The sequence below is a fragment of the Zeus faber genome (genome assembly GCF_960531495.2).
Source record: "Zeus faber genome assembly, chromosome: 21".
Classification (NCBI taxonomy): Eukaryota; Metazoa; Chordata; class Actinopteri; order Zeiformes; family Zeidae; genus Zeus; species Zeus faber.
The window spans coordinates 15,961,323-16,099,459 of NC_137208.1; the positions used below are offsets into that span (position 1 = coordinate 15,961,323).

Consider the following 138,137-nt stretch of genomic DNA (forward strand, 5'->3'; position numbering starts at 1 on the left):
CGGAACTGTGTCCACCAAAAATAGACGGTCTAGTTCGATCCTAGCCTTGAAACCCAGTAAGCGGTTCTAATTGTGAGCGTGTGCCGAAATGATCCCCCCAAAGGAAAACGCCCAAGTTAGAAGGATTACAAGTCAGACCCGGGCGAGAACTGCACGGGTGGTCTGAGGCCACATTAAAAGTAAACCGCCGTGCATTTTCAAAACAAATCAACGTTATCGCGACATTGTTATGCATGGCAACGGCCTTGAATAGTTGAATAGTTCAGGGCATTGTTTAAAAAAACGAAAGAAAAAAAAACCATTAAAGTAAGTAGTGAAATCGAACCTTGAGAGCATTCCAACTCACACGGGTGAGGAATGTGGATTTGGTTTCACTGTGCAACCATGCAACCATATCCCTGAGCCTCGTCAGTCAGGAATCCACGTCTCGTTCCGTGTGTGTGTGCGTGCGTGTGTGTGTGTGTGTGTGCTCTTTCCATGTGGCCCCATAGAGATTTCATAACATGTCCTGCTGTGCGCACGTCTGATTGTTTATTAAAAATAAAATAAAATTCGGCCTTAAAGTACGCTTCCCGCGGAGGGCGCTCACCTCAATGAGCCATGGCTTGAGCTTGTCATCGATGATGATGTCATAACCGTAGCATTCAAAGCAGTGCTTGTCGTTGTTCATCACGGGCTGAAAAGAGAGATGAGATTAAAAATGAGATGCCAGATGAGATGATCGAGGAGAGAGCGCAAAAGATTTTTAGGCTTATATTTAATACAGTCATTTTTCATACATGTTGTATGTTGTTCATCAATAAAATGAGTGTATATTGTCATACTTTATTGCCGTTTTCTTCATTTATTTTTATTACATTGCTTTATTATAAATTGTGTCTATTTTTATGTAAGGTATTGCTGACACTGCAGATTTCTATCTATCTATCTATCTATCTATCTATCATAATGTTGATGCTTTGTGGGCGTTCAGCGTCTTGTTTCAAAACAAAAGGAAGTGGCTTCATTGCTTTCAGAAGGACGGGAATGACGTAACGTTTGTCTTTGCAACATCGTTCCCTTTGCGTCCCATGCGTCCATTCCATGGTGCGTGAATCAAGATCGCCTCAGAGCAAAAAGGGGAAGTATGCGACTAGTGACTGAGCTGTAGTGATTTAAAAAAAAAAAGGACAAAACCAGGAACTTCTTTTTGGTTTCGGAACTGTTGGCCTCGGTTCCCATCCAAAAGAAAAAAAAAAGAAACCACACCCTCGTGACTGTGACTGTGGCGTGTTCTCAATGTCACATATGTCATGTGTATGGAAGCAAACCCCAATGGTTCTATTGATTGAAATAAACGTATCTGTAGTTGGTTATTAAGTATTTTAACTCAAGCCCACATCGTCCAGAAAGGCAACGACTATAAATTTGCAGATTAATTCATGAAAAGGGATTTTCAGAGACTGTTCACCCCGTGATGGAGAAACAAAACTGCTGTTGTGCTGGTCACTCACAGCCACGGCCTTCAGGGACTGCACCATGATCCAGTGGATCTGGTCGAACAGCCTGCCGGTCACGTCCCTGCCCCTGGTGCTCTCCAGGTACAGGCGCAGGTTACTCACGGTCCATTTGCCTCCGTGCACGTGGTTGTAGTCGTCCTGCAACAGCCGCGCCCGTTAGAACCCAAAAACAGATGGGCGTGGCGCGGTGCATTTTTGGCATGCGTTAACAGGGAGAGCTGGCCACTCACCCCGTGTTTTTGGATGGCCACATTGGTAAGGTGGACGAACATGTTGTCCAGCTCGCTGGTGCTCGGTGTGTATTTGACGGTGCAGAACCTGCAGAACCCCAGCTTGTACCTGGGAAAGGGGAAGAACCCAGAGTTTTCCAAAAGCGTCACCTGAATATTTGCGGTAGTAGTTGCAACGCTGTTCGTTTTTTTTTTTTCAGTAGTTGGGTGAAGTACGTGAGCATGAAGATGTCTACGTTATAATTATAAATAAAGCCGTCGATGGTCACTTACATGTAGCATTTCAGGGGACGGTAGGTGGTCACCAGCACATAGAGACGAAGGTCAAACTTCTTGCCTCCTATAAGCAGTGGATTGTCAATGTACAGGGAGATGACGTACGCCTCCTTGCCACTAGAGGACGCTACAAACCTGTCGGCAAAAAGCATGAAGCTGGTGAGGTGGTTCTCCATAACCAAAAACTGTGCTCCTACAGGTCGTCCACAGGACAGAGTTACTGCAGCAGTTCTCCATGATTTAAGAAAGAAAAAAGGGTTGCATTGCAGGTTGAGAACTTGAACTCGACTTGCAGACCAACTCTGTCCCAGATGCAATGACACAAATACTCTGTGTTGTATGCCCAGCACGCTGACAGCACAGGTAAAAAAAAATAAAAAATTAAAAAAAAAAGAACTGATCATCAATAACAGACACTATCACATGGCCCAGGGCAATAAGCAGCAAGCAGTGGTGGAAGAAGTACTCAGAGCCTTCATTGAAGTTAATGTACAAATGCGCAAAACGACTCTCGTGAAAGTGCCGTGTTGACGTTTCCTAAAAGAAAAGTCACTCGTCATGTTCAGTCTATAATAATGCTGCATAAAGTATTACTGTCCCTGTTTCTGCAGATCTGTCCGTATCCTGATTTGTCTTGCTTTCGATAGATATAAATGTGAATCACGATTTGAAGAAAGTACACGGATAGAAATCCATATTTTCAACACAAAATGTTTATAATTATCAACCCAGATTAAAAACAAAAAACAAAAACAATAATAAGTTACACGACTGTGTTAATGTAGTAGAGTAAAAAGTACAGATATTTGCTTTGCGACATAGTGGAGTGAAAGTCGAAAGTAAGTACAGATACTTGAAAAACTACTCCTACCTTGTTACTTTCCACCACTGGCTGCATTATGGTTTTCAATGCTTCCGGTGAACTCAGTTTGAATCACGCACATGACATCACGGTAGAGCGTGACACTGTATATACAGGGTTCAACGTTAACCTTTTAAGCCACTTCAGCCAATTTCAAGTCAATGCACTTTTCACTTGTCCGGGGAACACATGACAATATTTTATTTTTTTTTTTATTTTGTTTGCGAATGCAGAATCCAGGACTCAGACGAACTAACAGTTGAAAGCATCCCAACAGCGTCAACATATACGATCCAATATAGGAATTTGATTTAAAGAGCCTATATGCAAGGGTTTTCACCTCAACAAATGATTTTCATACTCATTTAGATTGTGTATAACAATAGGCAATGCAGAGTGATACCAATAAATGTTCACACAAGCCCCTAGGTGACCTCCTTTAGCTATTTTATTTTTCTCATAACGCACCGGTATTTGAAATGCCATGTGGCTGTTGCAAAATGGAAATAAATCTTCTTGTCGCGGACAACCGGACAAGCCTTAATGTCGAGCCCTGTATATACAAAAGTGCACACAAGTTTGATTCAATCAAGAAAGACGAAATGACTCAAGAATGAGATAATTCAAGAACGAGATGGAAATTTCAAGGTGGAAAATGAAAAGTTGTAGAAAGAGCAAAACAGTAACTTCTAGGGTCATTTGGCCGGTAATAGGTATTGTAGGCAGGCATACAGAGTCATTATTATCACAGTCATTATTTGTTGAATCTGTGTAAAGAGCTTGAAACACCTGCACCAAAAGTGAATAGCTTATCGGATTCGTCAGTCGTCAATGTCGATATGTTAATATGTATTTGGAGAACCACCGACGGGAGGAGTCCAGACCCACGCAAACCTGTGCACAGTGTCCTGTCTGGGGCACAGGGACAAGCTAAGTCGGGAGGCCGACGGGGGCGGCTGCTATTGAAACGAGAGGCGGCGGCGACGTGGTTCGAAGACGGGGGTGACTCACGAGGAGGTGCGGCTGTCCCTGGACCACTTCTTGATCTGGGACAGCTTGTTGATGAGGAAGATGCCCTTTCCCTGGGCCTTCCCGCAGGGCTTCATGATCCAGGTGTTGGACGGGCTCTTCCGGAACTCCTCCACAAAGAGGTTGTAATCCGCCGGAAGCATGAACGTCACGGGGACAAAATCTGCACGTCGGGCCGCACGCGAGAGAGAGAGAGAGAGCGAGAGAGACAAGGAAACGTGTTCAAGGGAAAAATAGGCTCGGAGGGTTATGGGTAAAATGGGACACAGAGACACAGACAAGCCCGCGGCAAAATCTCCAGCACTACCTAAATGGATGTATTTCCCGTTCTCGTCCTTCTCCGCCAGCGGGCTGCCCTCCTTCTCCAGCTCCTTGCGGTAGCGCTTGATGTTCTTGATCATCAGGTCCTTCCTGGTCAGCTCGTAGTGGTTGGGGAAGTGGTTGACCATCTGGTCGTCTGACAGACGGTAGCCGGTGTCCACGCTGAACACGTTCCTGATGGTCTGGATGCTCATCCTGCGTACAATGGACAGCCATTATGGTGACACCCGGAGGGGTGAAATTGATCCCTGAATCCCTGGGATCGATGCGGGCTGATGTGTATGGACGACCACCATTGAAAATAAACATTGTTTTTCCGGATTAGGAATTTATGGAGTTTATAGCGGCAAAAGCTTTACCAGTAGAAATTCCAGTCTTCGCTGTCTGTGACTTGAGTCCATCCCCTCTTCTCAAAGTTGTTGATGAGGACCGACTTCTCGATATCTGTCACCCACTTCACCTTACCAGCCATGGTACCTCCCACTAAGGTGGAGAGTAGATATACAGTAAAGAGCATCTTTCTTTCTCCCTTCCTCACTCACTGTACTTCTCTCTCTCTCTCTCTCTCTCTCTCTCTCTCTGTCTTTCTCTGGCATACACAAGAAAACATATTTTAGATAGATAGATAGATAGATAGATAGATAGATAGATAGATAGATACTTTATTAATCCCTCGGCAGAAATTGCACTGTTACAGGACCTCACATCGAAATAATAGCCAATAATAATAAAGTAATAACAATTTTTAAAAATTGCAATATGCAATACACCTACGATTTTACAACAAATAATACACCTCTGTACGAAATTGTCTACGTTTGCATGTGTGCATATATATAGTACAATCTGCACATGTACTGTGTGCACCGGGTTTGCGGAACAAAAATGTTTACAACAATTTCCAATTATCCATAACATGCATGCATGCATCCGAGCGCCATACCTGTCAAACAACAGGAAACAGCCAGTCATCAGCTAGGCTCCGGCGGGGTGCTCTAGCGGCAGGACGCTCCTTGGATAGCTGCAGAGGCTGGGCTCGGCTTCTCCACGGATGCAATGGCATTGAACCGTCGTTTACCTTACGGCAGAACACAGCGGATCAACCCCGTTCAGCATCACCGATTTGCTCCGACCACGTCCAAGATTGGCGTTGCATCAATAAATGATCGCCGAGGGTTATCGATCAGAGCGCTCGGACTCCTCAATAACGAGACGAAACGCACCCACGGTCAAAACGTACTCTTCACAATAAGAGTCCAAAAGAACTGACTACCATTGTCACCGCGCCACATGTTATGTTTGTTTTGTTTTGTTTTGTTTTTATTGGGCGCAAAATACTATTTGTTATTATGTTATTTGTAGTTTGCTTTCATAAGACACAAAATGCAATTTTGGGGGGAAGAAAAAGTAGTAAAATAAATCCTAACGACGGTATGGACTCGGCTCTTCCGGTGAGGTAACCTAGCAACCGAGGACGCAGAGATGCTGTGGATACTATACGAGGGCCGCGGGGAACCGGAAGAGGGATAATGCTGCATTCCACGGGAGCTCTGAAATCGGTCATTCCGAGCCGCGGCTACGGGCGAGGTCTTCTGGCGCGAAATGCCGCTAGAGAGGACCGCTCTAGTTGTTCCAGGCGGGAAGGTCGGAGTTTTCCGAGTTCCGACCTCGATTGAACGCAGCTTGTCGTTTAATTCAAAAAGGAAAAACCTACTTCGCTCAACCGCCGATTCCGCCTGTGATCGCTGTGTTTTTCGAACGACCGATCGTCTAACACGGCTATGTTGTTGTTACGAACATATTCGTCCGCCATTGTTTTAAAAATAATGGTTTTCTAACGATTTGCGTCGGATTCCTTAAATTGACAACAACACCCCAAATACAATAAATAGGTGTTATGCTTGATTTCAGAATTGTATAAATGTGAATACAGCTCTAATGGAAGACGAAGAATAACGGGCGTATCTTCGGCTTTGACTTAAATGAGATTGCTGTGGTTTTTACCATTTTATCCCAATGTGTACAATAAAACTGTAATATAATAATATCATATTGTATATAATATTGTAATAGTATTGCAATACAAGTGTTGTTTGTCCATTGTAGACATAGTTTACACTTACTCATCCATTGTTGTCCTTTATTGTTTACATATTTATTCATCCTGTACAGAATATCCACCTATATTTATATTTACACCCACACCCGCAAAGAACCATACTGCAACTTTCCATTGCCCTTTTCAAGCCCATTGAATTGATCCTGTGCAACACATTCTGCGTATTTTGTCTTTGGTTATTTCAATTCGTTCGACTTTATTCTTGAAGAACGACCGGATTGTGACAGTGATCGTGGCGCTTGGTGGATGTCAACGCGGTTCTCCTGCGGCCAGTGGAATAACACAGCCCGTGGGCGGGGCTCGCACTGTTCCCCGTCAGTCACCGGGGAGCGACCAGATTAAAGGACGCTGCTGTAAGTACTGAAAACTAAACCAAAACTATCAAGGGGCTTTTTTTTTTTTTTTTTTTTTTTTTTTTATAATTATGATTAGTTTTTGCCAAAATAAACTAAAAGATAACCAAATAATGTCTTCCACACAGGGCGGCGTCTACTTTAATCTACGAAGAAGGCAAGTTTTCACTTTCCTTTCATTGGGAATGCACCTGTTTCTTTGTAGTCGCGGCTGGGACGCTGTATTTGATTAAAATAAAAAAATATATTATTATTATTATTATGATGATGATTATTATTATTATTATTGTATTATAGCAAACATAAATACAATATTACAAAAAAAAACTTTTCAGGTTTATTTCTTTATTTTTGGTTTATTGTATGTTACACTTTTTTATGTTTAGTATAACCTTTCTATCCAAATACTGCTGGGGAAAAAAATTATATAGATGTACTTTTCAAGGTGTTCTATGAGTTTCTATTACTACTGTGGGCCTGATCTTCAAAACAACCTTTGTTTGCTTTGGGTAACAAGAATGACTTCATTCCTCTGTTATGACAGACATCATGAAGGCAGCTTGCTGGAGCGATGGCCATTATAACAAACCTAGTTCGAAAGACAAAAACAATATTTACAGTATTGATTGCTTTCTTAATATAGTGTACATTTTCAAGTTAATAGTTCAAATGAACGGACAAGCCACTGCTTTAAATAAACTATTCTGGATTTATATGGCGATTCGGTGAAAAATAAGTAATTATAACACGTTACGGCTTTTATAGTTGACTTGCTTGATGGGCGGGGAGGCCATGGGGCTGATTTGAGTTATGGAAATGGAGAATTTGCATTTAAACTACCTGAGTGTGGAGGCACAGCATAAACAGGTTTACACACATAATCGATCTGTTTTGTAGAAATTGGGCTGGGAATGCCAGGAAAGACATTAAATATTCACCGTGGGGGAGAGAACATAGCAAGATCAGGAAACTGTCTTGGATAATCCCTAATTTTTCATTGGACATTTACCGGACTTCATTCCTGACGAAGTAATGGTAGAGCTTTTGCTCATGACCTACAGTATCGTGTTCACCAACTCATTGGGCGGAATCTAACTGAACATGTTGTTGTTTTTATCTTCCTGGAACCATCTCCCAGGCAACAAAGCGGCCTCCTATCCTGGTCAGGTGACCCAGTGTTTACACAGCTCGTGTACAAGCGTTGGGAACTGTGTAGGGACAACAGGCAAAAGCACACACACGTGCAAACAAACACATGTGCAAACACACACCTGCGGACACAAACCGACACATGCGCGGCGGCGCCCATCTGCAGGCGTACACAAACACTTTGCAATAACAGAGGAATAACTGAGCCCCTGCCGATGAAATCCGAAACAGGTTGTTTACTCCCAGGGATTGAACCCGGGGTTAACTGCCATTAACTACCTGCCGTGTCCCTCCCCAGGGAACAAAATGGTGGAACAAAAGAGACAGCCGAGTCGTGTCATTTGCCTCCAGGCTGGACCTGTTGAGATGGACAGTGCCACGGTGGTTGATGTGAATCTCAGGTACAAACATTCTGATGAAGTCGGGTAACAAAGCATATGGGATGGCTTGGACCAATAACACATGCACCAAGAAGCACACCTCCCCCTAGTCTCTGCGGGTTAATCATTTCCAACGATTAATCGAAATGTTGACACAAGGGTAAATACACGCTCTTATGAAACGTTTAAAAAGGTAATTTTTGCTCCTCCTTAGGATCAATGACAGGGCCGCTCGGGTCATCGGCCGTCAGCTGGCGCTGATCGGAGACCAGTGGGTTCGCGACCGGGCTGTTCTCCAGCCGAACCCCTTTCCGACGCCGCTCCACATTGTGCGACCCGCACAGGCCCTGACCAGAGCCATCTACCGGTAGCACGCCTGTCACTATTACTCACACTGATGCAGGTGCCGCCTATTTGAACGGTCCCGATTTAACATGCTGTGCTCTATTATTTTCCAGGGATATCCGGAATACTTTGGTGGCGGTTCAAAGTCTGTCGGCGACAGCAAAGGCCTGGTTGGCGGCAAACCAGGGAGTTCTCAGCGCCGAGGCCTGGGTGAGAGAAAATTCAAATGTTTTTTTTAATCTAATCGCGCCGAGAACATCCATTACAAATAGCTCTTTTTACATTGATATTGTGAACTCTCTTTTTTTCTTTTACAGGCGTCTAATATCCATCGGCGAAACTGCACTGGCTGGACCACAGGGGTACTGGTGACTGTGGTACTGGCGGCCTTGACAAGCATTTGCACTTCGTTGTGGGTGGAGTGGAAAGGATAAAGGGCCGTGACGCAGGCGGTGCGTGATAAGAGTGAAACTTTGTTAAGTGACCTTTTCATCTGTTTACTTTTGACTTTTTTTTTTTTTTTAATTATAGTTTTTATAGCAATTTAATGAGCGGGGTTGAATCGATTTGTACCACATGGCATGAAACCAGAAATGAAGTAAATTGAAGACCTGATTTTAACACAGCGACTGTAACAGTAAGAGTGTTGAGACCGTACAGTATCACCCGGAAGACGGCGTATGGTGTGTGGTGGCCCTGGCATGCTGGTTCACTGCCATGTTTAAACGTTTTACAGTAGCATACCTGTGTCTAATGACTGGACTGTTGCTGGCCTGCAGTCTTTTGCATGAAGCCTTACTCTGCTACTCCTTTTTTGTCAACAATTGATAGCATAGCCTTTCTTATTTCAAAAGGGAGCTGGACTTTCTGTTTAGAATTTCAAAAACGCTTTTTTATCATGTGATTCAATAAAACTATACAACAAAATACCCCTGTATAATTAATAACGACAAGCTGTTTATTCAGTTGCATTGATATGTGACTGGGTCATGGTCTCAATTTATACACATTCACAGAGAATGTGAAATGCTTAATTTATTATTTATTTATAGTAGTTTAGTTATTTCATTGTTTTTTCTGTGCTTTTCTTATCAAAGAATTCATTAGTGTAACACGTCTGGACAAGAATACATTGTTATGGTCATAACCCTACACTACTGTAACAAAGTAGTACCTCATACGTTTGAATAAATAATACTTTCAAACATAATAGAGTGGGGAGGGAATGTAGTGATGGAGTACACATTTTTGCACTGTCATTGTGCAGTCCATCATTTTACACCGAGCTAAAGTGCATTCACTACCGTAACACCCTTCTTTAAGTGTCCGGACACATTACGGTGATGGACGTTTTGATAAGGAAAACACAGAAAAAAAAAAAAAATGTGTTTAAAAAAAATATCATAGTGAAAAACAACTTTGTGGGTGTGTTTATCAATGTCACCAATGTCTTGGTGGTGGTTCTAAGAGAAAGCCCCGACTATACATCTGGGGCGGGGGGGGGTTTCCAGTTCCGACTGGTCTCGTTCCTGAAGTCCAGTCCCTCCTCCTGTCTCTCATCAGCTCTTCACTGGCTTCTCCGTGGGTCTCTGGTGCTACTGGTCTTCGTAAGCGGTGACGTCCACGTGCGTGTAAGCCTTGAAGGCCTTCATGTTGCATTTCTGCAGCGTGGCGCCCAGCTGCTTCCCCGGTCCCACCTCGTAGGTGTGAGGGAAGCCCTGGCCCTGGGTCCTTTCGTAGATCTCGTGAAGGGTCTGCTCCCACTTGACCGGTGACACCAGCTGCTTCGCCAGCTGCTTGCGTACGTGGCCCTCGTGCATGTAGCGCTTGCCGTCCACGTTGGAATAGACGTTTATCTCGGGGCGACGTATCTGAATGGGCCCATGTGTAAGAGGAGGGGAGAAGTTAGCCTCCGAGAAATGAATCAGCTGTGCAATCTGGGATATAGATCAAAATAAATTAGGCCTACACCTGCTTTGCTGCCTGCTTGCTTGCTGCGCTCCCTCCACCTCCCCTGTATCTGACATATCAGTCAGAAATCTACAATAACAGGCTTTGGGGCTTGTTGTTAGTGCTTCCACAATCACAAATTTTTTGCTGACATTTAATTGCCACACAAATCATTCCAATTAACATATTGCCTTTTGTTTATTTTATGCCGCTATCATAATATAAGCTTAAAATTGTGTGATAATACACATCTGCCTTATGAAGAAGAGGCCTTCACTGACATTGCACATTGGAACATAAAAATCCAGGTAGACAGTTCATTTGCCTCAACCCAACCAATGGAAATGCGCCTGATTCACACTTTGTTGCAACATTTCTAAAAATTGAATGAAAACTTGATTGTGGAATCCAACAATTTTACATTATGATTGCGGCAGTATTTTCTCCCCCTTAAAGCAATTTTTTATCATACAGCACTCCTTTATTCCAAATATAATTCTGTTTTTAAGTTACCTCTTCCGTTAAAGTTGATCATTCCTAGCTTTCATTTTTCTTACTTCTTGCTTGCTTTGACTCCATGCTTCTTGCTTCCATGCACCCTCACTACTGTAATTATACATTTTCATTGGATGGGATTGGGAGGTGATGGAGAATCACCCACATAAGTCTTATTCCGTGGTAAAGCAACGACTTATTAATGACAGGTTTAACCGATAGTCATTTCCTGTACAAGTCATTCAAACAAAAAGCATAGCCTTCCATTATGACGCTTCCTTTGTTCACCCAGTTTCTGGTATATTCATACATGACACCCAGGATTGTAACCACAGATTTTTGGATCAGTAACAAGATGGTCAATGACAATCTGTCATTTGGGGTCGATAGAAGCATTGGGCTTAAATCTCTGCAGGTGATCACACTCTGGCTGGGTAGACGCACCTCTATTTGCCTGAGGACCTCTCTGAGGGGCTCCTGCGCAGACTGCATCAGCTCTGTGTGAAAGGCCCCGCTGACCGGGAGAGCTTTGGTCCTGGCAAAGTGAAGACGGCGGGAGTGCTGCTGGAGGAACTCCAGGGCCTGGGAGAGAGGAAACAGTGCGGTTTACCGACGTCAACGTAAAAAAAACAAGAAGCATAAGCCCTCAGCTGACTTTCCAAGTGCTTTTTAGATTTGCAGTGCAAATTTGAGAGTTCACTAATCACAGTTTGTCACTTGTATTCACCATTATTCCTATTCTTCCTTATTTGAATTGAAGCAGTATCACTATTTGTTTGAACTTGTTTGTAAAGCAAACAAGAACGATAGATAGACAGACAGACAGACAGACAGATAATCATGGCAGCGGATTCATTCAACCCATCCTGCTAGACTGGCATGCCAGTGGACTCCTGCCTTTGTCATAAAGCAGGGGTCAGGAACCTATGGCTCGCGAGCCAATTATGGCTCTTTCGATGACGGTATATGGCTCGCAGACAATTTCGAGCTAAAATTTTTCATCACAATTAACAAGTAATAAATAATTATTCTGTGTCATTTTAAAGTTAAACAGGTAAGAGAAATTACAATGTTGAAAATAAAATTCTAAACATAAATGTGGTGGACAAAGGGGGGTAGTCAAGCACAGGCTGTGGTCCACAGAAAGACTCCGGGGAGCCTTTAGATTAGTTTTATTGTTCATTTTAATATGCGGCACGCAGGCCACAATTATATATATCACTGAGGATTATTATAATAATTGTGGATAATAATGATCCTCTTGGGCGCAGGAGGAGTGGCGTTCCACTGCTGGGCTGCTTACAAGCCCATGCGCCGATCCCCTCTGTAAGACAGACAAACATTGAGAGAACTCCCTGCCTCGAGTTGGACCAATCAGCTGAACACAAGTTTTAAAACTTGGAAAGAGCTTCCCATCACATACCAGACAATGCAGCGTGTGAGTATTGCCGTATTGACCATGTTTGGCTCTACATACGCATGTGAGCAGACTTTCTCACATGTGAGAAACATTAAGAGCAACCTACGCTCATGTTTAACTGATGGAAGCCTTAACGCAGCATGAAACTTAACCTCACTACATATGAACCAGACTACAAGGCCATCAGCAAAACCATGCAGCACCAGAAGTCGCATTGATGGTAAAAGGTATTTCATTTATTATTGGTTAGATACAGTATAACAAAAATATTAAGAAGAATAAAGAGAAATGTTTTTGACATTTTTAAGGCTTTTTAAATGTATGCCTTACTTAAAAAAATGCACGCATTAAGTTGAATTAAATTTGATTAAATATTACTTGGCTCACAAGGAAATACATTTAGAAATATTTGGTTTTTATGGCTATCCCAGCCAAAAAGGTTCCCGACCCCTGTCATAAAGGATACCTGCTGGTGACCTGCCATGACCCTGCCATCGGGGAACAGGTAGTTGGCCACGCTGCAGACCGGCTCCTGCACGCCCAGGCTCTTGCAGTGTTCCTTGGCCTGCAAACAGGCATATTTGTACTTGGCCTGCGGTCGACCCATCACCGACAGCATCCCGCTGGGAACCAGCTCGGACGCCTTCTGCATGGCCTCAGCTCGCACCTTCACTGCGTAGAGAGCTAAGGGACAAAAGCACAAATGGTTTGTTTTTTTTGTCACAAAGGTGTTTTGTTTTTGTTTTTTTAATATTGCGGATTCGTTGTCTATTCTTAAAGTCAAGCTTTACAACACAGAAGCTTTATTTTCATGCTTGCCTTCTGCGAAGCCTATGGCACCAGAAAAGACGAGGGCAGCAAATTCTCCCACGCTGAACCCTGCAGCCGCAACGCACGCCTCAATGGCCTGCGGAGAGAAAAATGTAGGGCTGCTTCAAGGGTAAACCACGGCACACCACGGTAAAACAGCAAAGGGCAGACTCAAGGGTTTACAGTTTCAAAAAGCTGAATGATTTTTTTGGGGTCCGTGTGAGGGATTGTCAATTTGACATTAAACACTGGCCACAGAGCAAGTCCATAAATATCAGAGCTATAAAAAGCATCTTTGCAGCTTATGCCTCGCAGACCCATGGACTTTCACTTCAAGATCTTTTGATTCAAATGGGCAGGAATCTTGTGATCACACCCAGAAGCTCCTATAGTGTGTGTGAACCCCTAGTGTATACAAAAAAAAAACAAGTGTGGTGACCGGTAATCTGGTGTATCGCTGGCATTAGCCAACTCTAAAAGACATCTGTACTATACATTGCTTTTTTTGTTTGTTTTTTGCTCTTCTACTACCAAACGGATGAATACCTCGGGGTTGACATGGTTCAGTCTCTCCACGGCTGCCAGGGAGGTGACAAAAACAGCGGGCTGGCAGTGAACGGTCTTCATCAGCTCTTCCTCGGGGCCGTTCAGGCAGAGAGACAGCAGGTCGTATCCCAGGATCTTCTCGGCGGCGGAGAACATCTCTTTGGCGTTTCCATATTTCAGAAGACCGCGACCCATGCCCACAAACTGGCTGCCCTGTCCGGGGAAGAGGATCACCGAGCACTCACTGGGGGCTCTTTTGGGGATCTTGTCCTCCGCTGTGGGCTCATTCTCCGGGAGTGGGCCGCTGGTTGGAGCCGGAGCAGGGGGAGATCCATCCTGAGAGCCGGGGTGTTTGGATGAAAGCCGCCTGCACAGGGTGCAAAGCGGCCCGACCTTTCCTCTGGAGGGGAGTCTCATGTTAAAAGCAAACTAACCCAAACACCTGTTACTGCTAGTGAAAAACCGACGAATAAAGTCCAAAAAGACAGGGGGTCATGTCTTCACGACACGTCAGACATATTATCCAAAATAACACACCGCGTGTACGGTCATGACTCATCGGGGGGAAAAAAAAAAACCTTTATTGCTTTATTTTTAAGGAGAAAACGCTCAGCGTGGGACACTCCTAGGACGGCGCCATGTTGTTCTTGGGTCAGGACTGTTATTTACCTCCGGGTCGCAGCGGCTCGCACGGGATTTTGCGCCTATTTCCGGTCGGCGTAGGTATTACATAAGCAACTGAGTCAAATCCATTTCCATCCAGTTCCATTTAATGCATTTTTAAGACCCTTTGTAGAACGAGTTTTAAGGAAATGTGACTAATTTTTGGACAGGTCATCTCTATCATTCAATAAAATAAAACGGGCAAATGTTTTTATTAAGGTAAGTACTAGGTAATGAGAGAGGTTATGAACGAATTAATTCTATTATATAATTATAGAACCCAGAATCGCGATTGGACATTTCACCGCATATATGAATGACCGTATGCATATGTATGTGACGAATAATCTCTTGAACTTGAACTTGAACGGGAATGATTCTATGACCTGCGATCATAACAGTTTCCTTGAAATGAGATAGTACCGTGAGTGTTTCATCGATACCTCCATAACTCTAACCGCGACTTTTCTTTGCACAGAGCTCTGGACGGGTACGTTCGAGGATTCGGGGTGGATTTCTATCTACGGGTAAATATGACGTATGAAGGATAAGAAGGGTGGGGTTCACCCAGAAGGGGAGCATTCAAACCTGAGACCATTCGATGACTTTTGAGATCTTCTATTTGTAAAACTGAACTGACATTGCCATGGTCTTTAAGGACGTGCGGACTCTGTCATTCGGACTGATGAACGTCAATGGGAATGGTTTGACTGGGACTCAAATAAAAGGTGAAGACCCTTTAAATTAATTTACAATACAGTTATTTATAATAGTAACCAATAATCAAAGAGACAGCACAACATATATCAACAACACAGAAACTTTATCGTACAAAATTGTAAATAGTCAGTATTCAAATCGGCTTGAACATGACGGTACGCCGCAATAAAGTTTTCAAGTCCAGTATAAATAAAATAGAATTTCATTGCTCATCTCTGGACCTTTTTGTTATTTAAAAACCCGGGGAGACGTTCCGCGATCAGCTCTGTCCATTCGGCGTGGTGTGGGCGGCGTCCGACTCGTCGGAGAGGCTCACAGCCTCCACTTGTCCCTCGAGTATCTCGGCATCTGGTGGCGACGGGTTGTCCAGACCGGCCCTGGTCTTCACCTTGGTGATGAACTCGTTACTGGCCAGCGCCCCTTTTTTCTTCGGGCATTTTGACGACAGCTGATGTTCCAATCGGTCTGTAAAAGAAGAAGCGACAAAAAAAAAAATCCAAAAAATAAATGGGACGGTTTCGCGGACGCAGATTAGGCCTAATGTTGGACTAAATCACACTTTTAATCTGGACTAACTGAAATGGTCTTGGTTTAAAATAGTCACAGACTTGCCCTAGTCTTAGTTTAAAAAATCTGATTAGAGCTTATGTAGATCTAAGTGAAGGCTTCAATTAAACCTGGCCAAGGGGAGGTTTATCTTTGGATGAATGGATGTTGCCTCCAGGTCGACCAGGTTGATATGGACTAAGACCAGCACCAAGACCTGGAAGAAGGATCTGACTAGTCCTTCTTTACCTTTGTCTAGGACTTCCTAGTCTCAAACGTACTAATTGTAAATTAAGCAACGTCTCGGAAAGGACCTTTTAAATTCTGTATTAATTCAAGTAGGATGATCTTAGTCTTGATTGAGATTAAACACTGTCAAAAAAACGCCCCATTGAGTTTATTTAACTGTTAATCCTCAATCTAAATCATTAAGGAAATATGCATACCCTTGTCATTTGTATTTCTGGTTGTAACTTTTTTTTTTCCACTGGATGGATATAAATAACATATTGTAATACCTAAAGGGATAAGGATTCAGTCACTTGCTTCAGGAATCAGGTAAACAAGTTTTAGAATTTCCGTGTCCCCCAGCCACATTAATATTGCATATTATTTCTACATATTTTTTTGACTTGCACTGTTCCATCAACTGCTGCTGCGCCGTATCTTATCTTATTTCTCCCTCCCCCAGTCGAGTTGACCCAGAAAGAGGCCAAGCTGTACCTGCAGGATTGATGGGCGACATCAGGCGGTTGAGCTGGACATTCCAGTGGCGTACGTGTTGGCTGGCGTTCCTCAGCCGCTCCTGGATCTCCTGCAGGCACCGGGCGAGGGAGAGAGAACAACAGAACGTTTATTGTCAGAGCGATTCAATATTCAAAAAGCTGCATGCATGTCACAGAGTCACACAAAACATCCGCGTTCTCACTGACCTCCAGGTGCTGGTGGCTCCTCTGGCGCGAGGCCCGCAGGTCCTGGAGCTCCTGAGAGGCACAGTGGAGAGCGGACGGGGCGTGGCCCTCCTCCAGGCCTCCGTCGGCATCCTCCTTGACGGGGCTGATGCTCCTCAGGGCCCTCTGCTGCTCCTTGAGGAGCTGGCACTGCTCCGTCTTCTCCTCTTCAGCCCGGAGCAACCTAGAGAAGGGCAGGAGGGGATAATGACGACCGTGCACATTTCTCCGTGTGTCAGCGTGGAGGCGTCTGCCGTTACCTCTCCAGCTCCTGCCCGGCCCTCTCCTGCTCCTGATGAGCCTGGATCTCCATCTTGAGGGCCGCCTCCAGTTTCCGCTGGGTCATCTCCAGCTCCTGGATCCTCTTCTTCTGCATCTCGGCCTCCCTCTCCTTCTCCTCCATCTCCACCTGCATGCTTTCCCTCAACTGCAGGGGCGCGCGGCACAGGGGAAAAAGTTGGTGAGGCAAATGTTTATTTTTCTCCGCCAGAAAAGTAGACGGGGCAATTTCAACGGTGAAAACGCCGCGAAAGTACGTCACCGCCTTTGATTCCAACGTGTTGGTTTTTTTTTACACCGCGGGCTCCTCCTCACCGTCTCTGCCTCCTTCAGCTGTCTCTCCAACTCCTTCTGCACGTCTCGCTGTCTTTTTCTCTCTCGTTCCTCAGCCTCCCTTCGCCGGGTTTCAAGTTCGCGCGCATGCTGCGTACAATTGGAAAAAAAACTTACAGTACGCTCACATTTTAACGTATTGTATATCAGACACACAAGGTCTCAATAAACCATGAACACGTGGACAATAACAACTGTGTGCTCCGCGAACAAAGGTCAGTTAACGATATTTCAATGGGATTATGACAATATAATAGGATATTTACTTGGAAAAAATATTCTTCTTTAGGGATGTGGGTTGGTTTGTTTTTAATTTCTTGAAACATGAAGTACTGCTAACAAGGTAAAATAAATAAAAGCCAAATTCTATAACATAACTTATCTTATCTGTCTCAAGCTCTACCCTGTATTTTATGCTGCAACCTGCATTGAGACCATCACCAACAAAATGCAACTGACTTTTCCATTTAGACGCCGTCCCCGTCGGCCCAAAACAGCATTTATGTCAACACGGGTGTGAATGCTGCAATGCAGGACATATTTTGGTCCACGATTACATCTCCGACTTGCGGCCTTTGCTGCCAATGGATTTCCTCTTCCCCCCACAAACAGGAAGAGGTTCCGTCATTCCATCGCTACCCATTAATTTTTCCACCACTGTCGAGTCAAAAACGTGTGTATTCCCGCAAACAACGAACGGTGATCATACACACTCTATTATAGCTTCACATTACCTACAAATCAACCCCAAATGATCTCTGAGCATGGGTTGCCTGAAAACCATGCACGCCACTGCCCAAATGGCGGTCGCTGATTCCTGGTTTGCATTTCCTGTCGGACCCTTCCCCCTCGCGGGGCCGACCCGGTGGTAATCAGTGGTTATTGAGTCGGTGTGGGCCACAAGACAATTTCTCCTTTTGTGCACATTATCTATCTATCCACCCCCACCCCCACCCCCACCTGTATGATACTCTCTATCTGCTGGTCCTGTCGCTCCTTCTCTTTGTCCATCTCCTGGAAGGTCAAATCATCCGACTGGCTGCTGCGGCTGCTGTGGCTGCTCTGGTTGCTGAGGCTGCGCTCCCGCTGGCTGTGCTCCCGCTGAACGCGCCTTTTGAGCTTCAGCTCTTTGTGCAGACAGGACTCTCCCTCGCTCAGAAGACGGAGGGCTGTCTGAATGGCTGGACACACACAACACACATCGTAAATGCACCATTACCCAAATACACATGATAAAGTGATCCTGACACACACACACACACACACACTACAACACACCTTGAGTCCACTCCACTTTCTGCCGCTGGTCAGAGGCACTCATCTCGTAGGTCTTATTATGTGTTTTCACACAGAGCAGGCAGCGCTTCCCCTCCCTGTCCGGGATGGCCTAGGCCGGGGAAGACAGCCGGGGAAGACAGCAGAGATGGTCAGTCGAGCCGGTTTCGGGGCGTTGGTGCATGCGTCGATACATTCACCCCTGTTACACCTCAACTCACTCACCTCTATGACACAGTTCTTGTTCAGCAAGATCTCCCCCCGCTTGTCCTTGAGGTCCTCGCTGACGTAATAGGCCACGGCGGAGGGTTTCAGTACAAACCACCGCTCGGTCCAGTTCCTACGCATGTGGCCTTTCTTCCACATATAACCCTGCGGGGCGAGCCGGGCACACCAACAACAGAGCCAAACGACGCGGAGAGAAGGGGAGAGGTTGAGGTTGGAGAGAGGAAAGTGAGGAACAAACCAAACATGGAGCCACACAGGGACCTAAAAAAGGGTCCTCACCCTCTTCAGCACACCGTGATACATCTCCAGGAAGACCTCGTCCACGGCCAGGCTGAAGGCCTCGGCGCTGGTGACCCTCAGCAGACGGCCAGCGGCCATGTGCTCCAGGAACGCCCATACGGACACACCCTCCTCCTGCACTGAAGCATCATGGGACAGCAGGTCTTCAAAGGGCCTCCCGTCCCACTCCTGGCTCATGGCCGAGGAGATCTTCTTCAGGAGGTACTCAACCTAGATCCAGATAATCATGTTACCATATTGCAAGAGCATGCCAGAGAATGATCCAATGAAGATAGAAGCTAAGTCCGCTGTGGTCTACGCCCCGCAGGAATTCAAAATTAGACCGAGCGGAGGAAGCACGCAGACAGGAAGTACCTCATCAACTGCGGAGCTCGGTGGAGTCTTTATCTTTCGCCAAGGAATGTAAACGGCTTTGCAAACGTCCAACGCTAAAAGGTCAAGAGCTACACGTCCCCAACGTCTCGCTCCCACGTACCTCCTCCGGGATCATGACCAGCGGGTAGCGGTCCTCGGACAGCAGGTTGAACAGGCAGAACAGCTTGAAACAGTCTCGCTCGCACAGCGGCAGCGCCCCCTCTGGCACGCCCCGGTAGTTCTTCTTCATGGTCATCGTCCAGCAAAGGTCGTCAAACTTTTCTTTGCTGAACGTGCCGTCTTTGACCTAAGACGACAAAAACATGGCCATTCCAGTAAATACGGGCATATTCTCCATTTAATTAGGTTTGAAAGCAATGATATCAATGATAAAGAGACCACAGGAAATTCAATTCCATAACTTGTATTTGGACCTAACGAGGGTCTAATGGACAGATAATCTTGAAGTTAATTCAAAGTTTAAGATGAGTTCTCCTATCTAGTAGTACCTATTATGTGTCAAACAAGCAGAAAATTTAGCAGCTTTAATATCTGCCACGCTTGTATGGGAGACATTCTGACACACATCACCCTATCTTAACCACTTATTGGACCAATATCCAGTACCTTCATCGGTATCCGTCTATCCCTACTTTGGACCAAGGATTTCTACTATTACTGTCCAAATCCTTGGTTTTATTTTTGGCTTACTGATGACGATTTACATATTGAAAAATAGCACACAACGTCCCGATCAAATACTTGATGTACTGGGTCCATCAGTTACAGTACATGCAGACTTGTTTATTATTTGGACTTCTTACTGGTCCCATTACCTTATCCAGTATGTATTTGTTAAGGTAGGGCATGTAGCCATGATTTGACACCGGTCCGTCGTCGTCATCCTGGAAATGCTCTTCGAGAGCCACGGGGTCATGTGGGATGTTCAGCACCGTGTACAGGTTGTGGGAGAGTACCTGGCATCGACAAAAACACCAGAAAGACATGGTGGCGTGGTAAATGATTCACGGCCAATTGGACTTTTTAACTTTTACACACACAGAGACAGACACACACACACACACACACACACGCACACACACACTTTATAGGGTCATCTAGAAAAACCTTTCAGCCTTTTTGGATTATGATGACACTGGGGTCCTGACTATGCATGTGTGTTAAAGCGCACAAACACACGCACACACACACACACACACACACACACACACACACACACACACACACACACACACACACACACACACACACACACACACCTTATAGAGTCATTTAGAAAAACCTTTAAGCCTTTTTGGATTATGAGGACACTGGGGTCCTGACGATGCATGCGTGTTAAAGCGCACAAACACACGCACACACACACACACACACACACACACACACACACACACACACACACACACACACACACACACACACACACCTGATAGCCACCAGGTGAGCGTGTCAAGACAGATGTCTGCTATTTCCTCAGATTCTTCCTAGTAAGACATGTAGGCACTGGCCACAAGGCCACAGCCGTCAGAAAATAACACTGGTTAAAAAGTGGAAACATCACATGACTGTTTGTTTCAGTAAAATTACATAAGGGGTTAAGCTGCCGTGCCAGGTAGGCACAGGTTGGACTTTGAACTATGATGTGAGTGCCTGGTCTTTAACTCTATTCCAATACAAGTAAGACCCTAGAAGTCGACGCCTTTTTGAAAAACCTCCAAAAATACCCATTATGGTCCTGCAGACACAACATCCAGTTTACTACAACGAACAACACGGGCTACACCTTTCTTCCTTTTATTTTATTTTTTCAAATCTCTCTCAAAACAGCCAATAGCGATTCTCTCTCTTTTTTTGGGGGGGGGGGGGGGGGGGGTCAATTTCAAAGACCCCCGGGACAGCCCAAACTCCAACCTTACCTTCAGCTGCGACTTGGACACTTTTCCGCACTTCTCCACGTCCAGCGACGTGAAGGCATACCAGATGGACTTGAGGAGCTCGGATTTCAGGTCCATCCTGGAGTCTCGTTACTGGGTCGGAGGCAGATGAAACTACAATCCCATGGCGGATCCCCCCCCCCCCCCCCCCCGCGCCCGCAGCACGCACCGAGCGAACAGAACGCGGAATGCAGGAGAATCGGGCAGAAAGGACCGACAGCGCGGAGTCAGTGCGGAGGGCAGAGATAAAGAGGCGGAGTGGACTCCAAGCCCGGATTACTGCTGCTACCTACCGTGCCAGAAATGACTTCTCATGTGATTCAGACTCAGATGATTGAACAACAACAAGAATGAGAATAATAACAATGATAATAATAATCGAAACATACAAAAATATGAACAAAATAATATACAATACTAAATAATAACAATAACAATGATAATAATAATAATGACAGTGATAATAATCGAAACACACAAAAATAGAAACAAAAGAACATATAATAAATAATAATAACAATAACAATATCATCATAATCATAATCATAATCATAATAAAAACAATAATAATAACAACAATGATAATAATAATCGAAACATACAAAAATATAAATAAAATAATATCTATAGAATCTATAGAGTATCTATAATAATTTATAATAACAATGATAATAATAATTATCATAATAATAATAATAGTCATAATAATCCAAAAAATATATATAAAATAATAAATTAACAATATCAAAATATATTTCTTTTATACAACCCGACAAGAGGACAATTCACTTTTCAGACACATAATGATTCATTCTCTGGATTAGGTTGTTCACAAATTGAGCCAATTAGAGGCTACATGCAGGAGGTAGTTCCAATTTTATCAGGCAATTATGAGCGCACAGCCAAATCAATTGTGGGCCAAACAATAGTGAAACCAGCTCTAAGGACAATTTATATATTTGATAGATTTCACATTTGCATCCTCTGTTGTGTGACCGAAAAAGGTAGAAAAACACAATTGTAAATCAAAGCAAACCATTACAGTACGGGGAAAGGGCACGCCTTAATCTTGATAACCGTAATCATAATAAAATTGACGTGAAATGCCTCTTTAAACTGATGTTTCCCACTGTTTAAATGTGGTGTCTTCCTGTCACGCGAGGGTATTACGGCCCTTCTGAAGATGGAAATAGTAAAAGCGTATGGAGTACAGACAAATGAAGTTAAATCAGGACGTGTCGTCAGCCGGCGTCCCTTGTTACGGTTTAATGTAGGCTAATCAATACCATAATTAGGTCACACAAATGGTAGGCCTAGTTACTGTGCATTGGCCGATGCTCTACTTCCATTGATCCAGCGATACACACCTCAGTGCACAGCAGCCGGGAATCCCATACACATGTTGGAACAAAAACATCCAGGATGATTTTGTTTATAAGATTCACAAGATAACCGGTTCACCGGTACTGGCCTTATACTGCATGAGGGTTGTTGTGTCGCTTGTTACCCAGGTGTGATCTACTGTATCTCTATGGGTGGGTATGTCTGGGTCAGCCCTGCAGTGGTTCTCCTCCTACCTCTCTGACAGGAGTTTCACAGTCTCTGTTGCCAGCTTTGCCTCCTCATCTGAATCGCTGTATCGCGGTGGTGTGGTGTGCCCCAAGGTTCAGTCCTTGGTTCCATTCTGTTCACCTTGTATATGCTTTCCCTTGGACAGTTAATAAGCCACTATCATATAGGTATCTTCTATAACTGCGACACAGATGATATTCTCTACCATATTCTACTTAATTGTCAGTTTTAAATAACTGCCTAAACACTTTTGAGAAAAAAAAAATTGATGGCAGATAATTTCTGACAGCGAAATGCAGACAAAACAGCGATCCTTACCTCTGCCCCTCCTAGTCTTGTCCCTAAGATTAGGGATGGTCTTGGGTCTCTTACCTCGTCGGTTAAATCCTCCGTAAGAAATCTAGGTGTCACTATGGACCAGGCTCTGACTCAGGACCAACATGTCAAGTATTTGACTCACTCTTGTTTTTTCCAGCTGGGAAACATTGCTAAGCTCAGGCCCATTGTGTCTCAAGCGGAGATGGAAATTTTAATTCATGCTTTTGTATCATCCCATCTTGACGACTGTAACTTCCTTTTCACCAGCCTCAGCAAATGTCCCTGGATCATTTACAAGTGGTCCAAAATGCTGCTGCTAAACTCTTGACCAGGTCCTCCAAAAGGTCTCATGTGAGACCGATTGATTGCTCTCCACTGGCTCCCCATCAAAATTTAGAATCCTGTTTAAAGTTGTTGTGATCACCTATAGAGCTCTGCATGGTCAAGCACCTGCTCACATTAGCGATCTACTGCAGCCCCATGTCACCAGCAGGTCTCTGAGGTTCTCTGATCAGGGTTGGCTGGTTGCTCCTCCATCGAGACTTGAACTCTGAAGGAGACCGCGCTTTAGAGGTTGCGGCTCCTTAACTATGGAACTCTCTCCCTCTGGACTTAATGTCTATTTCAATTTTATTTCTGTTTTTATTGTGTTTTATGTATGTAGGTATGTATGTATGTATGTATGTATGTATGTATGTATATGTCTGTCTGTCTGTCTGTCTGTCTGTCTGTCTGTATATATGTTTATGATTACTTCCTCTGTGAAGCACTTTGTGACATCCCAGCACTCCAAAGGTGCTATATAAATCAAGTTACTTAGTTACTTACTGAATGACGCCTGTCCCAGGTGGTATCTCGAGCTGCAGAGAATTCGGCAAACCTCCATTGTGGCCTCTCATAAAGTGAAATAATTTATTGCAGTTGATTTTTCTAGTAACCGAAACCATGACAGGACCTTTGTACCGATGCAGCCAACTAGAATGGCCAGCTGGTCCTTGACAGGCAAGTGACAGGTCCCTGCTTATATGAATGGAATGAATGGATATATCCGGCCGGCAGCCGGCTGGGGGCGGCCATTCTGAGAGGCTGGTACTTGTACCAGCCACCTGTCTGGTTGTGGAGCAAAGTTTGTTTCCAATGGAATCCCAAAATCCATACGTTAGGCCATCGAACATTTCAATCTGTCTGGATAATACTTTGGCGTCGGGGCGACGCGGGAGGTTACCACCTGGTTCTCATTTACCAGCATGCCTCAGGGCTGCTTATGTTCTTGTTCACAATATCATTAAACAAAACATTATAATCACATTATCAAGCAACAAGGCAACAAGGGCAGCTTTTTATTTCAGAACACGACAAAGGCTTACGTATGTGGCATGTATGTGCTTACTAGGCAAACCCAATATACAAACTTGAAATTCCTATTCCAGTACCCACGCACTGTCATCTTCCTGAATGAGAGATGGAGTTCCGTGTTTACTGTTGATTAGACACTGTCCATCTGTTTCGGTCATGCTCCTCCCCACTGCTGGCGATTGTTGGGATTGATTATACACATTAGGGATCCGGGCAACATTTCACAAGCACAACACAATTACAGGAGCGATAAAAATGTCAGATCATTCACAGGGAAGGTGAGATATACTGCACGATATGTGATGATGAATATGATTATAATCATTATAAGGGGGGGGGGGGCAACATCAATTGAACACCCTGTCCCAACACAACATTGTATCAATCCAGTGCACAGCCTGACTTTTACACTAGACCCTTGAGAACATGAAATTTAAATTGAAAAATGGATAAAAATTTGACAAACATGATGGATAGCTGAATGCCCATAATAGGCGGAGGTACATGTTTTCATTTTAGGGACATAATCACTTGAGGCATATCATACTGTACATCTATAATTTGGGTGGATTAAGAAATGTACAATAAATAATCAATAATAAATAAAAAATAATTCTAGCTTTTCACACATTGCAACGAAAGAAGCAAAGATAGTATAACAATACATATTGGGGAAACTCTTCTCTCGTGCAAAACCGTGCATACCGCGAAAACAAAAAAGGTCATTGTCAGCTCTAGAAAGGAGCTCAAAAAGCTGAACATTTTCATAAAAAAATGAAAAATTTGATGTAAGGGTGGAGTGAAAACAGCCCATTGAAGAATCCATGGGCCATTTTTCTTACATTCTACTTTCCCGGGAAGGCATTAGAAAGCATCATCAAGTTGAAATGCTTACAACCTCCAAGCTGCTTGATCCCTGGTGTGGGCTTTCTCATTTTCTCACTGGATGCTAGAGAGGCGCTGCGGGTCCATGGTGTCTTGGTGCCAGTCTGTTGGCCAGCAGGCAAGCCAAAGCGATGCCTCCGATCTGGGCAAAGGCCAACCCTAGCACAGTGGCGGCGATGTGGAAGACGTTGTCGTTGACAAAGCTGAACACTTTCCGGAAGCAGCCGTGGGGATGGATGCCCACAGCCTCAGCTCCGTCCATGCCTTCTGGGGAAATGCGGCGGTTCCTGCAGCCCTTGCGCCTCACGCAGCAGCTGTCTGGCAGAGACGATGTGGTTTCGTTCCCCGCGAGCGAGAGGGCCGGGTCCTGCGTCGCCCGGTCAGAGGTCAGCCAGTCGCGCCAGCCTTCGGCCCCACAACACTCCAGGGCCCTCTGCAGGCTGTCCAGGGCATCGGCTCGGCCTTCGTCATCCTCGTAACCGGCCACAGCTCGCTGCAGTCCGCTGCGAAACCCTCCGGCAATGTCTTCGTGATAGAAAAGCCCGGAGAGCCCGGCGGCCAAGCCAGCTATCAGTGTGGCCAGTTGAAAGAATCCATATGCCCTGAGCACCCCAGGCAGGTTGGCGGCCACACCCAGGCACCCCAGGAATCCCCAGGCAGTCACGGCGGCCCCAGTGGACAGCAGGATGAGTGGGGCGTTGGGATAACGGTTGGCGGACAACAGCATGTAATCAGCCAACGAGACCTGCGCCCACACACCGAGGCTGAAGATGGCCAAGCCAGCTGCCCAGAAGAGGCAGCTGAAGACCAGGAGGCCCACACGGAGGAGATGCATGACGCCCACTGGCCGACAGCAGGGCGGGGCAGCGCCTGCCCGTTGGAGAGCAGGGGGCGCCAGAGAGGCCTCTGAGCACATGGACGAGGAGAGACGTTGGTGCTGCTGGAGATGCTCCTGCTGCTCCTGGTAGGGCAGGAGCAGGTACCCGGGGATGGCAGAGTGTCGCCGCGGAACGGGAGGAGGAGTGAGGAGGTCCAGCCCCCTGGGAGAGGACAGTCTCCGGACTGCGAGCTGCTCAAGTTCTGAGTCCAGATCTTGTCTCGAGGGACTCAGCCGAGGTGGCAGGGAGTCGCACAGCAGTGCAGAGCCCATGGTGCTGGTGCCAGTTTTTATTCACTTCCCTCCCTCTATCTCTTTCCTTCCTTCTTTCTCTATTAATGCACCCTCCCTCTTTCGTTCTACCGCAACACACAACAGCCGCCCTGCCGTTATGGTTCTTTATGACCCGTTGTTAATCTGCCACCAACACCCCTGCGCAGACGGCCCCGTAAATCTCACCGATGGGTGTCGCGTTGTGGCGTTATCTGCATCCGCAGCCCTGTTTATTTCCACCTTATTTATCTGTTAATTTTCGGACATTCCTTCCAGCTGCACAGTCACTAATATGCCAGATAACCGCACCGAGAGCTGCATCCCTGCACTGGCCAGCTTAACGTTGTCCCTCTCCCTGACCAGGTCTCTGATGGACTGAGAAGCCACGCACAGTCGCACACCCTCTCTCGGTGTGGAGGAGAGACTGATTTGGATTTGAACTGAGGTCCATTTGAGGTGTCAGAAAATTACTAGTGGCGATATTATTGGTCCTTCCTATATTTTCTCCACAGATGTGGATACATTTATGTTTTAAGCAGGTAGAAATGCTTTTGTGGCTGGAAATTGATAAAATATTCAATGTCCAGGTTTCTAATCCGTTTTACAGCATTATATTCCCTATAATATCTCACTGAACACTTTATTAGGAACACCTGTACACCTACTTATTCATGGTCTAATCTAATCTAATCAGCCGTGGCAGCAGTGCAATGCAAATAATCATGCAGATTCCGGTCAGCAGCTTCGGTTAATGTTCACATCAACCTGAACTTGAACTTGAACCATCAGAATGGGGGAAAAAACTGTGATTTCAGTGTTTTCGACCGTGGTATTACTGTTGGTGCCAGATGGGCTGGTTTGGTATTTCTGTAACCGCTGATCTCCTGGGAGTTTCACGCACAACAGTCCCTAGAGTTTACTCAGAATGGTGCAAAAAAAACACAAAACACCCGGTGAGCGGCCATTCTGCGGATGGAAACGCTTTGTTGATGAGAGAGGTCAACAGAGAAAGGCAAGACTGGTGCGAGGTGACAAAATGCTACGTTAACTCAAGCTGCTTTCACACATGCACTGCAAACCTGAAATTATCCAGACACCCGATGAGCTGTATGTGTGAATGCAAATGTCCAAATCATTTGAACCGGACATTACCCAGACTTCACCCAGCCAGCACCATAGTACAAAGTCTGTGTAATGTCCGATTGAGCAGTATGTGTGAACAGAGCAGGTGATTGTCCGGAGCATTCACAGTGAGCGAGTAGGCGTGTCACATGTTGATGACGTCTCTATCATGCGGCAGTTATTGACCTTTGTGCGAATTTTCGTGCATGGAGCATAGCTGCTGCATACACCTTTCTGCTTTCCTTTATATTCCTTTCCACTCTTTTGTTTATATTGCGGATACATCCAAATACATGGAGTATCAACGCAAAAAAAACAAAACTGATCAGTCGGTAGCCTTGTCCACCATCTTGGGGTGATGCTGTAATCGTGTGCTGTAAAACACAGCAGCATCATTGCGTCGCGTCCTGCCTCCTGCACACTCTACCCAGGCTCCGCCCCTCGTATTTCCAGGTAGTATAAATGCATCTGACACGGACAATCTCCGTTTTTTTTGCTACATGTGTGAAAGGGTAAATCCAGACAATGTCTGGATAATCAGGTCCGGACATTATCTGGACATTGTCCGGAGTGCATGTGTGAAAGCAGCTTCATGGCCATAATTTATCCATCTTCTAATGATTACTTCCAGCATGATAATGTGCCATGTCACGAAGCAAAAGTCATCTCAAACTGCTTTCATGAACATGACAATGTTCAATGTTGTTCAGTTTCCTTCCCAGTCACACGATCTGAATCCAATAGAAAACATTTGGGATGTGATAGAACGGGAGATTCGCAGCACGAATGTGCAGCTGACTAATCTGCAGGAATTGTGTGATGCAATCATGTCAACACGAACCAGAATCTTGTGGAATCCATGCCAAGAGGAATTGAGTCTTTTTTGAGAGCAAAGGGAGGCCGTACCCAGTATTAGTATAGTGTTCTTAATAAAGTGAGAGTAGGTTTGCCATTTTGTTCCATCCAGGCCTTATTAGAATGTTGGCTCCCATAATTTATAAGTTTTCAAAGCAAAACCTTCATTGAACATTTTACAATTGAGAAACTTACCACTGTGCAGCTTCTCAAGGCGCTTCAAGCAGTCCTATAGGGGTTAAATCTCCTTTCCGACAATAGCAAACCTATCCTTCAAATAACATGTTTGACATCATTTCATTACAAACTTAGAAAATGTTGGATTATAATAATAATTACAAGGACATGGTTAGATGTGTAACTCTCTCAAATCTGCCACGGGGGATTCATTGAACCACTTCTTGATCTGTTACATGGGTTTATTCTGTATGCAGTTGAATCTTCCTGTAAGATAGAATATGGGTTTCTTTACACCGAATGTTGTTTTAAAAATATGCAACAAATTCCATCTTTTTGAGTAAATATTTCAATTTGTATATGTGTTGATTTACATACACACCCATATTTCCCCTTTGCAGTTTGGCACATTTCTGTCCCAAGGAAATGAATATTTACAGTATATTTCATATGTGTGCTACCCTCCCCCCCCCCCCCCCCCTTCTATTTCTTTGTTGACCATACCTACATTCAGTTCCATGTATGTATGGTAACTGTCCATGTCTAGAGGTAGAATTATCAAGCTTTTCCTAATCATCTTTGGGGTAAATACTGTTCCTATTTTGTGGATCGGTCACGAGTCTCAAAAATTATGTACATCATTTTTGCGGCATTGGCACATGGCAATATATTAGGTTATTTGACCCCTTATAAAATGTGTGATTCTCACAACTGTATCACACTGAGTTAAAAAGTTGCAACTGCCTCAACCTCTTGGTTCGACCTTAAGAAAATTTAACGTATCATTACAAAGGACTGTTATATCTACGCGTACAATTGATAGACCCTAGGTTAGGTATCAGCAATCTTGGTCATTTATCTTCTAAGCAAGACTCTCAGTGGAACCACCTTAAGATTAATGAGTAAATTAATAACTTTCCGGGATGGAATATTTCCATTAATTTTAACACATTGAAAATGTAGTACTGTTGCTTTAAATGACGCTGACACTATTATTCATAATTATCCCATTCAGCGATTTCATCAAACTACATTTGCTAAACCATATTCCAAGATGGAAAAAAAAAATGCAACCTGATGTAACACATTCAGAAGCTATCCTGTTTGTCCTTGTCCGGGTTACTTTACGTGCATTCTGCAACGAACAGGAGGAAACAGATCAGCGCACACACACACACACACACACACACACACACACACCTCGAAAAGAGTTTTTATGGACTTCTATTGCAGCTCCTCTGAAATACTGGCAACATGGAAGAAAATAAAATAAATAAAAAACTTTGAATGTACAACTACATTCATCTATGTTTCAAGAGAGTCCCAAACGAATAACAAAAAGGAACAAAATGGCAGAATTTAGGAAACAAGCTGGTGACTTTTGATTGAAGACCCTGGAAACACTGAAAACACCCAATCCAGGATGCGCTTTAGGCACATTACTGTACACAGATACATTTTAATCATTAAAATTCTAGTAGCCTGCAGCAACTTTCTTTTCCTGTCCGATCTTTCGGTCATTCGGGTTGCTCTGGTATTTGGGAATCCAGAGAATGCGCCATCCCTCCGTCCTCCGTGTGAGCCTCCATGTGCTTGCGGAGCTTGGCCTTGGAGGCGAGGCTCATCCCGCAACGCTGGCAGCGCGGTTTGGACGCCTTCGTCGCCGAGTGGCTGCGCTTGTGTCGCCCCAGCTCCGAAGTGCTCTTGAACTTCAGCTGGCACACGGTGCAGGCGTAGGGCCGCTCGCCCGTGTGGATCCGCTGGTGCAGCCGAGCCTCGCCGTGCGTGAGGAACGTCTTGTCGCAGTGGCTGCAGGGGAACGGCCTCTCCCCCGTGTGGATGAGGTTGTGCCGGGTCAGCGCGTATATCTTGGTGAAGCCCTTCCCGCAGTGGCCGCACGGGTACGGCCGGGCGCCGCTGTGGGAGAAAATATGCTCCTGCTGGGCTTTCTTGCTCTTGAAGCACTTGTCGCACTGAGTGCAGGCGTACGGCTTGTCGTCCACGTGGGAGCGGTGGTGCTTGGAGAGCTCGCCCTGGGACAGGAAGCCCTTGCCGCACTGGGAGCAGAGGAAGGGCTTCTCCCCCGTGTGCATTCGCTCATGCCGGGCCAGGATGGAGTCCAGCGTGAACCTCTTGGGGCAGTAGGAGCACTGGAAGGGGCGCTCGCCCGTGTGCACGTGGAGGTGCTTCATGAGCATGAAGCGCAGGGAGAAGCGCTTGCTGCACTGGCCGCACTGGTACGGCTGCTCCCCCGTGTGCGTCGCCTGGTGCCGCTTCACGTCCGAGCGCCGGGTGTACGTCTTGTCGCAGTGCAGGCACTTGAACTGCCGCGTGACGTGGTGGGCCTGCCGGTGCTGCGAGCGCGCCAGCAGGGTGTCGAAGCCTTCGCCGCACTGCTGGCAGGTGTAGCGCAGGCTGTCGCCGTGGCTCTTCCGGTGCTCCAGCAGCAGGGAGGAGGTGGCGAAGCTCCGGCTGCAGATGGAGCAGATCTGGGGGAGCCGGCTCTCACCCGAGTGAGCCTTTTTGTGGTGGACGCTCAGGCTGCGCAGGTTGGTGAAGGAGCTCCCGCACAGCTGGCACCGGAAGGAGATCGCCGCCCCGTGGTGCTTGGTCTCGTGCTTGGCCAGATCCCACGAGTGCTGGAACGTCCGGTCGCACCGCGAGCAACGGAACGGCCGCTCCCCCGTGTGCGTGAGCTGGTGCCGCCTCACGTCGGACGTGCGCGTGAACTTCCTGCCGCACGTCTCACAGACGAGGCCACTGGCTCTGTCACACGACTTGGCGGGGTCGACACCCCTGCTTCTGCGGCTCTGACCGTCGGGCGGCTCGTCCTGCTGCGAGCTGCCTTTGGGGAGGAGCTTGATTGAGGTGAATATTTGGTCGGCGCTGCCGGGAGACGGCGCGAACTCTGCCCCGTCTCTCTTCGCCTCCGTCAGGGCCCTGTACTCTTCCGTGGGAACATTCTTTATGTGGATGTGGGGAGGGCTGTTTTCTTCTGCGGTATAGAAGGGACACTGTGGGCAGGTGAAGATGATGGAGGTCATCTCCCCGGATCCATCTAAAGAAAAAAAACAAAACAAAAAACATGCTTACTCGGCTTAGTATACATCGTACCCGCGTTCTTAGGGCCTATATGTTGAGACCGCTCTGGTTACCTGTGTTCATTCCTTTGATTGCTATTACGGATGGGGCCATAGACACATCGACTTGATCCCTTTTGGAGAAAAAGCAAATGTATGGAATATTATTTATTACATGGCATAAAATTTAACATACATACAGTATAAAAATATATCACGTAGTAGTCAAAAGAGAATCGCCCGCTGTACATTTTCTCCTCTTTGTTGCGCCCATCCGATGATTGCTTGCGCTTTCGTGTCTGGGTGGACTTGTGCACATTAAGGAAGGAGGCGGACTGCTGCGCGTGGGGTACGGGGACTTCGCGGGTCGCCTCCGAGACCGTTGCAGGTTGCAAATGTTCCACAAGTGACCCCGCTCCTTCTCTGGTCTCCTCGCCGGCTGTTCCTTCAGCCGCGTCACCTGCGGCGGCCTCCTCCTCCTCCTCCTCCACGCTCATTCCTTCCACGTCGGGGTTATTCATCACGCCTGTCGGTGCACCCTGAGTGAGGGTCTCGTTCTTTAGCGCAAAGGTCTTGGTGAGCGTTTCCAATGCTTTAGCGATATCGCCGCTCTCACCCGCCTCCCCGACCTCCTGCGCGGCGTGTTCCACACAGGCGCCGGCGGCCTCGCCCGCAGCCACCGTCGTCGTCGTCGTCGTCGTCGTCGTCTCTGGCCCGGCGAAATCCTCTTGGATTTGGATTTCCTCGGTCGACACGACGACTTCTTCGCCGACGTCGGACGCGCCGACTTCGACCTCCACCTCGGTGTAAACGGTCACCACGCTGAAGTGGTCCCCTGCCGCGAAGGCCATGGGGTTTGTGATGTTGGCGTAGTTATGCATTGCTTCCTGGCCAAGGGAAGCGGTCGTTTTTTGGGATGGAGGAATGGATAAAGCGGACATGATGCAGCTTCCAATGGTGGATGAAGGTCCATCTTGGAAAAAAAAAAAAAAAAAAAAAAAAAAAAAAAAAATGAAATTCATAATGATGCCTTTTCATCATCACTATGGTTTTCATACATGGCAACGTATGGCAGGGTTACAAACCATTTTGGGACACTTACAAGGTGTTTTCAAGAGGCATAAACTCTTGTGGTACTGGTAGATTAAGCTCAGTTCTTTGCTTGTGGTCTGAATACATTCTCTAGCGATAGAGGGAGTCGAATCCAACCAGTCTGCAGTCTAGAATGAAAGCAGAATAATTTAAAGCTGCATTGTAAACGCAAAAAAACAAAACAAAAAAAAAAAAAACAGTTTGACGACACGACGTGTCCCAACGATATTTCTAAATACCTGTTTGAGGTCCGGCACGGGGAACAGCTTTTCCAGTTTTGACAGCAGCTCCCACAGCAGCTTGTGCAGAGCTCCATCATATTTGGGCCCATATTCCACCGGAAACACCTCCTGTCAGGAAAGAAAATAATAAAACGTTACGCACGTCATTATTTAAAGGATTATTTAGAAATGACCCGTAAACGGGTTCATACGATGCCTTGTGATTGATTGTGATCTCCTCACGCTTATAGGAAGTAAAACAACCCAAATGGCTCTTACCTGGAAGAAGTACGCTCTCTCAGCTGGATCTTTCAGGAGGCTTTGGACAAGCGCAACGAAAGTGGCTTCCGTCCTTTCCACCTCGGCGTCCCTGCCCTGACAGAGAAAGAGAGGACGCCGCAAATTAATGAAACTATTGCTGTACGCCGGAATTCTTGATCAACGCATACGTCCGTAAGCACGCTCACATCCGTGCTCGTCGGGGTTACGGGTAGTCTATCCAGGCGGCTTTGGATGGCCGGAGCGTCGACGGAGCCTCGACTTGAACCTTTGCACAGCTCCAGGATCAGCTGAAATACAAAACCCAGTCACCGCAAAAAACACGGCTCTCAATTCAGGATGCCAACGACAGAACTCGAACTTGGGAACAAACTCCCAGTTTCCTCACCCTGGCTCTGAGGCCGAGGAGGAGCTCGGCTCTCTGCCGCGGCGCCATAATTCCCGGAACCGCCTCCGTCGCCGTAAACACATATTCCTGGAGCAGGTCGTAATTCATCACATCTCTCTGCTTGGCCACCTGCCACATGGCTGCGGACAGCAGCCGCAGCGGGGGCACCAGGAGGCGGAGAGCCGGGGAGGGGAGGCCGGGATCTGAAGGGGGATCACATCGGGGGGAAACAAGGTCAAAGGTCAGAGACGGAGAGTGGTCAGTACATTGAAATATATAAACATTCGACAATTTTTCTCATGCAAAGCTTTTACGGAGAAACAGCTGCCTCTCAGGTCATACACCAATGAGGGTAGAAGTTTAAGGACACCTTCAATCACACCCAGACAGACAGAGACGCTCAATTGGAATAAATGACGCCATCGAACGACCTGACCCGCACAGCTTCCAGCGCCACCCTGATTCGGGGAACGTAAGTTCCAGTAAATAGACCAGCCCCTTTCCAAACCACAAAACCCGCCGCAACGGCGCGAGTAATCGGTTTTTTCCTTCGCCAACGTACCATACTTTTTGGCCCCGTAAAAAGCCTCCATCCGTACGGAATGCCCCGCTGTGACCGCGGGGATCGGAATCAAAACGGTCAAGATGTGTTACTTCTATTAATATTCCGCGAATCCCTCGCTGACATGCGCGCTTTCAACGCAAGCAGTCAATCCTCCAACCTTTTCGTCCGAGCTTCCGCTTTTCAAGGTAAAACGCGTCGGGGGGGGGGTCAACGAACGAGCCCACGGCGTCACGGAATTTAAAAAGGGGTTATTCAATTTGGGTTACAGGGTGAGGTTAAACCCTTGAATAATATCAAGAATTGTTTCGACTTACTATTGTTATTTAGCGATACATTCAAAGGTAGTTAACGATGAGGGACTAATGCTGCGTTCTATTGAAACTCGGGAATCTGAAATTCCGAGTCGGTAGTACCCCGTTGTACGCCCGCAGTAAATGTGTTTGTTTGGCAGATTGAATAATCCACACATTCAAGCTACAACTGTTTTCTTGACTTAAAGTTCCCTTAATATAAAAAAAAAAAAAAAAAAAAAAAAAAAAAACAACAACTACAGAGTCGTTTATATCGAAGTTGGAATGTTTTCACTCTTCCAAGTAGGAGGTCAGATGTTTGCGAGTTCCAATTTCAATGGAATGCCACATGACACCCACAGGACGGATGTTGTTTTTGAGTAAATGAGGGGTGGGCTTCAAAATAAAGGTTTTTTCCCCCCCATCTATAATCCTATTGGCTGGTGAACGCGGAAGCGTCACATTTCGTCACGATCACGGTTGAGTCACATGAACCGTGCACGACAAAATCACTTCGTACGTCGTCCGGGGTCTTTTTTTTTTTTTAAGTTAAAATTATCCAGAAAGGCGTCCGCAAACAACTATCATGGACGAAGACGGGCTGCCAATCGTGGGATCTGGAGTTGATCTTACCAAGGTTGGGGACAACGTCGGCCAGCTAAGTGCAAAGGCGACAACAGGCTTGTTTGATGGTGACAATCAAATATCGCGATGTTTTGTGTATATTTTCTGATGAATATATCCAGCATTTGACGATATTTCTGGGGGATCGCTATTGGAGCTGTCATACTATTTATTAGACTTTGATTGCGTTAGTTAACCGTAATGCAGCCTTAAAGATTAACATTTATATTGCGATTCCCAAAATCCACATAGGATTCAATGCTATTTATGGTGACACTTGTTATCGATTTAATATCGGTGTTGTTGTCGGGGATACATTTTTAACGGTCCCCTCTGTGCCGCAACTTCAGCAGCGCCTTTGCTCGTGTCGTTGTTATTTCCTCCAGGTCCCGGCGATACAGCAGAGAAGAATCGTGGCGTACCTCAACCAGTTCATTGTCCACACCGTCCGCTTCCTGAACCGCTTCTCCACGGTTTGCGAAGAGGTGAGCCACTTGGCGCAGGCGAGCCCCGGGGAGCCCTCTGTGGTCCGTCCACTTTTCCTAATGTCCACACCCGTCCTTCCGCAGAAACTGTCGAGCATATCTCTACGGATACAGCAGATCGAGACCACCCTGAGCATCCTGGAGGCCAAGGTGTGTCGCCGCGGTTCTCAAGCACCCTTTACAGAACACGTCACCGGCGTCTTCTCTCTTGTGTGATGAATTGCACGCCAATGTGGAAGGGATTTTAAAGTGGTTCGTGTGTCTCGCTCCTCCACCTGGGTGGCGCTCCCTTCATCGCGGTCCGGTCCGCGCAGCTGTCCTCCATCCCTGGTTTGGAAGAGGTCACTATAGAGGGGGTCAGCCACCAGAAAACTGCAGCGGCCAACGGGTTGACGTCCGGTTCAAGCCAGACGGACGGTCCAACAACCGTGCCGTTACCACCTTCAGAGGTAAAAACAGTTTGTGTCACATAATATGGACAGGCTGTGGCTGACGTAATGATTCATGCAATAAACTGATGTCAATTTGTACCTAATTAGCAACTTGATGCCAAAAACCATGACTGAACTCCACAGGGCAAATCAATAGAAAAATCATAATGAATTTTTATGCGATTACAAATGTAATCGCATAAAAAATGTAAATGTAAATGTAATTGCGAAACCCGCCACAATGGCATTGATCTGTCATCTGTTAAAAGTCTTCTTTTCATGAACTCAGAACCAGAGTGGTTAAGCCCGGTCGTATGTTTCCATAACCCTTTTGGAAGGTGTTAAAGTTGAAGGTGTCATTGCAATGGTTCCTGGTTTATTAAATTACAATCCCCTCCAGCCCTCTCCGAATTTGCCGGCGGCTTCCCCGCAGCAAAAAGCGGAGGCGGTTGAAGAAAACGCCGTGACGGTGGCCAAGGACCCGCGCTACGCCCGGTACTTAAAGATGGTGCAAGTGGTGAGTTGTAACGGAGCCAACACCATGTCCACGGAGGAGGCATGTGTGCGGCCGCCTCTGTGCCTCAACTTTCTTCTCTTGCAGGGCGTCCCGGTCATGGCGATAAAAAACAAAATGGTCATGGAGGGTTTGGATCCCAACTTGCTGGAGTAAGGGTTTTCATAGCTCATCACATCCTGAATATACGTAACTCCCGCCGTCCAACATCCACCCGAGGAGTCGAATAATCAAGTGTATTTCCATATCGTTGGCGACAGCACCCCGGATGCACCGGTTCCCGACGGTGGAAAAAGGAGAGCCGGGGATCGGGACGATGACGACGACGACGACGATGACGACAGCGCCGGGAGCGAATCGTCGTTCAGTGACTGAGCTTGGCGCTCTATTTGAACGCCGAGCTGTAAGGACCCTCTTGTCTCTCGCCTTTCTCAGATTCCGGTTCTGAACGCCCCTAGGATGGGGGGGGGGCGGGGGCAGCATCAGCATTAGTGTGACAGCCAATCCCGATCCGATGCATTTCTTTATCGATGATCAGGAGGTGCCCGGTGTCCGAAAAAAACCCTGTGGATAATGAATGCAGCTTCAGTGAAACTGCTGAAAAGCTCTTGTCGGTTTTGATACATTGCCTCCATTTTTTATTTTTTTTTGTTGGTTTTTGGTTGCGTTTACAACTAAATTGTAAAAGCAGTGATCTGTTAAACCTAATGTAGAGTATTTTATATAACGATTAACAATATGTAGTTACACTATTGTTCGCTTTGAATGACTTTTTTTTTAATGTATGTTTTGGGCAGGCACATGATTACCTAACGCCTTGAAAAGAGATTGTCTAATGGCCACGTGGACTTTTTTTTTTTTTTTTTTGATTCATCGGTTCGGTTTGCCTTTGCGATAGTTCTAAAAAGATTTATGTGTGGCTCGATGTGGAGGAAATGCTCTGAGAGAATGGACACAAACGTCAACTATCGCATCTCTTCCATTTCAACTGGAGCTGTGTGTGCGTTTATATTTTCTGTCATGGAAACAGCACATCTGAAGGAGATATTAATGTACAGGATAAATAAAAAATAAACAGATGAATGTACAGAGATTTGCACAAGTGTAATATCAATTGGACAGGTTTCTTACCAGGTCCTTTGGGGTGCTTGAATTTTGTCTTTTAAAAAAGTCCTGGAATACCTTGAAAATAGCCCCCTTTGTGCTGAATTGCTTGAAAAGTCATTGGGGGGGTAAAAGGAAACTGATCATTGAAAACATGTGATATTTTCCCTGCTTTTATTATTCAAATCGTAACGTAATAAAAAAATAAAATCCTGACATGGATTATGCCAGGGAGAGGGAGTAACTTTAATCCAGCATGGTCGGAAGTAGACAATAATAACCTCTTTTTGTGTAGCACATTTCATACACGACATGTCGCTCAAAGTGCTTTACATTCAAAGAAGGTTGTCAGATAGTGACAATAAAAGCGAAATGCATTTACAAAGTACAATAATAAAATAATCAAAAGAATGAAATTCATTTAAAAACAGGGTAAGAACAAGTGGTCCCCAGTTAATAATTTTATTATTTGTCTTGGATTTTACTATCATGACCAAACCACACCCAAAATACACAAAATAAAATAAACCCATGTCTCACTCATGTCATTACTGTCTCTTTTTCATCCACTTGGCCTAGGCACACACGTAAACATGCACCATGGGGTTCTTATACGTGGCCAAATATCTCACCATTAAAAATAATTTAATAAATACTTAGACAAAGTATTTCACGACGCATTCCTCCGGATTGTACGGAATGATCCTAAAACCGTAGGTGCCAGTCGCCACACGAACAACTTCCACGTCACACATGATCATCTCCATCCAAATGTCATATAGACGACTTTGTAAAGAAACCACTTCACTGTAAGTTGCATTCAGTTTTTTTCTTCTATCTTACGTTATCTAATATTTTTTGAGACTCTTAATTATATATATATATATTTTTAATAATTAATAATCAATTTAAAAAACAACTAGGAAGACTAATTGAAGGCTGAGCTGAAAAGAAAGGTTTTTAGCATTCGCTTGAAAGCACCTACAGAGTCTGCCTCCATAGTTTGGGAGCATAGCAAAAAAAATGCATCTCTAATCTTCTGAGTGGGGTGTTATACAATTAAGAGGACTTTAAAGTCAATTTTAAAGGAAATTATATTAGTAGATGACAATTAGATTAATAATAGATATATACGTATATTAATGTACAACGATTAGCCCCAACATTCAAATCACCACCAATAACCACTAATATTGTGTAGCTCCCCCTCGTGCCATCAAAACAGCTCTGACCCGTGGAGGCATGGACTCCACGAGACCTCTGAAGGTGTCCTGTGGTATCTGGCACCAAGACGTCAGCAACAGATCCTTTAAGTCCTGTAATCCCACAGATGCTCGATTGAATTGGACCCTAACCCCGCCCATCCACATGATGTCGAAGAAAATGCGATTCATCAGACAAGGTTACCTTCTAACATTGCTCCACGATTCAGTTCTGACCCTCACGTGCCCGTTGTAGTCGCTTTAGGCGGTGGACAGGGGTCAGCATGGGCACTCTGACCGCTCTGTGGCTACGCAGCCCCGTACGCAGCAAGCTGTGATGCACTGTGCGTTCTGACACCTTTCTATCATAGCTGCATTAACTTTTTCAGTAATCTGTGCTACAGTAGCTCTTCTGTTTGATCGGACAGGCTAGGCTTAACTCCCCACGTGCATCAACGAGCCCGCGGGCACCCATGACCCTGTCGCTGGTTCACCGGTTGTCCTTCCTTGGACCACTTTTGGTAGGTACTAACCACTGCATACCAGGAACACCCCACAAGACCTGCTCTGACCCAGTCGTCTAACCATCACAATTTGGCCCTTGTCAAAGTCTCTCAGATCCTTACGCTTGCCCATTTTTCCTGCTTCCAACACATCAACTTCAAGAACTGACTGTTCAGTTGCTGCCTAATATATCCCACCTCTTGACAGGCGCCATTGGAACAAGATTATCGATGTTATTCACTTCACCTCTCAGTGGTTTTAATGTTGCGGCCGATCGGTGTACTGTACTAATATAAATAATAAGACAATCAGACTATGAAGATATTATAGTTTAATTAATAAAGATCCCATTGGAAATGCATTACATTTGTTTTGCGGGAAGTTCTCGAAAATGAAAAAAAAAACTAGCTTAAAAACAGTACTGGAAAGCCCTTGAATTTGAATACTGCGAGGTTCACCACGTTGACTGTGAAAAGTGTAAACAAGTTGAGCAGCCTGGAAAGGACTGCAGCTGAAAAAGAGCCTGCCACTGGCACATTTACAGTGGTTAAGTGGTTAATGATTAATGTATGTTGTAAATGTAAATTATGTAACAAAGTAAATAAATGACATGGAAATGAACGCACTTTGCTGATGTGCTACACCTGGAATAAACATTCATACATTTAGTTTGAAATAAAAAAAAAGTCCTTTATTTGTCAGCAGTGGGCCGAAGTGCACAATAATTCTTCAAGCAATTACGGTAAAACATGAAAATGCATAAAACAAAATAGTCACCTTACACATATTTTTTTCATAAAGTACCGGATATTATGTCAAAATAACATTTTAATGTAAAATAATATGTGTATATGTGGACAATATAATGCTCAAAAGATTATACAGTATATGAAAAAGTACCATCAGTGTGACTGAAAAACAGTCGTGACGTGATTATTTTATTTTCAGTTCAATCCTGATGAAACTTTGGGACATTTCTTTCACAATACTCTCATGTGACAAGAGACACTGCAAGTGGAGCGCTCATGGGACTGACTTCTCTGATCGAAAAGGTCAAAGGTCGGACTGTGTGTGCCTGCTGTTACAGTAAGTGGCAGACAGCCGTTGTCGAAGTGCAGGCGAACACGTCTCAAGGAACCTTCCCATCGGTTCATGCAATTTGTGACAAGTGGACGCCGGGGCGCCAGCGGCAAGCTCGGCAAAAGGTAGCAGCTCGTTCTGCTCTCCAAAATCAAATATACAAGAAGCGTACATTTTAAAATACAAGTACAATCGTGTATGTCAGTGGTGTGGATGCAAAACAGATTTTTAAAAAAAAGTACAAAGTCCCTGCAGTGGTATTAAAAGGGTGTCATTGAAGTAATACAAAACACGTTTTTTAATCGAGCAATACTGCTAATGAAAATGTTTTGGGCTTTTTTTGGATACAGTATTTGAAGCAAAAGGATGATACAGTACGGTCAAAAGTACTCCAACCACTCCACTTTCACCTGCAAGGCGAACAACTGCGGCAAAGGAAAAGGTGAGAGGAATTAGAATTCAGCCGCGGGGGGGGGAAATGGATCGGTTGCGTGTGGAATTGTGAACGATCTCACGAAAGGAAAACCCACCTTGAACTCGGGGATGTACGTGAAGAAGAAGCAGACGAAGCTGAAGGCGACGATCCACTCGCTCACAGCGCTGGCAAGGTAGACGGAATAGTCCTGAGGGCGAATGGGAGAGATAATAAAAAAATATTATACATACACAGTGTGACGTACGATGACGCCGGCCATTCATTTGAGAGTCAACCCACCTTGTCTCTGGCGTCTCTGTGCAGTGTTGTTCTTCGTGTCACGAAAAATGCACAGATGATGGCTGAACAACCAGATAAGGCAAATTTGAAACTACGGCGCAAGGAGCGGGGGACGCACTGACGTGAACCCCCCCCCCCCGAAATTCCTTCCCCCGTCGCAAGCGGCGGCGCAAGACCCGCAAACGATCCGCCCCTGGCGAACAAATCTTTCAAATGACTCGAGAGGCGCGAGTCACAAATCGGAAATAATTACCGACTACATTTAAGTCCAAGGCAGTCGGTGTCGGTCATATTGAACATGGCTGATTAACACTTTGCATTCCACCAAAAATAAATCATTCTGACCGAATCGCATGATTCCCGGGAGAAATCCATTCAGAACTAGGAGCCTAACCGACTCTTCCGACTGAATCAAACGAACCAAGAGTCAGAAAAACCATCGAAACGCCTCTTTTCGCTGAGTGACTCGTAGAGAACCGAGTCTCAAAAAAAAAAACGAAAAAACATTTTGTCACCGGCAGGATACTGGGGAAAATGGCCAGCAAGGCGACGGTGGCGATGGCGGTCCTGATGCCGCAGGTGACCAGGGAGGAGCTGTGCGGGTAGATCTGGTAGGAGATCACAGACTGGAGGATGATGTAAAGCACGCCGCTGATGAAGAACAGCAGGGCGCCCGCGTCGTGGACCGGCATCACCGTGGTTTCCTGGAGCCCGACACGGGACACAAACATCAGAGCGCGCGAAAAATGATCCGATTTGGGATCCGATTTGGGATTTGATGCGGGGGCCCCGCGCGGAACACCAACCTGGAACGTGGCAACAAAACACATGCCCAAGCAGGACAGCAGGCCGAGCACGAGCGCGGCCACGTTCAGCGATGGACGCAGGACGCGATTTTCCCGACCCAGCCTCTCCACAAACTTGTATCTGGCATACATGGTTAGAACTCCTGCAGGAGATATTTCACGTGCACGCCACGGGATTTAAAGCGGTTTTCGTGATGACAACAGACGTCGGAACATTTCCAGAAGGTTTTTTGTTTTGTTTTCCCTGACTTCCTGCTTTCATTTTCAAAAAATAGGGAAGTCTGAATGGTTTCCTCAAGATATAGTTCCTCCCTTCGATCTGCTTTTGTGAGTTAAATAGAATGATATTATTAATGATAATATTATTATTAATAATAATAATAATAATAATAATAATAATAATAACAAAAGCAACAACAACAAAAGCAATAACAACAACAACAACAACAACAACAATAATAATAATAATAATAATAATAATAATAATTATGATAACAACAACTCCAATAATAATACACGTTTCATTCTGCTTGTGCTCTACCTGTAAATGAGGCGATGGATGTCATAAAGCCAAAAATGCAGCTCTCTGGTGGATTTGCACCTGTATCACTTTAGAGAAAATTGTGGAAAGTGTTCAGTGGTCATTGCCATTGATTAGGGCAGACATTTTTCAAATACTGTGGCTGTGCTTACTGAAGTATATATTCCGTTTCCATTTTGAGTTTTTACTTTACGTTTCAAAACAACTGTGTGTACTTTTTACTCTCCTACATTTCTAACACAGAGGCGTACTTTTTTTTTCTTTCTTGTTTTTGTAGTGATTTATTTATGTTTGTATATATTTACGAATGACTATGACACCAACAATACGATATTACTGTAACTTATAGTCAGGCTCTGCATTGGCACCATGGAATGGGCTCTGTTATATCAGTGTACTGGATATGACAAGGATTTAAGGAAAGTGGAAGTACTTATTATGCATATCGTTTTGAAATTTACGTGGCCTTTTTTTGTCAAGTGTCCTTGGGTTGTTGGCGCTTATAAATCAAAGTTATTATTATTATTATTATTATTATTATTATTATTATATAGAATATGTTTTATATATGTCAACAAATATTATTAATATATTATTATCATATCATCATTATTTTTATTATATAGAATGTTTTATATATAACAACATATATGATTCATTTATTATTATCATATTATCACGATTGTGATAATTATTATGATCATTGTTGTGGTTATGATGATGATGATGGTGGTGGTGGTGGTGGTGGTGGTGATGATGATGATGATGATGATGATGATGATGATGATGGTGATGATCTAGTTGACATGTAGTTCGGCTTAGTTCTCATCTCACGCACGTTACCTGTCTGTCGTGGAGTCAAGGAGCTCTTTCCCCCCCCTAAAACATCAGAGCGTTATATCTGAAACGCGTGTTTTGTAAATCACTTCCACGTCGTGACCGTTTCAAACCCCGCGACGCGGCGCGGAACGCGGTGCCGCCAAGGCTGCCCGCGCTCCCCGGGTTCAAGCGGCGACTTTTCGCTGGATTCACAGGGAATAAATCGCGCGGAGTGTTTACCTCCGTGGGATAAGTACAGTACGGACCGAGTGGCTCCCCTATCCAGAACCGAGCACATGGAACGCGCCGCCTTACCTGATGTAAGGAAAGACCACATCCACGTCCTTTCGGAAAAGCGCGACGATGTAAGCCACCACGAAGGTGGTCGACGACCAGACGACGAGGAAGGCCGGTAAAAAGCACATCCCCTGCGTGAACCACAGCATCTCGGCTTCAGCTCGGGATCCTGGCGAGGGGGAACACAAATGAAAGTGAAAGTGACCCTGTGGCTGACACTTAAAGTTGGGTCTGGTTTGTTGGGCCTGCCCCAAAAAGGGCGCGTTGGGCTCGGATTCGGAGAAGCCCCGTGGTCAGCCACCTCGTACAGTGCAGCGTGATGATCAGGATGGATCCTCTTCCCCAAAATATCATCACCTCAGGGCCAAGACCGCTGCAAGGCTAACAAAAAGATTGATGTTCGTCAATCCTTTCTTTCTTTCTTTCTTTCTTTCTTTCTTTCTTTCTTTCTTTCTTTCTTTCTTTCTTTCTTTCTTTCTGCCACTGAAGTGATTTTGTGAAATTATACATGTTATTCTAAAATCTTACAACTGTATTGTACTTAATTGACCTTAAAGGGGAATAACACCTTTATATATATATATATATATATATATATATATATATATATATATAGTATTACTACATGAGTGTGTATACTGTAAAAAGTACTACCACATGGATGTGTATACTGTATATAGTATTACTACATGTGTGCATACTGTATGTTCCGCCCCCAGAAGCCCCTCCCCCAGTCTGTGTTGCGACATGTGCACTGTGATGATAGTATGACATCAGAGCAATATATATATGTATATATATATATATATATACATATATATATACACACACACACCGATCAGCAACAACGTTAAAACCACCTTCCTAATATTGTGTGGGTCCCCCTCATGCTGCCAAAACAGCTCTGACCTGGGAGGCATGGACTCCACCAGACCTCTGAAGGTGTCCTGTGGTGTCCGGCACCAAGACGTTAGCAGCAGCAGATCCTTTAAGTCCTGGAAGTTGCAAGGTGGGGCCCCCCTGGATCAGACTTGTTGTTCCAGTACATCCCACAGATGCTGGGTCGGATTGAGATCTGAGGAATTTGGAGGCCAAGTCAACACCTTGAACTCTTTGTCATGTTCCTCAAACCATTCCTGAACAATTTTGGAGGTGTGGCAGGACGCGTCATCCTGCTGAAAGAGGCCACCGCCATCAGGGAATAGCGTTGCCATGAAGGGGTGTACTTGCTCTGCATCAATGTTTAGGTAGGTGGTACGTGTCAAAGTAACATCCACATGAATGCCGGGACATTGCCAAGAGCATCACGCTGCCTCCACAGGCGTTTCTTCTTTGCATAGTGCATCCTGTTGCCATCTCTTCCTCAGGTCAATGACGCACACGCACCCAGCCATCCCCATGGTGAAAGAAAACTGATTCATCAGACCAGGTCACCTCTTCCATTCCATGGTCCAGTTCTGAGGCTCAGGTGCCCATTGTAGGCGTCTTCAGCAGTGGACAGGGGTCAGCATGGGCACTCTGACCAGTCTGCGTCTACGCAGCCCAATGCACTGTGTATTACGATCGGTATGTGTGTATATATACATATATACATATATATGATGATCTCTATCAGAGCCTCATTGAGATAAATGGAGAATTGCAATTAGAAATAATCTGTATGTTTATTTTACTTATTATCTATCTTTTTATTTATTTATTTATTTATTTATTATTTCTTTATAATATTCTATATGCATTTATTTTATGTTTGGAATTTATCCTGAGTTAAGATCGATTCAATATATTGACAGGATGCACTTGTGATCAATTGATGGTGGCGGGGTCCGCCTCTACCGGTAAGAATGCCCTCATCGGAAATGTGCAAGAAGGGAAAGGGAGCGGGGGGGGGATGTGAATTAAGTTAGCTGTAGTAAGTATCTGAGGTCTTCAGGGGCCCCATAATCCAGACCCAAACCCTATTGGATTTGCCCCGAGATCCAAAGGGGAGGTAGACCAGGATTTAACCCAATTGGCCATCATAAAATGCGGAGCCCAACCAGTACAGATCCTGTGTCGGGCCCTTAGGTTCATATATTCTGTCAGGATTAATATAGTTTAAAAAAAAAAGAAGAACAGCACCTGCACATGAAAAATAACCCCCAAAAAAAGCAACACATCAATCGATCAGAATAAGGAAAGAATTTGACCGTCTTCAAAGACGAAGCTAAACCTAGGATGGTGAAAAACAAATGTCACTGTTTTGAATTGAACTCTGGAACTTAGTAGTGTGATCCACCCAACACAGACAATGTTATGCATCACCACTTTTATGTACGAAGTGCATATGCAAACGAAAGCGATTGCTGTCTGGCTCTTACTCAAGTTCTGTGATCATAGGCGAGCACACGTGCACTCCCGGCTGAAAAAATTTGAATGCAACCATCAGCCTATCAGCTGTGACCCGCTGCTATAAAAGCGCCGGGCGCGTTGGGCTCCCCAGGGATCTTCAGCGACCCAGACAGCTGGGCAGGAAGAGCTAGAGGGCTTCACGGATGATCACAGAACTTCAGTTAGAGCACGATAACTATCTAACTATTTGGCATAGGCCAGTTGAGTCTACGCCCCGCTGTCAAGAGACGAGGCAATGGCTCTGTCGGTACAAGTGGGCAACCGATAGGCAGAATAACTTCCAAGACATAACAGAGCGGTGGTAGCGGCGTTATATTCATACACGGTAACTCACGTGTTAAAAAATAACATCGTGGCTGACCTCAACAGGGAAGGTCTGCCATGTGCCCTGACTGGCGGTAAAACCAATCAGGGCGTGGACGCCGCTGCTCCGCGGGGAGAATGGGCCTTGATGCCAGCGCGGCCATGCTTGACTAGTTTCCGTGTAGGCTTGCGCGACGCCGTCACATAACCGATGAGAAAGCCCGCTTGTTTTTCAACGGAGGTTTTCCCGCGTTAGCCTGCTGCGAGAAACAAACAGCCAAATTGTGCTCCTTGTCGCCTGCCCGTAAATCCGGAGTTGGTCTCATTCCCCCGGTATTTTTGGGAACCGAGAAGTAGTGGGAATAGATGCCGGTGGGCTCTGTTCACTGGCGGAAGGACTGATATTGCCCCCTCTTTTAACAGTGCCGCTCTCTCCTCTGATGAGGCCGCTGCTGCCGTGGGAAAGTTACAGACCTCTCAACAACACTAACTCGCATAATTCTGAACCAATTTTCATGAAATTATAGTTAGAATAGTTTGTTATGAATGTGAGAAATTGAACATGAAACAATTAATTCAGTTACTGGGGGCGGATCTAATCATATTATTTCATTCACCACCATGTTTAAAGGAAGAAGGCATAACGCGTGCATGCCTTCTTCTGAATGTTGTTTTCATTTAAGGCCACGTCTCACTTCCTTTTATCTGTTTATTCTTTGTTTGCTGATCCGAAAAACGATCCGACCCGTGACCCAAAGCCGCGATACGATCCGAAACTGCGAGTTTTGTGACCCGCTGCACCCCTACACCTGGGCTACGACGGATGAGCGATGGGTGGTGGTGGGCTCTCACCTGGTGGAGGGAGAACAGGATGACGGGGCGGATCCCGGAGGAGCCCGAGGGAGGCCGTTGGGGACACTAGCGACGCTCATGGAAGAAAACGAATCTTGGTACTTCTTGTCTTCGTTCTTCGGGGAGTGGTCGCTGAGCAGAATGTCCCTTTTATGGCAGCAGGTCAAAGCCAATAAGGACGAAGCTAGAGGGCAGAGCCTACGTGAAATGGAACGGCTACTGTTGTTGTGTTGTGCTTTTTCGTTTTCCAAAGCCGTTGTACCCTCGGTTTATTTTGTCGTATTTTATTTTAGCTCGTGATGTGAGATTGTAACCATATATCTAAACTTGTCCGCATCCTGGATAAACTGCTCATCTCAGGGAGCTGCCCATGAGCACATCTCTGATCCGACCCTTGCACAAGCCGAAACCGATGTCTGTCTGCCCTTTTATTTAAAAACCACCGACTGACAAACCGCAGACTAAAGCGACTCTTTCATTTCTGTAACAAGATGAAATATATCTTGAGTCAAGCGACTCAAATATGGAGGATATGGAGGAGTCTATCAAATATCGAGGAGTGAAGAGCAGAAAGGAGAGGAAGCATTTCGGGCGAGAGCAAAAAAAGTCAGGAGTGGGGAAGTGGGGAAGTGAGTTGTTTTTGCGCGGCCAATGGCGCGGTTGCCGCAGTTTGTTCCCATAAGCGGAGGTTCGGAGGGGAAAGAGGATGTGTGCCTAATGCTGTGCGATGCGTCAGTGTGGAAATGTGGAAGTGTGGAGCGGGGGTTTGGGTTTTCACTGACCTGCTGCAATCGTGGAGGTATCCAAATGGAATGAACTAAAAAGTGATACACCATACATCCCGTCCCATCCCTCCCATCCCGTTGCATCCCATCCATCCCATCACTCCCATCCCATCCCATCTATTCCATCCCTCCCACTTACTATAATTGGACGACGGTCTGTTTGTGTGTGTGTTTGTGTGTTCGGATTTGCATCACACTCCATTCCTCTGATCGCCTCCAAACTTTGCCAAAACACTGTTCACGGGTCCGACCTTTGCATAGGATGGTTTTTTTTAATTGCATTTGCGTAAACACTCTATGAGCAGTTTTAGTTTTTGTTCGCATTAGTAATTCACGATGTGGAAACCGGAACCGATGTCACAAAGAAGGAGGAAGAAAGGGAGGAGCAAAGGCAGGAAGGAGGAAGAAGGAGGGAGGGAGGACGGGGGGGAAGGGTGGGAGGGAAGAAGAGAGGGGGGAAGGATAGACGAAGGAAAGGGAGGGAGGGAGGAAGGAAGGATGGAGGGAGTGAAGGAGGGAGGGACGGAAGCAAGGGAGTAAGGGAGAATGGAAGTGAAGGAAGGAAGGAGGAAAGGAAGTAAGAAAGGAGGGAAGGAAGGAACAAGGCAATGAAGGAGGGAAGAAGGCAGGAAGGAAGGACGGAAGGGAGGCGCAAAGGCAGGGACGATGCAATAAGAAAAGGAGGAATGGATTCATTTGGATTCATTTATTCATTCATCTTTATATTTATTACATAATTCATCAATATACAAACATATGACCACTAAGTGAAATGGAAGGAAGGAAGGAAGGAAAAAGAAGGAGGGAAGTAGGAAAGGAAAGGAGGGAGGAAGAGTCAACAGTAAGGAAAGAGGGAAATATAGAAGAAGGAAAGGGAGGGAGGGAGGGAGGGAGGAAGGAGGTAGCGAGTGAAGGAAGGAGGCAATGAATGAAGGGAGCAAGGAAGGGTGGGAGTAAAGTAAGGGAGGAGCAAAGGCAGGAAGGAAGGAGGGAAGGAGGAGGGAAGGAGGAAAGGAAAGGATGGAGGACGGGTCAACTTATACTGTAAATGTTTCTGTTCATCATCAACTTTCCGGAAATGACCATCAGACACACACGCACGCGCGCGCGCACACACACACACACACACACACAAAATACAAAATAGAAAATTAATATTTTTTCAGCGTTGTTTTTGGTTATTTTTATGACCTGTGTGGAATGGTGAAGTATGCATTTAAAAGCATACTTTCATCCTCCTATCCTACATAGCGAGGTCAGATAAAGATAATGATTTATTATGTTTATAATAAGGATCACTTCCTCCTCGGTCAGTCGCTATGGTCAGTCTTAACAGGACGCCTTCTCGTTGAAATAATACTGTCATAACACCGTAGACTCTAATAACTTTAGTTAGTACAAATAAATAATCAATCGTTTATGCCCTATATACCTTTACCAATAAATTATCCTGTGCGTAGAATCACATTAAGTATATTCTGTATATATATAAAGAAAAAACATCTATATATTTATTTATATATATTAATATAAATTTATATTTGTATATATATATTTGGCAATTTCTGTTTTGTATTTTTTGGGGCAATTTGTGTACATATATTTGACAATTTTTATTTTTATTATTATTTTTATTTTTTTTATTTTATTACTTTATTCATTTGATGTATTTTTTATGCTAATTGTCTGTAGAGAAACACACCAATCCTCACCATGACAAATTCCTTGTGTATGCAAATGTCTCTTGCATATTTTTTACCGATTTTTCCACACTTCTAAATTCACATTATCGAAGGGGTTAGGGTGAGGGTTATAGGGTTAGAGGGGAGAGGGAGATCATCCGCCCCGGGCGACCCCGGCTGAGCGCGGCGGCCGGAGCTGGAGACGGAGGAATGGGGACGGGGGTAAGTTGGAGGCGGTGGAGGGGCATCGAGGTTGGGGTGCGACGGGAACAGACGGTGATTTCCAAATTTTGCGGCCAAAAAAAAAAATCGACCTCCCCGTGACCTCCGGTCGTGACCGGGCCCGCGTAGGCTCACCGCCCCGCCATGAGCAACTACACATGACCGCGATGAGGTCTTTCACAGCCGCAGGTGGAGGCAGGGGTGCCGGGGCCGGGCTGGTCGAGAGATTGGAAAACAGACGATAAACGGTAATAAAATAAATAAAATAAAATAAATTAAAAAAAAAAAAAAAAGAGGCGTTTGCAGTGCGCGGGTCTATCCGGCAAGGGGCGCCCGACGCACCGAGATCCCCGGGGTGCCCGGCGGCGCGGTCGGCCAGCTCCTCCCCGCCGCCGGGGGGCGCGCCGACGACCGCCGTCGCGCTTCCCGGAAGTGCCGCGGTGTCGCCGTGCGGATGACAGCCTGTCTCGCCGTCAGGTGACGCCGAGACCCGCGGCGCCGATGTTGACTCTCCCCGCGTGAGCCCGCCGCTCGGCCGTAGCGCAAACGCCGGTTTGGACGCTCGCAAGACTATGTTTGGCAAAGAGGAACCATGGTGATCGTCACCTCGCTGCTGAAGCTCCTACAACGACAGACGTACACCTGTCTGTCGCACCGCTACGGGCTGTACGTCTGCTTCGGCGGGGTGGTGCTCATGATGGTGTCCGCCTTCCAGTTCGGGGAGGTGAGACGCGTGTGTTCGAACGGAGGGATTCGTGGCGGCTTGGGTCCGGTTTTGCGCGGCGATCCCAGAACCGTCGCACTTCACCTGTGACCGCGCCGATCGCGGTCAGTTGAGCCTTTCGCGATGCTGTTTGGTGAAATCGTCAAGCTCCACGGTCACGGTCCCGCCCTTTCGCGAAACATATGTTGAAATGTTTGTGATCACAACTCAACGCAAGCTCGGGTGTGTGCGCGCCGCGGCTCTTTTTGACATTATCCGATGCCCGTGTAATCTGCACAGGTGGTGGTGGAGTGGAGCCGGGACCAGTACCACGTGTTGTTCGACTCCTACAGAGATAACGTCGGTGGGAAATCATTCCAGAGCAGGTGAGGGATCCAGGTGTGTGTGTGTGTGTGGTGTGTGTGTGTGTGTGTGTGTGTGTGTGTGTGTGTGTGTGTCTCGGGCAGTATCATGATGTCAGGGGGCAGTAGCTGCGGGGTCATCTAGTAATCTGAGGGTTGCTGGTTCGATCCCCGACTCCTCTTGATAGCATGCTGTCGTGTCCTCGAGACAAGGCACTTAACCCGTGATGATGGCGTAAGGTAATTTCATCGGGTTATGCGCTAAGACTCAAATTAGTTTGCAATGTGGCGGTATTGTTTTTTTTTTAAATTTCATTTGTTCTTGTTGTAGACTGTGTCTGCCCATGCCTATCGACGTGGTGTACACATGGGTGAACGGCACGGATACGGCGCTACTGAAGGAGCTGAAAGAAGTCCGGGACCGGCTGGAGGAGGAGCAGAAAGCTCTGAGGTAGCTGCGGGACCCAGTGTTTCCTAGGCCAAGGCGCAGGCCTACAGTATGACTTCCATGAGTCACCGTAGATGCTTTCGTTGGCACGTTTTCATTCATAAAGCCATTATCCGCTTACTCGCTAATTCTCTAGCGCTTTAAACCCATGGTCCAGCAAACCGTAGCCCTCTGTTCAGGATCGATTTTTGCCTCCAAATTTGGGAAGAGGGCTTTTAGAATGAATGTCACACAATTCTAATATATACTATATGTTATGTCTGTGTACATTTGAAATTCCCTGTTAAAGAATCCAACCTTCTCCATTCAACTTAAAAGCTTTTTTTCCTGCGATGTGTGTGAAAATAAGCTCGATCCATGGCCGCTGTCAAATATAAATGTTTCATTTTCCACAAGGCTGAGAGGGCTTAAATGAAGCCCACCCTTTCTGAATAGCAAGACGTGGTCACAATTGGCCTTATAAACTCGAGCTATGGCATAACCGTTTTCTCGACGATTTGGCGTAAATGATTTTTTGTTTCAAATCACAGTTAATCTGCTTTAATGGTAGCTCTCCACTTTGCCTCTGTGACATAGAGCGGACAGCACATGTTTTGAGACAAGTGTCGCTCATTTGCTTGTTGTGTACCTGTTTGTTGCCCGTAGGGAACTTTTGGGGAGAAATGCAACTGATACGACTGAGGTGCCAAAAGACAGGTGAGAGCGATGCATTTTCCGTATGAGGTCATACGTTCCACCTCCACCTTATACATGTAGATGCGTGCGGAATTACTCACCCCGGCCCCCTCGACCCCCCACGGTTGCATCAGCTTTCTCTTCAGAGCAGTGTAAAGTTGCCACAAAGGAAGCCCTGTGTAGGAGGTGTGAACCCAGTGGGACGATCGGCAGGAAGTGCCTGGATGTGCAAAGCTACCCTGCAAGAAGAAGTTATTATTCAAATCCTGAATATGTGTTTGTTTGTTTTGGTGTTTTTCTCCTCCCCTGTCCCAACGGCCGTCAGCGGTAAGCCGGAATGTCTGCTGACTCACTGTATCATCGCTCCCATGCTCGCCCTGGACCCGGCCCTTCCCGCCAACATCACGGTGAAGGAGCTGCCGGCGCTCTCGCCCTCCTTTTCCACCGCCAAGGAGCTCATGCTGGTCACCAAACCCTTCCACCCCTCCACCACTGCCTCCGTGGTTGTCTTCCACACCCAGGTTGACGGTAAATCATGTTTTCAGACCTTTCGTGGGAGTTGTCAGCCCTCGCACCATACTTCCTTTTATTTATATATATATATATATATATATATATATATATATATATATATCAGGTTTATTTTCCTTTTTATTTTCCATTATCCTGCCATTTTCTTTATTGCCTAACAGTTACTTTTTTCAGGTTTCTGTTGCCTAAATATGTCAACATTTCAGGTTTATTTTCTGCTATCCTGCCATATTATATATTTAATTGTGTACAGTTAACTGTGAGGTGTATTGTATATTTCACTTTTCCTTCCAGACGTTGACACTTCTTTATATTTCTATTTTTTTTTTTTTATATTGTTTGTTATTATTATTGTTTTTTGATGTGAGATGCTGGGACATTGTAATTTCCCTTTGTGAGATGGATAATCTATCTATCTATCCATCTATCTATCTATAACCATTAGCCTAACTCATATTTTGTTTTCTACAGCGGATAAAGCCTTTAAAGACCTGTCAAAAGAAGATTTGAAACACTCTGTCTCCAGATGTTACCTCGTGAGTTTTCAAGTGTCACCTTCCTGTTTTACTGAGCTCCTGAATACCAGGCCGGCCCTCAGACGTTAACATGTTGAACGTGTGGCTCTGTTCAGTCACATTTATACTCTTGCGGTGAATTGACTGACGACAGATGTTACAGGGCAAATGATAGCATCAGGCTTCTCTTTTTTTTTTTTTTTCCTGTAGACGGCAGATAAGGAGGCTCCGGGCCTGGTGCGGATGCAGAGCCTGGCCTATCTGAGCGGCTTCCCGGCCTCCTTCAAGGAGACGGAGCAGCTCCGAGTCAAACTGCCCTCCGCCATCACCAGCAGGATCAAACAGGTATGGATCGGTAGGATTTATTAATCCCCAGGGTGTCCGAGAGGTCCGTGTACCGTCATATTCTGTTTGAAATTCAGGTTTACTTGTGTACATTGTGAGACAATACAAGGATTTTCTTGCGGATACCCCCGTGACTGTGAGTCCAATAATGCTGGTTTCCAAAGCCGTCGGACATTTTGTGTCCGCGGCACCGCATTACTTTTCTTCCGTAGTTCTTGGATGTGACTTTGCCGGCATTTTGGAAAGACGCCAAAACAAACGCACAAGAACCAGTTTTTTCACACATCAATCATGTCTTTTTTTGTTTCTCATATGGGGGATCTATGCTGCTGGGACCAGTTATCAATCTTTTTGGGGGCCATGTAGAGTGCAGACCTCCCTCCCAATTTCCTCAGTATGTATTGGGCCTGGCAAGCAAATTTAAAGGCAGATACCAGTAAGACTGAGTACTCCACATTGCTTCAAAAACACCAGGGGGCATAGTTGTACATGTTATTTATTGCTTGTCTACAGAACATGATGAACTTGAATTGTAAGTGGATTGCATTTGTACAATGTTATCCTATCCGCTGAAGGTTCTTTTAAACTCATTTCTCTCCTTCACCAATACATACGTACCACCCATGTGGCAACCAGATTGATGGGAGCAGTTTGGGCCGTCAGACACTTAAGGGTTAAGTGTTCAATGATTGCTATACCACCCGAGCCACTGCTGCACCTTAATCGATTGCATTTCAGTTATTTCATTAATTCACTTCCCTCGATGCAGGGAATAATATGCATCACTTTAAAAGTTTGTTTATTTAAGTGTGTTACCGCACGAGAGGGATGATGCAGAAATGTAACGCAAGGTGTCCTCCTGTGAGTGTCCTACCAGTACGCTGATGCAGTGACGCCATCACCTCAGACGGATGCATTGTGGACTTAAATGTGAACAAAATGAGGATTCAGTCTTTTTAAACGCTGCAGATTTGTGATCCAAACGAGGAATAATCTGGGATGTCGGGTCAATTCTCACGGGGGAGGCGCGCAGCGCTCCTAAATACGGTCTTTTTCTATTTTAAAACAGTTTGCCGCGGACAAGGATGAGAACAAGCCCCCCTCCCGTTCGGCTCCGAGGCTGGTGGCTCGTGTATCTAATAATTTCGGGACACTGAGGGGAAGGAATGCCAGTAACGAGGCCCGGATTACTCGCAGATAATCAAAGTAAACAGTTTGGTGCCGGTGCCGCGTTTAGGTCCCCGTCTCAACACCGGACGCGGCGAGGAACGGGGAGAGGTCTCGAGGTTTGCTCACCGGGCCTTCTTTGTCTTCCGCCCGCCCCGCGTGGCCGATTATCCTTGATGGGGGATATAGTGAGGATGGCGTTGTTTTGTAATGCCTTTGCCTCCGTAGAGACTGGATGGAAAGATAGAGGACAAAGCCAACAGGCTGATTGAGCGTCTCACCCTCCGGATATTAGAGATGTATTGATGGAGTCGTCTCTTTTCTTTATTGTTGTTATTTTTTCATGTTCTGGCAGACGGCAGTGTATAGAAATTGCTCAGAAATAACAGTGAATCAAATCTTTGGTCTGATTGCGACAACATAAACCTCCGCTTAATACATACGGTACAACAGATTCACACAACCCTTAATTTGCTGCGGTATAAAGTAATCTGCTCCTCTGCTGTTTCTCTGCATCATTTGTTTTGGAAATCTACCGATGAGGTCCGGTGGACATGTGTTAATGACTGTTGGTTTTGGGGCTCTGACCTCAGGGCTGTAACCGTAGCCAGTGGATCGAGGGTTAACGCGCAACTGTTTGGAATGGCGCCAGCCAGCGTGCTCAAATGTCGCCAGGATTTTACTGACCTTCCCTGCACTATCAACCCTGCAGACCACACACACACACACATAGGATACATACACACATGTACAGTACCAGTGCCAATACATCTACCCTGCCTCTCTCTCTCACACACACATAGAAATAAATAAAATGGCATTGACAGGTAAATGGTGTGCGTGCGTGTGTTCTGTTGGCAAATAGGCGTTCATAATCCCCGGGTTAAATGCTTTGATTTCCTTTGGGACAGCCCGGACAGCTACCCGGATTCACCCCAGCAACAAAATAACCAGAGCAGCCTAGGGTTTCCAGTCATAGAGTTGATGACCACAGCTGCGAGGTTGACCCTTCCACCAGTGTCTAACCCAAGTTTTGTCATGTCCCCCCTGGCGCTCTGGTGACGGGTGGTTTGCTTCTCTGATTGGTGGAAGTTTAATAATTGGCGACGAAGTGGTCTAGTCACCCATTATGTAAAGCCCACTAAATGCACCCTTCCCTCTGAGCGGTTTTCCAACAGAGCCCTGAAGACTGATAGAAAATCAAATTAGTCGATCAGGCCAGCCGCCAAGACTCTCGATTAGTCCGTGTTGATAAGAGATTCGCTAACTCGTGGCACTTTAAGGAGACGAGGGGCCTGGAAGAATGGCGGAATGATATCAGTGATACAATCACTCAATATATGGGGGGTCCGGTTTCAACATGCTTCCCGGTGCGGGGGGACAGTTTCTATGAAGCTATGGATGCGGTGAATAATGTGTCCACAGAGAACCAGAAAGAGAAGGAGAGTGCTGGGAAGGTTGATCGTGGAAAGATGGCCGGTATTTATAGCTGGCGTTAGACTGAGTGCTATGGTGATGAAAGCCGCCCCGCGACCCCTATCAACTGCTGTGCCGCCGCCTGTGAAGTGCGGCCCACCGCAAGGGAGCGCCGGCGTTTGGTGTCGCTTCTGCCGCTGTTGATGCAAGCGCGTATTTTTGTACCTTCGCCTAAACCCGTGTTTGTCCGCGCAGTGTCACCTTTTTACCACAAAGCACGCATTACATCAGCTAATTTGTTGCGTCAGCTGTCATCCCGACCTCTCACCCAGGAGTTAAAAAAACCCTCCGAGACTGGGTTTGAGCTCGTCGGAATGCCGGAGTGAATCGCTTGAACCGTTTTTTTGTTTGCCCCCCCCCGCCTTCCTGCTTGATTTGGATTTTCCCAGGTCAAGCAGTCCTTTTAATCAAATTTCTTCCCAGTATTCCACTTGTGTCACTGCCCTTGCGAGCAATATTGAGGTGCCTCCCATTCAAACCGGTGTTTTTTTTTTTTGTTTGTTTGTTTTGGGGGGGCTGATGGGGCAAAGATGTTTTCTTTGGAACTCCGCACCACCATGCCTGCTGCCATGCCTCGATTTCACAGTCAATGCTGTACGTTTTTGGCCAAGATATGGTTTTGGCACTAAGAGCTCAAAATGTCAAGCTCTTGTGAAAACAGTATTCGGCAAGTGAGGTACAATTATCCACCCGGGCACACCCACTCACCGTGAGACAAAGCCATTTCCCTACACGTGCCTATCGAGCGTCTATGGAGCGAGTCAGTGGTTTATACACCTGAGAAGTTTCGTTAGAATTTCGCTTTCACTCTCCGTCATTGATGCCAGCTACTGTACCACGGAGCCGAGTGGATGTCAGAATCTGCAGTTAGATATTGGCCTGGGTTGCCCTGGTTAGTCATGTGTCTGACGCAAGGGAAAAACAGGACGTTTTAATCTTGAGACAATTTATGACTCGGAGCGCCGGCGGCTCTGGCAACACCTACTTGCCAACGTTCTAGTTCCGGGATGTCAATCTCTGTGATGGGTAACCCTCATAATATTTTATGATACTTTCCACCCACCATTAATAGAGTGTGTGTGTGTGTGTGTGTGTGTGTGTGTGTGTGTGTGTGTGTGTCTGTGTGTGTGTCTGTGTGTGTGTCTGTGTGTGTGTCTGTGTGTGTGTCTGTGTCTGTGTCTGTGTGTGTCTGTGAATTTGAATGGCGCTGTAATAAAAAAAAAAAAAAAAGGCAATCCGATCCTGGCAACACTGCGTCTGGCTGCTTCCATGCAGCGTTTCTACAATGCGGCGTAATCCTCACCTAAAACAAGAGCGGCGGCAATGGACAAGTCAAGGCTGACGGAGAAGGAGGGTCTAGCAAGGGAGAATGTGGGCTTACGTCCGATATTTGGGTTGTGTGTCGGCGGATGGAATGTGACGTGGCTGAGTCTTTCCTGGGAGGCTTAGGGTTCAAGGATAGATGGAGACAGGACAGATGGCTTGAAAGAGGCGAGGCCGGCGGTGTCTCCCTCGCTTGCTATCTCAAAACACACACACATATATACTCGCGTACACACACAAACCAAGCGCGCATTCCTCCACGATGATCACGGGGAGAGCCGCCTCAAAACGACCGCCGTCGAGCTCATCGCAACGTCACAGATTCTTCCAAAGTCTCCCACAAACATAAACACATGCGCCCATGTCCCCACCAACGACCGCCCAGACAGGTTTTGGTTTCCTCATGGTTCCGACTGGAGGCTGCAAGGGCTTCCCAAGGGCAGAAGATCCAGACTGCTGCGATCCAATCCCTCTTCCAGTGGAACGCTCTTGGGTCCGAGGTCTGACTTTGAACCCCGGGACAAGTTCTTTGTTTATCTTAACTCCCCATCTTAGTCCGAGTCTATAACTGGCAAGGGGAGATTTCCAAGTCTCTGCTGTGCAGCCCCTCCAAGAGCCTTTCTTAACATGCCTGCCCGACATGTGCCAAAGTTTGTTCTTGGACGATGTTGTGCAGGTCGTGAGTATGTGGCTTCTGCTCTTCAGGATTTTCAGTGTGATGTGGTGTTTTGATCATCCACACCGCGTTAATATCCAACAATTAATCTGTTTGATAAAATTTCCGATCGTAATTGAATAGTCCGCAAACATTCTGTTGTTCTCCCCTTTGCATGGTTCCTTGCATCTCATGTCTCCACCACATTATCAATGAATTTCCACATCGTCTAGCGGCTTCCCATCCTTTGGCTCCCTTTCAACAAGCCAAAGATCCCGTATCGATCGACCCTATCTCCAGCCGCCGACGGTGGATTTTTGCGGTCGGCTCTGTGTTCAACGTTGACGTTTTTTTTCTTCACTCGCCCCGTGCAGTTTGAGTTGTACTCTGAGGCCAGCATCGCCCTGCTCCACCTCAACGGCCCCCAGGACTTCACCGACCTGACCCAGCAGGCCAAGAAGAACCTGACCCTGGATGGGAAGGAGTTAACCGTCAGCCCCAGCTACCTGTTCTGGGACCTCACGGCCATCTCGCAGGTATACGTTGCTTCCGCTGGTCCCTGAAATTCTGAACCATTTCTCCGAAAAACGTAATTCCACGTTGGAAGTGTTCGGAGCGTCTTAACGGGCTACAAGATCTGTCAAATACACAACAATAAGACCGTCGATTTAAGCAATTTGAGGAAAGAGTCGTCAACAGTGTCTTGAAGTTACAACTGTCCGCAGCCACTCGTCCGCAAATCAGCGAAAAGATGAGGAAGTCAGAGGGGGATGGGTAATGCCCCCGCCCCCCCCCCCCCCTTACGTTCAATGTTTAAATGTTGCTGCTCTTCTCCGTTGTCCAGTCCAAACAGGATGAGGACGTCTCCGCCAGCCGCTTTGAGGACAACGAGGAGCTCCGCTACTCGTTGCGCTCGGTGGAGAGACACGCACCCTGGGTGCGGCACATCTTCATCGTGACCAACGGGCAGATCCCGTCTTGGCTCAACTTGGATAACTCCAGAGTCACTGTGGTCACACACCAGGTGAGAAGGAAGCCGCAGGAAACTCACTTTAATAAGCGTTGCAATGTTGTTGTTTTTTTGTTGTTTTTTTTCCTCCCGAATTGGGAAAGGGCCACATGTGACGCGTTGTTTAACGATTTGCTTTACAGGACATCTTCCAGAATCACAGCCATCTGCCCACCTTCAGCTCCCCCGCCATAGAGACCCACATCCATCGCATCCCGGGCCTCTCCCAGAAGTTCATCTACCTCAACGACGACGTCATGTTTGGCAAAGATGTCTGGCCAGACGACTTCTTCAGCCACTCCAAAGGACAGAAGGTGTGACCCCCACCCACTTTGCAACCCCCCTCCCACAAGTGGCAACCATCACAATATGTTAGTCCAAAAGAAAGAACGCAGTTGAAAAATTGTATAAATTGTAATAAAAAACAGGAGCTTTGGGAATTGAATTGGCCCTGGGAAAGTACAGATACGGACAGACTTTTATCCGATCCCTCTTTCTTACAGGTCTACCTCACTTGGCCTGTTCCCAACTGTGCTGAAGGCTGCCCTGGATCCTGGATCAAAGATGGCTACTGCGACAAGGCCTGCAACAACTCAGCCTGTGACTGGGACGGAGGGGACTGCCTGAGTAAGAGAGAGAGAGAGAGAGAGAGAGAGGGGGATATGGTGGAGGCTAAAGGCTACTGGCTACAAAACACACCCATGCCACCATAGAGTCAAGAGGTCACCCTATTTATTTTCAGTCTTCACCTCTGAGGTCACCAATCATCTCATTCCTTTCCCGTGGCAGGTAACGGGGGATCCAGCCGGTTTGGGGCTGGGGGTGGGGGGGGCGGAGCCGGCGGCGCTGGAGCGCAGCCCTGGCAGTTTGCAGGAGGCCTTGGTGGCCTGGGGGGCATGTCCTACTGTAACCAAGGCTGCGCCAACTCCTGGCTGGCGGACAAGTTCTGCGACCAAGCCTGCAACGTGCTCGCCTGCGGCTTCGACGTCGGGGACTGTGGCCAAGGTGACTAGGAAGTCAACAGTAATTCTAACCTAAAGAAGAAAGAAACAGGAAAATTGATTTTGATTCATGCATTCACACATGAAGAGTCTAGTGTAACCACGAGACCTCTGTCTTTCAGATCACTTTGACCAGCTGCACCGCGTGACCCTGCTTAGGAACCAGAGTCTGTACACCCTCCCGGTGGGGGAGATCAGGCCCTACTTCAGCTTCGAGCGGATCGCCCGCCGGCTGTCGGAGGCCCAGGTGAGCGACAACGCGGCGGTGCGCCACACCTCCGTGGCCAACAAGTGGAAGACGGTCCACCTGCTGCTCCTGCCGGGCCACAACAGCACCCAGATCCACTACAACTTCACGTGCCAGGGGGACGACGACACGGAGTTCAGCCTGAGCTTCAGCGTCGCCGTGGACACCCGCGAGGCTCCGCAGGCCAACGGGTCCCAAACCGCAAACCAGGACGGACGAGACAAGGACCCCAAGCCCACCCCCACCCCAGAGCCCGAGTTCCCTTTTTCGGATATCCCAGAGGAGAAAAGGGGCCCCAAGATCCAGAAAAGGCCTGATGGAGAATCCGCGGCGGCTTTAGATGTGCCCGTAGTGAACGTATCTCTTCTACCTGAGGCCGTGCAGAGCAAGCTGCAGAGACTGGAGGAGAAGCTTCTGATTGGTGACATCACGGCTAAGGGTTATAACCTCACTAAGGCCGCACTGCTGAGGCCCTATAAGACGCTGGCTCAGCTCTTGCCGAAGCAGCAGGCCACAGAGTCCAACCCAGAGGGTGAGAGCGTAAAGCAAGCCCAGGATACACCGCACACAGACCCGGAGGCGGAGCAGTTTGGGGCAATACCACCTGCCTTGGCCGAACGTCCCCCAAAAAACATCCTGAAGAAGTTAAATGAGCAAAGGCAAGAGACTGTTCAACTTTTGACTCCTGCGATCCGAGTCCAAGGAGACGGAAACCCCATGAAACGACCCGGGGGAAAGCCAGTGTCTCCCAAATCTCGCAGTGGGGAAGAAGCGACCGAGAAGCCCCCGTCCTCCAAGCTGCTCGACACACTGGTGGGAAGCGTTCCCAAGGTCAAGGGCACCGAGGGCCAGGCAGAGAGGCCGGCGGTTGGCAGGAGGCTCCAACACTACATCTCGTCCGACAGAGGCTTCCTGCCCTGGGAGAGGAGGAAGTACTTCCAGCAGCTGCTCGAGGTCAGTGGTCTCCACTCCAAAGCCACTTAGAAATGGGTAAACAAGCCATTTTTGAAGTGCATCGCGTATGGCTCTTATCTCACATATTTATGTTTCCATCCTTCGCCGCGTCTTTCGTGTTCTCCCACCGCTCAGGAAAAGGAGCGTCTTCAGAAGGAGCTGACGTACCAGGCCAACGGCGCCGCCGTCGGCAGGAGGCTGCAGGACACCTTCGCCGACTCCCTGCGCCACGTCAACAGGCTGCTCAACAGCCAGTTCGGCTTCACGTCCCGCAAAGTTCCCGCGCACATGCCCCACATGATCGACCGACTCATCATGCAGGAGCTGCAAGACACGTGAGTGCTCGAAAAGAGAATAAACTGAACCACCAAACTGTTCTTTCCGCTGTCTGATTTCCCTATTCCTGCTCTTCTGTGGACTACAACTGAGGGGTGTTGGCTGCAGTGTAGGCTGCACTAGACTTGCTTACCTGCCTACGGTAGTTTTTACGAACTTAGCGGGAGTTGAGGCATAGGAAACTCATTTGGAGAGGTATGTGCAACCTTTCCCCCTACAGCTCCTTCGGTTCTTTGCAGAGATTGAGGCCTTGCCAGCCACAAAGAGCAAAAAGCCTGAGAGTCTCTACCCACATGTATGGGTTTAGGGAGGGAGACGGGAGTCTTTCTGGCAGTGGGGCGCCGACATGGCGTGAGTTTTATTAATAGTCATCACAAAAAGGCTGGCTGGCCAAAGCGGTCTGTGGGCATTTCCGTGTCCTGCACCGGCGCGGTCCCCCACTGAAACGACAGTACGACATATATGAAAAACTCTCCCGGCCGGGTCCGACCAATCGGCGCTAAAGAGGCTGATCGGGCAGTCCCGGTGCAGCTGTGCCGTCGAGGGACGCACAAATTCCCCTCTTTTTCGCCACTTGTGCACTTTCCCAAACTTTGCGTATCAACCACTACGGATCAGTTTTCCTTGATGGTTCAGCCTTAGACCGATGGTTTGGGGTCAGTAGGACATAACGATTAACTCTGATCCTTATTTCCTCTGGTTGGTATATCGAACATGCTTTTGTGAGTCCAAACGCAGATAACGAAGTTGCTTTTCTTTCATTTCTGAAATGTTTATATTATCGGCATCGGATGTTGGTATTTGGCAGATTCTGGTGAGCCGATACCCTATTTAAGACTGACATTGGACGGGTATCTGGTCCCAGCGTGCATCCCTTCCTCAGTTTCAGTTGCCTTTGCGGCGGAACTCCTCTCGCAGCTCAAACCCTTTGTCCTCCCGCAGGTTCCCCGAGGAGTTCGACAAGACGTCCGGCCACCGCGTGCGTCACTCGGCGGACATGCAGTTCGCCTTCTCCTACTTCTACTTCCTGATGAGCGCATTGCAGCAGCTCAACGTCTCGCAGGTGTTCGACGAGATCGACACGGACCACTCGGCCGTCCTGTCCGACCGCGAGATCCGCACGCTCGCCACGCGCATCCACGAGCTGCCCCTCAGCCTGCAGGTGGGCGCGCGCGGTCAGACTACGCTCGCGTACAACAATGCACAGTGTTCTGTGGTCGAACTCGGTTGCCTGCGTTACGGTATGAGAGGGACGGGAATTATAATCGATCGTCAAAAATCAGGTATTGGCAGGGCTGGACGCCCGCTTGTTTGGACTTGGAATCAAGCGATTTTCTCGCATTCAGTGGCAAGTTTTGGTTCTTATTAGTTTTGATGTCTTTTTTTTTTGTAACCTTTTAAATTTGTATTTTTCACTGTCATTTCTCCCTCATGTCCCAGGATCTCACCGGCTTGGAGCAGATGTTGATCAACTGCTCCAAGACGCTGCCCACCAACCTCACGCAGCTCCACCTGGTCAGCCCCACGCAGGAGGCCTACTACGACCCCAGCATGGTGAGACAGGAAGCGGGGGCGAGGACGAAAACTCTCGCCGGAGCCCCCGATGCCAGAAGAATATCCCGTGCGTTACGTGGGGTCGTTTTACACGACGGCATGCAGGGTCTCGGGCCTTCGTCCACTCGTGTGACACCAGGAACCGACTCTGCAAGGTTCATTTGCGTGTCTTTCCAAAGTAGGCAGTACCGGTGCTGAACCTATATCCGGTTACCACGCGGCGTGGCTCAGCGGATATAACCGGCGGAGCAAATTGAGGAAACATAATTACAGTTTATTTTCTGCCAGCGCACAATTGTATAAAATAGGCTGCTTGACACATCTGAAATGATAGCTTGTTCTATTATTGACTCTCCAAAAGGCCGGCCCTTCAAAGGGCAACGGAGCCAATGCCGCGTCGCTATTGGTCCACGCTCCAATTTTGTGTGTTCAGTTCAACAAGATGTAGTGAAATGAATTGGATTCTGTGCAAAATTTCGCCGTCACAAATGCTGGTGTGACCAAGGTCTACTGTGGGGTGTGACGGGGTGTGGTGGGCTCAGTTTCATTCAATGGAAAATGAAAATGATGTGGAGGGCTACACATATAGATTTCTATATATTTAAAGATGGCGCAGAATCAAGTTTTTGCGCGTCCAGAACGAGTTCACATTTAATTTGACAAATGACTGAGAGAACTGTTTGAATCCACAGCCTCCAGTCACCAAAGGCCTCGTTCTCCACTGCAAGCCAATCACGGAGCGCATTCACAAGGCCTTCAGGGACCAGAACAAGTACAAGTAGGTCCAAACTGTCAAGCTACTGATGTTAAACATAATACTCTATTTTGGGGGCGGTGGGGTGGGGAGGGTCTTATCCAGATTAACATGATAAGTTCAGTCGCAATTTCATCCCTGTCTGTCCAGTACAGAGATAGCGATGGGCTACATGCTAACTTGGTTAGCTCAGAGTATAGCTGCGGATGGGATAGGCTAGCCAAGCTCCTGTGAAATTAGGGAAATACACCTCACAAAACAATCAACTTTATGACCAGTAAATCTAAACATCTAAAATCTAAACATTGAAAAGGAGATTTTATTTGTTCTAGATGCAGCTACATTAAAAAAAAAAAAAATTTAACAAAAAGCTTATTTCCCCAAAAACTTGAGTATAAAACTTGAGTTAAAGCAGTGAATAAATCACTCACTCAAGGTCTTTAAAATCAGTGATCGCTATTATTGTAACTGAAAATTTTATTTTATAGCAGGAATAACCAAGAAATAAGCTGTATCGTTGCCCCTTCCCATTCCATTGCATCGGCCTTTGCTTCGCAGGTTCGAGATCATGGGCGAGGAGGAGATCGCTTTCAAGATGGTACGGACCAACGTGTCCCACGTGGTGGGCCAGTTAGACGACATCAGGAAGAACCCCAGGTCCCGCCCGCACCCCGAGAGGGATTCGACCACGGTTTAAATCCAATGTTGACTGTGGCGCCGGTTAAATAACAGCTGTGTCCCCTCCCCACACAGGAAGTTCATCTGTCTGAACGACAACATCGACCACAGCCATAAGGACGCCGCCACGGTCAAGGCGGTTTTGAGAGACTTCTACGAGTCCATGTTCCCCCTGCCCTCCCAGTTCGAGTTGCCCAGAGAGTACCGCAACAGGTTTCTACACATGCAGGAGCTGCAGGAATGGTGAGTCGCAGAGCGAGAACATGCAAAAAACAAAAACAACCTCCCCTGACCAGAGCTCACAGCGAGGATTGTCCATCCGAAAAGATATTTTCACTGATGCAAGAGAGGCGGGCGTGCGTTTAATGATACGCGGCGGCGAGCGTATGACTATCCTTTTATTAAATTTAATCATTTAACGTGTGCGCTGCCCCCGGGCGAAGTCCCTCGGATCAGTCGGGACTTTGTGTCCCCGTAGGCGCTCTCGTTCTCTCTCTCTCTCTCTCTCTCTCTCTCTCTCTCATATACACAAAAGAACATGCGTTAAATTAATATTTGAAGATTTTTACTTCTACTCTGTATAATCATTCAATCAGGTATTTCGGTTTTACGTTTGCCGGACTTGATTCCTACCCCATTTTTGTTTGTTTTTTTATTCAAATGGGATCGCCGGCTCTTGACAGGGATGTGTACGAAGAGTTATCAGTGAAACAATCATTTCAGATAGGACGGGAAAAGGACACAGCAACAACGGCGCCGCTGAAACACCGACAATGTGGTCATTTGGAAAACACGTAGCGCGGCGGCGGCACCACAGACGCCGGGAGGGAATGTCACCGTGCACGATTTGGCATTTTATCAAGCCCCCCCCCCCCCCCCCCCCCTTTTTTTATTTTTTTTTCCTCTTCTCTCCCAAAAGAAACAAGTGAAGAATTCCTGGCTCTCCGTTTGGGGGGGGCCGGTGAGTGTTGTCAGGATGGAGCGGCGGGAATCCTGCCGGGGGGTTTAGGGGGGGTTTGCCGGGATCCAGTTCCCTCAACCCGCAGGGCCTTAGGGAGAATTTGCCCTCGCATACAGACTTTTAAAATTAGACCCGTCGCTGGCAGGCTCCTCAAACTAGCCGTGAGCTCCACCGCCATAGCCCACCCCAGCCTTCCTTTACACTGTATCTCCTTCTCCACCCCACACACAGGCGCGCGCGCATACACACACACACACACACACACACACACACTCTCTTGTGTCGGCGTGGGCAGGTGCCATGGGTGATGTCCCCTTGTCACCTTGTTGCCCTTCTGCCCCGCCACATACTGCAGCTCGCTCCCTTCACATCACAGCCCTCACACCCGCACACCCCGGAAAAGAAAAGGGAAAAAAAAAAAAAAAGGAGAAAGGGATTGTATTTCATGTCACCCAACCAGGAAACATTTCATGAAAGCGAGTGGCATCTGCATCGGAGCCTGTTGACATTCGTAATGACCGCCTGACTTACATTCAACAATGGTAATTTCTGACGGTGAGGATGGATGAGATTTAACAAGATAGAATAGACAAACTGTAGATGCATCAGGAATAAATCGATGTGTGTGTGTGTGTGTGTGTGTGTGTGTGTGTGTGTGTGTGTGTGTGTGTGTCCCCCCCAGGAGGGTGTATCGAGACAAGCTGAAGTTCTGGACACACTGTGTCCTGGTGACACTCGTCGTCTTCACCGTCATCTCCTTCTTCGCCGAGCAGGTCAGTGCGGGACCACACACACGCCTACATTTACAGTGTACACACATATACACACACAGCCTTCTTTTTGAAGGCCGTTTCCATGATTCACCCTGGAACTATGATTCAGGCCTTTGCGACCAAAATACTCATCAGTGCCCATCTCGTGTGTCCCACTGGTATGAGAAGCTGAGCCGGGGAGGTCTCTTTGTATCTCCTGTGGAACACGACACTGGTGTTGTAGACAGAGTCCCAGCTAGTATCAGATACTGTAGTATCAGCTACATATCTAAGGTATATTCTTCCTTTTTCTCATGAGGTCCAATATTTGCCGATTGCCAAGAGCTTGAGAGACAACTCCAAGGCGGTGAAAAACAAAACAATTACTAGTATATTTGCTGAATGACTACTGGCCGGATCGATTCAAATTATTCCGTTGCGATATAAATCCCACCCAGCCAGCTTCAAGGGCCGCCGCTACGGATGCCAAGAATGATTTGCAAACACCGCTGGACTTAATACCGAGCCCGATGTGACGACGGCGGTCTCGGGTCCCCGTCCCCACCCGCCTCCAGTAAACACACCAAAGGTTAACACAACATGACCGGTGAAGAATGCTCCCTCACATCCCCCGCAACGCAATGTCTAAAACCTGGACAGTGCTCCAGTCTCTTGGTGTCTCTAAAACATGGAGACGGACGGACGGATGGATGGTGGGGGCGGGGGGGAACTGGAGTGGAGTCTGCATGCTAAAGACTTGGAAGATTCCAAAGACCCCAAGTGTCACCTGTCCCCGTGTCCCGAACGGTTCATTTGCTGTCCCTCTTCTGCTTTGGCCAAATATACACTGCGTGGCGGACACTTTGTGGACACCCGAACGCCGCACCCGCATGTGCTACATTTCATTTTAAAAACCACTGGCATTAATATGCCTCCCCCTCTTTGCTGCTATGGCTGCGGGGATTTGCTCCCATTCAGACACACCAGCGTCAGTGAGGTCGGGCTCTGATGTTTGGCGACGGTGGCGACCAGAGGTGTTGAACGGGGGTTCAGGCCTCCGGCTCTGAACTGGTCGGTCAGGCTCTTCCACACCAGTCAGTAAAAATGTTCCCTTTACCGACCTCGCTTTGTGCACAGGGGCATAAAACAGAAAAGGGGCCCTGCGCCAAAACCTTGCCGCAAAGTTGGATCGTGTGCTCCAGGATGTCGTCGAAATTTCCCTTCGCTGGAATTAAGGGGCCGAGGCCAAATCATGAAAAAAACAAACAAAAAAAAAAAAAACCTCCAGTCCGTTATTCCTTCGCCGCCAAACTTCGCAGTTGCATTCAGCGTGCAACTGCGATGCATCCAGGCGGGTACCGTTCTCCCGGCATCCGCCCGACCCGGACTCCAACGGCGGCGTGCTTCACACCACTCCAGCCCGACTCTTGACATGGCGCACGGTTATCTTAGGCGCGTGTGTGTGCAGCTGCTCGGCCATAGAAACCCGGTTGGCGAAGCTCCCGACGAACAGCCCCCGTGCTGACGTTGCCTCCGGAGGCGGTTTGGAACCAGCAACTGATAACGGAACGAGCTTTAAGCGCCACGGGCGTCGGCCCTCGCGGTGCACCGCTTTGTGGTCGTTTGAACTTACACAATAGCAGAACCGACGGCTGCCAGGGGAGGGCGTAGCAGGGCAGAAATTTGACAAACCGATTTGTTGGGAAGGGTGGCTGTCTTTACTACGACCCGTTCTGCCGCAAATGCTTGTCTCCGGAGATTGCACGGCTGTATGCTTGACTTTCTGCAGCCGTCAGGAAGGGCTGTATTTGGTATTGGGCTCCTTTTGCGGGAAATAAACCGAGCCCCTGTCAAAGTTTGTCCATCCCAACCCCCTACTTACCCAAACCCATTAACGACGGCAAAAACCAGCGTTTTCTCCCCCCCTTGCTGACGTGCTTCCTTCCCTCCCTCAGTTGATCCTGCTGAAGAGGAAGCTGTTCCCCAGACGCCGCTACAGCAAGGAGAGCAACCCAGAGCGGGTGTGAGGGGAGGCTCCCCTCTGGTCTCCCCTCCCTCCCCCGGTCCCTCTGCGTGTGAGAGCGAGAGGTGCCGCTCTTGCACCCAGACACTGGTCAACGAAAACGTCTGTCGCCAAGGACGGTCGGCTTCTCGGGCCCGAAACGCACCGCGAGAGCAGTGTCTCCCAGTCTGTCACTCCACCCCGCCACCACACTCAAAAAATGTTTCTCCCTCGCTCTTACACACACACACACACACACACACACAGTTGTTTACAGACACCTACATTTACAATGTACACACACACAACCTAATTTTTGAAGGCCATATCTCTCTTACACACACACACACTCCCTCCAGAATCGTGCCAACAATGCAGTGCTCTACTGGCGTCCCCGGATCGACGTGCTGCGAAGGTGTGAAACACTCGATCCGGGAGCCCACAAGGAGGACTCCACTGACCCGACCCGCCTCCCCTCGCACCGGCATTTCAGAGCTTGGGCTCGATAACAATGAACCAATAAATGTTATTATAGTGATAATCGATTGCCGGCCAGTTTGCTTGTCTAGTTTACCTGCCCTCCGAAGGAGGAGAGGGGAGGGGGGACAACAACAAAAAAAAAACCGCAACAAGTGCCTTCTTTACAGGTATGTCCAATATCCCGGTCGTTTCCACATTGCATCCTTGCTCGTTTGTTACCCTCCTGTCTGTCTTTTAAGAACCTCTTAGAGATGTCGGCCGGCGAGCGGCAGCCAAATCGAGTGGTTTACAATAGGAATGAATGTGATTCAGGCTTTTATCATTGTTTTTCTAACGATATAATTGGACGAATGTTGACCGCTACCTGGTGGAAACTGTAGCGCCGGCAGCCTCCGGTATGTGTGTCCCTGTGGGACCCGAGAGGCTCTGCTCGTGTCTGAAATTCAGACCCCACGTGCATGCTTCCCCCCCACCCCCCCCCCCCCCTTAATGATTGTGTTGTTGAAACTGCGGTGAATTGAAAATGCCATGCAATGTCCGAATCACTTCACCGAAACGCTGTTCTGCAACTTCCTTCTATGAATGACTCCACAGCTCCAAGTCTTGTTGATGCTTTTAGTTGTTTTTTTTTTTGTTTTGTAATCTGTTGATTCGGTAAAACTACACGGGATCCGACGCTTTGCTGCTGCACTGTAACTCGAACGACGCAACGGGGCGATAACAATGGTTTACATGCATGTATATTGAGCAATGTATTTATAAACGCGATTCCTTTCGGACTAAAATAAATGAAACTGATTCAATCTATTTGGCCTCCGCGTGGTGATCAGAGAGACAAGAGTGAATGAAAAGGATTTCTTTATTACAATGTCTTCACACACGTATTAGTAGAAAGGTGTTTCACTGGACAACATGTTAAAATCAGCGTGTACCTTTCAATGCATAGTTCTGAAGTCCATCGTAGCTTATGAAGAGGAGATCGTCTTTTTAATAGGACTTATACAATGTGCATAATCCTTTTAGCGAGCCCCTCCCCCTACAAAGAATAAAATCAACTTGGAGAGTAATCAATTGGAACTAACCATAGCAAAAATCCCTTTGAATCCTAGTGAACCTGGAATAAAAACAAGAACTTAACACGGATAGTCACATCCCAGCTCCAGATCACAAAGCGACTCCTGTTTAAACCATCCGACAATTGTGAAAATGCTAATCAAACAAATAACTGGTTTTCTTTTTAAGTACCAAAGGCTCTACATTCACCTTATGCAAGGTAAACATTTGAATAAAAGAAGGATAATTATGCCTAGTGTGAACAGTGAACAAAAAAAAAAGACAATCACCGTATTGTCATTAGTGTTTGCATCTCGCATCGTACTTCAGTGATAAATAGATGACTTCACCACAGAAGAGTTCTGCAACTACCGAAACAAACAAACCAAACAAAAAAAAGAACATGTACATCCTCTTTAAATATTCACAAAAAGAAACAAAAAAACCCCAACATGAACTAAAACAAAACAATTTAAGGCGTCTTCAGTTGAAATTCTGTACAATCTAAAGAGAATTCCCATCAGCCCTTTAGGGAGAAGAACACACGGAAGCAGAGCGGGTGGCACGGGCTCCGCGACGGGGCGGAGCTGGGATAAACACGGGCCCCTTCGCCACAGCGCCGCCCCTCCGTCGCAACAACGTCTGAAATCACTTGAGGTCCGAAGGTTTATTTTGTTCATTGCTGTTTGATTTGTTTTCTATTTTCAAGCCCTGATTGAGTTCATTTTAGACTGGGTTTGGATTCGTTTCATAAATAAAAGAAAAACAAAGATGATTTGAAAACTCTCCCGTGGCTGCTGCGCTTACGTTTGGATCGATATCGAAAGGAAACGCCGCCCTTTTGTTAGAGGCTGAGATAAAAACGACCAGATTTGGTTCCGATACGGGACTAGACGCAGCAACGTACCATATTTTATCCGACTGCGGGGGGGGGGGGGGGGGATTCCCTTCGATATTGACCAAAGCCAATGCAGCAACTGGAAGAAAACTTTTTTGGTCGTTGACTTGAACGAGCAAGAAATCATGGAAAGCCTAGTTTAATTGGAAGCCTAACGACTACACTGCAGTGCCCACGTCTGATTGGCTGAGATGGAGACTGGAAGCCCCACCCTCGAATATCTGCATCGTTTACCATTCATGGGATCCATGCTTCTCAAAGCTCATCCAGTCCGTGTTTTATTTTTGGAAGTTTTTTTTTTGGTTCAGTGTAGATCCTGTCGCTGGGTTTGGGGTTTCACCTGGTTCTACCTTTCAGGACTTTCCGCGTCGCGGTTCCAGACAGTTTTTCACTTGGAGGTCGTCACTTTGTCAAGGCTGCTGTGGCTTGGGCTCAGGGGTCCTTCCCCCTCGTACTCTGCTTCCAGGAGCGGGGCGAGGACTCGCGCCTCCCCCGCCGCCGTCTTCTCCCGCCGGGCGTGCCGTCAGTCGCGCTGGGCGCGGCCCGGCGCCGTCGTGATGCTGAAGACGTGGATGCGCAGGTGCCCGGCGATCTGGAGGCACAGGCCCGTGCAGTAGCGCGTCAGGTCCAGCAGAGAGAGGACCTGGAGAGAGAACCCATCAGGGAATTTAAACTCATTACGTTTCACTCAACTGCAACAGAGCCAAATTCAACCACATGACGCTTGACTCAAACAGCTCCGTCCTTCATGTTCTTCAGATTGTATTTCACTGGGAATTTTTCATTTCAAAATCATTTGAAATATTGTTTCACGTACATTTAATTGGAAGTAGTAGAGGTATTGTGGAAAATCAATTAAATGTGTAAAAATTGTTCTCAAAAGCTCAAATATCGACTTTACAGCTAAACCTTTCAAAGGTTTTACTTAAAGGGGACCTATTATGCTTTTCCTTATTTTCTGTCATATATATATAATGTTACAATATGGGATGTTCATATAAGATGTGGCCAAAGTGTCAAATAATGAGGTAAACAAACGCTCAGGCTTCTGAACTACTACTACTACTACTACTTTCAGCACAAGCTGACATCAGCTCGTCACGGATTCCTTTATACGGTCATCTGCTCCATCCGAGCCGCTGTGCATTTCTCCAAACAAAACCAATAAAAACGGTGCTTTTATTGTCGATGTATTTATTTTATTGTTGGAATGAACTTTTAAATGAGGCCTAATCTAATATGAGTGAAGATTCAGCAACTGGATTGCTTATTTCAAATTTGTTCAGAAACACATTTTTGGTGGACTGATGAGGTGAAAGTTTATGGACTAAATGCAATGGGACCCGTAAGTAAAGCTCAAACCCCATTGGCTCACAGAAGTCACCCACCTTGTGCTCAAACCCCATTGGCTCACAGAAGTCACCCACCTTGTGCTCAAACCCCCATTGGCTCAGAACTAGGGGCTTGGCTGCTCATTCACAATTAGAGCTACACGCACTGAAACGTCCCGTTTCGGAACAGGCCGGGTTTAGAGGCACGTCGCAATGGCTTGAATGCAAAATCTGAGTGGTATTTTCAGCAAAATAAATTCAAAAACATGTCTTGGGGACCTCAGAGACCTATATTAACATGTGTTAAAAGGAGCATAATAGGTCCACATAAAAAAAGCAATAATAGCAGCATTCAAAAGAAAAAACCCTCTTTATTAAACATTTGTAACAACTAAGTTTCAATAGTTTATTTTCCTCTCCTCCTTCCCACGTGATAGCAGTGCCTAGCAGACACAGCAAGTTAAACCATCGGAACCCTCTGATTAATACACCGTTATCTTATCTTAATGATGTAAAATGAGATGGAATTTGACCAGAGTGATTGATTCTCATATATTTAAATAATACCTTAATGCCTGGATAGTAAGGCCTAAACAGAATCCTTACAGACTCTTGAAAAGGTCCTCCCACATGTCCGAAATAATAAAAATAACTACTCATTTCCAGTCATGGGAGTGGTTGCACCGGTTATAAGTGACTTCCACCCAAAACACCCTGGGTTTCTGTAAAAACTGACCAGGGCGATCCAGAGGACGATGTGCTCGTCGATGAAGCTGTTGAAATACTGGTTGAGGAAGAGGAGGCCGGGCCCGATGAAGGCCGTGTCGGGAAGGTACAGCTCACTCTTGGTCATGTGAGCCACCTGTCGAGCGGAGAGACGTCAAGAGCGTTAAAAGGTAAACTCTGTTTTCAGTGTTTCTCCACGTGCTTTTGATGCCGGTGTAAATTTGGGATATACATGCAAAACCTCCATCCGTATAATTTTTACCATAAATTACATTTCTTTAACAGGGTTCATTCTGGTATTACAAAATGAAATTCAAGTTAAAATATAATCTTAATCTCATTGTCTGATATACATTACACACACACACACACACACACACACACACACACACACACACACACACACACACACACACACACACACACACACACACACACACACACACACACACACACACACAGTATCCCTAACTTTTTGTGAGTAGTGTATATATATATATATATTATTTTTTAATATATAATTTTTTTTCATCACATTGTCATCTACCAAGGTATTCCAGAACTTAAATTTCTGAGGACAAAATTCAAACCCTTCAAGGACCTGGTGAGAACCCTGATCAAAACTGAATTTCACACTTTAATATAATTTAAGGCCTTAAGGCAGCATTTTTGCTGAATTGATGAGGATTACTTTGTCAGACTTTATAATGATTCGCAAATACCCTATATAAGAAAAGCTAATTGAAAAACTAAGTCATGTCATGATATTATTAACGCCACAAATAAATCAGTTTTTATACCAGTAAATTGTGTGCATTTATAAATGTGTGCATTCTTTGCAAACAATAATTAAAGGAACCTTTAGACTCATCCAGTCATGGTTTCACGGTAAAATGTTCATGGAAAAATGTCATGGAAAAATGTCACGGTAAAAGTCCTAGTACTACAAGATGCCGGAGTGGAACTTTCGTGTTTCCTCCGGCATATTTTTTAAATGGCCGATGTGACGTCTGGACACCAAGCTCTACGACGGCTACCAGGGAGGCGAGTGCTGATAGCGTGAAGGCGGCCTAAGAGCTGGCAAACCCACCACCAGCTTGTTGGAGATCTTGGCGATGACCATGCCGAAGGCCAGGAGGTAGAGGCAGGGGTGGTGCTCCAACAGTTGGCTGGGCGACTTCTTGAAGATGATGAAGGCGAGCGTGAGGATGAGGCCGATGTGCAGCCCGGGGCTCAGCACGCTGGTGTCCTGCACAGCACAGTGAGATAGTTCATGAGCCACCGTATCACTATGTAGAGCAGGGTGGGCAAATCTGGGGGGGGGCTGTGTGTTCTGACTTACGGCCACCGTCGAGCCGTTTTTTCCGGCGCCCCCGTGTAGAATCACATGGAAGTAGTTATAACAGGAGTAGAGAGCCCCTCCGATGATGCCCATGATGGGGAAGACGTACAGCTTCAGCCCAAGGACAGGCAGCTTACGGAAACACATTAACATCAGAATGAACATGACGCAGCGCTCCGTGAGCTTGCAAAACAACAACGGCACTTTTAAGTGAAAGCTTCGAGCATGCCGAGCACGATGGGAGGACAAGGCAAAAAAATAAATAAAATAAAATAAAATAAAATAAAATAAAATAAAAAAAATTCAGTTAAAAATGCAGGTGACATCATCAGCTTTTTAAGCCAGATCATGTCCAATAGATGACCCGTTGCCATGGTGATGCTATCCATAATATTTACCTTCTCACTTCTCCTATGTGACGTTTAGTCAAGCCTCCAAAGGCAGCAGAGTGAAAGTGAAACACAAATTCTATTTAATGACTACAAGAGAACACTAGAGGGTTGGTTCAGACAATGACAGCATCTCAGTATAACACATCCACAAGGGAGGGGAGGGAGGTTTGAACACAGGCCTTAATGGTACAGGAAGCGTTTCTGGCTTTTTCTGTTCAACATACTACAACAACAAACATTCGTTCTTGTGCTCATACCGTCGACTGCCAAAGGCTCACGCCACCGAAAGCCGTCATCAGATACATGATTATGATGGCAAACTGCACCTCCGTCACATCCACCCTGTGCAGAAAAGGCCACACAGCACCGGCGTCATTACGTCGAGTCGACTTGAAATCAAAAACGCCACTGAACGTGACCGGTTTGACCGGACACTCGCCGTCCGCCGCGGAAGGTCCTGGAGTGCCGGACGTGAACTCACAGGCCAAAGCGCAGCGTCCCGGAGACGTAGGTCTGCCAGTGGGCACAGAAGAACATGAACATCCCGATGAAACCGCAGAAGAAGATCCAGTCGGGGAAAATCCCTATCCCGCACGATATGCAGGTTCCCACGGCAACAAAGACTGCACGGGGAGAGATAAAGTAAAAAAATAAATAAATAAAGTTAAATGATGCGTTATCTGCTATTCTCAACTAGGACAGCAACTATTAGGTTTCCAATTGATGCATCAGCCAATTACTTTTGGTCAATATTTTGGTTATATTTGGAGCACCTTGTGTCGATTATGCACATTTTGGTATTTTTTAGTATTTTTAGAGCTTATTGTGCCTAATCACCGGGTGTCATGACAAATAATCTCTTGAACTTGAACTTGAACCTTAAAATACAAGGACAGTAAGATACAAAGTCATAAATGCTCATTGTGAATGGAGTGGGATAAAATCTAATTATCGGAAGCATTGCTGCTTAAGGTGCTGCGGCCAGTTTTTCAGTTCAAGGGGGAATTACTTTTCACATTGGTGAAAATGGGTGTTTGATATACTGTATATCTCATCAAATAAATGAAATAATACATTTATTAAAAGTACTCAGGTTCCCTTTGTCCACTATTACATTTTGCCTAAAGATCCGAAAACATTCAGTGTGACAAGTGACGTGACAATGGAGGGTAAATCACGAAGGGGGGCAAATACTTTTCCAGGACATTGTACCTGAAACAGACGTTAACAGGGTTAAGTCGCACAGCACCTGTGGAGACGGCATCGCAGCCATGGTCGAAGAGCTCCCCCAGCGCCGAGCTGCTGTTGGTCCTCCGGGCCTGCTTCCCGTCGATGGCGTCCAAAGACTGGTAGATGAACAGGCCCAGCGCGCTCAGAACGAAGGCCCATGCTGGACCCTGGGAGATTTGGGGATGCCGTTAAAGATCGCCAGCAGCTATGAGCAACATATACATGAGGGGTGCCCACATTGATTTGTTTTCATCGTTTCTCATTATGACTCATGAGCCAGCTTCTTTATTTACACCTCAGCAGTGTCTAGTTCTGCACCTGCAGAGCTGTTATGAGGCAATTTTGAGAAATAAATCCCTTTAAAGCAATTAATTTATGGAGTAATGAACATCCCAAGCCCAAATGATCCAGACTTTTCAGGGTATTCCAAGGGTAGTTTCATCTAAAATATAACTCTATTAATAAAGCTTGATAAGGGATCATTATTGGATGTCCTATAAATGCCACTACATGTTAATGAAATGAATGATGTTGATTATTATTTATTGTATTTATTACTCGGGCTAGTCCACTCACGATGCTTTCAATAGAGTCGACTCAACCACGTCCACCACACACATCTCCAAACAAATTAGTAAATACCCAAGCATCCATTTACCACTGATGGAACACGGAATTTTCTTGATTTTCTAGAATTTTCTCATAATCTTATTTTACTCCCGCAAATACACCGATCAGTCGCAAAATTAAAACCACTGACAGGCGAAGGCAATAACATTGCACATCTCATTCTAATGGCACCTGTCAAGGGGTGGGATATATTATGCAGCAAGTGAACAGTCAGTTCAGCGACTTTGACAAGGGCCAAATTGTGATGGTTAGACGACTGGGTCATCTCCAAAACAACAGGTCTTGTGTTCCCGGTATGCAGTGGATAGTACCTACCAAAAGTGATCAAAGGAAGGACAACCGGTGAACCAGCAACAGAGTCATAGGTGCCCATGAGCTCATTGATGTGCGTGGGGAGTGAAGGCTATCCCGTCTGGTCCGATCAAACAGAAGAGCTGCTGCAGCACAAGTTGCTGAAAAAGTTAATGTTGCTATGATAGAAAGGTGTCAGAACACACAGTGCATCACAGCTTGCTGCGTATGGGGCTGCGTAGCCACAGACCGGTCAGAGTGCCCATGCTGACCCCTGTCCATCGCCAAAAGCGCCTACAATGGGCAGGGGAGCGTAAGAACTGGACCATGGAACAGTGGAAGAAGGGATGTGCTGGAACAACAAGCCCGATCCATGGGGGACCCACCTCCAACTTACAGGACTTAAAGGATCTGCTGCTAACGTCTTGGTGCCACATACCACAGGACACCTTCAGAGGTCTTGTGGAGTTCATGTCTCCACGGGTCACAGCTGTTTTGGCAGCATAACGGGGAGGCTCACAATATTAGTGATTATTAGTGGTGGTTTTAATCTTGTGGCTGATCGGTGTTTAAAGTCTATGTCCAGATTTGAGGTTCCTCAAACACACATTCTGGATATGTGTGTGTCTAAGTTTGCGTTTATGTGGACACGCTTACTTAATTACGTTTGCATGTCATTTGTGTCGGGGGGGTGGGGGGGAGAGAATCCCCTCTGACCCACATTTCTTTCTCAGGAGGAGGGTGCAAAAATCCATCTGGAGTTCTCGGATACAGAGAGACAGTCAACACAGGGTGCTGACTACTACTGTGTGTGTGTGTGTGTGTGTGTGTGTGTGTGTGTGTGTGTGTGTGTGTGTGTGTGTGTGTGTGTATGTGGTTTAGAAGAGAACAGCAATACCCCGCAGTCATAGCAATTTCAGAGTCCCTGCTTTTCTAATCAAAGGCTCGGCTCTTACATGGGACCCGTTGTCCCAAAAATGCCACATGCACCAGTGTGGAAAAAGTGGACTGAGAGTCCAGTTGTGCTCTACTACTTTATTGGTGTTATCTCATGGAGCACAGTTTTGGGAAAAGGTCGGCCATAGCATATCGTAAATCCACCGTCATCAAGTGCATGATAAACTAGGCACAGAATGAACCGGTCGAACCCGAAAGAGCAGGGTTGCACACGGCATACATTCCGGACTTTGTGTCAGTGTCAAAGTTTACATCGATTCGGGGCAGGGCGCACGTATGATCCTGATAACACCCAATCATCCAAGCAAACACCATGGCTGTGTATCAAAACTGAGCTGCTCGTTACAAGCCGTGAATTAGGGAACACTTCAATACACACAAAGGTTACAGGGCCTCCAGCCAGGCCTGCCACTACACCACTGGATCTATTTTGATCCGTGGATACATTTTGCTCATGTGTCTTGTTTTTTTTTTGGGGGGGGGGGGTTACATTTTGTACTTTTCTTGTATAGCTTTCTGTCTCTTCCCATCCTCTTCCTTCGTTTTGCACAGTGCATGCGAACGTTTCAAAAACACGGATGCGCGTGTATGACTGCGCGTGACCAATTCAAATCTTGAATCGAAAAAAAAGAAACGAACAAACCCGAACCAAATGAACAACACGACATGTATTGTTAATAACGATAATAATGATAATGATGATAATAACAATAACACATTCAATCCCAAAACCTGTTGAGTGATCACGTGGCCAACGACATTGCAAAACAGCTCGCGCTCGCTTCCTAAATTAACTGACCTGTTTCCTCCAGATGGAGACCAACAGCATTTCCACGTTAAGCAACTGGACCACGGGCAAACAATATAGTCCCACTATAGTACTATACTTTAGTCCCTGTCGAGCGGTAAGGGCTTTGAGATGTGTAACGTGTGTATCCGAACGGTCAGCCATAAAAACAACAACAACAACAACAACAACAACAACAAACTCCATCCAAGGTCGCGGCTATCACTCACCTCCTCCGTGGCGGTGGGACAGCAGCACACCAGCACCACCGTGGAGAGGACGTTCACCAGCAGCCCGACGACGGTCAGCGCGTTGGGCGCGACCCACGTCGGGATCTGCTGGACCAGCCAGTTCCAGTAGACCTGGCACGGGGGCTCCAGCAGGGATCGGCCGGAGGCGCTGTACTTGTGCTCCGCGAGCCGCCTGAGTTGCGCGGCTGACAGCGGCTCCGGCCAAAGCAAATGGGGCATGCTGCTTGTCCGCGGCCTCCCCCGCTCGACAAAGTCCCGCCGGTGTGTTTCCCCCCCCCTACAGCCCGACCCCTAACCCCCTACCCCCCCGGCGCTTTCGTATCGAATAGAAAGCCCCACAAGAGCATTCGCTTTCCACGGCGGAACGGAGACGTGGGTGGCGCGTCTCCCTTTCCCCTCCGACCGAGTTGCGTGTCAGGCAGGAAGCGCGAGTCCGGAAGGGAACGCCGCGCGCCCCGCCGGGAAATTCAAATGTACGGGGGGAACGTAGACGCACCGCGAATCACCGGCGCCGAAGGCCTTATCGCCGGAGATGTGAGCGCAGCATCGCGGGGTCTGACATTATAAACAAATCGCACGTTTTCGGCCGGGAGATTTGGCCTTGAGATTCGATTTCTTCCAACCGATTTGTCCCCACGTCTCGTCGCCGGTTAAAAGGCTAGCTCAGCCCTGACACGGGTTTCTGCCTGACGTCGTCGGCTGTCGGGTGACGTCAGCAGAATCCTGTCCGAAACAAACGAATGTAAAAATAATAATAATGTGAAAATTGCATAAAGCGGATGACTGCGGTTACAACATTTCTCTTAATATTCTTGAATCCAAAAAATAAATATGAACAAATGAACAATAATACTCGTTACAAGAACAGTACAATAAATTGTTGTTTATTATTCCGTGTATCATAATTACAAAGGCAAATGCATGCGCACATGATCCGGCAGGTTGCTTGAACATGAACCGAAAAAAGTGAAATGGGTTTCATGCAGGATATGGCAGGCAGACATGCCGCGTGAAGCGAGCCTCATAGCCGTAAAAAGCCTTTTACGGCTTTTATTTTTACGAGAAAAAAATGACCCCAAATTAATCAGTTGTATAGCATTATAAGGGTCAACACCTTATTCTGCCCAGCATAGTCCTACCAGTTTTCATTATTGCTATAGCGCATTTTGAAGTTATGCAAATCCCGGGAATCGCGTTGCATAAAACTACATTGACAGACATTCCCTTTTTCCTTTCAGACCCCAGAAAAAGGTATAACTTCCAACCAGCACTCCCAAGAAAGAAAACAATATCAATAATGTAGGTGAGTGTTGCTCTTTATGCCATTTTCTTTACACATGCTTTTGTTTTTACATACATTGCAGTTTTACATCTGGAGCCAAAACACCGCCGACATGCATCTGAACTGAGACAGAGCCGTTTTAAATAGCAAAGAGTGACCAAGATGATGAATTGACTGTTCTACGGTAACTAGCCCCAGCCCGCACACAGCATGCCACACAACAGACGAGGACATCCCCCCAACTGCCCACCCCTCCCGCCCACCTACACACACATACACCAACACATGCACAAACACTTTCATCTGTTCTTTTGTCTCGCCACCCCTCGGCATTGGAAGATCCTCCCGCCGCCGATGTGCGGGGAGGACGAGGGTCACCGGTCGCAGCGGGCGTCCGGGTAGACGAGCTGCCTAGTCGCACTCAGTCCGATTTACTTCTCCGGCTCGACCGTCTTCGTCTCGTTCATGTACTTATCAATCAGGTGTAGGGGGACTCCACGTTGCATGAGCTCAAAGAAGGTGAAGCCTCCTGGGGGGAGAGACAGACGGTCTCAAACAGTGTTGGGGTGACACCGGACGGGACGCGTGATGTCAGTGAGCAGGGAGAGAGGGAAGGAAGAGGAAAGGAAAGGGTGGGGAGGGGAAAGGGCTGAATGAGTAACAGGCGGTCAGGCAAAGACCCCTGAGAAGAAGTAGGTGTAGAATAAGAAGAGAGAGAGGAGAGAGGGTCAGTATAACCCATCTGCAAGATGCACAGGTCAACCTTGAATGGTCTAGTGTCCCAGGCCTGGTTTATTGCAACGACTGAGAAGTACAGTAGGTGTGCGTCTGAAGTGCTGAAGCAAGCTATTCGTACACAACAAGCAGTACATACCCTTTAATTCTATTATACTATTTCCTGCCATGAGTAAAGCACGTACGTAACCATATCAATATAGCAACAAATGTGATCCCATTGCTTTTCACAGACACTGCCCTCACTTCTAGGCATGACCATTTGCAAAGCTACCATGCGTCATAAACTTGCGCACAATACATGAGAAATAGCCTTTTAATTTTTTTTTTTAATCAGGGTGCCATAGGTCACACAAAAAGTAAACTCACACCAAGAATAACAAAAAAGATAACATTTTAATTTTCATTTGCTGTCGTCATGCAGGTGGAGAGTAAAGGAAAACATTTTAGATCGACATGGCTCATTCCGATGCTGAACCAGCTGCCATGCAGAAATATATTGCTATAGGATATGCAAAGCCTGATTCCAAATATTCATCCCAGAGCTCTGTTTTAGGGGTGCTTGGTGTACGCTCACAAAGAAAATAAAAACAAAAATGCCGCAATCCCATCATTGATATATGCAAGGTTAGCGGCCACCGAAAAATGCAGAATGAATGACATAAGCTTCATATGTCAAAACCATATGAAAGCTTACCTTGAATGAGAACATACATTCACAATTCCTGAGTTTGGACTGGGGGAGAGAGAAGAGAAGAGGGGTTAACCAAATGTTTACATGAAGTTACATGTGTGCGTGTTCCAGGAAGTAGAAAGAAAACTGTTGAGTGATTACTGAACTCTTTTACATGAGGAGTTAAACTATGGGGTGGGGGGGCGGGGGCGCTGGGATCTGTGGAGTTGGAGAAAAGTTTAAGGCGGGAAAAATAATTCACAGAAAATGGAAACATCGGCAGCTGCGTAGACTCATGCCTCTGGAGTTGTGACTGTTATAGACTGTGTGTCGAGGCGGTGTGTGGTGATGATGAGCGGGATGATTGTGATGGATTGGACTGGATAGATATGTGAGAGGTGAATTTGGAGGCTAACATTCTACGGGATTCAGTAACAGATGTCATCGGATATTATCTGCACTTCACGCAAATGAGTGGATTATTATGTCACCATGTCATATTAAAGCTATGTATGTTTTAGAAATGGCGTTCTGATACTTACGTGTCAGCGCATACACAGTATGCTCAACACACAACTCAAGTACGCTGCGGTATCTCACAGAGGACGCTTTCCTAAAGCGCTTGTAGCCAAAGCCCCTGTCTTTCTACGCACAGAAAGGGACTTTTCTTTTAAAGCCACAAGACACGCTAAGCACGAATCCTTAGAGGGTTGGGGGGTTACGTTCCTGAAAGAAGAGACTCTCGTTTCAAGAGGAATGTGAGCATCCGAGCAAAGAACAGCTTTGTGAAACCGGACCCGGATCTGACGGAGAGCCAGTAAAGTGCCGCACCTTGTTGCTTCGCTGCGCACACTGACCTTTGACCTCCAACCTGCACTCCACCTGGGCCTCTCCCAGGTCATTGATAGCCTTACAGGCGTACAGACCCCCGTCGTAGGGATTTGGCTTCCTGATCTCCAGAGTGCACACCCCTTGGTTGCTAAACATGCGGTAGCGCGGGTCATCGATGATGGTTATCTTATTCTTCATCCACATCACTTTCGGCTGGAGTCGGGCAAACAAACATTAAAACATTTTTTCCAGAGCGAAAATCACCAATTACATTGGAGTGAAATTTTATTATGACATTGTATTCTGTTTACTCAGTTCACCTGAATAAATAAGATGCACTTATGCACCAAATTCTTAAAATGTTCCGTTTGAAAAGAAAAAGCTATGTAAAATAGTGAATAGCAAATTGAATGAATACAATAATCTTTTTACTTTTCTATAAATAGCTTTGTGTTTTGGGAGCAACTTAAAGATTCTATTTAAATATTGTTAGCTCTACAATTACCCAAGTATGGTGAGTAGATCCACTGGATCGTTTTCACCTGATGTTTTGCAACTCAACTTACCCTTGGGTTGGCGCGGATGCTGCAGTTGAGGGTGGCGTTGTAGCCCGCGATCGCAAACGTGTTGATGAGCGGCTGTGTGAACTTGGGTGCCTCCTTGAAGTCATGATCGATGTACTCGGGCGATTTCATTTGCAGGCCTGCGGAGGGAAGGGTAAAGGAATGGGGTTGGACATGATAGCGGCGCTGAGCTGTATCATGTAGGGGTTTCCCTATGTGGTGAGGGAAAGACAATATTGTTTTTTAAATTCATCATCTTCATAGGAAATTCAAACCGTCCTCGAAAGAGCTGTCAGTCATATCTGCTCCCGTAATTGCGGTATATCTGCCACCCAAAGCCTGCGACTTATGAATGTGAATCTGAAACATCTAGGCCCAAATTTTTAAGGTAGAAAAGATCACTTCCAGGAAACATCTTAGGTAAGTAAGAAAACCAATAGTCAAATAGATGAAACATTAACCAAAATACAGCTCCACTAAAACCGTTAACATTGTATTATTTTGATGAAAGATTTGAAATGACTAACGTAGTCTGAATGATCGAGGCCCAAATTTAGGGTGGAAAACATCACTGACAGTACCTTTCATGTAAAAACTGTAAAAAAAAGTCACTATACTGGACAATAATAAAAAATGTAAAATGACAGCTGTAGTCTTGATTCTTGTAGAGTTTGAACTGTCTCCAAAAGCTTGGAGAGGTTCCCACTCAGAAGAATTTCATAGATTGACAGCACGGTTGGGGATGATAAAACCTGTGTTAGCCAAAGGCCAGGTGGCCATTTTGGTCAGTCGGTAAAGGGGGGAAAAAAACCAGCGGTGAACGTCAAGAAATTAGAAATGTAAGTGGATAGGAAAGGCAGGAACAGGGGGGGAACAAGAAACATTAATACATCAAATACACGACCCGCTCTCTGTAAATAATCAGAGGAATCTGTTCACAGCCGGGCCATACCTTCTTTGACGATGAGGGCGCTGTCCTTGGTTTGAGTGGCACATTCGCTCAGGCCACACATGTTTTCTGAGTAGATGCGGAAGAAGTACTCGTTGCCCACCACCAGCTCTGTGATGGTGATACATGTGCGGTGGTAGTGCTCAATGCACGTGTACCATTCCTGCCGGGGTCAGACTCGGTCAGAATGTTCAATGTGTGCTGGTTTGCGATGCCATGAAGGCGGTGAAGTCAGTCACCTACCATGGTTTTCTTGTCTGCTTTCTGAATGGTGTAGCCCATGATAGGGGCGTTGCCGTTGTCTTTCGGAGGGCTCCAGTCCAGAGCCACGTTTTCTCCCCACACCTCCTCGATTTTCACAGCCTGGGGCGGCCCGGGCAAGTCTAACGGTCATTTAAGCATTTTAGTTGTTTTAAAAGAAATATAGACGTGGCAGACACATTTGTCTTTTTCATCATTACTGTTTGGAGTAGTAGTCATGTTAGAAGAAAGAACCGTGCCTTACCTACGATTTGGATATCGATTATGGCTGTGTCTACATGGTTCTCCACCTGGACCGTCATCTCATACTTTCCAGAGTGGCTGCGTTCTGCTTTACGAATGAAGATGATGCTGTCGCAGTCTGTGTTGCGGATGCTGACGTGGGTGGGTTCTATGGGCTTCCCGTCTTTCAGCCAGCCTACTTTAGGCCTGGGCTTACCCTAAAACAAAAACAGGGTGAGCAACGTTAGTCAGTAAAACATCGATGATCAACATCTCCTCTACGTGAAGTAGGTGTTTGCATTACCAAAAATGGCACCACAAGGTTGACAGCTTCTCCAACTTTTCTAGTGTATGTCTGCTTCAAATGCCGGGGGATTCGGATCTTGGGTGGTTCTGGTGATGACAATTCAAAGAGTGTGTTGTAAAGTAGATTGTTTTAGGTATCATTCATAACATAGATAAAATTACATCTTATTAATCCCCATGGAGAAATTCAGGTGTAACATGTAGTGATGATTATACTCTACTTCATAACTTACGCGCATCTATTGTTTAAGGTACAGCTACAGTATGTGGCACAGCCTGTTTTACCAAGCACACAGTTGAAACACCTTGAGAGCATTAGAAAGTATTACCAATAACTTCTTTGACGAGGATGGAGTGCTGAATGGTCCGTGGAGTGCTAGGCCCAGCAGCATTGAAGGCTGTGACCCGGACTAAAATCTTGGACATTGGAGGGAGACCAGTGATAGTGTATCTTGTTTTCTCTGTCAGCTCATTATTGGATACTATCCATTCGTCAGCTGTGGAGAAACAGACAAATTAAATTCTGCTGGGGGGGAAATGTGGTTGATGCAATGGACGAACGCAATCCATGGTGTGCTTTTCTATTACAATGACTATTTATATTCCTTGCTCGGTGGCAGATGAACATTCAGGACAAATAGCGCGGGCGGTATGACAATCGGACATGTCTTACATCCTTCTATGCAGTATTCCACCCGGTATCCGTCCAGACCTGCGGCTCCGATGGTATCGGGAGGGCGCCACTTCATGGTCACTGTGGTGTCGGTGACGTCATCAACCACCAGCATGGTGGGTTCACTGGTAACAGCTGAATGGAAATGTCAGTTTGAGAGATCAAAATGTGTATATGTTTCCCACCAAAGGTGAGAAAGGAGAGAGAGAATAGATTTCTGATTCCTCTAATATAAGGCGACAACGGTGAGTCATGAGCAAGTGAATAGGGCGCCTTTCTCACTGGCTGGTATGCCATCAGTCTGCTCATCAGATCTCATTAGAGCCAGGTCTTACTGTCTATTCTTATATTGTGAATCATACTTAACTCCTATTGAACCCTATGCCAGGCCTGATCTCTTAAACCTCTAATCCAGAGATGATTTGGCAGCCATTATAAAGACATATTTAATATCCTCTAAAGCTCTTGCGTGTCCAGTGGAGGTCACAGTCAGAATGCTTGGGATAGTGGGGTATAGGGAGGAACAGCTGCGCCGGGGATACCAAGGGCAGGACACCATCACGGACCCACCCCATAAACACTAGCAGAGGTTCACCCTGTAATATTTGGCCATTATTATGAAACAATGCTGAATAATTGTTGTGTTGTCTTAAGTAAGGATGAATGATTTGGTATAACAATTCCAGTTTGGAGGCCGTGTGTGGAAACCCAGGGCGTAATGAGAGGCACTCACCAAGGGGAACAAAGGCTTTGGACGGCTCGCTGGGTTTGGAGACACCAATGGCATTAACAGCAAAGACCCGCACTTCATATGGCACTCCTTCAATCATCTTTTTGGGCTCGAATGATGCCTCCTTGATCAGGTCGAAGTTTAGCCTCATCCACCGGGAACTCTGTTTCTTTTTCCTCTCAACAAAGTAGCCTGCAAAGGTTTTTCACAAAGCATGCCATTGAACCCCTGTCATATATTTACACTTTTGACATTTTTCTTCCATACATTACGTGTACTTACCTAATATTGATGAGCCACCGTCATAGAGCGGAGGCTCCCAAGTCATAGAGCACCAATCACCGCCTATTACTGGGACCAAGGGTGCATCCGGGGGGTCTGGGATGTCTACAGACACCATGAGTTTGTGTTAGTTTGAATTTGAGCCAAATTATTCTGACTGACTATTTTTGTGGGGTCATTTCACAAAAAGAAAGTTGCCTCTTACCTACAACCTTGACTTTGATAGTGGCTGTGGCCTCTCCAGCCTCATTCTGAAGAACAATCTTGTAGTTCCCTGTGTCTTCCCTCTCTGTGACCTCAATAGTCAGGCTGGTTTGGTCGCCATATGTTTCAGCACGAACACGGTGTCCTGAGTCAAGAATGACCTGAGACAAAGAGGGGGACAGAATTAAATTAATATTGTTTGTGAATGCCATGTCTGGCGTTAAATGGACTAATGAACGAAGCCACTCACTCTCTCCCCTTTCATCCACACCACCCTGGGTGCTGGTTCTCCACTGATTGGGATCTCTAAGCGTAATTTGTTTCCAGCCACAATGGTCACCATATTGTCTGGGAAGTTCAAACTTTCCAAGTGTACCCTCGGAGGATCTACAAGAAGCGAATTTGACGTTGAAGGGACCCAACCACATTTTTGATGTTTTTTAAAAATACAATTTAAATTCACACTAACGTACCAATGATGTGAATTTTAGCAGATAGGCTCTGTGAGTATCCCTCGGGTACAAAGGTGTAATCCCCCGAATCGTGAAGGGACGTGGTCTCAATTTCAAGCCGATGGTTCCTGTAAAAACAGTAGAACATTAGTGGCTTGTTGAAAGAGCTTGGGTATCGGTATAGGCATCGGATAAGGAAAACAAAGATATATTAGTTTACATAAAAAGGCGTAATTCAGGTAACCCACTCTAGAGGTGATAACACAGTCAAGCATACTTTTGTACAGTAATACACCATTGAACAAGGAGTTCCTTCTCATGAACAGAAATCCAGAGAAAGTGTTTACTTGGCTCTGTGCAGGATGCTGATGCGGTCATTGGGCTGGATCAGCTGTCCATTCCTGTACCAGCGTCCGGGAACATTCCCTGGGTAGATCTCACAGTGCAACTTCAGCGGCTGGCCCAACATGACCGTGACATCCTGCAAGTCCTGTAAGATCTTCAGTGGTTTCACTGAGATTAAAGAAGAAATAATAGAAGGGTTAATTGAAAAGGGAGACTGTCCGTAGGATCAATGATTCACAATCACAGTCTGTTTATTTACCAAATACATTCATGTACAAAAAAATAATTTGGACTGGTCCATTGAGCCCATGTAAAGACAATACTTTAAGACAATATTTAACATAAAATAGGGCAAATTAAATTATACAATATTAATAAAAAAAATTAAATGACTAGAAAGAAAAACAAATGTAGTGTGAATAAAATGCATGTATACAATTATAAATAAACATAACAGCCTAAATAAATACACGGTGCTTTGTTGCAGTTGACCTGTGGCAACATAACCGAGTGCTTGCTGGATGCCAGCAGTAATGTAGTTAATGGTTATTGATCAGTGCAACAGCATTGGGGAATAAATAAACTATTGTCTGACCGAGAACAGTAATACCTCAAAAAGCTAGTGGAGGAATAAGAGAAAGGGGAAGGCTTTACATACAGTCAACCTGTACACGGGCTTCAGACGTGCCGCCAGTGGCCATAATAGAGTACACTCCAGTGTCCTCCTTGGTGGCATCATCGATGACCAGGTAGTGTTTGGTCCCCTCACACTTCACACGGTATCTGGAGCGCACCCCTGTCGGAACCTCAACGCCATTTTTCATCCTGGAAATAAACGTTTTACAGATCACACGCAATACACAAGGCAATAAGTTGCATCTTTAATAAATGCATCCCTGCTAAACATACCATTTGACTTGGGCTCCCTCCTCTGACACCTCACACTCCAACTCAATCCTCTCATTCACCGTAGTCTTCACAGGTTCAATTTGTTTCGTTATTTTCACAGGTAATTCTACAAGTTGAGGGATATCAAATATTGTTAATGAGTTATTGTCTGTGTATCTGCTTCTGTTAACATATGCAGGGACAGTGACAAATTGATTGATTGGTGCATTGCCAGTTGTGACTAGATGATGACTAGAAGTGATGTACTGTAAATTACAAGAAAAACAAGTTACCTTTGACAAACAGTTCTGTCGTGCACTTCTCGTCCCCTGCAGCAACGGAGTAGGCTGCGTCATCGTTCAAAGTGCAGTTATTGATGACCATAATCCTTTGTGTGCCCTTGTGCTCAAAAATATACCTATGTAGGAAGTCCAACAGTTACAACGTGTCACTACTTATGACTCTGGGTATACTGTGAATATGGAATGTACACCAATCAGACGTAACATTAAAACCACTGACAGGTGAAGTGAATAACATTGCTCATCTTGTTACATTGGCACCTGTCAAGGGGTGGGATATATTATGCAGCAAGTGAACAGTCAGTTCTTGAAGTTGATGTGTTGGAAGCAGGAAAAATGGGCAAGCATAAGGATCTGAGCGACTTTGACAAGGACCAAATTCTGATGGATAGACGACTGGGTCGGAGCATCTCCAAAAAGACAGGTCTTGTGGGGTGTTCCCGGTATGCAGTGGTTAGTACCTTCCAAAAGTGGTCCAAGGAAGGACAACCGGTGAACTGGTGACAGGGTCATGGGAGCCCATGGGCTCACTGATGCAAGTGGGGAGCCAAAGTCTAGCCCGTCTGATCTGATCCCAGGGAAGAGCTACTGTAGCACAAATTGCTGAAAAATAGGGCTGCCACGGTGAGTAATTTTCCCCACTGGTTAATAAACTCATGACAACATCGGGTGGGGGGCGCAGAGTGTCGTGCGCTAATTATTAATTTAACAAATTAGAGTTTTTCTTATTTGATGAACGTCTGCATTGATACAAGAAAATTAACCAAATGGGTTTAATTTCTCGAAAAGATAAAGCAAAACGATGGTGAGGACAGTGGGCAAGTAAGGTAATCAGTGTATGCCCGAACACTGTGTATCACGACAACCGTGGAAACCCTACTGAAAGAGTTAATGCTGCTACGATAGAAAGGTGCCAGAACACACAGTGCATCGCAGCTTTCTGCATATTGGGGCTGCGTAGACGCAGACCGGTCAGAGTGCCCATGTTGACCCCTGTCCATAGCTGAAAGTGCCTACAATGGGCACCTGAGCATCAGAACTGGACCATGGAGCAATGGAGGTGGCCTGGTCTGATGAATCAGGTTTTCTTCTACATCATGTGGATGGTTGGGGTGAGGGTCCAATCCGACCGAGCATCTGTGGGATGTGCTGGAACAACAAGCCTGATCCATGGGGGCCCCACCTCGCAACTTCCAGGACTTAAAGGATCTGCTGCTAGTGTCTTGGTGCCAGACACCACAGGGTCTTCCCACAGGACAGCTTCAGAGGTCTTGTGGAGTCCATGCCTCCACGGGTCAGAGCTGTTTTGGCGGCACGAGGGGAAGCTACACAATTTTAGTGGTTATTAGTGGTGGTTTTAATGTTGTGGCTAATCGGTATATACTCTTTATATTGTATTGACGATGTTTAAAGGACCATACCGGTGTCAAATTGAGTTGAGAAAATTGAGCCCATTTACTTGTCAGCACACAAATTTTTCACACAAATTTTACATTACCTCTGACCATTTTCTTGCTGATAGATATGTTATATTTCCCCTTGTATTATTAAAAAAAAAAATTTAAACGATACGGTGAGAAACCTACCTTAAAGTTAAAGCACATATTTTCAGGATATAATTTCAAATGAACAATAAATTGTGTGTGCTGACTAGCAAACAGACAAACTCAATTTGACACTGGTAAGGTCCTTTAACCAAACCAGAGCCAAAACTTGTAAATAGTAAATATATGGACAAAGACAGAGCACAACATTTAAAACACCAAACATGCATCAAGTTTGGGCGAGGGTGCACACATCCAGAGTTCAAACTTAAACAGAGGGGTGGGGTCACACCAGAGGTCCGTGTGCGATGGGGAAAATAAAATGGATGAATGGACTTACTTCCTTTGACTTAAGGTCGGCAGTGGAGCCAGAATTGGGCCGGAGCACAGGAAGTGTACAGGAAGTAATAATGGCAGACAGGAAGAAGCACCATGGCATGACGCGACAGATAGACATGACAGACAGACAGACATAATACAGAGAGACATCATGCCTGATGGGAGTATGTAGTCACCAAAAAGTGTTACAACCAAAGAGAGGACAGAGAGAGACAGAGAGAGAGATGATGCATTATAGGTGGAGTCTTCGGAACAAGGAATCCTGGAGAAAATGCCACCGGAAGCCACTAAAGCCAGAAAACGGCAATATCCTCCTAAATGGCTTTAATCTTGCACAGCTTTGATAAGATACTAAAGGCCATTGAATGCTGACAATAGTTCCCACCTTTTTACGGATAATACAGGTTTCTAATTATTTTTATCTAAGTACAAGGCACAGTTGGTTGTAATTTGACTGCTAAATCATTGTTTCTTATCTTTTGAATGTACTGTATGCTATTTAAAATTTGAGTCAGTTTTGTAAGTGGGGGAGGTCCCTCTATCAACCACAAGGCATTATATTGATCTACGAACAAACTATAATTTTTTAAGAGCAGTAATACTAGGGCAGCTATTGAAAATATTTCAAAGCCATACTTGATTAAAGACCTGTGAAGGAGGTACCGCCTTTTTCCTGTACAGAGAAGGACATAAAGTTAATGACAAAAGACAAAAGTTGTCATATGCTGCAATATCACCCGAATGAAGCCCTGAAGCCACTAGCAAGCCCGCAAACCTGCAACGCATTTGATTCACCAGTGAGATGGCGTGGCAACGTTCAGCGCCACATTAGGGTTTAGACAGTGTTGTTAGTTTACTGCGCACTCAATGGTTCACACTGTGGTGGTCTAGACTGGCTCTGTGTGACAGAGAGTCTCTGTGGGACCGTCGAGGTCATGTTAAGTCAAAGAAGGGCCCTCATGATTGGGTCAGTTTTGCTTGTGTACTTAATTGAATAGCTGAGTCATTGTGACATACTGAGAGAGTTGGGAAATGAACAGGGAACAAGTCAGACCATGCATTTTGATGGGTAGCAACATGTGAACCATTGTTTCTTTTTAGAGAAGTGACAAAATACAACATACAATTCCACAGAAACTGGCGACATTTGACAAATCACAAATGAAGCACATTTTTCTGAAATGCCTTTCATTTTGTGCCGTGGTAAGAAATGGGACAAAAAACATACACAGAAAACATGATGAAATGATGAACTGTGCATACTTACTTGGGAGTGGGCCTGATCTCTTGTCCGTTCTTGTACCATTTCAGTTCAACTGTGGGGTCAGTCAGATCCACCACCAAGCGAATCTTTGATCCTTTGTCTACCTGATAAGCTGGTTCCAATTTCTTGGCAAATGCTTTCAAAAGAAATCGAAAGGAAAAAATGTGACGTAATTTCAAGTCCCAACGTTAACAACGTCAACAACATCAACAAAGTATGTAACCTTGAAATGACCAGATAAGCTGCTGAGCAATTGCCCGACATCATGTTCAGGAGGGAGCTACTTAGCCACGCAGGTTATCTTTCTCCTTCCTTGATTTACCTTCGCTCTTCTTCTCCTCCTTCTTGGTCCTCTTCAGCCTCCTCAATAGGCCTCTCAGGTCTGTGATGCCATAGGTAAAGGCTATCTTCTCGTACTCATCTGGCCGGGCAGTCTTCAGAATCTCCCATACATCCACCTCGGGAACCTCCTCCTGTTTGGGCTCCCTGGCAGGTGCCAGACACGAGGGAAGGTTGTCAGGGCAGGGAATCACGGGCTGCTGTTTGCAATGTGTCCTGAGGAACTGCTAATTCGGGGCGAAGTACGGGTGTAACATGTAAGGCAAAGTGCTTTTAGAGGTTCTGTTCCGGCTAGGTTCAGGAAGAGGGAGTACCCAACTCGACTGAAAGATGACGAGGCACACCTCTGACATGCATATTGACTTGGAGGTTATGGTGCGGCGTAAGTGTCTCGGGGACATGAGCTTTGCTGTCTACGTTATTTCGTTTTCTTGACGCCTAATTCCGAGACCTACCTCATCCACCACCCCTGTTAGAGTTCCTCAGGACATCTCACACAAAGGGATGGGCATGAAGAGCTGCCTGTGTGAAGGGCGAGGGACGGGATAGCAGCGCTATTACACAAAGGGGTGCGCGACAGAGATGGTCTTTGATGCCTGAAGGAATTATCGCGGAAATGTGTTGTGCACATGTGTTAAGTCCAACCAACAAGATGTGTTTGCGATTATTATATAATTAGTATATATAAAGCAAGGTAAGATAAATCACAATGTCTGGTAAGCCTGTAATAAAACTGTCAAGTATGTATCAACATTTGAAAGGTGGTACCTATGATGACTGCAGGTTAATCAAGATAACCACATCTGCATTTTAGAAGCGACAGATAGTAGGATTTCAAAATTCCAATGTCTTCAATCTAGTCCAAATGTATGGCTCAGATTTCATTTGTACACACAGAAAGGGACGAGCTATATTATTATTATATTTCAAGGTTTCATGCTTTTGTTACAAAGACATGTTCACGTAAATAGAATACCGATGCCTGTAGAAAGTGTTATACAGGCCCTTTAAGTTTAGACTGTGTTGTTAGACTTTAAGGTCTTTAACTTTTAAACAAAATGAGATGTGGTTTAAACAGTTTTACAGTTATTAATAGAATGCAGTTGTCAGAGACACTGATCAATACAGAGGTATGTCTTTATTCCTTTGTGCGTGTTGTAAAGTGTGACCCAAAGGGTTGAAAGGATCAAGATATGAAATAATTTGTTGGAGTGCAGCATGCAAGAATCCCTGGATAAACTTTTACCTTTTGAGGAGGTTGTGACTTATATAATTTTTTTTTTTCCGGTGAATGGCCCATCCCTTTGTTGTTGTTGTTGTTGGGTTTTTTTTTTGTTGGTTTCAGTCATCACTTCAGAGATGCTCTGACAGTGTTAGGCGATGAAGGTGCCCACAGAAGAGGTTAGGTCTGTGAGATCCAGGTTAATAAGCATGTTGCTCTGTACACCAGTGGGTTGGTAGATTAGTTTCGCTGACAAAGAACATTCAGTCAGTCCTTTCATTCATAGACATTTTCCAAAATGAAAGGTTCCAGGTGGAAAGCATAAAACATTATTTCATTATTTATATCTAATTCCCATCAGTTTATTTTCAGGCAATCATAGCCAACGCTGAAATAAACATAATGGCATTTGCCTTGTATTTCCGAAGTGAAATAAAATGACAGTGTAGCGATAACACTATTTCACAGCATCATCTTTATGACCGGTCCACCAGCGCATCATTAATGATCCAAAATGTTGCACTTTATCTCGCAAAAGGGGGACCATTGGACTCGGCTGCTTCTCAAAGACCGCGGACATTAACAGCGGTGCTGGCAGGTTCTTGATGAAAAGGCAATTTTCATCATTAATGATGGCTGGCAGAGCATACAAGAATGCTGTCTTCAAAATGAAGTGTTACCGTCCTACAGTAGGCCAACACTCTTGCTTGTCGAGTTCCGAGCGATACGTTTCATGCTGGGGACTCTACAGAATTACAGTACTTACCCACAGTAAGCTCTAATGGTTTAATTACCTAGGGTATTCTCTCTACTAACCTTTGATTTCTGAGTATGTGGGGAAGAAGAAGAAACAAGCCCAAAATAAATGGTGATTTTACTTCAGTGAACATTGCCACTGCCTAGATACTGTATGTGGAACCAAAGGAAATAGAATTTTAAAAAAAAAGAACTTTATCTTGCACTGGGAGGGGTGAAAGCGTGGGAGTGGAGCACTCAATTGTTTGGCACAACTCTTGAGAGTTGTCTTCCCTCAAAAATGTATGAGATCAAAAAGTTTCTCCCTGAGTAGCATTGTAAAAGAACAATCCTGGACATGTTGAAATGCACACGATAATGGTACGGCCACACCGCCGGCGACGGGGCGCTGCACAGCGACAGGCTGCAATGCATTTCAAACGGAGCTCAGCTTTATCCGGCTGCAGGGCGTGGAGCGACGACCGTGGACGAGCTGACGGCTTCACGGCACCCAGCGCCAGGCGACAGCCAATACGAGGGAAGATATGCTCTCAACGGCGCTGGTCCTTGGAAAATGGACGCTTGGGCCTCTGCGTAATTGTTCAGTATAAGGCTGTTTTTTTAAAATGAAAAACGTCCCTTAAACTATTGATGAAATAAGAAACACGTCATTTTATGTTTCTTCAACAGTCAGTGACAGATGGCAAGATCATTTACATAATTTTTTCGAGAGGTAATTTATTTTGCTAAGTAAGCAGCTACACGATTTGAATTTAAAAAAAAAAAGTAGACACGGCACCATCTATCTATATACAGTAATGTATATAAGAAATGGAAAGGGAGACAGTTTTGACCCGCCCACAAACGCCAGTCGATTTTAAGCCGACACGCCCACAAACACCAGGGGCACAGAAGCCCCGTCGCCGGCGGTGTGACCGTACGGCGACGTGGCAAGAGCTGCCCGGCTTCGCGCTGCGGCCCCGTCGCCGGCGGTGTGACCCTAGCATCAAGCATGTGGAAACAATGTCATTCAATTTGGAAGAGAAAAAGAGTCAATGATCATGTCTACAAAAGATCAAAACAAACAAATGCAAAAGGGGCTTGGATGGGGGGAAAAAAAAAAAAAAAAAAAAAAGAAGAAGAAGAAGAAGAAGAGGAAAAACCGTCCACTCAAGGGCGGGGTGTTGTTCTCACCTATGTTTAAGGAGACCACTAAAGTCAAGCTCCCCTGCATCGTCTTGTCCTTCACTGCTGTTGTTAACAAGAAGAGATTCAGTAAATGAAACAGTCACAGGCACTACTAAAACAATGCTGAAAGCACAACTCAAAGCAAAGACTCTGCGCTCAATCTGTGCGTCGGCTCACGGCTGACGCACGATTGGAGCTTACGCAAAACCCTCGGCTTCCTTCCCAACCCGAAGGCTGGGGAGAACAGCGGCTTTGTGTAAGGTCAGTCCAGAGCTTTCCCCGGGACAGCATTCCCACAGTGTTTCTGCGGCGGTGAACGGATGCGAGGGCGCAGCAACATGGGGGTAATGCCACGACGGTGGGGCGCTTTGCGTTGCTTTTCGGGTACATTGTCAGGAGGGAGATTTGTAATGCAAGCGTTGGCCTTTGACTAAAGGAACACGTTGAATTGGCTGGTTGGCTTGTAATTACCTTTGGGAAAAGGATAATGACATTCGTACAACCATCTTTTCACACCAATGTGCTGTAACATTATTGGATGGTGAAAAGGTTTTATAGTGGTAGGATGTCCCCCCCCCCCCCCCCCCCCCTAAAGGAGACGACCATTATTGTTACTCTCTTCATGTTTGATGGGTTTGATTTAGTCGTTTTAGCAGATTGTCAGAGATCCATTTGTTGTGCAGTTACCTTTTGGGCCACTGGTTTTAAGGGGTAAATTTTACAATTTTGAACCCGTATACATAGACTTGCATATCTGTGTTGCTTGGATCCACTGGTAAAACTGGCCTCTTCTAACAGTTACTGTAAATATTTTGAAAATGTCATGAAATCTTGTTAAACTGCCAAACGTCGCAACTTTCCTTGTTGGCCGTAAACAGCAAACATTAAAAGGGTTTCTAATTGAAAGATATGAATGTTGGGATACATTCACAATATATGGAGCCAGGAAATGACTTGCAGACCCATTCTGATATTCCTTCTCATTATCAGCTATTGTAACTTTTTTTAAACACTTGATGACTCAGATGACAATTTCCTCCATGGATCCAAGCATTTAATGTATGCAGTAGTCTACTGTATGTAAACATATGTTCACAATTGGCGCACTGACCCTTCAATATACTTTTCATTGGATTTTACTTAAATGAACCACTATTAAAAAACGATGGCTTGTATTAAACAGTCGCTTGGACGACAACTGATCATCAGCCTGCATTGTAACTCTATGGTGCAGCTCTCGTTACCTTCTTTTGAAAGCTGATCGAATATCAATATTCTGTGAGCCCTGGCTGGCTTCTGCAAAACAGCAACACAAATACATTATGTCGGTATGTTTTACTCTTGCCTCGGTTTTGTTTTCCTTTTCCTTTTCCTTTTCGATAAATGAGCATGATTAATCAATCGCACCAGGGAAAGTTTGTAACTTTGACAAACCTTTAACGTCCAGGTCAAACGAACAGCTGTCAAACTTGTCCTTGTAGTTCACCTCACACCTGTAATTCCCAGCGTAGTTCTCTTTGGCCTTGATGATGTGCATCTCGAAAGTGTGAATCTGCGGGGAGTCATATGTCAGAATACAGGAAAGAAATGCATTTGCCATGTAAGGGGGTGGTAATGTAAATGCTGTTTTGGGAGGGCTGGTACACAAGGGCACATGGTCAATGCGTTTACCTTGGTAAATCTGTCAAAGGTCTCTTTCAGCTGTAAGTGCTTTCCTGTCTTACTGGCAAGGTCCATCCATTTCCCCTTGAACCACTTAACGGTGGGTTTGCGAAGAAGGTCTTTGGCCTCCACCTTGGCGACGAAGGTGATGTCGCCACCTTGGACAGCCGAAAATACAGAAAGCTGTATGACTGCAGAGAAAAAAGCCTCCCGGGATCTGATGGACACCGTTCATTCTGCTGGAGGCTCAGTGCGGCAGAACCAGCATGCCCTTCCCCCAACCAATGCAACATTTCAGAAATTAATTCTCCTAGGACCCCTTGTCCTCTGGGGAGTCCCTCACTCACCCACAGCGACGGAGCCGGTTTGGGGTTTTTCTATGAGCAGAGTGGACAGTGGCGGGGTGTCAATGGGCTTGTCCAGGTCCTCGGGTGCCTGGCCCTCTCCCAGGGACCACACTGGTAATTTAGCCACATATATGGATACACACGCACACACAGACACACACACAGACACACACATACATACACACACACACACACACACACACACACACATATATTCATAAACATGTTCATATTGTGATAACCATTACCATTGGGAAAGATAAAAGACTAATACAGTTGTTCAGTTATTCACCTACCTGTCAGCCTTCATCTATTATTCAACCCGAAGAGAGATACAGGACGACCAGGAGACAGACAACACATTTTCCTCTCAAGCGTCCTTATACAAATTGCAACATGGAAAGCATGGAACGCACAAAATGGAACATAGAGCGCAAAATTCCTTGAGCGGGATCAAGGGTAAACGTGATTTTTTTTTTTTTCAACAAACAAACAAAAAGAGAAGGGACAACGCTTTGGTTTGGGGGAATTCTTCACTTTCGAGATGCTCCGGTCCTCATCGCAGACGACTGAATCCTGACGCGTCGTACCGTTTCCGCCGCCGTGCCATTCCACCCATCTAGATGTATTAAACCTAACCTCGACAATATTCCCTGGCATTACAATCTAGTTGAGAGCTCCACCTTCCCTTTTAAGCTGTTGTTTTTAAGAAAGAACTGATACTATTTTGATGATTGTACTATTCTTCACTTTTTTCGATTCTCTTACTATTATTCAATTTTATTACCTGAGTCTTTTCTCCCCATGGCTGGCACAGAGACGCTATCATCTGAACAAAGACAGAGAGAAATTTACAGCATATCATAAGCAATAGTACTGTAAAATTCATAGAAGCAAGCACGCACAAAGAAAATGGCGGGCAAGCAGAAAACAGACAAGCTGGGCATGGCCGGGGGATTTCACATTTTTTTTACCCATAAATACACTTTTGGCTAGTATTGATTAGTATTGCGTGTAGAATTTGGGAGCTTTAAGTTTCTTCATGGTTCAAATAAGATGAATGCATTAACATCATTCCAAATGCATTCACATAAATTTACAATTTATGTGTGTGTGGGTTGGGGGGTTGGGGTCAGATGATCAGTAAACATCCTGATAAAAAAAAAAGTCTATTAATGAATTAATTAATTATTAAAGACAATTATTATAGTGTGTTAATATTTCTATGTTAGAGTCTAACTTAAAATTAGAGTAATTAAAAATATTGAACATCTTCACTTCCTTCGATGCAAAAATGACTTCATAAAGGCACACCAAAATGTTCTACAAATGAACATTTTTCGGAGCGTTGCATTTGTTGTGGATAGAGTACGAGACTGATTTGGTCAGAAACACTGGTGAGGTTAACAAAGATATCTTACTAGGCAGCTCAATAGAGAGTTTCTTGAGTGAATTGACGTCCTCTGTGAAGAAAAGCATAGGTCATCGACATTACTCAGTATAAACTAAATTGCTTTAAAGTGGTATTAAAAACAATTGCACTTTAACTGGGGGGATGGTGGCAGAGGGAACTCTACAATGAAAGGCAAAATGTGGGATGAAAAATTTGATGAAGTTCATTATAATACAACATTTAAATAGTATGCTGTAATACTGGTAGTTAAAGGGAAGCACCACTCAATTCTATGTTATTTTAATGGCTGAGGACCGTTTCATCAGCATTTTATTTCACATGAGAAATTAACTTTCAATGCTCGAAATGTAACCAAAATAAACCTGTCTTGTTCATGTTTTACTCACAAAGAAAACCTGGGGCAGCTCTATGAGTAATTAGCAGGAATCAAGCTTTGTTCAAAAGAGATGAGAATTTTTTTTAACAGGCATTACAAAGTTTGATACTATAGCGGTATGGTGAAACTTCAAATACAAAATGTAGGATTAGGCACGGCCATTATTTTGTACTGTTCTTTCATTTTCAAGTTTTGCATTTGTGTGAAGATATTTTATTCTAGCAGCAATCTAGCATCGATCAGATCATTTGATTGTAAATATTGTGTATGATGATCAATGCTCATCAAAAAAATATCAAACTGTCCCGGTGATAACATACATTAAAGCTTAAATTCAGAAGTTTCCCCTTTAAATATTAGCTTAATATTGCGATATATACAGTAGATGATCAGACATATCGGTGATGAGCATCAAATCATCAAATAAGTCAAGTATTTATCTGACATAATTAACACACCCACCCCTTTATTTGTAATAGAGGTTAATACGCTTGTATGAAGAATGACACAGCATTCGTCATTTTTCAAAGGAAAAACACACATTTGCTCCAGCAATGTGATGTATGACATACATCACAGCAGTTTCAGGTAAATAAATGTCTTATATTTGTAAAGGAAGATATTATATCGCACACTTTTCCGAGCCCTCTTTTTGTCTTTCTCTCTTCTCTGCATTTCGGAGGTTCTGAGGGTTGATTTCAGCCCTGAGCTCAGGTGAATGCTCCATGGCCGCTGTCCTCAACAAGTGGAAAGAGGTGTGGAAATAATAGGAAAGGGTCTCTGCAGTTTACCAACCTGTCGGGGGTGTTGGGGACGGAGTGTTGGCTGCAGCATCATCCTCTTTATCTGCAATAAAGGTGTGATTGACAGAAAGACCCACCTATCAAAATGCTCCAAGTCCATCACTGGCAGGCCACAAGGCACAAGACGAGCAGCCCAAACGGGCGATAGACATGCAGGACAAGACTTAAAAAATGGACCATGATGTGCATGTCTTTCACATGGTCACTGAAGCTAGGCTACGGACTAAAAATGTAAAAACAACTTATTATCCTTAATATGTGTAGGAGAGAGAACTGTGCAGGGTCATGTGTGCTTGCGAAGGGAAAGTATTGTGTTTAGCATGGCAAAGGTACTCAAGCTCCTGCAAATGCACACGCTTGCATCATACATACACACACTCCCTCACAGGTATTTGTGAGAGGAGGCATACAAAAAAATCTGCTTTCAACCGGCAGAAATATTTGCTTGCAGTGAATGTATGTGGCCAAGCCAAAGTGAATACTAAATCCTGTCCTACAAGCTTCTATTACATACAAGTAAAAAAAAAAAAAGTAAAAAAAATGTGCAAAACCTGCGAGCCACACGTCGAGATAGCTTTCTGTCAACACTCTTTGTAATGTGCCTTTGTAATCATGTGTAATTCTAAGTATGTCCCATCTAAGAAATAATTGTGGATACACTTTAATGCATTTCCATTTACAGACAAGCCCACAAAGTTGATGATGCTGCCCCATAATGCACACAAACTGGAGAGCATGTTTAATTTGCCATCTGAAGGATTTAGCAATATTCATATAAGAAAATACAATTTTGTACTCCAGGATGGCAGCAGTAGTGAATTATCAATTGTTATATAACAATAATAATATATATAATATAGTAATATTATATAATATATATTTTTAGAAAATGATATATATATATTTTTTTTTTTCATATATAATAATAATAATAATAATAATAATAATAATAATATGGAACCTTGGTATCTGTTCATTGTTTCATGAAGGGGTATTAAAAGTCATACACAGTGTGTGTTTTTTCATGAATCTTACAGAAACAACTTAAATTATACTTTTCTAGGTAGGTTTTTGTCATTTCTCATGCAAAATCCCTGTTTGAAAGGGAGCAATCTGAGAAAAGCAAATGCTCAACTAAACATGCCTGTATAACCCCAAAAAGTGAAAGGGAATGAAGTGAAAAGCATTTGGGCGTCAGCTGCCAAGGAAGTAAAAGGCATCTATGTCAGTCAAACAGCCTTAACCAAACAGGCATCTTTCCCATTTCAGTATACACCCATGTGCCATTTGTGTAGGATTGAAAAAAGGGGAAATTAATGGAATACTTAACGCTCTGTAATGTGACCATTTTTGCACATAATTAATTGTGAAGAGCTCTTTCCAGTAAGGGATGAAAATGTGCACTGCGTGAGACTGCTTGTAAGAGTACTTACCTGCTGTTGGGGCCGAGCAAAGGCCCTCGTCCTTAACAGCAGAGTTACCGGACACTGTCTGCTCTTTAACCCCGAGCCCGCCAGGCTGTGGCTGATCAGAGCCGGCCCCTATGGGGCCTGGTTCCTTAGCCACCACAGCCTGTGGCTCAAACTCTGTGCCCTCTGGGTTCTTCCCTTCAGTCTCTACTGGCTCTTTCCATTCTGCTACCGGCTCTGTACAGCAGACACAGTGCCAGGCTGGAGCAGCAAGCCTCAAAGCGCAAACATTGGCAGCCTCGCAAGACGATGCTTGCTTATATGAGGTGGGTATAAATAGCTAATGACCAGATGGGTATCATGCACCATAAATTGAGAACAGAGAAAAAAAAATCTATAGATATTTGAAACTGGATGGAAAAAGCCAAATAGTAAAATATTGAATTGTGGCATATACTGTTGTACAGAATAAGAGCGGAGGTGCTGTCTGGTCATAGCATATTTATACCATTGAAAGATCATGGAAGAATGGGTTTTACAAACTCACTTATGGTATGTGATTGCATTACTACAGGTGTCCAGTCCTAAGTTTTCTATTTCCCATAAGCAAATCAAATTTCTAAATCTGAATCACTGTATTGAGGCGTCGTTGACCAAAGATAACAGAGACGGTAAAACCCAACCTCCCTAATCCCACCCGCTGACAGAGTGGGCAATTTAATACTCTTTTTTCAAGACCTCATACCGTCACACCAATGAAAAGACAGCAGCAGCCAGAGTAAGTGACAGCAACATGCAGCACGTCGTGTGCATGTAAGGCCAGTACGGGCCGTGGATGTGTGTGTGGGTGTCCTCTCTTCCTTACTTCCTCCCTTACGGCTCGTCTACCGAGATTTTGTGTGAATCTGCTGTGTTTGGTCAACATACCTACACAAGAAAGGTGCAGCAGCAGGACCTCCGGCAGTACATTACAAAAAAACTACAAAGGCAGTGATGGCACACACCAAAAACAAACACGTGATGTGAGTGTGATGTGCAAGCGAACCCTCTGAATGAAGAGAGGGCGGGGAGTGTCGGGGGGAGGGGGGGGAGGGAGGTGTGGCCAGGACAGAGTTTACCCACCTGGGGGAGGAGAAACCTCCAAGGTTATCTCAGGTAAGGGCGGAGCATCGCTACTTTCTGGGGCAACACTTTCTGAGCATGTGACAGATATAGCCGTGGATGGAACAGCTGCTTTCCTGAGCATGAAAGCTAGAGCATGTACATTGCCTCACCCACACTCTCTCACACACACACACACACACCCCCATAGCACACACCATAACACACAATGACAAACGCAACACACGCAAACAAATTCTGGACACAGACAGACTGCAATAAACACATACCCACATACAGTATACACCCAAATACCTCCACCATCCAGACATCCACTTTCATACTTAAACACCCCTCTCTATTTAATCAGGTAATCAATTAGTCAAATATTCAGAGCTGATGACTTTTTTTCTGAAAACTAGAAATGTGTAAATATTACAAGATGATGGATTTATATGTGTGATTTAGGTTCATTTTTCTATATACATTAATAAACACAGTGGGTTAGAATGACTCTTAGACTCAGCTATTTAATTTTCCAATTCAATCATGCAATGTTACTGTAACTAATAATCCTACCACTTGACCATGTAGTTCCCCTACTAGTTTACTAGTTTATAACTATATTCTTGAGGATGTTCTTGAAGCACTATCCCCATGGATTTCAACAAATAGATTTCAGATAGATTTTCACTGCACTTGTAAAGAAATATTATGAACACAGCAAAGTATCTGAATGATTCCCATAGACATTTCCAGACAGGAGAGAAAAAGTCTCTCTCTCTTACTATGTCGGAGCCCCAAGTTGCTGCCGCTCTAAGGTCAAACGCCTGCCTCGGCAGATAGCCAAGTACATGCCGATGCCTTGGTCAGATGGCAAAGGAGCGATGTCAGCGATCAGCTGGCTGGCCAGAGGAATGCTGCAGTTTCTGACCGCCTGGTCCCAACCAGGACCCACTCTAACCCACAGCAGCGTGTCACTACGGCCCGGATTGGGCTCCACATTTACACCCTTACACGGCTGTGTTTGCACATTCACGCCGAGTTTGTGGCTGCGATAGTCATATTACAAGCCCATACAACCTCAGCATTACCATGTACTCAAATGCCTAATTGGATGTGTCATGTTTACACCCTGGCAGCAGAACCCTGTCCAGAATGCCTGGGTTTGTTTCAATTTCTTTTGCTCCGATGCCAACTCCTGCATCTACCCATTTTGGTGTAACCACAAGTCACTTTTTAGCATAGGCTTATGCCAATGTTTACGTTTCCCAATCTACTCCATTGAACACTTTGTGCAACCAAAACACGATCAGTTAACGGAATAGATTTACATTATACTGTTCACTCACCTTCTGGCTGGCCGTTGGGTGTGTCATCTAGAAAAAGAAAAGAAAATCAATGTCAAATGAAGCTCATGGTTTAAAGCAATCAAAGTCTTGTTCTTCATCGAGTGGTTTGATGGAATCAGTATTGTTGTCAAGCGTACATTGGCCCAGCCTTTTGATTCTCACTGTGAGGCCATGTCATCCCAAATGATTGTATTTTGACGTCAAGCTTTTTAAACAGATGGAGTCACCATTTCTTTGAACTCCGCCAACAGGGGAAGCAGCAGGAACGTACATTATGTGGACACTACATTCTAACTTCTAATTCTAGGCCTCAACAGATGAAAGTATCTTTACATCCTCATGCCATAAGAGGGTTAGAAAGTTAACCTCACTAGTTATTAATGGGGGAAGTCGAGCACTGTCGTGTCGACGCCTGTCTAGTCTGCGTGGCAATTGTACTGGGTCTGGATGACTTATGTTGTTATTCTTCCTTAAATTAGTTGAATCAAAATAATATGAAATCATCTTACGCATAATAAAAGTGAGTAGGGTAGACTGGAATAAACAGAAGCCACTTAGATTAGCCGTGGTGGTCCAAATGACAGGATTAAAACAAACAAAAAAACAAAACAGAAATGGACTGTATCTGGTACATTTACTTCCTTTGAAGAATTTCAATATAAAATAGCAATCACAGTAAGGGCTTTTAATCGTTTTGACGGAAGAATGCCATAGAAGAGCGCCTTGGACCTTTATTTCTCATCAAAAAACTTTGAATTTGAAATTTCTTCAATGTGTGAGCATTTAAACTAAAATGCTTAGCTGTGAGTCCTAGTCAATATCAGATTCTCTGAATTAAAGATGATGGCAATGCGTCATTTACTTGTGCGCTAGTAAGTGGAGAGAATAAAAGAACCGGGCTGAAAGAGATCAGGTAGGTAGGATTAGAGGGATGCATTTAGGAGTGACGACACTGGACCGAACAGTCGTCCGCCATCACATGTCGCTGTGGTCAGGTTCAGATCCGGAGTGGGTGCTGCCGTGGCTGTCTGTGAATTCTACGGGGATACCAGTGCCTCCTGACCTGGCTGCTGTAGATCCTTTTGTTAATGTCTCAGGGGAATGATGGGGATTACTCTGCGCATGCTCTCAGCGGTCTCAGGGCGGTGTTGAAGAGGCACTCTCTGTCAGGCGACCCCATGGCTTGAGCCCCCTTTTATCTGCATCACTACCATTGGAGAAATACTATCCCCTTTCACTGCAATAAGACAAGTCCACTCTCTGGTTCTCACCTCTCATCCCTTTGTAACCCGTCTATGAATACTGCAACTCTTACTGTAAGTTCACAGGCTACTCACCAATTAAAACAAACTAGTGCTGAAATCTCTCCAGTGCTTCTCGGATTCCGATATCTTTCCACTTTATCCCGATTCCCTTTGGACATTCCTGGTCAAAATTAGACACTGTCGCACCTCACTGAAAAACATGTCGCAGGCCACTGTGCCAGAATCCTAACGGGTGGCATCATGCGCCCGAGAATGAGACTCACTCTCAGTCAGTCCCATCGCTGTGGAAGTGGAGAAAGGTATTGTTTTACCTCCGAGGACTCCCAGCACAGCTGACTGTGCTCCAGGTATGTTCAGCTGTTACCGATCTGCTGGTGTGTAGACAGAAGGGCTCACACAGGCTCCGCCATGAGCAAACTGCAGGCTGCCTCGGATTCCCAATATAGATCTTCATCACTTTTATAAACATGACCCTTATATTCATGATACTGTGCTTGCTCTTGCTGTGCAATTCGAGAAAATGATTGACTGTTTTTTTAAGGAGGTTAGAGACTATGCCAGTGGCTACAATAAACTGACAACATGGTAAAGACAGTAAAATGTTGGGCGGATGTTGCAGTCAGGTGCCAGTTAGCAATGACAGGCCTCCCCTGCTGATTATCCACAGACCGATTTGCAGTACATTCATTTGCATCACCAGGCAACAGTCAGAAGTGATGGCCCAGGGAGAGTGACGAAATGCCGCACTGGTAAATATCCGGAAGTGTGGAAAATAACTTCTCTACAAATGAAACCTAAGACTTCGAGCGACGGCGGAGATTCAGTAGTAGTAAGGTAGCGGACGACTGGATGGTGTCTCGGGGGCCGAGGTCAGACGTTTGTAAGATACATTTCTCCATCGAGAATGTAACAGGGGAAAAAGATGTCTGGACCAGGGGTGGAGGGATGCCACCAGAGAAGGTGGAGGAAAGAAGAGATCGGGATTAAAGGGTGCTCATTTTAAACTATTCCCGGGTACAAGAATCCCTGTCCCCAGAGATCCTCCAGCGACTCAGCCAGTCCGTCATCCGTCGTCTGACTTTTTAAAGCCTTGAGTGTGAGGCGTCTAATACAACCAGGGCCTCCTTCTCCTCAGCTGTTCAGAGTCATTTAAAGAACAATACTTTTTCTACCCCCATTTATCTGCTCCTGGGGGCTATTTTTAGCTGGTGTTTGCAGCAGCCTGGAATCCTATGCCACCCTTTGCCCACAGCTTTGTCTCTGAGGGGATCACGGAAGTTTATGACATTGGATGAACACTCTTAGGGCGCCAACAGTGTACTTGTGACACAATCAACAGAGGTGAGTAATGATAGAGGCCAAGCTGCCCAAATCCCCTTTGGTGTGCCTCGGCACACCACACCTAAGCGTCCCATCATAACCTCCTTGCTGACACTTCGAATCATTATTGGTCTCTCACGTCACAGTAAAACACCCAAACTGTCAACTGATATAGACCGGATGATGTAGACCGGACTGCTTGTCATCGTCCTGAATTTATTAACGGACTAAAATAACTTCTATTTGAAAGCGGTCTTGGAAAGCCATCCTATTTAATAATGTAATCCCCATTGTCCGGAGGCAGCAGAGAATCCACCCAGCATATAGGATGAATATGTCTTTGCAGAGGGAGGAGTGTGTATTAGTTTGAATGCACATGCCATGCCTAATATGTGAGACAGTGCTACGGACAGATCGATCGACTGCTGGAGGATTAAGGGGCTTATCAAAAAGCATGTACTGGCTCCCAGCAGGTTCCCACCAGGAAGGCGTCCAAGTGATGACCAAAATGTTCCATTTCCTTGACATGGTCATGGGGTCTGTCTGCGAACTCCCCAAAGAGCTGAACTAATGGAAGTTGGGGGGGGCGGTAACAGCATATCATAATGACAGACAAGGATAGCTTAACAGGGAATGTTGATCGACAGGATGTTACACATGACTGACGTTACTCTGAGAGAAGGTCCACAGTGGGCGGGCCATGGGGTGGATTTAGCTACATTTTGCAGTTCAATGTGGAATTGAATTACAGCAGGGCTGGTCTCGAGAGTCCTGTTGTGGGCTTCAACTTCTAAAATAACTAGTTGTCCTATTGCTTCTCGACTTCCATCGGTTTTCATTACAAAAGCCCAACAAGGCCATGCTGCAGCATTTGGCGTCCGCAGGCATCCTCACATGGTGTGACCATGGACAGTTCATCTGTATTGCATCATCCTTCAGGGAGCCTTTTCTGGTGTTCAGCTCAGCCCAATGCCGAGCACACGGCACCCATCAGCATTCCTGCAGCAATGCGTCGTCATCATGTCTTCAACGGGCTCCACCAGCAGAAAGTCCATCATGCCGACCCCCTGCCCTCCCAAGCAACGATAGAATCTGTTCATAAACCTCTTAGATCTTCTTTCTCCCCCACCGTTGTGGAAACATGCACGTATCAGTAATACAACACCATTGTCAAAGTCACTTTCACAATTCCTATGAACCAGCTGGCAGACAAAAGCAGCTTCTCTCAATATTAGGAAGGCACTCCCTCCAGCAGGAAATAAATGCCTTGTTTCCATAAAACAAAATATACATGAATATACAATCAAATATATCGTTGATAAGAACGTGTGGAACTAAGGCGTTATGCTCAGTACAATGATCTCAACAAATAAGTTGCCAAATTAACTAAAACACTTTGTGCGGCGGTCCTAACTTTATTATGGGGTGCCTGATAAACTTTCGTCGTCCACAATTTCAAATTGTGGATGTAAGACACTGCAGACTTATTTTTTAATCCGATGCTACTACCAGCCTCAGTGAGACCAGCATCCGGCACTCCTACCTTTCTTGGTGGGCTCTGGCATCTTGAGCCGTGTCCCAAGGTATCAAAAGCAGCAGGTAGGAAGCGTCAGACCGGCAGTGCTGTGAGTCGCGGAGGCCCTCGGCTCGGGAGGGGAAGAAATGAAGACGGGGCACAAGGCGGATGAGCCTGAGACCCACGGACCAGGGCGACGGGAGATGAGGAGGTCACAGTGAGATACAGTATGGAAGTCTTGACAGGGTGAGGAGAAGAGGAACAATGATGTATCCAGTGGGGACAGGCTCCCAGGCCTTATATAGAGAGGTGGCACGCTCCTCCTCTCTGCACTGGACGGTGCAACTTCATCCGAGACCAAGCATCATTGTCCCCTACCCACCGGCCTCTATGCCAACTCTTTGGGTGAGCTTATCCCCCCGCAGATCTAATACCGTGCTGAGCAGAAAGCTTTAACGGGGAAACGTGAGGTTCCCCTCGCCCATGCTGTGCACAGCAGTTCCACACGTTGATGAAGTTAAAGACAACTCCTTTATAACCACTTCAGTTTTCAATTAGACAGACGTCGGCTAAATATTGTGCAATAGAAAATAAACAAAACATTTTTTAATAAAAATATAAAAGTCATTAAAATAGCCTTACTGAATTCAAACATTTTAGAGATGTCACATATCATGCCTGCAACCATCTTTTGAATTTGGCTTTGACCTGTTTTGACAGTTAAATGTGTCTACATTTGGAGCCTCATTGGAAGCACTTTAACATCAGTTGGGATAGAAGGAGACTCCTCACCGAGTAAACTTACAATGAGGATTCACAATCAGGGTGTTAATAGACATAGATATTTAAAAATAAATTGTCACATTATGATAATAAGGTAAACATTATCAAATGATTGATAAAACTCTATAATTGGTGTAATTATTATCTAGAAAAAAATAGAAATTGGTTTATTTAGTGAGTAATAAAAACACATTTGATGAAGGAAAAAAAATTACCTGATCTTCTAAACTGAATGATCATAGATTAAATTTCCCCACAGTATTGTAGTAGTGTTTTTTTTTTTTTATCTTACCTCCCAGCCTCCCTGTGTTCTCTTATCTTATTTTAAATTATGATAATGAATAAAATCAACATAAAAAAAGGGATAATAATTGATAAAATAATTTCGTTTTTTTGGGGGGCAAAATGCATTGGCATAAATCTTGTGATGTTACAGGGAAAATGGCGGACTGAGAAAATGTGAAAAAATAATAATATAAATTGCAAGAACAGCTAGTAACAGAATAGCCACAGTAGATCACAAATTCTCACAAAAATATAATAATAATAATAATAAGAAGAAGAACAACAAGAACAAGAACAAGAACAAGAAGAATAAACAGAGCAATAACAACATCCTACATTCTGTAGATGAGGACCCTAATAATAATGATGATGATGATGATGATGATGATGATGATGATGACGATGATAATAATAATAATGAACAAAAAATAAATAGATCAGGTAAAACAAAAAAATAAAATAAATGTACAACCAAGGCAAAGAATAAAAACAAAAACAAAAACCAAAAAATATGTAAATAATAATAATAATAATAATAATAATAATACGTGACGTCAACCACGCGTTTACAATCCCGTCTCCGTGACGTGACGGATGGATTCAAGTAAAATAATAGTACAAAATAATCATAAAAAAAAAAACAATTGTCCCAAAACGGGTTCATCTGGAGATGGAGCGGAGGAGAATGATTTGAATTGACTTTATTTATCACGGCTGAATCGGTCTGTCTCGCCACCGTTCGCAGATCTGTTTTGCGTTGACGTTTCTTCACGGCTGTTCTGGATGTATTCGCACGTCCTACGTCGGAGAGCTCCCGGCGTTTCCCGAAAGCTTTTTACGAGCGATGAACTGAACTGTTTAACTCTTGGGACCGCACAACAGCAACCGCCTCCGTGCGCCACCATTTATAACTCCGGGTGGATCTCAGGGACCCAAACCACTTCAGCGGCGACGTTACGCCAAAGGTAAGGGGGGGACAGAGGGCGTAGACTGACACTTACTGGCCACGCAAGGTGTTGCATGTGCAATCGTTTGCACACACACACACACACGCACACACACACACACACACACACACACACACACACACACACACACACACACACACACACACACACACACAAAGGGGGGCGGGGAGTACACGAGCGTTTAACAAAGGCACTAGGCAATCCGATTGGCTCATTGTACTATGTCTCGCTTATGACATAAAAAAATATATATATATATAAATCAGATGAAAAGAAAAGAAATGGAATGTACTCAAGTAAATATCTTCCTTTATTATCTTATTATATATCTTATTTCCATCTCCAACTCCGGTCACTGGCACTTCAATGTTCTGCATCACCGTAGGGAAATGTATTCATTTCAATGGCAATACCGTGCGACCGCAAGACAGTAAATGGTCAAATGAGCGGCGCTTACTATCAACAGATTTGATTTTGTTTGCTCTGCAAAATGAGTCATGAGCGGCGTTCTACTGTCAAGGATATTTCATTTGACTTGACAAAACAATGAAATAATGAAGCGTGTAGACCTATTTCATTCCCACACCTTTAATATATTTATTTATTTGTTTGTTTGTTTTTTACAAAAAATGTAAAGTAGAGTGAGCTTTAACACAAATGTAGAAGTTGTTTTACCACAATAAGACCAGACATGTACTTGGTGTTCGACACAAAGACATCATAGGTAATGTATAAATAACGCAGAAGGCCGCGCGTCACGCCTCCCCCTGCCGCCGTCGCTGCTGCAGGGCCCTCAGTGTGTCCCCGCTGAACTGGTAGGTGAGCTTCTTCTTCACCTTGAAGATCTCGCCGGAGCGGGCGTAGTTCCTGAGCGCCCGCGACATCTTCTGATAGGTCATGGGCCTCTTGTTGCCTTTCCTCTGGCCCCAGAGCGCCGCCACCTGGTCCTTGTTCATGGAGGAGAAGCGGAACACCCCGACGTTGGCCGGAACCCAGGACACGCAGTGGGCCATGCCCGGGTCCTCCAGCACCTCGAACAGAAAGTGGAAGAGCCGCGTCTTTCTGCCTGCAGCCGGAGAGAAGGTTGGGTGGAGGGAGGGGTGGCACGCAGCCCGAATTGGCATGACGGTTGCTACTGCGGTTTTCACTGTTTGTGTAAGCTTCGGGCTTTATGGTTGGAGGTGTTTGGTGCAGGATTAGCGGCAACCATTTGTCAACTCCAGCAGTTAGCAGTTGTGGGCAGCGTGTGAGTTAATAATTTCCTGAAACGATTCCCAGAAAGACTGGGAGTGGGGGCGCATATTTGTAAACATTGCGGTTATCTGATGGATATGTAAAACCACCTTATAAGCAAAGTCACGCACGGTCTCATTGTCGTTTGACGGTAAAGGGAAGGCCTCTTATTTGCTCTGCATTGTCGGGCTTTGGCAACCAAACTGTATTGTGTGGCCAGAAAAGCGGAACTCACCGCTCCCACTCGCTGCTGCGGGGCGGGGCAGAGGCGGCTGCCTGGCTGCCGGTGCGGAGGCTGGCGTCCCCGTCTCGTGTCCGGACAAGGCGGCTGCAATGTGGCGGATCGAGGCGTCCGCGTCTCGTGGCGTGACTTGGTGGAAGAGGGGCTTTGTGCTCTCATCAGACAGAAATAAAACTATTGATAACACATCCATTTGGACTCTAACACGAGGTTATCCCACGCGCGCACAGATGTTATTTCACGACGTGGACAAAGAGGGAGAGACGTGGTACTTACGAAGGCCTCGCCGCCGCCCCAGTGCTCCTCACAGGTCGTCTCATCCACGGACACGCTCCTCGTCCAGTACACGTCGTCCGCTGGGAGAAGAAAAAACAACAAGCAGAGCATGCACGCTGAGGCGGGAAAGCTGATAATCGCATTTCCTCGCGAAATAGTTCAAAGAGCGAGAAATGACGCCAACCGTTCCTGCTGTGATCTTTAGCGTTCTGTCTGTAGTACTCCTCCAGAAAGTCCAAAATGACCTCCAAGTCCGACTGGTTTTCCTGCAAGGAATTCTGTGCACAAGGAAAGAACAATGTCATTTGACAGCAGCGATATTGAATATTTATTCTGTTTGTTGGCGTTTCAGATTAACATTTCAACGTTGCACTTTATGGTCAATAGCAAAGTGGCTGCCGAGATGCGTCTCATTTTACCATGCTTGGCTCAAGTTGACTCTATTGTAGTGTAATCCTTATTGCTTCGTGTGGTGTCTCACCCAAGCTGGGACTAACACAGACTCCAGAGACTCTGAGACACACGGGGGTCTTATTATACCCTCCCCTGATACGGGGTCTTTTTTTTTTTTTTTTTTTTTCCCTCTGTTCGGGCATTTTCCACCCCTGGCTCGCAGCAACAATGACCATCATCCCACAAAGCCCACAGCCCCATCAACACGGTCTGCCAGCGCTGACCACATCCTCCCCTCCGCGCGAGATAACGCCGGCCTGGAGGCCCGCCCAAGACAGGGCCAGGTTTAAAAAAAAAAAAAAAACTCACACTCACTGCCATAATTCTTACCCCCTTGATGAAGGAAGGTGTCCAAACGCCCTGTGTTATTATGTTCCTGTTGTGACGCTTACATTTGACAAGTTTGAATGTTTTGCTGTACAATTCTGTCCATCTATCTATCTGTCTGTCTCTCTGTCTGTCTTGTCTATGTATGTATGTATGTATGTATGTATGTATGTATGTATGTATGTATGTATGTATGTATGTATGTATGTATGTATGTATGTATGTATCTATCTATCTATCTATCTATCTATCTATCTATCTATCTATCTATCTATCTATCTATCTATCTATCTATCTATCTATCTATCTATCTATCTATCTATCTATCTATCTATCTATCTATCTATCTATCTGTCTGTCTATCTATCTATCTATCTATCTATCTATCTATCTATCTATCTATCTATCTATCTATCTATCTATCTATCTATCTATCTATCTATCTATCTATCTATCTATCTATCTATCTATCTATCTATCTATCTATCTATCTGTCTGTCTCTCTGTCTGTCTTGTCTATGTATGTATGTATGTATGTATGTATGTATGTATGTATGTATGTATGTATGTATGTATGTATGTATGTATGTATGTATGTATGTATGTATGTATGTATGTATGTATGTATGTATGTATGTATGTATGTATGTATGTATCTATCTATCTATCTATCTATCTATCTATCTATCTATCTATCTATCTATCTATCTATCTATCTATCTATCTATCTATCTATCTATCTATCTATCTATCTATCTATCTATCTATCTATCTATCTATCATCTATCTATCTATCTATCTATCTGTCTATCTATCTGTCTATCTATCTATTTGTCTGTCTGTCTGTCCATCATCATTTCATGTGTTTTCCCATCACTTAACTTGACACTGACACTTGAGATAAGACACTTTACTTAATTAATGAACATTTTATTAATACCATGGGGGAATTCAAGACAGTGCACACTAAATTACACATCATCTCACATTTCCACCACTGAAAAAGGATTTAAAAAAAAATTCACACGTCCACCAGAATAGAATAGGAATACATACAATTGTTTCAATTATAGTGTTAAATTTAAGATCCGCTCTTAGGACTGCCTCACCTTTGTTTAGACAACATAAAAAATGTATTCTGCACAACTTACTCCACAAGATTAAAACCCCCAAAAACATATAAAAAGGACTACGGAGATGAAAAAGATGTCACACGTGATGATTTTTTTTTTTTATTATTATATACAAGTAATCAAAAGTCTGATAAATTGTCAAAAACAATACAGCAAGTAAAGGACAGTAGAGCTTTCCTGAATAAATACTGGGGCAATATACAGAATAATATATCAATATACTGTGTATATATATATATATATATATATATATATATATATATATATATATATATATATATATATATATATATCGTATTTCATAGCACAGGGTGCTCAACTCTGGTCGTGTATACAGTATACTGTACACATAATTATTTGCACCTTAAAAGATGCACAGAACCTTTTGATTATATATTGTAAAATTCCACTGTATACATTATGGACCCAACAAGCAATTTGTAGATACGCATTATTCATACTAGTAGTGACCATATAACATGTTATTCGAGTCCGGTCTGTGAAAAATGTTTTCTGCCTGACAGTGACAAACATTTGCAAACCAGCTCAGTGTCTGATGCAGTTGTGTGGCAGGAAGCTGGAAGCCAGGTCATAATGTTCCTGGAAGGGGTAATGGCCGTACCAGCTGCACCAGTCCGGCGGCGCCAGTCCACTGCAGCTCTGCTCGGCGTCCAGCTGGCTCTGGGGCACCTCCTGCGCGGGGTGGCCGCCCGCCGGCCTCGCCAGCTCCCGCCCGGGCCCGATCCTCTGGAGGACCGACGGGTTGAACTGATACGTCAGTTTGCGGCGCACCTTGCGGATCTCGCCCGTGCGGCTGTAGTTGCGCAGGGCCCTCGCCATCTTCTGATAGGTCATGGTCTTGCGGTTGCCCTTGCGCCGGCCCCAGCACTCGGCCAGCTTCTCCTTGTTCTTGGAGATGAAGTTGAAGGTGCCGTTGCTGCTGTCCGTCCACTGGATGGAGTCCCGCATGTTGGGGTCGTTCAGAGCCTCGTGCAGGTACTCGTACAGACGCAGCTTCTTCCGACCTGAGTGTGGATAGAAAATGTCTGAACTGTCTCATCTCTAATGTACTGTAGTCTTAACGTCTGCTCCTCTAACTTCCTTGATAGTCCTGTCATAAGATTTCCTCCGTCTCTGGGGGAGGGAAGAATGTTTATTTTGACTAATCGTTGGGGTTAGAGTAGTCTATGAACCCCTCTGGTTACCTTTAACGTTCCTCGGCGGCGGTAAGACATGGTAGAACTGCGGAGATTCCGCCGCTACAGGCTGATCCAGGGAGACGTCGGGGACCACCAGCGGCCAAGAGTGGTGCTGAGGAAGACGCGTCAAATTCAGGGTTGGATTTTGTGTCGCCTTCGACGCACACACACACACACACACACACACACACACACGCCGACATGCTCGCGGGAGTTTCTACTCACAGCGGTGTTGCTCCAGTCGTACGTGGGACCGGGCACATCGGGAGGGTGAGCGACGAGGCAACAGGAGATCTGACACACCGTAGGCTGCTGCTGCTGCTGCCCCAGAGTCTCAAAGTACTTGTACTCTGAACGGTGGGGGTAAGGAGCAGGCAGACCAATCAAACATCAGCGCACAAACCAAAGATCGCCTGGATCAAAAAAAGTCGCAATTCGAATTTTTGTCGCCTCTCGAAGGATGGAAGGCTGTGAGTTGGCGTGCGGAGATACACACCCGACTCGCAGTAGGAATTGTCCGAGTGTTGCTGAATCACCTCGATGGCGTCTTGGAAATGCTGGTTGAGGTCGTTGTCCGGGGACGTCTGAGGACGGCGGACACGTGAATGAAGTCTGATATTCACCACGACAAATGAGCGGACAGTAGCGCTCACATATCAACCTTTTGATTCCCAATGGGGAATACCCGGTACTTTTTCCCAATACATTTAAAGGATTGCTTTCGGAAAGGTAGTATTTTCATGACTCACCATCCTGTATGGTGGAGTGTTACCCCACGTGGAGACCATCGCTCTTCTTCCGTCTATAATATAGCTACACCTGGAGTGCAGGTACGCATCCTTTTGCCAGGTATATATATACAGTATGTGGGGCTGACATCCAATACGTGTTCGCTGTTGGCCGGTTTAACTGCGGCAACGTCATGTCGTAGACCAATACTTCTCTTTTTGGGGAAGAATAGATGAGATAGAGATCTGACCATCGCACTTTCACAGAACGGAGATTTAAATTTAGGAAAGAAAAAAAAAATAATAATCTATTTTATTGCCCGTTGCTCACTAAGCCGAGGATTAGCAGAAACCACACATTTGCATAGCGTGGTATTTATTAAAAATACACATCAATACTAAGAGACGCTTTTCACTTGGGTTTATTGTAAATTTAAATCAGAGCCAGGGTGGGTGTGGTGGGGAGGGTGGGGTAAACCCTTTTTCAGCCAAACCAAAACATTTGGGCGTCCTACCAGTGTGCTCCGTGAAGCGACACCATATTAAAGGACAGTTGATATCTCAGTTTATAAAGATCCAACACCAATTGGAAACCATAAAAATCTACAAACGATTCTTTACGGCCCCAATACACCCTAATACACCATTAACTATACATAGTTAATGGTGGTTAAATTAACTTGGTTTTTAGGTAACTAGGTAAGTCACTCGGACTATGCAGGGACTACTCCCAGTTATAGCATTTATAGTCCGCATCTTACAATGCAAACAAAAACTTTCTTTCAACTCGGATTTTCTATCTGTCGTACGTGATGATGATGATGATGATGATGATGATGATGATGAAATATTTTCATGCAGATTCTATCCGACCAAGCTGACCAAACCTCAAATGCACCTGGGAAGGTTAATGGTTAATGATGTTTAACTCGGACCGCACCTCAAGTCAAACCCACCTTCCAATAAACGCTGTTTGTTTTTTTCTTCCTTTTTTTTTCGGAGAGGTCCAAACACCAGTTTTAAATATCAACCGACTTTTCCCCAGAAGTTCCCCTTTCGGCTCAGTCGCTGGCGAGGTGGAAAGAGCCGTGGAAACAAGGCGGCAATAGATGGGCACAGATTACAGCAAGGCAAAAGATTTATCCAGTCGGGTCGAGTGGAATTTATTTATGGAGCGTATTTCGAGTCGTTTCGACCGGAGCGCTGCACAGGAAACGGTCAAAGGAAAATGAAATAAACACGCAGAAATAAAACGACAGAGACACCACACGCGAGAAGAAATAGGGCACAAACACGCAAACACCGCAGACCTCGTGCACATTCAAAGCCCAAAGGAAATAGGTGGGTGTTACTATGGGGTTTAAAGGTTTTAACAAGGAAAGACAAATCACGTTTTGTGGATCATTTTGGTCAAAAAGTTCGACAAAAGACCAAGTTTTGATCTTGATTCTTTCATTTTTGTGTCCTATTTCACTTTGAATTTCAGCCTTGGTTCTATCCACGAAGAAACACGACTTTCAGAGTGGACGTTTCTGCGCTGGGTGATTTGCGATTTACATCCGTGTGTGTGTGTGTGTGTCTGTGTGTGTGTGTGTGTGTGTGCGTGTGCGTGTGTCTGTGTGTGTGTGTTGGACTGTTTCCTGTCTGTGCAGTGCGCTGATAAAAACTCCGAACCACAAACCCTCACCTTTTTCCCTCTCCATCCTTCCATCTTTCCATTCATGTCGAAACCTCTGTCAAGTGACCTCCATAAATTCTGCAACCGCAGCGCTACACCTCAAACTATATGTCATTTCTTTCTTTTTTTAAATTTTTTTTATATTATTTTATTTTTTTCAGATCTTTTGGAATCAAATGAGAAAAAAAGAAAGAAAACTCTGCTGCCGTTCAAGATGTTATGTTTGTGTCATCTAAAACAACCGAGGTATACCTGTAGGACATACCTACCTGCACATACATATACAGGGGGTGGACAAAATGCAGGAACCGCTAGAATCAAGGAAGCAATGAGCAGCAGGGACGACCTTTACCTTCAGGACACCTGCAATCCTTCTAGGAACGCTGCCACACAAGTCCTGAATCTGATGGTAGGGGTACATCGCAACATTCTTCCAGGTGTAAAAATCCTCCAGTTATTTTGGGGACGAAGGGGGTGGAGCTCTGCTTTGCACCCTACAGAACTTTCCAGGAAGGTTCGGTTGGTAGGGGAACATCGTGAGGGGGGAACGGTGTTTGGCGCCGTGGGACGTGCCTGGTCCTTCCCTGTAAAATGACCCCCGCGGCCCTTGACCGCCGCATGACCCCGGTGGAGAAGCTGTTGGACCCGGCGACTCCCAGGAGGCGGCTGCCCCTACCATTACGGATCCCCCACCGCTGGGGTCCCAGGCATCCTTTCTCTCAACATAAATCTGTCCCCATCTAGGAAAAAGGGTGAAATATGACTCATCAGACCACATTATTTTGTGTGTGTGTGTGTGTGTGTGTGTGTGTGTGTGTGTGTGTGTGTTGCTCAGTGGTGCAGGCTTTTCTGCTCCGCACGCAGCATTGTGTTTCTTTTTAGGTCGGCCTTGGGTACCAGAGGTTTCCTGCCGTAAATTCTGGCTTTGTGGAGCTCCCGATGTGTCGTTTTTGTCGAGACTGGTTCGTGAGTGCAGGTTTTTTTTACGAAGGGTGCACCTGCAGTTTTGCCGGTGGCTATTTGGCCTCGTTGGGGCTCTGTTGTTTGGTGCTCATGCCGATTTACAAATTCGGATCCCTGACACACACCGACAATTATGAATCAATTAGTGTATTTATATGTGTTTCTCTTTGATCGGTTGATCAGATAGAAAGGAGGATGAACAGGGAGTGAAATAAGTAGAAAGATAAAGGAGAACAAAGGGAGATGGGGCAAAACAAAACAAAAATATACAAATGGAGCTGCAAAGAGAGAGAGAGACCAGAGAGAGAGAGAGACAGGTTTTTTTCTTTTCCTTTTTTTTTTAATGGTGGATCAGGTGTGCGGGACACTTTGCAAACAAAGAAGCATTTTCCTTCCTCTTCTAAATTCAATAGCCGCATGAAACCGCAGGGCAGCCGGCCACCGCTCTACTTCTTTATTTTCCGCCACATGGGTGAAATCAAGAAGTTTGAAGTCACCGGCACACACTGGACAAACAAGCTGTTGATGAAGCCTTATCTGTGTGATGGCACACACTGTAGAAGAACAAGCAGCCTTTTGTCTTTAGAGATTACTGAGATATATTTGAATGCTTTTAAACTTGTCTATATAAGTGTAATTGTAAAACAATTCATTATTTAAATATTGCTTTTGCTTTTGTTTTTTGTTTTTTTTGTTGTTGTTTTTTGCAGCCTGCCAGGCAGTGCAGCTTTTGGGTCATGCTGCCTTTATTTGATGTATTTTATTCTTTTTTTAATTTCAGAAATTCACTTTCTACAACTTAAAAATATATTTTTTAACTATCAGACATAATGCCATAAATTAAATTGAACTTGGTACATTTCAATTGAAAAGCGACATCAAAATCAGAACTTTTCTCATCCATTTCACTTTGCAGTGAAATTCTAGCTAATTAAATCCCGATCCAATTGTTGATATCAATGTCACACATTTTAGAATTTTAGAAAGAAGAATTATGTATGAATCATATAGTAATTTAAAATTACTCTTGATTTTGAAATGACAATTTTAGCTTTAGCTCCGCGGTTAATGCTTTACTGATTGAGTGCAGTGTCGCCTGTTAACTAACAGGGGTCGGCGGGAACCTTGACCCATAGGCCTTCAGGACGCCTTTGCCACTCAGCGTTGGGAGACTTGAATATCAGGTGAGGATCAAACCCACGTGTTACAATTCTGACTGGTTGTGTCACATTTTCTCCCTCTTCCCTTTCCGTCCTCTTCTGTTTACCACATTTTCTGTGTCGTGTGATATGTTTTTGATCCACTTGGTTTATTTCTCTGTCCATTTGCAGAGAGAGTTAAACAAAACGGGACGGTGCAATGGACTTAAATATGGATGCACTGTTTAGTGTGTACAATGCAAATTATGTCACAACAAACATTATAACGGAATTATATTCATTACCATTTTACATGGTCCTTAAGGGGCATGAACAGGGAGGTACATTTCGATGGCATTCAATTTAGATGGCATCAGTAAATGTGGTGTGTACAATATGTATACAATATGGTGCATCACATGAGCTGGTCATGGTATAATCAAATAAGTCCCCCATCTAGGATAATTCTTTAATGTTGCTGTTCAGGGTGATAAACTGAGAAACAGAACCACACAAAAAAAGAATAACAAAGATTTGTGATTTTTCGCATGAAATGGTGACTTCATTCGTGACGTTTTTTTTTCTTTTACAGATCTGGATTAACTCGTGCAACAGTTGTTGTACACCGGAAATTGAAGGCCTTGAGCTCTTATGGGAGCTGAGGTAGCACAAAAAGCATCTGAACATCCACTTGAAAATTTTTCCAACAGTAATTACACTACGCAGCGACCATCGCCAGACAGTAAAATCCAGAATACAGGAAGTGAAGAGATGGTTATACCATTAGAGGGGAAAAAAAAACAAAAAAAAAAAAAAACATGAAACACTACGTTGATCTGGTGCTACGTGTTCAGATAAAGTGGTTTTCTACTTTTTGCAGTAGGCCACAGCACCATAAACCATAACTCCCACTACAGCTACAACAGCTGCACTGCCACATAGCACCAGTGGCAGCTCCGCTGAGCTGGGTGGAGCGGCGGTTTGGGGCTGATGTGTCTTCATCGGGGCTTCCTCTGGCACGGTAACAGAGCGTTTCTCCTCAGGAAGTAGGGGAATCTGTGTGAACTCCGATCGGTTGTCAGTGTGGCTCTCTGCCGAAGGCTCGCCAGCCACGGGCACCAGAACCGGAGGAGGGTGGAGCTCCTGCATGGAAAAGAGCTCCTCCACCTCAGAGGTGGTGGCTGAGGGGACTGGCGTGGAGGTGGTGGAAGGGGGCTGTAGTTTGACAATGGGCAGGGGCGGCATGGCCATTGGTGGGACCACCTGCATGAACTCGACGGACCGCTGGACCTTCTTCGCTGACACCAGGATCTCCCCGGTTTCCGGGGCGTGGAGGTCCTGCTCCTCCCGCCTGAGCTCTGCCAGCTCCCTCTCACCTCCTAGAAGACTCAAAACGCTGCTCTGCAGCTCCTCCTCCTCCTCCTCTTCCTCCGCTCTGCCCCTCTCCTCCTCCTCTTTCGCCACCGCTGCCTTGGCGGCCTCCTCCAACAGCTCGGCCTCCTCCCGCTCCACATGGACCATGTCGGAGAGGGAGGAGTGGTTGTTCTCTTCTCCCGCCGGGACCATCCCGTCACTGCTGTCCAGGCTCTTGGTGTCCTCTGGGTCCATATCCCCCATTGTGGACCAGGACTCTGCCAGGAGACTCTCACTTTGCCACGGCCCGCCGCTCTCCTCCTGTGTAGGAGGCAAGCCGGCGGGGGTGGAGGTCAGCGACTCCGGCCGCTGTCCTCCAGGGAGGAAAGTGGCTTCACCACCACCACCTCCATCCTCCCTGCCGGACTCCACTGGGGCCTTTTCCTCCAGAATGAAGGCCGGATGCTGCAGAGGCACGGTAGAACACATCAGTCAAGATACATAGTGGAGCAACCTTTTTTGTATAATGGTAATTGTATGGTAATGTTATTGTTGGTGTTTTTTTTTTTTTTTTACTCATTTCATATGATTTCATATAATTTATTATATCATCTTAACAGTCATGGTAAACCACAAAAAAAGAAAAAAATTATATATATATATATATATATATATATATATATATATATATATATATATATATAAAAAATTACATTTACTTTAATATATTTATTCAGATTACATTTCATGTTGTTCGTTATAAGGTGGATTTTTTTCTGAGGCGAGTGTCCTCGATGACACAAGTTCCGACTGGAAAAACGCACTCACCCATCTGTCTGCGTTGCAGTGGCTGTGTCTATGTATAGCTCTGTCCCTGCATATCTTTCTATGTTTAGACACCATATACATCTTCATCTGTCACCCCGACATTGGCAGCCATTTCAAATGGCGTGAGCACTGGTGAGGGAGTGAGGAATTCGCAGGGAAGGTGATGTAAGATTTATGCGACGCCACTGGGCCCCGCGTCGATACTGTCATTACAAAAAGGCGTCGGATGTTGACATATTGTTCGCATGGCCCGGCTGGGTTAAATCAAGAGAGTATTCCCTGGAGTCTCTACGAATTCCTTGAGCGCTGGTCAGTGCAGCGTAAGGGTGACCCTCTTCACCCTGTGTGCCGTGTCCAGATTTTCGGACGGAAAATATTTACCAGCCCGTAAAAACCCGCAATAGATACCCTGAACACTTGTTCCGTTGTGTACCGTAGTGTCACATTCCCGGTATGTTCCCCGTGTGCCGGCGAAACTTGACGCAAAGATTCTATAGTCTGTTGGAAACGTAATGCAACTCAATCACTTCTGAATATACTGTTTCTATGGAGGTCTCGGGCACTTTTTAGCCCGGTTTCAGGCGGAGAATCTAAAATCTGGGGGATTAAGAAGGAGACCGCTATAAATAAACAGATCAGGGCATCGGCAATAAGGAGCATCTGCAACAGGAGGTGAACTGTAACAGATTTGCTCCTGAGCTACAGTTGTGTGTAAATAGCGGAAATAAACCGTAAACAAACTGTAAGGTAAACTGTCCGGAGAGAACACAGGAAATTGTTTTAAGGGGGGAGAACCCATTTCTCCCTTGTTGTACAAGCGGTGACATTTGAGATGCCTTCGGCGTGCCTTCAACCCTATGCCCCGGTACCCGGAGGTCCCCTAAGTGGATATCACAAAGAAAAACCCTCCCTTTATTTCCCAACACTGCTTGTGTTTTTAAAACTAGTAAATGCATTTCATCGTGTTTTGGTGTATATGTCATTGAAATAGTTACGCCGCACCTCTCTGAGCCCTGTAAGTCACCAGACAAGGCGGGATTTGGACTACATTCCACCCCGTTGTCAGGGGTTTAATGCCGGCCTAAGCAGCACATTGTCTTGCGTCGGAGGCCTGCGGGTCGCGGCGCACAAGAATGGATCCCATTAGCCGCTGGGGCGAATGTCCCCGAAGATTTAAGCCGTCCAGTCGGGCGTTTAAAATCTTCCACAATGGGTTACCGTGCTAAGAAATCAACAAACCGTTTCCACCGCACTGTGATCCTCGTTTACTTGGCCTACATAAGTAATTGGATTCCCATTGATCCTATCCCGGCAACAAACAAAAAAAACACCAAAGATCCGTTTAAGGTGGTGGAAAACAATCAGTGTGATGTTGGACAGTGCCTTTATATGATAATGACTTTGACTGTACGCGAACACAATACCAGCGATGAGATCAGTGGCCGAGAGCCAATCAGAATTGAGGTAAGGTCACTCGGACAGGACGAAACAGGAAGTGCGGAAGAACAACTTGTAGAACTTCTTATCAAGAAAAGGAACTGACAACCGGAATAATCAAGGCCTGACCCACAGAGGGGTGCTCTATATACCCCTCTACCGACGGCGGACGTCTTCCTTCACTATTTAAAAGTAGTCCTGAGTGACCTTTTGATGACCTATAACCGCCGATGTGGTTATCCACGGAAATTTAGTCCCGACCGACACGTACGAGGTCCGGGCGATTGAATGACATGCTCAATTCATGGAATGTGTTTTATTATGCCTGGGCTGACCTGCTGTAAGAGAGAAGTAAACAAAGCAGCCCTTGTCTATGGAGCTTGTGGACCACTGTGGTGTTGCTCGAGCCGAAGCGCAATGTATAGACAATACTGTAGAAGGAAAATGAAAGCATGCGCTTTACCTGCACGCCTCTTTTAGCAGCGCTGGGTCGCTTGATAGATGACAAACAGATGCGAAGGATCAGAGAGCGACTGCCAGACAAAGAAGTCACACGCAGACACTGAGGCAGACGGGCATGCTGTCACCCGGCACGGCCACTGTGCAGAGCTCGCTCGCCCGCTCGCGCGCGCTCTCTCTCTCTCTCTCTCTCTCTCTCTCTCAACCCATTATATCGTATCTATTGGAGGAGTCCCAACCCTCTCAAGAAACTCTAAGTATTTGCAGTTGCAGAGGGGTCAGTGTATGTGTGTGTGTGTGTGTGAGTGTGTGTGTGTGTGTGTGTGTGTGTGGTGGGGGGGGGGGGGGGTCAAGGGTCAGATTTGGTGGTATATTTCATAGGATTAAAAAAATAAAAATGTTGATTAGGCCCACTGTATCCCATTTTATTTAGGTAGAGAGAATCACAATGACTTGCAATAAAAGTTGGAATAAAGCTCGTTTACTGTCGGCTGTGATATCTGATGAGTTGGCAGGGATCCGAAATAAATATGTGGATGAAGTTTACCTAAATAAAGTAAGTAAAGTAAAATAAAATATAGTAAAAGTAATGTATAAAGTAAAATAAGATAGCATCACCGTGGGGGGGGGGGGGGGGGCTAATACTGGAATTACTAAATACTATATACTTTTTAATAAAATATACCATACATAATATATCCCATATATAATTACTAAACACTAAATGGAAAAAAGTAAAACAAAACTATTTATAAAAAAGTATTTTATTTAAAAAAAATTCACTGTAACTATTATAATTTTATATTTATATAACTATCACAATGTAACTATGTTTAAAAAAAAAAAAAAAAGTACGTTGAAAGCCAATGGTAGAGAACGAGAAAGAGAAAGAGAAAGACATGTTAAATACTTCATCTCTGTCGTGGTCATTTTTCCACGTTGTCGCCCCCTCTACTGGCGACATGCGGCAGGACAGGGCATGGGGACAGTAGCGTTGATAAACACGTCATAGCGGGACGGACAAACCGCGTGTCTTCACAACTCAACGCCTGATCAAAATGATGACGAATCGAGCTCGCAACCGATTGCAGTGGAGTAAAATAGACAAATGGAGTACCTTGCTTGTACAGACAGATATGGATCACACTGCTCCCATTTCCCTGAATTACAAAATAGTAATGCTAATGATTCAATGTATGGGCTTAAAATCGAGAAGAAGAAACTAAAAACCGTCTACTTGCGCGGTGCTTGATCTCGCACCCGATTGGCTATTTGACCGGAAGTAAATATCATGTGACCTTCAATACCCTGCATCTACTAAAAAAATAAAAATATATATAATTTATATTATTTATCATATATATATATAAAAATTATATGCATCATATATATTATATATATAATTATATATAGCTGATATATATATATATATATATAATAAATACAAATATTAATAAATATATATCAAATACACAGACACACACACACATATATATATAATAAAATATGAATAAATAAATACATATAAAATATATATAAAATTATATATATATATAAATAAATAAATAAAAAATATATACAATAAAATATATATACAATTTATATATAAATACAAATATATATATATCAAATACATTAATCACAAACAGACACGATATATATATATATATATATATATATATATATATATAATAAATACAAATATTAATAAATATATATCAAATACACAGACACACACACACACACATATATATATAATAAAATATGAATAAATAAATATATATAAAATTATATATATATATAAATAAATTTAAAAAAATATATAAAATAAAATATATATACAATTTATATATATATAAATACAAATATATATATATCAAATACATTAATCACAAACAGACACGAGATATATATATATATATAATAAATACAAATATTAATAAATATATATCAAATACACAGACACACACACACACATATATACATAATAAAATATGAATAAATAAATACATATAAAATATATATAAAATTATATATATACATAAATAAATTTTAAAACATATATAAAATAAAAGATATATACAATTTATATATATATATAAATACAAATATATATATATATCAAATACATTAATCACAAACAGACACGATATATATATATATATATATATATATATATATATATATATATATCGTTTACTAATCGGCACTTGAGCTCGCACCTGATTGGCTATTAGACCGGAAGTCCACCTCACGTGACGTTGGGAATCAGCTGATCTGCCGTCAGACATCTTTGCGAGTCACGACCGCCGCGACCCGCTCCCCTCCGCGTCTCTCCGACTTCCAGGTAAACAGACGTCGTGCGCGTCGCGCCGCGCCGTGTCAAATATCACCCGATCGCCCACTAACCGGGCGGCGGCGGTTTGATTTCAGAACGTACATTCCCTGCGTGGAGGCCTCGACAGCCGCAGCCATGGCGCTCAGCGACGCAGACGTGCAGAAGCAGGTGCGTGGAAGCCTGTAACCTTCAACCACCGCGTCTCTGTTCGACGTGGGGTCTTTCAGTCGGGTTTGTTCGTTTCTGAAACACGGCGGCTCCGGGGGGGGGGACGTTCAGACTCTCAGACGCTCACTCTACGTTGGCATTTAAGCGCTCTGCTCTGCTCTGGCCTGATCGAATTGGGCTGGATCGGGGCTCCGTTAAACTCCGGCAGGAGCAGCGTTCGTCGAAGGGTTTGCGATCCCGGCTCGGAGCGCCGGGATACCGTCCACACGCGTGTCCGTCTACAGCCTCACGGTCACATGACGGCCGCGATGCCAGAAGAGGAACTCGATTCTGCTTCAGGGATCAATGTCAAAAAAAACCCCCAAAAAACCAACAACATTTTAATTTCATTTTAATGTGGGTCCAGGAGGAGTAACGTAGTCTTACAATTACCGCCCTTTTGTTGGTCACGAGTTAGTGTCCAGTGATCGCTGAAAGTAATGAAATAAAAATACAGAAACATTTCACACCATAACGACAAAACAGGGGAAGGGAAGACAGCTGGCAAGCGACTGTTCCCAGCTTTTATTTTGAAAGAGCTGAATGTGTGTGTGTGTGTGTGTGTGTGTGTGTGTGTGTGTGTGTGTGTGTGTGCGTGTGTGTCCTCACTCATGGTTGTCTTCCTCTTTGTGTAGATCAAGCATATGATGGCCTTCATTGAGCAGGAGGCCAATGAGAAGGCGGAAGAAATTGACGCCAAGGTACTGCACAAGATCTTTCCACCGTAGAACACTGGCGAAGGATCATCTCAACCATTTGAAATGTATCTCATTTCAACCCGGACCTCGTTTCCAGCCATAGCGATTTTAGAATGTTTCAATCTCTGACAGACAGTAACAAAACTGTTACTGTCCGTCAAATATTCAGGTATATTGGTGTTTAGAACAGGAGTGTTGAGTTTGAACAAAATTATAACAAAGTTATTTCCTGTGTGAATTTCAATATTGACTGTGTATATACAGTATATCGATATGTACCGATGACAGTGCACGTTGCTGCATGTTGCACTTAATAGGCCTGTTTACCGGTTATCTCGGGTTCATCAAAAAACAAACAAACTTTAAGAATGTTAATCATTGCAGCAAAAAATTGAAGGCCATGAAATGATATTGAAAAGTCTGAAATTCGGTTCTGGAGGCTGTTTTCTTGGAATGAATAATAAGTTTGAAAGTAAAACAAATATTCAAAGGGTATTTGCTTTTTAGTTCCAGACCTAACCAGAATTTGGCAAACTTCCCCTGGCACCACAATAAACGAGGTTATGCCCGCCTAAAAAAAATAAATAAAAAATAAATGAATAAATGTAATTTTTCCTTTATTGGTCGCTGTAGGAAATTCATCCTCTGCATTCGACCCGTGCTGACTATTTGAGGAACCACCTTATGGTGCTCGGGGACCAACTCCAGCTCTAGAGCCGATATCTTGATTCAGGGCATCGGCAGCGGTGTGCACCAGATATGTATGCCTTTTAGGGTTTGGAACACCTGGAGGAAACCCACACCAAGAACATGGAAACTACCCTGAAAGCAAGAAGGTCCTGACTTTGAACCGATTCGGTTCCAATTCAGGACCTTCTTGCTTTGTGGCAACAGGGCTAACCACTCACCCACTAGGAGCAGCCGTTTTGGCAAACATAGTAAATATTACATGGATATAAATTTTCCCCAATACAAATTGGGTTTGTTTCTTTAAGGTTGCGTTGTTAAAAACACAGAAAGGTGTTACACAGTCAACTTGATCGCCTGGAGCTTGAGTTGGTTGATTTTGTTAGTAAACATATTAGCCTGAAAGATCTTCTGGGCGAGCTGCATTCATCCAACCAGGGCTTATAATGACATTTTGTCAAATAAAGTGGTTGGAGTTGTAGCCAAACCGAAGCATTTGATCAGATCAGTCGAAAAGTTGAAACGGCAGGTCTGCACGTCGAAACTTTCCACCCGGTTATTTATATATCCCCGAAATTCTCCATCTCAAAAAACATTTCTGCTGCCATTCTGTGATGTATCTGTCTCCTCCAGGCAGAGGAAGAGTTCAACATTGAGAAGGGTCGACTTGTCCAGACCCAGAGGCTGAAGATAATGGAGTACTATGAGAAAAAAGAGAAGCAGATTGAGCAACAGAAAAAAATGTGAGTCACTCAAGGCCGGGAAAGCACAGGAGACGGCACATGTCTTAAACTTCCTCTGTCTGGGCTAATAACCACGCGTGACGGGCAATTTCCATAATCTCATTAAGTGACCGACAATGAATCTAGTGTGAGCCGTGTAGCTCTGTCGGCTGGCGTGGCCGAACCGATGCTATTTTGTGTTTTCTCTCCCCTCTCGCAGTCAAATGTCAAATCTGATGAATCAGGCTCGGCTAAAGGTGCTGAAGGCGCGCGATGACATGATTTCGGTGAGTGTCCGTGAACCGCGGCCGGCGCGGCAGGGGTTTCCCCCTGCGAGTGAATGGCCACACGGCAATACTGGTGTCCAATCGTGTTCCCTCAGGAAATGCTGAACGAGGCCCGCCAGAGGCTCGGCAACGTCGCGAAGGACCCGGCGAGGTACCCGGCGCTGATGGACGGCCTGGTCTTGCAGGTCTGTGAGTCTGGATCCGCTCGCCAACGGCCGACGCCTCAAACCGGTCGCTTCCCCGTCGCGGGCGGCGGTGTTTTCGCCCAGATAACACTGAACCTGTTTCAAAGCAATAAAAGGTTCCCCAGTTTAAAAAAAACCCCAAAAAGGCATGTTTAAAGAGCTTGAACAAGCCTCAAACCCTACATTTCATACGGCCATTTAGATGGATCTGGGTTAACGCTCTATTTACCATTTAGAACCATTCTTAAGTGTTGGTGTTACCAATGGAAAAGTGAACCCCATGAATACCATGTCGTTTAAGTCTGTGTTAAACCAAGGACAGTTTTTTGTTTGACAGACATTTATTTAGTTGCTACACTTTTTTAATTTAAAATATGTGCACCGCGGGAGACAATGCAGACAATAACATTAGTGTTGAATGTTCATTTAAGTTAAGAAATGATGTCTCGTTTGTGATGATAATGAAATTGTTGAATTTTATCAGATGCAAAAAAAACAAAACATGATATTGGCATTACATATCATCCATCAGCCACCCTGCTCTCTAAATATCAGCTTTGGCCATTGGAAAAACCTATATCCGTCAAGCCCTAATATTTCAATATTTCCAGGAGGTAATATTAAGGAAGGTTTCTCTCTTTAAAAAAAAAAAAAAAAAAAAAAAAAATCTATTAAAAATCATGGGGAAATTGGTTAAGGGAGATGTGACCTGTGTGTTCTGCCTAGTAAATGGGCGGAAACCTGATCTTTACGCCTTTCTAGAACATTTAAAGAACCAAGGAACTGCTGTTTACAATGTAGTGAGGTACAATCATATCATAATAAAGAGAAAGCAACTTTAACTTTATATTTATGTTTCATGTATGCACCATACACCAAGACAAATTCCTTGTACGTGTAAAATTACTTGGCAGTAAAGAAGATTCTGAAATAATACAACAAATGTAAGAACATTAGGGCTAAGTTATACAACATTCATTTATTTTCTTTCCACATGTGCAACGGCAGGGATTCTATCAGCTCCTGGAGCCGCAGGTGACCATTCGCTGCCGTAAGCAGGACCTGCAGATGGTGCAGGTGGGTTAGTGTGTGTGTGTGCGTGTGTGTGTGTGTGTGTGTGTGTGTGTGTGTGTGTGTGTGTGTGCGTGTGCGTCACGAGCGGCGTCGCAACTCAAGTACTAATACTACTGCCAATGTGGACTGTTCATCCAGGCGTCCATCCAGAGGAACATCCCCCCCTACAAGGCGACGGTGAAGACCAACCTGGAGGTCCGCGTCGACCAGGAGAACTTCCTCTCCCCGGACATGTGAGAGTCACCGTGTGCGTTTCTCCCTCCGGGCGTCGTCATCTGTACAGGATGTAATGGGATGTTTTTTGGGGGTTTTTTTCTCTCTCTCCAGCTCTGGAGGCATTGAGCTGTACAACGCCAACGGAAAGATCAAGGTGTCCAACACGCTGGAGAGCCGGCTGGAGCTCATGGCCCAGCAGGTAGTCAGACTCCAGCTCCCAGATTTCCATTGCAATGGAATTATGCAACGCCCACGTTCTCTTTCGTCCGTATCCCACACGAAAAGCTTCGAGGCCAATTCCATCTTCATAACAGGGCTCTTAGCAGGTCCTTGAGGTGCTTGCAGTGCTTGAATTGCGTCCTCAGAAATTTAAGTACCAAAATACCTCGAAAATAGCCTTTTTTTTTGCGTAAGTAAAAATACTTGAAAAGTAATTTTTATTTTAATTTGTCACAGAATCATCTGCATGGCCACTGAAAATTATAGTTCTCCTGAAATTAATAGGGTTATTTTTGATAATAAAAGATGACTAAAAAAGATTAAAGATGATAAAAGATGATAAAAGATTAAGAGTGTGTGGTTCAACGAACCCCTACCACAGAAACAGTGGTGGGAAATCAATTGTATTCCGTGATTTATTATCATTTCTTTTTTTTTTTTTCTGTGTTTTGGGTCGTCTCCCGAGTTAAACCGTCCGTTTCTTTGTCTCCAGATGATGCCTGAAATCCGAGTGGCTCTTTTCGGCGCCAACCCCAACCGCAAATTTCTGGATTGAGCGATTCCGCCGTCCTAGACAGAAGAACGAAGACGAAATTTGCCCTTTTTATTTTGTGGTGTAAAACGATATCATTCCTGTGTCTGTAAAAAGTAACTACTACTGAAGCGATTCCAGCTCAACAACAACAACAACAACAAAAAAAAAAGACACCTTCGTTGTGGTCGTGTGAAGTATTGCTGTGTTTCTTTTTCTGTGCGACGCGGGGGGGGGGCTTGAGTGAAGCGGGAACATGCAGAGTCGCCGTGGCCGTGAGGGAACGAGGGCGATGTGATTGGCTGGATCTTTCAGCGTCTCGGGCTCTGATTAGATCAAGCCCCCGCGGCGGCTTCTGTTTATCTCCCTCTTGCTCCTCTTCCCGGTCTCATAATCACATTGGCCCACATTTTAAATCGCATGGAGCATTGTCTCGCTAATTGGTCTTTGCTCCAAACCAATCAGCTGATTGACTTGAGTATTTGGTAAAAAAAAATATAAGCAGAACTATGAGCGGGTTAATTTATTGCTGTTTACATTTATTGTACATTGTCATGAATTACAACCTTTTCAGGGCGTTACTAAATTATTGTATGTTTGTGTTTGTTTGTTTTTTTTGGTTATTGTCTCTGTCTGAACATGTTAAATTGTGAAAATGTGTAACATGAAGTAAAAAATATATATATCTCCCTACCGTGATGCTTTTATTTTCCTTTCTTTTGTTTGTGTTTATTGTGTAATTGGCCATTCATGCTTCCTCCATTAGTTCATCACATGGTCATTCGTCATGGGGGAAAAAAAAAAAAAAAAAAATGCTTCGATTGTCCGGTCCTCCCCTCAGTATTTTGTGAACCGTCTCAGGGCTCATCGGGCTAGTGTGTGGCCGTGCGCTATGAGGGCTGGTAAGCTGAAGCCAGGGACCGCTCGAAGCTCATTGTTTGTGAGTATATCACGTCTTTCATTTGTGAAACAGGATTTAAAATGTCTTTACCATAGTGGGGTTTTTTTGTTGTTTATAGACCAGTTCCCACAAAGGTCTTGGAGATTAACGCGGATATTGTATTCTCGTTCTGATTTGTGAGTCTTGACAGTTGTGTTTTAGATTCTTAATGTTATGTTAGTTCAATGTTGGTTGACATCTTGGGGTGACAGCTGGTGTTAGATGCAAGTTAAGGCCGCAAAGTAAACTATGATGTAAACCGACAATGTTTAGACAACTTTTCTTTTTGACACATGTCTTAACTCAATTCAGTTTGTCCTTGCAGCACAAATAACGCCAGTGTTTACATTTCAATGGCTGCCTTCTATGTACAAGGAGGAACATCCCAGTAGCACCACCCAGTGGAACACAAGGACATGGTGGTTCCAATCCCTGAAGGAGGCGTCCAGGTTGAGCTTGTATGCGGGCTCCTCTTGTGGTTTGGGGCGACGTGCCAGGGGGGCCCGGGCCCTGCCCAGAGGGACGCGCTGATGCGTGAGGAGGCCTCCAGGCAGATCGGCGGCAGGCTGGCGCTGACCGCGGCGGAGCAGAGGCTTGACGCGCGCCTCCACCAGCTGAAAGAGCGGGAGATGGCGGCGCCGTCGTTTCCCCCGGCCGTCCACTTCTTCAAGGCCAAGCTCCTCATCCAAAGGAGCCCGATATTCGGGCTGCTGCAAAAGATGCCGAAAGGTAACGTGACCTCTCCCTGTAAGGGGCTGAGGTTCTCGACCGGTAACGTTCTCATTCTCATTCGGTATCTGGTTGGAGCATCTAAGCCTCAGTCGGCGCCGTACGTGTGTGGTGTTGGCGACAGGTGGGGCCCTGCACATCCACAGCTCCACCCTGGTCAGCGTGGACTGGCTGGTGAAGAACGTCACCTACAGGCCACGCTGCTACATCTGCTTCACCTGGGACCGCTCCATCCGCTTCTTGTTCTCGGACCGCCAGCCCTTCCCCCGCTGGGACTGCTTCCACTGGCAGCTGCTGGAGACCCTCCGGGCCAAAATGGGCGACGCCACAGACTTTGACAAAAGGTTGCCCGCGCTTTCGCCTGACCCGTGCATTTTTGAACGTTGTAAAGGCGTTGCATGATTGCCAATGAAAATGTCTGTTTTGATTAACGGGGGTGTCTTCTCAGTTTGATTCGGAACCTCACGTTGTTCACTGAGGACCCGGACGCGGCGTACCCCAGTCAAGATATAGTTTGGGAAAAGTTTGAAAAAGCCTTCATTGTGGCGTCGGGGCTGATCACTCACGCTCCTGTGCTGAGGGATTACATCTACCAAGGCCTGGAGGAGCTCTACCAAGACAACATTATGTATCTGGAACTAAGAAGTGGTCTCTCAAGGGTTTGTGTTGTCATGTCACCCATTTTTCTGAATACGTTTGGCCCCCTAAAGCCAGCTGATTGGTATTGAACAGATCTTTACGTAATACCGCTGAAGTCAACTTCCGAGTAGAAATGAACTTGTTTTTTTCCGATCTGTGTAGTAACTTTGGCCATTTCTATCTAATTAAGACCTACGAGCTTGACGGAAGCATTCACGACAAGGTCTGGTCCTTGAAAACGTTCCAGGAAGTCGCACAGCGTTTTGTGGGAGATCACCCAGACTTCCTCGGAGCTCGTGTCATAATCACTGTCCACAGGTACCCGCCGCTGATTCCGGGCTAATTTAAATCTTGTGCTCGAAATCAGAACCGCTGACAAAGCCGCTTCAATTTGATCGCATGAAAAATGTGCTGACGCTGTTTACGTCGGCTACCGCTCCCCTCTCCAGGGCTCTGAGCGTGGCTGACGTCAAAGCCGCCGTGAAGGAGGCCATGCAGATGCAGAGAGATTTCCCGCATGTTGTCGCCGGTTTTGACCTGGTAGGAACCACCCCTCGCCTGATTTACCAAATGAAAATTTAAAAAATTTAAAATAAAAATAAAAAAGCTGACCATATGTAAAATGATGGATGGAGGGATGATAACTTGATGTTTTGAAGGTTGGCAGGGAGGACAGTGGGAGGACGCTCTGGTATTTCAAGGAGGCCCTGTTGCTGCCGGCCGACATGGGGCGCGTCTTGCCGTATTTCTTTCATGCCGGAGAGACAGGTGGGCTCTTTGTCCTGTGGCAACGCACTACGTCTTCTGTGTAACCCATTAAAAACTCACGGTTTTCATGCTCTATGTTTATGTGCCATCTTTACACGCTATGAACAAGAGAGGGATAAACTAAAGCTTTCCATTATTCTGGGGATCCTCTACGTTGTCTGGGTTGCTTTGTCTACACACATACACACAAATGTGTGCAGACGAAGAAGGCACCGACGTGGATGAAAACATCCTCGATGCCCTGCTGTTCAACACCACAAGGATCGGACATGGCTACGCCCTGGCCCACCACCCGCTGGCCAAGGAGCTGTCCAGGAAGGGAAACGTGGCGGTGGAGCTATGTCCCATCTCAAACCAGGTTAGTGTGTGTGTGTGTGTGTGTGTGTGTGTGTGTGTGTGTGTGTGTGTGTGTGTGTGTGTGTGTGTGTGTGTGTGTGTGTGTGTGTGTGTGTGTGTGTGTGTGTGTGTGTGTGTGTGTGTGTCACACACAGAGGAGCAGGGACTTTTTGGTTCCAAGGACTTAATTTAGACCCTGGTCCCTGCAGTGGAAAAGTAAATCCTCCAAAGATTCCTAGTTCCTGCGGTGGAAACGCGGCCAACCGCGGTTGTACTCTATTAGAAGAGTATTCATGACATCATAGGTCACCCTGTGCACATCACACAGCCCTGAGGTGGTGTTTGGGGCTTATGGGCTCAACCGCCCCAAGAGCAAGTAAAGGGGTCGGGTCAGGTGCAATGCTCCATCAGAAGTGATGAGGTTGCATTGGGTAAATGTTTTATCGGAATAATCACAGGGATTAAGCGTTTGCCCCATTGGACTCCATTTAAGCACAGTGAGAATCTGCGGCAGAGTGGTAAACGACACTTTAAGGAGGCCTTGGTTTCATTTGATTAGCTTGATCGATGCTGTGATTAAAAAAAAAAAATAATAATAATTATTATTATTAAAATTAATGATCAGTGTGCGTTTTTATGTCCGTTTGATCCCCAGGTGCTGAAGCTGGTGTCAGACCTGCGGAACCACCCCGCCGCGGTCCTGATGTCGGAAGGCCACCCCATGGTGATCAGCTCCGATGATCCCTCCCTCTTTGGGACCACCGGCCTCTCCTACGACTTCTACCAAGCCTTCGTGGGCATCGGGGGGTTGAAGGCAAACCTGGCCACTCTCAAAGAGCTGGCTTTGAACTCCATCAGGTGCAGTGTTTGTTGTTCTCCGTTTGTTTTGTCCTGACATGCGAGCCGTCTTGTAAAACATTGTTGGCTTCCAAGGCGTGACATGCAGCTGAATCACTAAAGGCAAATATTTTTCTCCCGCAGATACAGCTCCCTGCCACCCCCCCTCAAGCAGACAGGCCTGGCCATGTGGCAGAAAAAGTGGGACACGTTCATATCTGCCGGTTTTAAGGAGCTGAACCAGAAAGGGACCCGTTTAATTTAAATACAGTTTGTGACTAAAATCCTGTAAAATAATAATAAACAGTAAAAAGCAAACCAAAGCACACCGTTTAAGCTCCTTATTTCACTTTTCCGTCCTGTAACCCTGAAAAAGGACAAAGAAGTCAAATCAACATATGCGTCAAATACGATGCATTAAAGAGTGACAAGAAAATAATAGAATGAATTCACAGCTAAACAATATTTAACAATTTCTCAAAAAGGCACAATCACAAATAAAAGATAAAGAGTGTGTACCATAATGAAAGTCAGTGTAACATTTAAAGGGGTGACCTATTATCTCTCTGTGCCTTTCAGAATGTGTTGTATCTTCCAGTGCTGCTGCGTGCACTGCTGGACGATCAGCTTATAGTATGTGTCTGCACCAACGGCAATCTCCAGACATCTCTTGGTTTCTTTATTCTGGATAGCTCCTCCCTAAAGGAATTAAGAGAAATTTCTTTTTAAGAATTAAGAGCCATGAATTCACAATATAGTATTTATTTTTGGTCTACATTTATATGTGAAGAGATTGCATCTTTTTTTTTTCTTTACTTGTGTAAAGTCCCACAGGAAGTGAAATTTCTTCTGTTTGGCCACTTTGCACTCGTCCAGCCTCGGGTATTGTCCAACGCCGGGGTCTACGAGGCAGCGGTTGCTGTTGTACTTGTGAGATTTGATGCCGCCGATGTAGATTTCACCGCAGTTTCGGTAATAACAGACCTGCAGAGACGAGCGAAGGAGACCCGTTTTTGCACAGGACATTGAGACCTGCGGCCTGCGGCGGAAGCGATGACACGTACTTGCGGCATGAGAAAATGGCAGCTGTAGAGAATGGGCGTGCTCCCGGGGACTGGGCCTTGATCGATGCAGAGATCGGGCTTGAGTTCATTTGATAGCTGACCGGGTAAAGTACAAAATGGCATAAATATCACGTTTATTTTGACTCATTTTGAAGCAGCGTGTCCTCTGCGTGCAAATCGGAATACAAGAAAAAAATCAAACGTAAGATAACGCCAGTGATGATGAGCCACTGACTAAATTCCTACATTGTACATCACTGTATATACCACAAAATTTAGACACCAAACCAATGCTCTTGAACAGTCAACAGAAACAACAGATGTTTGAAGGGGACCTGTCGACCCCTCCCCCCCTTGTGGCGTCAAACTTGGCCAGCAACATACAATCGGCGCCTCTTCCCGACGTTGAAGACTTACAGATCTGTAAGCCGCCAGGTCCTCCAGAGGGTCCAGGAGCGGATAGACATTATCGAGATACCACTGGAAAGGCTTGCACTTCATCTCCTCTCTGAGCCGCTTCCTCTCCGACACATCCCCGATGTCGATCCCGTGGTTCTGCTCAGGGGGAATCAAACCTTGCGTAAAAAGGCCGAGTGAGGCGACGTGTCTCGCCGTTTCGGCGTTTATTTTGATCGACTGACTACCGTAGGTGGGAGGTTACACGCGACGTTGACGTTGGTTTTGTACTCGTCCAGCCATATCTCGGCCACCCTCAGCGCATTGCGTTTCATCATGGCGCTCAGGTCGGGGAGGTAGGGCTTGTGGGCCCCTCTGATGTGAGCGATCCTGGAGCAGGGTATGATCTCTATGCTGCCTCCGCACAGCCACACCTGCCTCCGGAAACAGATGTGAGTATCTAAAACTGTCGTTAACAGAAAACCGAGATAAACCGATACAGAATCTGTGACTTGCTTACCCGGATGCCCAGCTCTACGTTTTCACCGCCGTATATTTTCATTCCGCCGTCAAGGCTTCCAATCTCTCCAAAGAACTTCCGATCAGCGATGAGTATGCCCATGATAGAAGGGCTCCTGACAACAAACGAAACGGTGTGAAAGAAACCGTCCTTGTGGACTCAACGCTCTCGCAGCCAAAGGATTTCGGGGTAATGTGGCGGTGTGGCTTACTTGCCGGGTTGGGACTCGTCCTTCAGTGCATACCACTCGGGTCTGAAGGACTCGTACATGCACCACAGTGCCCAGTCGAAGGCATCGGCCGCGGGGAAGTAGCGAATCACCTCCAAGTCATCAAAGTTGACTCTGTCAAACACCGGTGTCAATACCAAGGTGCGGTCTTCCTTGATGCGAGAAAGCAGTGGCTCTGCCCTGTACACACAAAGCCGTGGCAATTAATAGGTGTGGCATGATATAATGGAGAGTTTACATTAGAGGGCGAATTAAATTCCACAGAGCTAGGCGCTGCCAGTGAGGGACGAGCCCCCCTTAACGACCAACCATTCCACGTGGACTTCTACGTGAGCATCCAAGATGGCGACCACGTCTCCGACGGCCGCCTTCCACCCCGACAGCCTGGCCTGGGTGAGGCCGAGTTGCTCGGTGTGTCGGACCCTCTTCACCAGATTGGGGTGCTCCTCGTTGATGTAGCTGATATAGTCCTCCAGCTTTCCCTTTAGATCCTCTGCAGGAAGAGCACACTTTCGGATTAACGGGAAGAGAAGCACTTAGGTGTTGACGTCCGTGGGACCCCGCGCTCCAAGTTGGAATGTCCGTGCATTTCCACATGGCAATGGAAGATTGTTTTACTGGGCAATAAAAATCATATTTATCAATTGATGAGTCATTGGCCAAACCCCTTGTTATACTCAATGTGGTGGAAATCTGATAATTATTGGGTTGCTGGCTTATTCACTTGGCTCCTCCTTGGAAACATTTGGGTCTCCTTGAGCACCCAATCCCAAACTACTACTTTTCTCTGTTGGGGGAATGAGAGGTTTTAATATTGTGAAGCACTTTGAGTAGCTGTAGTGCAGGGGTACCTAATACGTTGATTGCGATCGACCGGTAGAATGCAAAGGTAGTGCGGGTAGATCGCGCGCCATTCAATTTTATTATTATTATTTTTTTAACCGATCTGACCTATCTGATCGATCTAACATGTTGAATGAGCTTAATTTAGAGCTGCAAGGAAAAGACAAAACCGTGGTCAACATGATCAGCTCAGTTAATGCTTTCAAACTAAAAATGCAACTTCTGTGCTCAAAGCTGCAGCGCCATGATTTGGGGAACTTTCTAAATCTTGCATCAGAGCTGGAGACCCAAGGGGCGTGTGCGCAACTTCACAGTGTGCGCTTCACAGAGGAGATTGAAAACTGTCTGTCAGACTTTGACAAACGGTTTCAAGACTTTAATTTA

The 138,137-nt window shown here is 45.4% G+C and overlaps 18 protein-coding genes across 20 annotated transcripts in view; 5 read left to right on the forward strand and 13 right to left on the reverse strand.

Annotated features, from left to right (window-relative positions):
* ttll1 (tubulin tyrosine ligase-like family, member 1) overlaps positions 1–4,692 on the reverse strand; it is a gene marked incomplete at its 3' end in the record, with an annotated part of 13,808 nt that extends 9,116 nt beyond the window's left edge. The window contains exons 1-7 of the mRNA XM_080022248.1: positions 4,577–4,692; positions 4,204–4,412; positions 3,879–4,059; positions 2,003–2,140; positions 1,730–1,838; positions 1,494–1,637; positions 590–676 (exon numbers count right to left, since the gene is read on the reverse strand). Coding sequence (XP_079878374.1) covers positions 590–676; positions 1,494–1,637; positions 1,730–1,838; positions 2,003–2,140; positions 3,879–4,059; positions 4,204–4,412; positions 4,577–4,689 — 981 coding nt within the window. The 5' untranslated portion in view covers positions 4,690–4,692. The remainder of the gene's footprint in view (positions 1–589; positions 677–1,493; positions 1,638–1,729; positions 1,839–2,002; positions 2,141–3,878; positions 4,060–4,203; positions 4,413–4,576) is intronic.
* A 1,957-nt stretch (positions 4,693–6,649) lies between these two features.
* Positions 6,650–9,460, forward strand: bik (BCL2 interacting killer). Its single transcript, XM_080022741.1, has 6 exons — positions 6,650–6,689; positions 6,818–6,846; positions 8,137–8,239; positions 8,433–8,585; positions 8,677–8,773; positions 8,881–9,460. The coding sequence occupies exons 3-6, from the start codon at positions 8,145–8,147 to the stop codon at positions 8,995–8,997; spliced, it is 462 nt and encodes a 153-aa protein (XP_079878867.1). The 5' UTR covers positions 6,650–6,689; positions 6,818–6,846; positions 8,137–8,144; the 3' UTR covers positions 8,998–9,460.
* A 56-nt stretch (positions 9,461–9,516) lies between these two features.
* On the reverse strand, positions 9,517–14,418 carry mcat (malonyl CoA:ACP acyltransferase (mitochondrial)). Its single transcript, XM_080022566.1, has 5 exons — positions 13,785–14,418; positions 13,248–13,335; positions 12,895–13,112; positions 11,453–11,590; positions 9,517–10,434 (listed from the first exon to the last, which is right to left on the reverse strand). The coding sequence occupies exons 1-5, from the start codon at positions 14,199–14,201 to the stop codon at positions 10,159–10,161; spliced, it is 1,137 nt and encodes a 378-aa protein (XP_079878692.1). The 5' UTR covers positions 14,202–14,418; the 3' UTR covers positions 9,517–10,158.
* Positions 14,419–15,281: 863 nt separating this feature from the next.
* def6c (DEF6 guanine nucleotide exchange factor c) lies at positions 15,282–21,471 on the reverse strand. Its single transcript, XM_080022065.1, has 12 exons — positions 21,370–21,471; positions 20,269–20,409; positions 19,554–19,739; positions 19,058–19,288; positions 18,776–18,922; positions 18,554–18,662; positions 18,236–18,456; positions 17,258–17,365; positions 16,924–17,090; positions 16,646–16,847; positions 16,437–16,527; positions 15,282–15,632 (listed from the first exon to the last, which is right to left on the reverse strand). Exons 1-12 carry the CDS (start codon positions 21,463–21,465, stop codon positions 15,427–15,429), a joined length of 1,905 nt encoding a protein of 634 aa, XP_079878191.1. The 5' UTR covers positions 21,466–21,471; the 3' UTR covers positions 15,282–15,426.
* Positions 21,472–25,582: 4,111 nt separating this feature from the next.
* On the reverse strand, positions 25,583–26,668 carry LOC307246647 (tetraspanin-7-like; the record flags this gene model as incomplete). The annotated part of the gene is made up of 1 exon (XM_080022633.1): positions 25,583–26,668. The coding sequence occupies one exon, from the start codon at positions 26,666–26,668 to the stop codon at positions 25,583–25,585; it is 1,086 nt and encodes a 361-aa protein (XP_079878759.1).
* A 2,603-nt stretch (positions 26,669–29,271) lies between these two features.
* Positions 29,272–32,451, reverse strand: LOC307246600 (uncharacterized protein). The gene is made up of 3 exons (XM_080022574.1): positions 32,152–32,451; positions 31,978–32,036; positions 29,272–31,880 (listed from the first exon to the last, which is right to left on the reverse strand). The coding sequence occupies exons 1-3, from the start codon at positions 32,421–32,423 to the stop codon at positions 30,340–30,342; spliced, it is 1,872 nt and encodes a 623-aa protein (XP_079878700.1). The 5' UTR covers positions 32,424–32,451; the 3' UTR covers positions 29,272–30,339.
* Positions 32,423–34,577, reverse strand: LOC307246648 (uncharacterized protein; the record flags this gene model as incomplete). Its single annotated transcript, XM_080022634.1, has 8 exons — positions 34,445–34,577; positions 33,883–34,085; positions 33,683–33,784; positions 33,495–33,590; positions 33,234–33,344; positions 33,005–33,122; positions 32,532–32,875; positions 32,423–32,428 (listed from the first exon to the last, which is right to left on the reverse strand). Exons 1-8 carry the CDS (start codon positions 34,473–34,475, stop codon positions 32,423–32,425), a joined length of 1,011 nt encoding a protein of 336 aa, XP_079878760.1. The 5' UTR covers positions 34,476–34,577.
* Positions 34,578–35,221: 644 nt separating this feature from the next.
* On the forward strand, positions 35,222–38,392 carry washc3 (WASH complex subunit 3). Its single transcript, XM_080022233.1, has 7 exons — positions 35,222–35,374; positions 35,748–35,846; positions 35,931–35,996; positions 36,161–36,295; positions 36,678–36,794; positions 36,879–36,943; positions 37,052–38,392. Exons 1-7 carry the CDS (start codon positions 35,324–35,326, stop codon positions 37,164–37,166), a joined length of 648 nt encoding a protein of 215 aa, XP_079878359.1. The 5' UTR covers positions 35,222–35,323; the 3' UTR covers positions 37,167–38,392.
* A 1,533-nt stretch (positions 38,393–39,925) lies between these two features.
* On the reverse strand, positions 39,926–44,013 carry dram1 (DNA-damage regulated autophagy modulator 1). The gene is made up of 7 exons (XM_080022438.1): positions 43,878–44,013; positions 42,744–42,811; positions 42,203–42,345; positions 41,923–42,100; positions 41,397–41,458; positions 41,212–41,304; positions 39,926–41,106 (listed from the first exon to the last, which is right to left on the reverse strand). Exons 1-7 carry the CDS (start codon positions 44,006–44,008, stop codon positions 41,062–41,064), a joined length of 720 nt encoding a protein of 239 aa, XP_079878564.1. The 5' UTR covers positions 44,009–44,013; the 3' UTR covers positions 39,926–41,061.
* Positions 44,014–50,683: 6,670 nt separating this feature from the next.
* On the forward strand, positions 50,684–69,820 carry gnptab (N-acetylglucosamine-1-phosphate transferase subunits alpha and beta). The gene is made up of 21 exons (XM_080022025.1): positions 50,684–50,818; positions 51,098–51,183; positions 51,491–51,610; positions 52,253–52,303; positions 52,608–52,810; positions 53,285–53,349; positions 53,539–53,673; positions 58,669–58,830; positions 59,139–59,318; positions 59,447–59,617; positions 59,807–59,930; positions 60,093–60,308; positions 60,427–61,505; positions 61,641–61,840; positions 62,784–63,003; positions 63,282–63,395; positions 64,088–64,173; positions 64,708–64,806; positions 64,903–65,070; positions 66,471–66,561; positions 68,496–69,820. The coding sequence occupies exons 1-21, from the start codon at positions 50,687–50,689 to the stop codon at positions 68,565–68,567; spliced, it is 3,774 nt and encodes a 1,257-aa protein (XP_079878151.1). The 5' UTR covers positions 50,684–50,686; the 3' UTR covers positions 68,568–69,820.
* Positions 69,821–69,863: 43 nt separating this feature from the next.
* On the reverse strand, positions 69,864–79,170 carry chpt1 (choline phosphotransferase 1). The gene is made up of 8 exons (XM_080022427.1): positions 78,890–79,170; positions 76,014–76,161; positions 75,246–75,387; positions 75,022–75,106; positions 74,373–74,504; positions 74,121–74,279; positions 73,041–73,166; positions 69,864–71,616 (listed from the first exon to the last, which is right to left on the reverse strand). The coding sequence occupies exons 1-8, from the start codon at positions 79,127–79,129 to the stop codon at positions 71,497–71,499; spliced, it is 1,152 nt and encodes a 383-aa protein (XP_079878553.1). The 5' UTR covers positions 79,130–79,170; the 3' UTR covers positions 69,864–71,496.
* Positions 79,171–79,778: 608 nt separating this feature from the next.
* Positions 79,779–108,060, reverse strand: mybpc1 (myosin binding protein C1). Of its 2 annotated transcripts, XM_080022392.1 has the most exons (33): positions 107,832–108,060; positions 103,704–103,730; positions 102,373–102,444; positions 101,275–101,487; positions 99,834–99,884; positions 98,670–98,711; positions 98,036–98,077; positions 97,249–97,359; positions 96,911–97,059; positions 96,674–96,791; positions 96,484–96,535; positions 95,246–95,302; positions 92,078–92,241; positions 91,759–91,891; positions 88,600–88,724; positions 88,328–88,433; positions 88,077–88,243; positions 87,421–87,586; positions 87,095–87,201; positions 86,872–87,008; positions 86,623–86,782; positions 86,418–86,522; positions 86,139–86,327; positions 85,406–85,540; positions 85,062–85,229; positions 84,731–84,819; positions 84,449–84,644; positions 84,187–84,326; positions 83,947–84,106; positions 82,998–83,134; positions 82,458–82,644; positions 81,625–81,663; positions 79,779–80,721 (listed from the first exon to the last, which is right to left on the reverse strand). In XM_080022392.1, the coding sequence occupies exons 1-32, from the start codon at positions 107,851–107,853 to the stop codon at positions 81,644–81,646; spliced, it is 3,747 nt and encodes a 1,248-aa protein (XP_079878518.1). In that variant the 5' UTR covers positions 107,854–108,060; the 3' UTR covers positions 79,779–80,721; positions 81,625–81,643. The 2 variants fall into 2 exon arrangements, with proteins under 2 accessions (XP_079878518.1, XP_079878517.1); XM_080022391.1 differs by lacking the exon at positions 81,625–81,663.
* A 2,535-nt stretch (positions 108,061–110,595) lies between these two features.
* Positions 110,596–112,364, reverse strand: spi2 (Spi-2 proto-oncogene; the record flags this gene model as incomplete). The annotated part of the gene is made up of 5 exons (XM_080022635.1): positions 110,596–110,906; positions 111,309–111,488; positions 111,587–111,670; positions 111,775–111,868; positions 112,353–112,364. 5 exons carry the CDS (start codon positions 112,362–112,364, stop codon positions 110,596–110,598), a joined length of 681 nt encoding a protein of 226 aa, XP_079878761.1.
* Positions 112,365–114,049: 1,685 nt separating this feature from the next.
* On the reverse strand, positions 114,050–117,529 carry spic (Spi-C transcription factor (Spi-1/PU.1 related); the record flags this gene model as incomplete). Its single annotated transcript, XM_080022636.1, has 5 exons — positions 114,050–114,528; positions 114,709–114,811; positions 114,928–115,052; positions 115,199–115,286; positions 117,461–117,529. 5 exons carry the CDS (start codon positions 117,527–117,529, stop codon positions 114,050–114,052), a joined length of 864 nt encoding a protein of 287 aa, XP_079878762.1.
* Positions 117,530–119,665: 2,136 nt separating this feature from the next.
* LOC307246714 (uncharacterized protein) lies at positions 119,666–123,451 on the reverse strand. Its single transcript, XM_080022710.1, has 2 exons — positions 123,292–123,451; positions 119,666–121,028 (listed from the first exon to the last, which is right to left on the reverse strand). The coding sequence occupies exon 2, from the start codon at positions 120,825–120,827 to the stop codon at positions 120,078–120,080; it is 750 nt and encodes a 249-aa protein (XP_079878836.1). The 5' UTR covers positions 120,828–121,028; positions 123,292–123,451; the 3' UTR covers positions 119,666–120,077.
* A 2,079-nt stretch (positions 123,452–125,530) lies between these two features.
* atp6v1e1b (ATPase H+ transporting V1 subunit E1b) lies at positions 125,531–131,146 on the forward strand. Of its 2 annotated transcripts, XM_080022059.1 has the most exons (10): positions 125,555–125,634; positions 125,721–125,793; positions 126,468–126,533; positions 127,851–127,960; positions 128,160–128,226; positions 128,322–128,411; positions 129,420–129,488; positions 129,624–129,718; positions 129,813–129,900; positions 130,414–131,146. In XM_080022059.1, the coding sequence occupies exons 2-10, from the start codon at positions 125,761–125,763 to the stop codon at positions 130,474–130,476; spliced, it is 681 nt and encodes a 226-aa protein (XP_079878185.1). In that variant the 5' UTR covers positions 125,555–125,634; positions 125,721–125,760; the 3' UTR covers positions 130,477–131,146. The 2 variants fall into 2 exon arrangements, with proteins under 2 accessions (XP_079878186.1, XP_079878185.1); XM_080022060.1 differs by having other exon boundaries at positions 125,531–125,793.
* Positions 131,147–131,808: 662 nt separating this feature from the next.
* ada2b (adenosine deaminase 2b) lies at positions 131,809–134,966 on the forward strand (the record flags this gene model as incomplete). Its single annotated transcript, XM_080022637.1, has 9 exons — positions 131,809–132,121; positions 132,246–132,465; positions 132,570–132,780; positions 132,951–133,078; positions 133,210–133,300; positions 133,420–133,528; positions 133,729–133,886; positions 134,520–134,722; positions 134,846–134,966. 9 exons carry the CDS (start codon positions 131,809–131,811, stop codon positions 134,964–134,966), a joined length of 1,554 nt encoding a protein of 517 aa, XP_079878763.1.
* A 71-nt stretch (positions 134,967–135,037) lies between these two features.
* The window catches only part of LOC307246652 (putative polypeptide N-acetylgalactosaminyltransferase 8), a gene marked incomplete at its 5' end in the record, with an annotated part of 5,247 nt that continues 2,147 nt past the window's right edge, over positions 135,038–138,137 (reverse strand). The window contains 9 exons of the mRNA XM_080022638.1: positions 135,038–135,068; positions 135,221–135,400; positions 135,518–135,685; positions 135,766–135,861; positions 136,183–136,320; positions 136,410–136,595; positions 136,682–136,796; positions 136,893–137,090; positions 137,220–137,403. Coding sequence (XP_079878764.1) covers positions 135,260–135,400; positions 135,518–135,685; positions 135,766–135,861; positions 136,183–136,320; positions 136,410–136,595; positions 136,682–136,796; positions 136,893–137,090; positions 137,220–137,403 — 1,226 coding nt within the window. The 3' untranslated portion in view covers positions 135,038–135,068; positions 135,221–135,259. The remainder of the gene's footprint in view (positions 135,069–135,220; positions 135,401–135,517; positions 135,686–135,765; positions 135,862–136,182; positions 136,321–136,409; positions 136,596–136,681; positions 136,797–136,892; positions 137,091–137,219; positions 137,404–138,137) is intronic.

What these genes read in the sequence shown, in the direction of transcription:
- bik (XM_080022741.1), top strand. Translation starts at nt 8,145, where the DNA reads ATGGTGGAACAAAAGAGACAGCCGAGTCGTGTCATTTGCCTCCAGGCT. An exon ending in CTGACCAGAGCCATCTACCG is followed by an intron (nt 8,586 to 8,676) that starts GTAGCACGCCTG and finishes ATTATTTTCCAG; the next exon opens with GGATATCCGGAATACTTTGG. An exon ending in TTCTCAGCGCCGAGGCCTGG is followed by an intron (nt 8,774 to 8,880) that starts GTGAGAGAAAAT and finishes TTTCTTTTACAG; the next exon opens with GCGTCTAATATCCATCGGCG.
- mcat (XM_080022566.1), bottom strand. Translation starts at nt 14,201, where the DNA reads ATGAGACTCCCCTCCAGAGGAAAGGTCGGGCCGCTTTGCACCCTGTGC. An exon ending in TGCCATAGGCTTCGCAGAAG is followed by an intron (nt 13,113 to 13,247) that starts GCAAGCATGAAA and finishes TTTGTCCCTTAG; the next exon opens with CTCTCTACGCAGTGAAGGTG. An exon ending in AGGTCCTCAGGCAAATAGAG is followed by an intron (nt 10,435 to 11,452) that starts GTGCGTCTACCC and finishes GGGCCCATTCAG; the next exon opens with ATACGTCGCCCCGAGATAAA.
- def6c (XM_080022065.1), bottom strand. Translation starts at nt 21,465, where the DNA reads ATGGACCTGAAATCCGAGCTCCTCAAGTCCATCTGGTATGCCTTCACG. An exon ending in ACAAATACATACTGGATAAG is followed by an intron (nt 19,740 to 20,268) that starts GTAATGGGACCA and finishes TTGTCGTCTTAG; the next exon opens with GTCAAAGACGGCACGTTCAG. An exon ending in ACAAGAACTGTGTCATAGAG is followed by an intron (nt 18,663 to 18,775) that starts GTGAGTGAGTTG and finishes TCCCCGGCCTAG; the next exon opens with GCCATCCCGGACAGGGAGGG.
- LOC307246600 (XM_080022574.1), bottom strand. Translation starts at nt 32,423, where the DNA reads ATGAATAACCCCGACGTGGAAGGAATGAGCGTGGAGGAGGAGGAGGAG. An exon ending in CGCAACAAAGAGGAGAAAAT is followed by an intron (nt 32,037 to 32,151) that starts GTACAGCGGGCG and finishes TTTCTCCAAAAG; the next exon opens with GGATCAAGTCGATGTGTCTA. An exon ending in AATCAAAGGAATGAACACAG is followed by an intron (nt 31,881 to 31,977) that starts GTAACCAGAGCG and finishes TTTTTTCTTTAG; the next exon opens with ATGGATCCGGGGAGATGACC.
- washc3 (XM_080022233.1), top strand. Translation starts at nt 35,324, where the DNA reads ATGGACGAAGACGGGCTGCCAATCGTGGGATCTGGAGTTGATCTTACC. An exon ending in CTGGAGTTGATCTTACCAAG is followed by an intron (nt 35,375 to 35,747) that starts GTTGGGGACAAC and finishes TATTTCCTCCAG; the next exon opens with GTCCCGGCGATACAGCAGAG. An exon ending in TGCCGTTACCACCTTCAGAG is followed by an intron (nt 36,296 to 36,677) that starts GTAAAAACAGTT and finishes AATCCCCTCCAG; the next exon opens with CCCTCTCCGAATTTGCCGGC.
- dram1 (XM_080022438.1), bottom strand. Translation starts at nt 44,008, where the DNA reads ATGCTGTGGTTCACGCAGGGGATGTGCTTTTTACCGGCCTTCCTCGTC. An exon ending in ATCCATCGCCTCATTTACAG is followed by an intron (nt 42,346 to 42,743) that starts GTAGAGCACAAG and finishes TATCTCCTGCAG; the next exon opens with GAGTTCTAACCATGTATGCC. An exon ending in GTTTTGTTGCCACGTTCCAG is followed by an intron (nt 42,101 to 42,202) that starts GTTGGTGTTCCG and finishes GTCGGGCTCCAG; the next exon opens with GAAACCACGGTGATGCCGGT.
- gnptab (XM_080022025.1), top strand. Translation starts at nt 50,687, where the DNA reads ATGGTGATCGTCACCTCGCTGCTGAAGCTCCTACAACGACAGACGTAC. An exon ending in CTGTCTCCAGATGTTACCTC is followed by an intron (nt 53,350 to 53,538) that starts GTGAGTTTTCAA and finishes TTTTTCCTGTAG; the next exon opens with ACGGCAGATAAGGAGGCTCC. An exon ending in ACTTCCAGCAGCTGCTCGAG is followed by an intron (nt 61,506 to 61,640) that starts GTCAGTGGTCTC and finishes CCCACCGCTCAG; the next exon opens with GAAAAGGAGCGTCTTCAGAA.
- chpt1 (XM_080022427.1), bottom strand. Translation starts at nt 79,129, where the DNA reads ATGCCCCATTTGCTTTGGCCGGAGCCGCTGTCAGCCGCGCAACTCAGG. An exon ending in GTCCCACCGCCACGGAGGAG is followed by an intron (nt 76,162 to 78,889) that starts GTGAGTGATAGC and finishes CAAATCTCCCAG; the next exon opens with GGTCCAGCATGGGCCTTCGT. An exon ending in AAAACGGCTCGACGGTGGCC is followed by an intron (nt 74,280 to 74,372) that starts GTAAGTCAGAAC and finishes TGTGCTGTGCAG; the next exon opens with GACACCAGCGTGCTGAGCCC.
- mybpc1 (XM_080022391.1), bottom strand. Translation starts at nt 107,853, where the DNA reads ATGCCAGAGCCCACCAAGAAAG. An exon ending in GCCAGAGCCCACCAAGAAAG is followed by an intron (nt 103,731 to 107,831) that starts GTAGGAGTGCCG and finishes TTCTTTTTCTAG; the next exon opens with ATGACACACCCAACGGCCAG. An exon ending in AGCCCGTGTACAGGTTGACT is followed by an intron (nt 87,587 to 88,076) that starts GTATGTAAAGCC and finishes CTTTAATCTCAG; the next exon opens with TGAAACCACTGAAGATCTTA.
- LOC307246714 (XM_080022710.1), bottom strand. Translation starts at nt 120,827, where the DNA reads ATGGGGGATATGGACCCAGAGGACACCAAGAGCCTGGACAGCAGTGAC.
- atp6v1e1b (XM_080022060.1), top strand. Translation starts at nt 125,761, where the DNA reads ATGGCGCTCAGCGACGCAGACGTGCAGAAGCAG. An exon ending in TGGACGGCCTGGTCTTGCAG is followed by an intron (nt 128,412 to 129,419) that starts GTCTGTGAGTCT and finishes GTGCAACGGCAG; the next exon opens with GGATTCTATCAGCTCCTGGA. An exon ending in AGGACCTGCAGATGGTGCAG is followed by an intron (nt 129,489 to 129,623) that starts GTGGGTTAGTGT and finishes CTGTTCATCCAG; the next exon opens with GCGTCCATCCAGAGGAACAT.